Raw genomic sequence first — 143,328 nt, 5'->3', positions numbered from 1 at the left:
GCATATGACCTCATTTCCGTTGCGTGGCAGTGGCGCGAAATGAGGATGGGGGTCAGGAAGTGATTTGCAGGAGTCGGCGCAGAAACATAAACACAAGAACAATGGTTTGCGTTTTTTACGGTTTCCCTAACTGATCAAACAGAGAGAAGTTGACAAGTTTTTTATTGTGTCCCAATGGTAGTGGTTCACAAGGGGGAAAATACAAAAACCTCTAAGAAAAACGATGGAAACAGTGGATAGAATACCTTCATTTATGGTCCGGAGGAGCAGAGTCGGATTATGCCTGTGTGTGTAGTGACCACTTTTTCAAGGGTAAGTTAAAGTAATGTATGTATGCTGTATATGTCTATGTTTAAGTAGCTAACTCCTTCCATACTTTGTAATGTTAAATTTTTCCCATCTTTGTTCTGCTGGAGTTTTTAACAATTACTTAATGACAAACAATAGGTAGTAATTGGTAATGCAAGCAAGATAAGATAAGATAAGCCAGAATTTTTTTCAGTATTGCTCTCTCATTACAGTGTCTAGAGCAGCACAGTACGGGCTTTTCCTCGGTTGCATCCATTCTGAAATTTACTTCCTGACCCCCATTTGAATTCCACATGTCACTGGCATGATGTGATTGCAAATAACCTATTGTGTAGGTCTCTGCTGCTTCGTCTGACAACGTGTTGTTGACATTACACTGTGGCTTCTGCAGCATGCTTTCGATGCCATGTCAGTCCTGCCACCCAAGACTTCCCCCACCCCCATCCCAACCACCACCCACCACCCACCTTTTCCAACCTCTCGAGAATACTTCTGATGCTGAAGTGGAGCTAACCTCTGCCGCATGGTGCAGAGGCGTACGGGCAGATATAGCAGCAGAAAAATTATCCTTACATTATGAACGAGGCATTCAACAATCGCTTAAGCCCCTCTTAATTTAAGCCCCTTTCACACATAAACTGCACCCCTGAAAATGACTCAACAATCTCTGGGAGGGTTTCGTGTGCAAGCGCAAAAGACCATCTATTTAACCCAAGTTTGAGAAGACTTTATCCTGCCAGCACCAAATGAAAAAGTCTGGTTCAAGTTGGAGTTAGCTTAGTCCAAATCATACACCCCAAATGTGTTGTTGCATGTTTTTGTTTTTGTAAGCAAAGTTTACATGCGACAACAGTGGGGTTGCTAGGTATGCATCTTGCATCAAAAGGACGCAGCAAACTCACTACCCATGCGCCCCGAGACACATCCCAAGATATTAGAACATCCCTCACATATTCTGAATAATGCTCACAATGTCTACTTGTGTCACATAGCAAACGCGTGCATCTTTATGTACAGGATAGGCGGATGGAAAAACCTTATCAGTGTGGATCACTTGAGCACACAACTTAGCATGCATAAGCTTAGTGTAGTGCTTGTTTTGTTAGGCCAAAAACAACAGGAAAGTAACTCCCGTCTAAACGAAATACCATATCAACTGCTGACAACAGTTGTCCTCATTATGTTTTTGACTAATGCAACAACATTCCAGAAGCGTCCTCATACATGTTGTAGTGTTATTGATTCAGAGACAGTCATTACTACTGGAAACTCCTCCTGCTGCATACACAAACTCACACCACCACCACAATCACTTACTCCTCTCCTGCCACTGCCTAAAGCAAACTTGGGATTTACAGCTTTCAGAGCACAACGACACAATCCACTGCTGAGGTACATTAGAATGGCAATTCTGGAATTTTTCGGTGACATAATGTTGTTAAATATTAAGTGTCAAAGGCGCTTTAGCTTTAGTAATGTGCAGTTGTCAACAAACTGTTGGACGTGTACAATCTTTAATAAAGACAGTAACCCCCTGCTCTCTCTCCTCCCTCTGTCTTTCTCACGCTTTGCTCTCTCGTTTTGCTCAAACTTCTTCCCTGATTCAATAGCTCTCACTGTAATATCTCTCACTCCCCCCCTCTCATTATCTTTGCTTTATTGCCCTCAGCCAGAACTCACAGGGGACTATTACAGCAGATCATATTGCACAACATGAGGCCTTCACAACAAGCTCCATCTCACAACGTTAAGGGCTGTAAAAGACGTAGCCATAAAAACTGTAGTAAGCTTTTAAAGTGCTCGGCAAACAAGACTTTATGATTGAGTTCACACATATGAGGGCGCTGAAGACTGCGAGTCTTTGACCTTGTAATAAAACAAACATCTCACCCTGATAGGAGACACTGCAGCCTGAACTAGTGCCATGCAGTGCAGGAGCATCCCAAAATTGGTTTGGGACTCACATAACTCTTCACAGAAAATTGAGAAAATTATTATAATAGAGATTTATAAATGAGGAGTGCAGCAAGAACATTAGTTTGTAGCTGATGTACTGTGATGGCGGCAGTTGAGTAACAATAAATTACAGCAAAGAAATACCAAGAAATAATTTCGAAACAGTGTCTCAATGTCAGATTTTTTTCAGCGAGAGGGCAAAGACAAGTTAATGTCACTCTGTGAAACTGTCCTGCTCAGTATTAATTTGTTTACCGTAGAGCTGGGCGATATTAAAATATTATATATAATATATAATATATATAATATAATATATTTTTTTGTATCAGTCGATATCAATAATTATCACGATAAAAATCAATCGTTATTTCATTCAAATGTAGAGGCAGATCTTTGCTCCTGAGTGAAAGTTGAAGAAACCAGACAGTTTGTTAGCTTGTATCTGGATTTAGTTCTCTGATAAAATTCTTGAATCCCTCATTTTTTAATATTTTGAATATTTTTCTCAGGTTGAGATCATTTGCATAATCAGATGTATTTACCCACATCCTGGAAGTGTATTTTATTAACTGTATGAAGTTAATGTCAGACTAACGACTCAGCTTTGAGCTGGTAGGTTTAATGTTTCCTTCAGTGCCGCTGTCACTCGTTTCAGCTGTGTTTACATTTCGCTCCAAACTTTTTAAGCCTGCCTACCTCTTACCCTGCTGTTATATTTAGAATATGAAAAATGATATCACGATAAGTATCATTATGGAATTATCGCCCAGCCCTAGTATACCGTAAGAAGAAATGTTATTGTTCATGGATAAAGTCACTATTCTTGATTCGTTGTTATCCCGTTTTCACTTCCAATCATCAAAATAAGCCTTTAAATCATCAACATCAACATAATCTAAAGAAACTGTAAGAGTTTAACTTAGCTAAATTTCTTATACAACTCACAATACTTTATGTAACCTGATTATAGCGTGCCTGCTCTTTTCCTCACTCTTACCCTAGGATGAAAGATAGCATAGTTGTTGAATTAGGCACAGCTTTTACCCAATAACTTCTGACTTCTAAACTGAAGCCTGCTTTTCTGCAGTTCATCTTGTTTTTTTAAGTTAATGTGTGTGCATATTTGGACCTGAAGATGGACTTTGATAGGAGTGAGAGGTCAGCAAATGAAATTGTCTGTTTTCGAAACGGCCTGCTTCATACTAGTAAAATGTAGTGTGCAGTATGTACCACATAGAAAATATTGCGTTTGAAGGTAGTATGTAGTATGACTGTTCTGTTGGATCTGTTCTGCAGTATGCTGGGTCAGGCATCACTTGATTTATGGTTTTGGAGAACAGAAGACAAAGGCTGTTTCCGAAACCGCCTACTATACTAGCAGTATGTACTGATTTGGCCAAAGTTCAGTATGTAGTAAGTAGTAAGTGAAGAGCAAAATTTGCAGTATGCCAAAACTCCCTGGATGTCTACTGATTCGTGAAAATTTCACAGTATGCATCGGACCAGTCTGCCTCGCATACTGTTTCCCATAATGCACAGCGCTAATGTTCCACTTTTTCTTTTTCCTTCTTTTTTGACGGGAGGAAATACGTTTTGGGGTACTGTGAAGGTTATTGAATTACATATAAACTACTTCCTAACTTTTTAAATTATTAGTGGATGCTAAAGAAGCAGTGTGTAGTAGGCACTACTATTGCCTACTACATTAGTAAGTAGTATGTAGCAGGCAGTTTCGGAAACAGCCCAAGCTGATGGTGAAACTGCTTCTTACATACAGTGAAATTTTCCTGAATCAGTACGCATCCGGGTAGTTTTGGCATCCTGCAGATTTTGCTCTTGTTCACTTACTGCTTACTACATACTGAATTCTGGCCAGATCAGTGCATACTGCTAGTTTAGGAGGCGGTTTCGGAAACAGCCTTTGCCTTGGGCGAATTCACCAGCTGACTAATCAGATAGTTAACGAGCAAGGCTAACGAGCCAGGTGTGTTGTGTAAGGACACATCGCCTGATTGGTGCTTACATATGAATGAGTACTGAAGGGCGAGCTGAATTACATTTCTGATTCATCTAGTACTTTTTTATGGATTCCATTATGTAGGCTATGACTTGTAAAGGCTAGGTTAAAGGCTGTTCTTTTAAACGTTTTGAAAACATTTATGTTGCCTAACTCATTTCAAACTGACTTAGAAATCTTTGCGTATGAAGACGTGCTGTACTTCTGAAAAGTTATGGTGTGAATAAAGAATTACTGCACTCAGACCAAGGTCACTTAAGTCTATTAATTTGTGAACACTGACGTGTACTGGAATAAAACCCTAATTGAATGCCTAGAATGGAAATATCAATTCAACCCCAGAGTGTACTCAGTTTGAACAAGAGGCCTCTTCAATCCAAGTCTTGTCAGCCCTTGGCCTGAACATCACCTGAACACCTCTGTACAAGCTAAGCACTTAAATAGATGGAGTTTTTTCTACATGGAAATAGATCAGCAAGGGAGTCCTTGCGTGAACCAGAACAAAAGTCTGATGGATTTCAAGACCACTTCATCTGTTTTTTCCTCATCTGCGTGCAGGTTTGAGAAAGGGGGGCACCTTAACCATTTAGGGCCAACAACATCCTGACTGAAACTGTGTCACTTCTTTAGAATTCTGACTTTTTTTAACGCATCCAAACACGCACACATCCCCTGCCTACTACATCAGCTGATGTTTTTTGTTACAACCAACAACATATCTGAACCAGGGCCCAAAAACAAAGGCTTTACTCCACCACTACTCTCATGTATGATTACACACAAACATGAAAACAAACTCAACCTATAATTCATTTCTGATGGATACTGGCAACATCCTACAGCTCTTAAGCGCCCACGTCTACCAGCAGTTCATTAACTCAGAATAAGAGGCTTGTGCTCACAGCAAACCTTTTCAAGTCTGAATGAAAGCTTCTTCTGTCTTTTACAAACACACAGCATGGACTCAGGCGTGTGTGAAGAGGTAATTGGATGACACAGTGTACACACATAAACACAAGCTTTCTCTATCTGTTGCTGGTTGGTGCGCCCTTGATTGCTTGGTTGTCCCACTTGCGAAAAAAAGGAACGCGCAGAACTCAATCCGTAATGGAAAGTGGACTTGAACGCCACTTTAAATTAGAAAGAGAAACCAACCTACACTTCCAGCCACTTCCAGCCACTTCCATCAAACATGCATAGTTTATCCTTACAGAAAAATATAGTTGGCTTGGGATAACTTCTTCTTCAAGTTGGCAGCTTATGATAAAAAATATCTTGGTGAACTGCACGGGGAGTACACCGTGAGACGTTCATGAAGTATTGTTGATTCAGTGCATCACTCACCTTGCTTTCTCCAACTTTGCGTCAGAAGGATGTTCTTGAACCGAAGAAATGTAGTCCAAAAAAAATTTAAAAAGAGTTCAGTTAGTTTGAATAAGTTGTTTTCCTCCACAGCGTCCAGGACGTAACAGGGATAGCGCTCAGTGTGCAGGAGTCAAAGCAGCGTCAATACTTGCTCTTCTCTCTCCTCTATGTTTCTGAATGGGCGTGACTGGCTCACAATGATGTCACCTGCGAGGTCTTTACCGTAATGAACGCTGCGGTGCGACCTTGAAAACACGCAGCATACCGTAAACACCATAAAACGTCTCTCATTCAGGAATTATTCAGTAATTTCTCGGTTGATTTGAACCTATTCTGAAGGACAGATGAAGTTTAGACATTTACCTCTATCACTTCATGGTATTCAGTCACTTGGGCACAAACATTTCTTAGTAACTGAAAAAAATTAAATAAAGTGCAATATATATATTTTTTTATTCTGAGATTAAAATCATAAATCTGACTTTAATCTCAGAATTCTGACTTTATTCTCAGAATTTTTACTTTAATCTCAGATTTTTAAATTTTATCCCAGAATCTTTACTTAATCTCGGAATTCTGATTTTATTCTCAGTATTCTTTTTTTTATTATTATTTTGTCTATTGGAAGCAGTTTCAATGGTAGCAAAGGAACAGTACAGTACAATGTGGTACAGAGGACTTCCATTCTTCCCATTTTTTCCCTCTTTTTTCCCTCCCACAAACCCATCCCACTTGTACTCCAAAAAATAATACGTAAACAATACAGAATACATACAACAATTACGCAAATAAGGAAAATAATAATCTCAGAATTCTGACTTTATATATATATATATATATATATATATATATATATATATATATATATATATATATATATATATATATATAGCACTTCATTTTAAAAAAGAAAGTTTTGTGGCCCTAATCCTCTCCCGTAAAATGCAAATGATAACAACAGTGACCCTAATCCTCTTCTGTGGCATCTAGCACATTGAGGCTGAGCAAAACAGTCAAAATTGACAGATATTGATTGGAAGTCTTTGTTGTTAGGTGTGGTCAGACAGAGAATCTATGCGCCATGCAGTAAGCACTCTAACTTTAATGTGTAACCAACTGCTTCGTATGTGCTATTTTTACTCATATGACTTTATTTTTTCAAAAAAAAAAATGTTATTTATTTTTTGTCATAGAATTTATGCCAATCTGAGTCGCATATAGACTAAACTTGGTCACATGTTTTTGTGTGTTTGTATTTGTGTGCGTGTACCAGAGGTAATATCTACTTAAGAATGTTTGAGAATTCTTAAGTTATTCAATTTTGTGAGTCCAAGCTAATGCTAATTCATGATATGCATGATAGATACTGTTGATAGATAGATGGACAGATTTGTAGCAATGTCTTTCACTCAGCAGAGGGAGACAAACATTAACCTTGAGTTGTAAGAAAATCTTTCACTCATTCTTCTGCACGTCCTATATCTTTTGCTGAAATACTGGACTGTGAGATATCAGTCTCTTCTATCAACTCCATTTAATGCTAATCCCTTTATTACAAAGCCTGAGGGGAAAACAAAGGGAGCACATGCAACAGTAGAGCATGAATACTGGTGTCACCTCAAATTTAACAAAGGTTGTGTGGCACAGGACCAATTCCTAATGTTCAAACACACGCCCACTGAATAGACTTTTAAAAACAGGTGTTTCCTCTTCATAGCTACACTGTCACATGGCTGCTTCATGGTTGAACTCCAGAACAGCACCAGTTTTGATGTGTCACAAAGCAGCATAGAAATTCTACCTCAAGTTTTGATAACAAAGAGAAACCAGTAAAGCATTTGACATTTGTGCAGCTATTCTTGGAAATATTGGGTGTGAGAAATGATTACTCTATATTCTATAAGCAATAACTATGCAGGAAAAGCATTGCTCCTGTAGTGCTGATACAAGGTATACAGTTGTGGTTGTGTTTTAATTAAAATGTCTCAAAAAAAAATTTGGTGAACACGGGTCCCCTTTGAGATAAAAATGTCAATATTAGCCCTTAAAACTGGGGTTGGTAGTCTCGGAAAACTAGCATGAATTTGAATGTAGCATTTCCTCATGACTCCTTCTAACCCCTCCCCTCCTCCCTCAGAGCTCCTCCAAAACGACGCCCCCCCCGCTCACATGCACGAGCGCCGCTGACTTGCGACCATATGATCGTGACTGATTCAAAACCGGTCCTCACCAAAACATTATCATAGTGAAAGTTAAAAACACAAACAAATATGGCTGCTGTTAGTACTCACAACTGTCATTCTAGCATTATACAGTTGTACCAGTGACACGATATCAGGAGAAAAGTTATAACACATAATACTGTAACAACTCTACTGTTTGTTAAATGTGTTCAATGTAGATGTAAATTTTGGCACCTAAAAAACGGTGATTGGTTGTTGTTTTCCCAGGTTTACTCTGGCTGTAGATAGCAGCTTTTCTTCGCTCTTTTTAAAGAACACATTATGTATTGATTGCCATCAGGACATAAAGATCATTTTAACTAGTATAACAAAAAAGTGTATCTAAATTTGATTACCAACCCCAGCTTTAACTTAAGGTACTGAAGTTAAGATGCATTGTTTAGGCAGGCTGCTGAGATTGTGCCTCAACTGTGATTCATCAGGTGTTTTAGGTGTCGAGGACACAATGGTAACTTGTTTCAGCTGTTTTACACATCAAATTGTAGAATGTATTCTCTGGCTATAGAGGTAACCTCTCCTTTGGAATAATCTACCAGTCAGGGTACGGGAGGCAGACACCCTCTCTACTTTCGAGAGTAGGCTTTAACATTTCTTTTTTTGGTAAAGCGTATATTAGGGCTGGCTCAGGCTTGGACCAGGTCTTAGTTATGCTGCTATAGGCTTAGACTGCCGGGGGAACTGACACAATGGTATCCCATCTTTCCCTCTCTCCCCTGCCTGCCAGTCACTTACTTGAAGTCGTCCTGTCCCATTGGAGTTACTAACCATAGACCTTTCTGGGAGTCCCTGAGTTCCCTTGTCTCGTAGGTTCCTCTGGAGCCATGCTGTAGACGGCCTGCTGCTGTGGACGTGGCAGACTCCAGCTGCTACAACTACAACTATAGTCTCACCATTCTATCACCACCTCTATCCCTCTTTCCAACCCCAGCACAGTCGAGGCAGATGGCTGTTTAACATGAGTCTCGTTCTGCAAGGGGTTTCTGCCTGTTAAAGGAAGTTAGTCCTTGCCACTGTAACTTGCTAAATGCTGCAAAGTACTCTGCTCATGGTGGATTAAGATGAGATAAGACAAGTCTTGCCTGTAAGATGGGACTGGATCTTATCTTGTCTCGTTGTTGAGTCTTTGTTAATAATATAACAGAGTACAATCTAGACCTGCTCTGTTTGTAAAGAATCTTGGGATAAAATTTGTCGTGATTTGGCGCTATAATAACAAAGATTCAAACTTCTTATGTAAAGTCATGATGTCTTGTCCTCTGCTGCCTTGTTTGAGTTTGAAAAATGTTCTTTTTTAAGTTGCCCAAACAAATAAAAGCGCTAAATTAAAACACTTTCATGACCTTTCAAGCGAAACATTTTGCGATATGGCATAGTCGGAATGAAAATAAGATTCAGGCTCAAGAAAGTACAACAACCCCGTTCAAATGTTCAAACATTGCCTTTACAATCAGTCAAATGAAACAAGTTTATTGCATACATTATGTGTCAAATTTACTTAAAAGTTACCAGTGCAGGGCTGGTAAACAGAGAAATGTTCACCTTTTAACAATGAATCCACATTTTCCCCCACAGTTACCCTTTACCTTTTTCAGTACTATGTCATGTATAAAACCTAAGACAGCTCGCTGATACACTGGATCAGGCTCCTCATGTCTTATGCAGTGCAGCAGAATGAAAGAAAAATTGAGAAACTTCAATGTTAGTCACTAACAAAGTTACCAGCTAACATGTTGGGTGAACTCTACTCATTATACTGGCATATCAGACCAATATTTGGCACTTGCTGGGTGACTAATTTCTTACCCTGTGTGCATATACACACGTACAGACAAACAAACATGCATGCACACAGACACACAAGGTGTGTTTGGGGACATTACTTCCTTATTCTTATCTCTCCATTAGGCCGATATAAAAATCTAATCTGGGCCGTATTTAAAAATCTGGTCAAACAAATATACATTTCTCTACAGTAGCAGCAGTTTTACAGCCACAGAGCAGACAGACTGGGCTGCCTCTATTTTAAAACCTCTGAAATAAGGACCCAAGCAACTTCCATTTAGTCTGGTATTAATTATACATAGGCAACATCTGGAAACAAGTCAAAAGGCCATCTTGCTTGGAGTGACTATGGTATTTCTAGGTTGGACTTTGATACAGTGCTGCATAATATGTAATGTTTCTGAAGCTTTTTGTTGTTGTTAGTACTGAGAAACATACTTTAACATCTCCAAAAGTTACTGAGCCGATGTCACTTATACTGTTTCAAGTATTGCACACAGCAAATCTTAGAATATTGAGTTTTAAAAAGGAAGAATCCCATGATGGAATAGCATTTGCTACTAAATATATCACCCATCTACAATGTGTCTCAAGTTTCCTAGCTTTAAATCAGCTATATTCTACCCTGGCCTATGGCTATAGCTAGATTCACAGTCCAATCACATTAACCTTTGTCTTGAGTCTCTACTGAACAAACTGGAATCGACTCTTGAATTATTCTTAAATCAAAAAAAGGGGACGTGATTGTTTTTTGTTTTTTGAACTATGGACAGCATAAAACAGACATACATATTAAGAGAATTTTATATATTAGCTTAGTATATATAATATACAAACAGTATACATAGTCTCTGTGTCAGTGGTGGACAGGATGGAGGGAGACTGAGAGATAGGCAGGATGAAACCTTTAAGTCTGGGTTACCAGTGAGTCAGTGTGTGTGTATGTGTGTGTGTGTATGTGTGTGTGTGTGTGTGTGTGTGTGTGTGTGTGTGTGTGTGTGTGTGTGTGTGTGTGTGTGTGTGAGTGTGAGTGAGTGAGTGAGTGAGTGAGTGAGTGAGTGAGTGAGTGAGTGAGTGTGCGTGCGCGTGCGTGTGAATCCTACACCCCTTTACACCAAAACGATGACCTGTATTTGCCGTCTGGACTCCTCGATCGACAGAGTTCATCTGAACCAGGACCTCTGTTTTGCTTCACAGTCTTGGTTAAAGCAGGCCTGACACTGTTCAGCTTTGGTAGGACAGGGTAAACACAGGTTACTAAGGTAACTATAGGATGGTGTACCATATATATGATAATGTATGAATATTTGAAATAACTATAGCTGCAAAACTTGGGTTTTGTGTGAACAGTGCCAAATGTGCACCGAGTTGCAGACAGCACTCTAGTGTGTGAACGGTCAAACTGAGGTTGAACCTGAGTCCTGCTGTGGTAAGTCAGACTAGATTGGAGAAGGTGTGTGTCTGTACTTCTTGGTATGTACAGGAAGACTGATGAGACACAGAAGTGCAACCCTAAAAAAAGACAAGAGAGAGAACATCAGACGCCCATAGATATTATATTACATTATATTATATTACATTGCATTGTATTATACAAAATAATACTATATTACTGTATTGTATTGTAATTATTATATTGTATCATTTAAAAAATATATTATATTGTGTCATATTATATTATTTTATATCATTATATTGTATAATTAATATTATCATTATCCTCACCATCATCATCATTATTTATTTTATTTTTATTATATTGTGTTTTATTATGTTGTATTGTATTATTATATTATAATTATTATTATTTTATATTGTGTTATATTATATTATGTTATATTATTATACTGTATTATTAATATTATCATTATATATTGTGTTATATAATGTTATATTATTATACTGTATTATTATTTTATCATTAACATTTTATATTGTGTTATATTATGTTACATTATTATGTTGTATTGTATTATTACAATTATTATTGTATATTGTGATATATTATATTGTGTTATATTATTATTATGGATTATTATTATTATTATTTTATATTGTGTTATATTATATTATGTTATATAATTATACTGGATTTGTATTATTATCATTATTATATTATATTGTGTTATATTATATTATTTTATATTATTATATTGTATCATTATTATTATTATTATTATTATTATTATGTTTATTATCATCATTATCATAATTATATTGTGTTATATTTTTATTATATTATTATATAGTACTTTCTACTATTCTCTATTTCTGTATACAGACAGATCTACATACCCATATATATTTATCTATTTATTTACATTGCATACAATCTGTCAAAATCACACCATAATCACACCATGTCAACCTGTCACTTCTGCATAACATTTCCTTACTGCCTGTAATAACAAATATTTACACCATGTGTAACATTTGTATATACCTTTAAATGTTATTCTTATTTTATCTATGTATTTTCTTATTTTTTTTATAGAGATATTTTTAAATCTCTATTTGTGCTCTACTATTATTGTACTACTCTTGCTACTATGTCTGTGTTGCTGCAACAACCAAATTTATTATCCTATCCTATCTTATACACACTTGCAAATAGGTACAAAAGTGTGCTCCTGTCGGCATAGCTCCCACCTACCGTGCTCTGTCACATTGTTCTGCTGTACTGTATGCCCGTCTTGGAAGCGATGTTGGACCAAGGCAGGAGAGAACGCAGCAGCGACTGGGCCTGTCGGTATAACCTCTGAGGGATGGAGCAGGGGCTCAAGCTGGCCAGGGTGGAACCAATATGCTGGATATAGTCAGTGGAAGAGGGAGTTAAGGACAATGCAAAAAATAGCACGTTTGTTTTGTTTATCCACTCGAGAGATCTGTGCAAGGACCTTGAAACACAAAGGTCTGAGTAGTTTTATTATAATGAAAATGCTATTAACTCGGTTGTCTAAAACAGCTCATATTTTGTTGTTATTTCTCTAACACACTGGGTTTGCACAATGCCAGCCTGCCTCTGCTTTCAATGTCTCCAAAAGTAATGTGGGAGGTAGAGCCTTGAATTACATTTCCTTCCTTTTGTAAAAAAAATCGTGTTCCAAACCTTTCACCTTCCACAGAGCTTTTTGTTTTTTTATCCTGCTTTCACAAAAGGATATAATATTGTCCAGGGTGGGTGACCCCCATTTATGTAGAGCACATATGTGAATCCGTCTTTGAGGACGCCTCGTATGGAGTAGTAGTAGGGCAGGTAGTGGTGCTGCCTGAAGTCTCTGTTCTCATAGAAGTGGATGGCAGTGTTGTTGGTGGTGAGAACGTGCAGGTAGATTGCTTTGCAATGGTCCTGGGCTGTGGTTGAGATGTGCTCTTTCAAACTGTCCAGCAGTAGAGAGCCTAAAGGGTGGAAAAGAGAGAGAGCTCAACTAATGAGAAGGAGTCTATCGACTGAGACACAATGCATCAAGTTCACAGGGAGGCATGCTGAACGCGTTGAGTTTGTTTTGAAGCTGTCTGCAGCTCATAAATAGTCATGCTCTTAAAACACTGGAGTGTGAAATATCAACAATTAGCTAATCTATGCTTTCACATTAAAAAGTTTTACCTTAAACGTTGATTTTTTTCTGCCGCTGGACTGATTAAAACCCAGTTGCGCTCCTGACCGACACCTGACCACATACTCTTTTTTCAAGTGCTTTTCTGTTCAGTTCTCTTTTTGCAGCAAAACTGGCTTTTAGCACACTCTATTTGCAGTGTATCCACTGAAATACAGCTAACCATCAGTGAATCTCTTTACAATCAAGAAAAATGGGTGGGAAAGTTCAGCTGTCACATAAAAGGTCTTTCTTCCATGATATTTGTGATTGGGTAAAGAGATTAAGTTATCCTCTGGAAGTGTTACAGCCAAAATTCCACCAGATCCGTGTCCGATCCATCACCGATCCGTCACGGCACCAGATCTGATAGGTTTCTATTCTAGTCAATGTGTTAACTCCCACTGGATCCGCTCCGTTGTGTTCCAGCTGCGTCTCTGATCCGGGAGGTCAGAGCTCTCCAGATCAGATACACAAGGCTTCCATTTTTTTGCCGAATGCCGGAGCACGACGCATCAATCTTAACAGAGCAGATCAAGAGGACAGGAAGTCAGGCACCAAAACAAAATGAAAACATATGGTTAATTTTCAGAATAAAACACTCGGTGTTATCACCAGACCGTTTTAACTTAACTACGACAACAAACTGTCATGTTGAGCGGAGCCAGGCCTGGAGTCAACAGGTCAGAGGACCAATAAGACAATAGGGATAAAGACAGGAGGAGGACAATCCTTGATTCAGTAATAATAGCTGGAAAACCTCGGTCGCATGACTCCAGCTGTCTGGCGGTCCTGCTCCGTGCTGCATTACAAAAACACAACCGGTGGGTGTTCACAGACAAGAGAGCACGGAGCCAGACCGCAGCGGATCAGAGACAGACCAGACACTAATCTGGTGGAAATCCCTTGTTAAGCACAAAAAAAACGTTAAATAAAACCTGTATCATGGGTGTTTAAAGATTATTTCCCAAGCTCTCATTCAAGATGTATTACTGATTTACTGTTTAATGTAGCAATCAGGTAAAAACAGGTGGGTTCAAAGTGTCAAAATGAGAAGTGAGTCACAGCCACTGACGCTGCAGCAGCTGTTCTGTCTATAAGTCGGCCTTACTAAAACATTTAGTTTGTGCTATTTTTAGAACACTGACATACACTCATCCCTTTCATTCCATATTGTCTCACAGGTGTGTGTGTGTGTGTGTGTGTGGGTGGGGGGGGGGGGGGGGGGGGGGGGGGGGGGGACCAATACCTATGCCATGTTTCCTGAACTCTTTGACCACTCCCAGGCTGAGGATGTAGGCTATCTGTGTGTCCACAGGGAAACTGGAGGCAAGGATGTCTCCATCCTAAAACATGACGACAAGACACACAGAAACACAGAGAGAAAATGACTGACAGAGACCAAGCTTATACACTTGTTTCAGCATTGAATTAAAATAAGATCACTTATTATATGATCTCCAAAGTTAGTTGGCGTTACTCTGACTGAGCATGCTCCTGAAGGAAACAGCACTGTACTTGTTTGCCTAGGCAAATGATCTACCAAGAGGGCAGGTTCCAATATGCAAAAACTTGTCAAAAGGGAAGTTAGGTTTTACAACAGCTTTTAACAACTATGGCTGAATGTGAGATGAATGGATTCATGATCAATGCTCATTCAGTTCCAGCACCTCTTTGTGACACCTTCTGCACAGAATGAAAGCCATTAGCTCTTGACATGATGTGTTATCAATGCATCAACAGTCAAATAACTTGGATTCATGGAGCACATCTAATCAAAGGAATATTTGTTCAATAGCAGAAGGACTAAGACGTTAAATGCAGTTTCTTCCTCATCATCCTGTTATTGATTTTTTGCGCTGTGAAGACAGTCGGACTCAGTCAAGGGGATCTAGTTCACCTAATTAGCGGACTAAAAACAGACTCCACTATCTCAAAGTGTTCCACTTAAACATCTCCTAAAGGCAGCTGAGTGAGAGAGGATAAACTGAACTCAATGACTTCAAAGGATACACTCCATTAAAGTGTTGCGGCTATACAACAAGGATGAACACGGTACCTCTTTGTGTACTTTGGTCCGGCCTTTGATCTCGGCCACAATCATTCCCACGATGCCTCCTCGGAAGGTGGCAGCGAGGGAGAAGAACTTCTTGTTGGATGTTATGTCCTGATACCATGAGTCTGGGTACCTGCAGTCAGAGGTTGGAGAGGTTAGGATTGAAGCGTGGGGGTGTATGGGAATTTGTGACAGAGTCAAATAAGATGTATATCTTTATCAAATAAGATGAATATATGAGGTTGTAAGTAAGTCCCTTTAGTGACTGCAGGGGAAACGCTCAGACCCGTGAGGATATATAAAGATATATATATGCTCAGATTAAGATACTGACATTTAGCTAAGAGACACATCCGTTCAGGATAATCAAAATAGCCCTGGACTGCATTATTACTTTTATGACCATTGTTTTAGCATCATTTTATATTTATTTTACTTTTATTCTATCTTCTTCTATCTTCTTATTTTTTAATTAACTAATTTTATTTTTCTTGTATTATTTTATTTTATTTTTCTGGTATTTATTTGATTTTATTATTTAAATAAAAAAAATTTAGTTGCTGTTATTATTAGCTTGCTTACATCCCGTCAATGCAAAGTGACAGGGATGGAAAAAAGAAGAAGTTCTCTGTGAGGGTGTTGGAAAGCCAGGGGGTCATTATCAACATCGCCTTTGTGGCTTCCAAATATCATTACCACGATCTTTGAATGGAAACAGACCGAACGTTCAACTTTCAACCAGGTTTCGACCAGTTAAAAATTCTGTCACAACATCTATGTGTTGCAAAACATTTTTTGTCCTAGACACAATGTACGTGACGCCACCCATCTGTTTCTGACACACTGTTTTGAAGCCATTCGTCAGCAGGAGCCATATTGGAAACGCTGAACATAATCTACGTTCTGTCCAGCTAGTGTGAGGTAAAGAGGCGGGCGTTGAGCCTCCTATCCAACAGCTACAGTGTGTCAGTCAAGTCAGTCATGTCCTTAAATGGGCAAAAGTCCTAATCTTAATTTCTTTTTGAACTGTCGCTTTATAAAAATAAATCACCCCCCCCCCCCCCGTACAGTGTGTGCAGATAGAGAAATTAGCTATTCAGACTAAACTGTTTTTTCACCCAGGCTGTAAACATGTTTATTATTGCTGAAAAGATCATCTTTTTTGAATAGGTGTGTATGTGGTTTCCGGAGTTTCTGCAGCCAGCCTCAAGCGTCGCACAATGAAATGCAGTTTATAACACATATATATATTTTTTACTATATAAAATTATATTAGTTGTAACTAATCTATTGTTATGTGAATAATTATGTGTGTTTGTTTCGTTGTTGCTGATGTGCCTGTGAGCTCAATGACATTGGGAATGAGGGAAGCCTCAATGTCTTTTCGAGAATAAATAATGGTTTTGAATTTAATTAATTATTCTAAAAATTTGATGATAGGTATTTCAGGGGTTAACTGAGGAATGGGGTAATTATTTTAGCAGAATTTTTTTAAGGTAATTTTCCAGTTACAAACATCACTTTGGCCCTGTATGGGATGTGTGATTTTAAGGTTCAGAGACATTGAAAAGGGAGCAGTTGTTTGACTATGCATGTGCTGGTGCTAAAAGTTGTGCAACTCTGAAGACAACAGTAGAGCAACCACTGAATGCTGATTTGTTTGATACGCAGTGGCAGCAGGTTTGTTTAGAGATTACATTTTGCAAACACAGGTTGATGCCAGACGTGAATGCAGGATCAAACCCTGCGTGTATACTCCAAGTTTTTATTGGTGATTGGGATGCACTGCCCACTTTTTCAATCATTTAGCTGCTATATGCTGTCGTAGTGTTTGTGAATGTGCGATGTGTCTTGGTCTGCTCAGCTTCAAATTGGTAGGTGAAAAAACTTTTCAACAGTAGCCAAAGTTGTGTTTCCAATGTGTCTTCAATGTAAGAGTGCTATTAAGGATATAACACACATATATATATATATATATATATCACAGGTTTGTTGAACAGCTTCAAACAGAAATGCACAAGGTAGGATTCTCACTCGATTGGAAACCAATCCCCACAGAGCAGCTTGACACTTTCTATGTCATCGTGGCAGAGGAAGCGGAGCTGGACTTCACTGAGAGCTGTGGGAGGCACCACGTCACTCATTCACACCTGAGGAGACCAACAGACAGGTTTGGTGAGTCATGGTGTCAGGTACTCTTACCTGCCATTAGAGAGATTACACTGAACAAACCTTCAGTGCTTCAGACAGTGAAAGACAACACAAAGTCTGGAGGCAAGTTCTTTTACACACAGAGGGATACAATGCTGGAACTTCAAACTTCTACTGAATCTTTATGAACAGCATAATCTGATTTAAAAAGTGTAAATATTATAAGAATAAAATAAAAAAGAGTAGCTGCAAATTCCTACATCTGAAGAACATGGGATCATCGACTGCTTTAAGTTGCTGCTGAACTAAACAAACATCATAAATAGGTGACTGGTCTCCTCTTCAAGGTTTTAGCTGCACAGAAAACTAATGCCAAAAATAAACCAGATACATGTCCGTGGAGTAGTCATTGAAACCATCTCATGTGATCGACCCCTGATAGGCTCAAGCTCAGAAATACTGTTGAACACAACAAGTCTGAAATATATCACAGTAGGATTGTTTAGCTAACAACCTTACGATTATACACAAGAAGCTGTATTTAATGATTGTAGACTAAATCACTAATAATACAGTAACAACATGAGACATTATATCACCGTCGTGGTTGTAGACCCACACAGGATTATTTGCTTCTCTTCTCATTAGTTGATATAGTTCTACCCTTTTGTTGCTAATAACAACAACACCTTTTAGTTATTTTGAACGTGTAACTACACTAGTGAAGTTATATATATCATGGACAAACAATAGATAAGACGCGATAGACAGCTGAAACTAGCTCTTGTAAGCAGAACAACTGCCTCTCCTAATTAGCATACATGCTAACCTTAGCTACCGCTGCTAACGCACTGGTGCTAAGCTACGTACCTTGTTTCGACACCTGACCCGGAAGAAAGTCGAGGACAGTTATAGTCCTTTGAGTATCAAACGATATAGTGTACTACTCCGGACATAGCATAGTAAAACACCAGTTTATTTCCGATTCGTAAGACCGTTTCATCACTGTGCCAATGCTAAACAGTCTGCTAGGCTAACCAGGACTCTCCAACAGCTGGATGTTTACTTCCTGTTTGTAACCGCTTCAAGAGTGACGTCACTCTAACAAGTTAGTATCCAGCGTATCAGGGCTTTACCGCCGCCTACTGGGCGGGTGTATGGGCTGGGAAATAAGGAATATATTTATTTAGTTGTTTGTATTTTCATTTATTTATTTTTCTTCTGCAGAGCTGGCACTCTGGTTCCGGCCATTAAAGTGAAATAAAAACATGTCTGAACTTTAAATCTAATGTGACACCCATCTGTTTTTTCTTTCCAGGATACAGTGAATCTGATACTCGATGGCAATGTCTTAATAATCTACAGATGTTGACCCTCCTGTTGTGTTATGTTCGTTTCTCAGGAACAGCAATAATGTTCCTGGGTCAACTTGACCCAGGGAATATTCAATGATCCAAAAGTGTCCGAACCCTACGTACTACGCAAAACAATTCCAATGAACATTTTTTAAATCTCATTATAAGCTCCATTACTAACCATTTAAATCAATATTTAGTGCAATGATGTTCTTTAATTCTCACAGATTATGGTTCAATGGGGATAACACACTCGTTTTTTAATGAAAATTCATGTTAAAACGTTTTTTAATGTACATTCGAAAGACCTAAATGTAAATACAATAGTTTTCTATAAAATAGATTTTTGTTTATTGTATTTTCATTTCTTTTTTATATTTATGAAGTGATGTTGATAAATTAACAAGAGACACCTCTTCTGGCACATGCTGCCCAGATTTTGATGCTGTATTTAGCTGGTTTGGAAGACATATATTGCCTAAAATGGAAGGAACCCCTGAATGCCACTAGCCTTTCATCCACTGTGACATTAGGGCCTTGGTTATAGAATAGTGGAAGTTGCTCTACTCACTTGTCCCTCACTGTCCCAATGGCTGCCAGCTTGTCTCTATTTGATCCCGGCTCCTGCAGATAGGCCAAATATGTGAAATGAACCATTTTCATTTCATATGTTGATTATGCTTATTAAGCCAAGCAGAAGAAGTTTCATACTGAAAAAAATACTTTTAACAATTTTCTTCTTTTTTCTTTTAACTTTGAAATGGGTCAATTTGAGCTGCAACATAACAGAAGGGTTAAATAAATACATACAAAATGAAATACAGCCCCCCAGATATTATTTGTGTTCTATTTTGGTTGTTAGCTGTGCAAATGCCTATTCTGAATGTTTGAAATCACATCTACTTATCCTCTACCATTAAATCTGAGGGTGTGATTGGCAAAAGGGTAAAAAGGCTGGAAAATATACAGAGCACATAACAGGGAGCACCACTTGTCAAAATAACTGCACAAATAACTTAAAATGTATGTATAGGAGTAATGATATATGCATTTTGAGCCCCATCTGTTCATTAAAAGCCAAAAAAGTGCTTTTATACTGAACATATGCTGAACATAATGGGCATAATACCCCCTTTTTAAACATCTATCTTTATCACCTATTCTTGCCACCTGTTGCCTTCTCAATGCTTCTGCAAACACTGCAGGTAAAAATAGCCTCTATTGATCACTTCAGCAATCTAGTTCAACAGATAAATGTGTGGCTTGACCTGTTTGAATGATAAAGATAACAGAGTATATTACATTTTCCTGAAGGTAACATGTTTATTGAAAATATGTTTTTCCTATTCATTTTCAAATGGTTGAAAGTTTGAAGCATTCACAATATGTTTTGAAATCGGATACAGGTTTTATTTATCATGCACTGCAGACACAGCCATAGCATCAGCAGTATGCATGAAGATGTCTCCCAAATCTCCTTCTCATATACAATTAATGCAAATATTGACATGTTTAACTGTGGTGCAAAAAAAAATTCAGATACATTTTGAAATACCTTTACATATATCTGTCACACATACTTATATAAAAGAGTGCAGTATTTTTCAGTTTTCATTCCTCCAAACACATCATAGCAGAGCACAATGTAGTAAAACATAGTTTACAGTTACCATCATTAGACGATCAAAGGTCATTTCTGATCATCAGATATGCATGTTTGCATTGCAAAGCTGCACTTGCTGTTGTTTGTGACTCTTGGTGTATCATATTTCAAATGTCAAAAACTTTTTCTTCAGATTAGTTAACTTTGTAGATCCCAGTGTTGGCTTTCATACTCAAGGCAACATTTTCTCAGAATTTGAACAAAGCTGATACATCAACCACAAAGACATTCTTCAGCAATAGTGTGGTCCCTCATTGAAGACAGTAATCTGTTACCCTTGGGATTTTTTTAAACAAAGGTTACTCAGCAAATACCAAAATAAACCATTTTTCTCACACCACAACAAAAAAAATAACTCTACAGGATTCTACAAGTTAAAGTCATGCAACCATCAGCCCAGTCAATTTTGCTTCAGAGCAAATGACTTCCAAGACTGTATGAGAAATTACACCACCTGCACCTGAGACCATGGACACCATCCATAACACACCTCCTCTCCTCAGCCCTCCCCAGCTGGACAGAGTTACATGCACTTAGGTAAAAATTAACCTTGCAGGAAACACTAGCAGTGGTTCTGCTTGAATGTTATAGAGAAACCTCCAAGGAATCACACAAGAAAACCTCTGTACTCTACTTGCAACAGGCGTCATCGTTTCCTACTCACAGAGGAAGGTAGATATGCACCTCACACTATTCCATAAAATCAGAAACAGTAGATATTTAGAGGGTGGATACTTTTTTCACATTCATGCTTTTTTAACCTTAACAAAGAATTTGGTTATTCACTGGCTGACAACATGTTACCCACAGTGACACTGTTTGTACCGCAGCAGTAACAACAAGCAAAAACACAGCAGCTGCTGCTTTTATTGTCCATGTTTAACAACCTTTATATAACAATCACTTTTACAACAATGTAACCAGGCAACAGGATAGATTATTCTTTTTCTTGAATAATGTTTTACTTTAAGATCAAACTTGAATTATACTTAAAAAAAAGTGCCACATCTACATTCCAGTAGAAAAAGGAACAGGGTCCATGTTGTCATGCGTCCAGGGGTGCAGGTGTTTTGTTTGTCTCTCTCTCCCACAGAGTGGATGAGGAAACAAGAGACGTTCAGGTTCCTGTTTCATGCAGATATGCATATTCAACAGCATTCATTTCCTGCAAAAACTCACTCTATCCATTCGTCATACAGTCAAGATTCTGACCTATAACTTTACGTTGCTTTTGCCCTTTGTTAGACATCTAACCTCTTTGTTCCAGGATGCGTTTGTTGTGTGTGTTGGGTCTCTTCGTGGCCCTGCTGCATCTGTCCACCTCTCTGCTACTCGGAGCCTTCAACATCAAGTCATTTGGAGACAAGAAAGCCTCCAACGCAACTCTAATGAGCCTCATCAGCACGGTCAGGAAATGGATTTAGCATCTACTGTGCTTTTTTTTTTCATCACACATTCTCACATTTGAAGTTTGGGGATAATTGACTTTGCAGAATGATGAGCACCGCACAAATTCAAGCAAAGCGTTTAGTTTGGGTTGAGCTCTGTTTTATCCAGAGGAATTTAGAGACAAAAGGGGAAATCCTGCTTCTTTTTTATTTGAAAGTTTAAGTTTTAGTCCCCATAATTCAAGCCTCAATCTCTCATTCCTACATTTCCCACAAGACACCACTTGTTGCACATATGATTCACCTAGTTGTGTGCAAGCGCCTTGCTCAAAAGCCAAACTTTTGCTCTCTTATATGAGTTATATTACTTGTGGTGGTGCCCACTACTGGAGTGTATTAAAATAATTTACACTGATAAATGATTTTCTTGGGAAATAAAAAACAAGATTTATTTGTGTTTATGTTTTTCAGATCATCCACCGTTATGACATAATTCTGATCCAGGAGGTCAGAGACAATGATCTGTCAGCCACCAAAACACTCATGGAGCATGTCAACAAGTTAGACTACCCACACACATTATATGTTGCATACAAACAACGTGGACAGCTTAAAAGCTTACATTATAAACTGATATTATAAAAGATAATAACTATGCTCTTGATCCACCTTTATCCATCCTTCTCATGCGTATGCGTGTGTGTGTTTTTCCCAGAGGTTCTCCTGAGTTCAGGTACGATTACATCACCAGTGAGCCTCTGGGTCGCAGCTCCTATAAGGAGAGATATCTCTTCCTGTACAGGTACACAGGAAGGCAAAAACAAAGTCATAAAACAGCATAACTTTCATCTTCTTTCAGCTCTGCAGTGTTAGTGTTTCTGTCTTCTGTAGATTTGTTACAGTGGGAACTTCTTATTTAAGTTAAAACAACAGAATGGTACTTCCTTGAAACTATGTTACATTATAAAACTGTTTTTCAATTTAAGAAACATTTTAAGTTGTGGACTGTTTGGAAGTTAAATTAATAGCACAGGTATCATTTACAATAGTATGTTCTGTAAGTACCCCTTTCAAAACAAGTCACTTGTAATGAGAGCTTCCAGGTGATTTGTTATATCAATATTTTGACATTTTATCAAAGTGTAGAAATTTAAACATTTAAAAAAAAAGATTAATTGTTGCACATCTGCATGAAGTGTATGTTTGCATTGTGAACCTACATTTATGCAAATATAATAATAAATACATGTTGGTTCAGCTCTATGCAGATAAAACTTACCAAATTTATCTCTTTGGAATAAAATGCATGCTATATCCAGATCATGATGCATCTTCACACACGGTCATTCACTCATACACAGTCAATTCCTAGGAGAAGTATATCTGCCCTCTGGTGGCCGTAAGGAGATACAGGGCTGACACTATATTCATAAACAACATGTTGTGTCTTTCCTGTCCAGGGAGCAGACAGTGTCCGTGGTGAAGAACTACACCTACGATGACGGCTGTGAACCCTGTGGAACAGACACGTTCATCAGAGAACCTTTTGTTGTCATGTTTTCCTCTCTCAAAAGCGGTAGGTTCTGGAAAAGTGATGGGAACACAAAGAGGGATGATGCTCTTTCACAGTCAGAAACAACTGATGTAGATCTTCTGATTCATTCTGTGCACTGAGGATGAGGAGTTGTGTATGATTAGCCTTTTTTGCCATAATTGAAGATGACCTGTCTCGGCATTTCTGAGATCATCTGAGGGGATTATATGTTCATAAGAATGATGTCACAGTGAAGTTTACCTTTGACCTCAGGAGAAAAATGTCATCATTGTGCTTTTACCTCTAAGTTTTAGCTCAAATGTTTAGAAGTGATAACATTAATCTTGACCTTTGACACTTTACAAACTTTAATCAGTTGACCAATGCAGGGAATCTCTTTAACCTGCCTTAGTTTAAGTCTGCTTGCCACCATTGAGGATTCATGCTTGTCAAATACAATTGCTGTACCCAAAACTCTACACTTCTTTCTTGTCCTTTATGCTTTTTCTTCATTTCTTCATTTCTTCTTCCTCCCATCTTGTAGCTGTGAGGAACTTTGTTCTGATCCCTCAGCACACCTCCCCAGACTTTGCTTTGAAGGAGACGGACGCTCTGTATGATGTGGTGTCTGATGTCCGCACCCGCTGGAACACCAATGTGAATACACTATTCTCCTCTACAATCACACCCAGGAGTAAATGAATACGGAAGAATGTTAAGGTGGTTAATTTAGTCGAGTATATGCTGAGGATGAGTTTGGTTAAACTCCTCTCCTCTCCTTTCAGGACATCGTGCTGCTGGGAGACTTCAACACTGGATGTAATTATGTATCAGGCTCTGACTGGCAGCAGATCCGGCTCTTCACTGACAAGAGTTTCCACTGGCTGATCCCTAATGAGGCTGACACTACAGTGTCACACACAAACTGCCCTTATGACAGGTAAACACAAACACACATTCACACACTTGTATGCTCATGAGCGTTTGATTCCATCCCTCTTTCTGTGATTGCAGGATTGTGGTCACTGCAGACATGATGAGGGGAGTAGTGCAAGACAGCGCTGAGGTCTACGACTTCATGACAGATTTGAATCTCAGCCTCAGTCTGGTAAACACAGCTTTGGCTTTACTGCATCTGTGACATTGATAGACAGATAATGCTAAACAAACAAAAACACCTGTTTAACAGCAGAAACTTGAAACAGTATTCTGTATACAAACTTCTTACAGTGTTTCCTCTCTGTCTTTCAGGCACTGGGTGTCAGTGACCATTACCCAGTGGAGGTGAAGCTGGCTCCTGCAACCTGATTCTTGACTTCGATAACCATTAGTGTTTAGCTTGATGGGAATTATGAGTACTCAGAAAAATAACTCTCATAAACAAGATCCAAATAAAAAAGTATGCCAAAGTAATTTATTGCAAACTTGCTTGTTGGGACAGGCAGTTAAAAACAGAGTGTCATAAAATGGCTCTTGTGTGTATCATTTAATAGATAAATATTAAATTCAGGAGCTGCTTACTGCTTCCAAAACAGGGCAGTTATAGTGTATAAGAACTGAAACTGCTGGTGTAATTTCTTCACTCACTGTTTGAGCTCACACTAACACAGATATATTAAACATAATTTTAATAGGGTTAAAGATCTTGGCAGATAAAACTTGCATACAACTAGAGATATCCGCACATCCTGTTTGATGTGTCTAACAGCAAGGCTTGATTTCTCAGTGACAAAAAATTGCAAACTTCTATTTTTAACTACACTGATAAAGCCTGAGACCACAGATAGAAAATCAATGTAGTTATAAGTATGTTGTTGCAGGTTAAAAAGGCCTAGCCAACTTTAAGCTACAGAGTACCAACCTAGCTGACTTATTAGCTGGCTGTGGTTCTTGAAGACATATTAGGTGGATACTTTATTGTGAAGGTCTATCAGTTAGATATTGACCTTTACAATTGTAACAACTTGGTAGGCCTGTCAAGCTCCGACTTCCTAATATGTATAAGCAGAGGCATAAAAATGTAGAAAGAAGAATCTAGAATTCGGACAGAGTGGAGGACACAATGTCCAAATTCATAAGCTAAAGTTAGCAGTAGTGGTGGGCGTATCAATTCTGTTGTATTGATATATCAATATTTAGGCATAACAGTTAAGAGTGGAGCTTAGTTTACAGACATTTAAAAGAATTATTCACATACAGTTGGAAAGTGTGTAGCAAAACTGTCACTTCTGATTTTACCATTTTTATTTAGTTTACAAAGACAATTGTTCAGCAAACCTTTACTTGTTAAATCACCATCATTAGTATTCCTGAACAATCCTACTCCAGATCTTACTGAATCACAGGATCACACAGCATATTGATTCTTTATTGGTTGAATAATGTTATGAAGATGAGCTTTATCTAAAGAACTTAGCACCAATGAAAACATTAAACAGAAGGCAACCTGTGTCGAAACATCCCTCTAATATGTGTGTATGTATTACTAATTTTCTATGGGTCCCTCTCTCTTCTAGGCCTTTCTCTTTTTAAGCATCTCGATGTACATGCGGAGCGACTTCTGAATGGAGTCCTTAGTGATGAAGCCAACAAAATTCTGAATGTCTGCCTCCCTTTTGGACACTAGCTTTTCAATGGTTTGCTTCCTCATCATGGACTTGGTGATCTGTCTTGCGTGGTCTGTAAAGTGAAAAGATAAGAAGCAATTAGTGAACCGATGGAGGGGATAAATTGATCTGCACCTGTCTTTCCTGGTTAGTTACTCTGTGACCTAATAGCGGCAATATAGATGTTAATGATTGATAGAAATATTGTCAAGTAGAGGGTGACACGGGAGTGGATTTTCACTCCTGTCCCGTCCTGATCCCGGGCCAGAGTAAAAAAAAAATCCTGTCCCTCCCACTCCCGGTAAAATGACTCCCACTCCCATTCAGAATGACTCCCACTCCTGTACCGCTCCCATTTTTTTCCTTCTTTTAGTCTTTAGGCAATAAATACCTCAACAAACAAAAGAGCATAAAGGCATTACCTTCAAAATTCACATACTGTACCTGAGTTTTTGAAAACTAAGACCTGAGAATCCCGTGACCCGTGGGATTCCCGAAAAAAAGTCAGCCTCTACTGTCAAGTGATCATGTAATAGTATTCTACAAAATCAACCCCCTACTTTGAGATGCTAAGGTAGTCAGAATGTACCTGGAATAGCCAACCACTTCTTCATGGTCTGCGCAGCTGTGGCGAGGACCTGGTCTTCAGGGACAAGCAGGTCCACCATTCCAATCTTCAGGGCCTCTGAGGGGTTGTAGAGCAGCCCCAGCTCCAGGGCCAACTCTGTGTTTCGGTGACCCACTGTGTTGGCGAGGGTGTCCTTGAACCTACAGACAAAAGAATTACATTTTTTTCTAAACAGTGTTACAGAGCAGAAGACTTAGATTTTCATATTCTTTGATATTACCAGCATTGCTTCAGCTGTTGTCATACTTGTACGTCCTTACCAGAAAGGTGCAACAATGCCAAGCTGGGTCTCATTGAGGCCGATGTTATAACGAGGGTTGTCTGCCATTATTCTGTAGTCACATGTGAGAGACATCAGACAGCCACCTGCAGGACTGGAACCCTGTGAGACAAGTGACAAACACACTAAGAATGATACATTTTAGGGACATTAGGATACTGCTTCTGCTACTTGAACATAATTAAGTCCAACACAGCGGGGAGGGGAACAGACCCTCTACATTTCATTTGTATTGTGCAAGTGATAACTGGTATTGTGCGACCCTGACTGGTAGAATCATGAACCAGTCAGGGTTCGGGGGTCTGACACCCTCTCTACTTAAGATTAGTCTTAAAATGTTCCTTTTTGATAAAGCTTTTAGTTTGTTTAGTTTACCCCCAACCTCCATCACTTACTTTAACTCTCCCTGTGCCATTAAAGTTAGTAACCATAGACCTTCTGGAGTCCCTGAGCTCCCTTGTCTCGTAGGCTCCTCTGAGCTGCCGTAGACGTCGTCCTGCTGTGGACGTTCCAGACTCCAGCTGATAAGGACGTGCTGGACTCCAGCGACAACAGCTACTACTACTACTATTTGCCTCATCACTATCATCGCTCTCTCTCTCTTATTCTCCTCTATCCCTCTTTCCAACCCCAACTCGGTCGAGGCAGATGGCTGTCTAACATGAGTCTGGTTCTGCTGGAGGTTTCTGCCTGTTCAAAGGAAGTTTTTCCTCCGCTGTTACTAGCTAAGTACTGCAAGGTGCAATGATTATGGTGGATTAAGATGAGATAACTGAGTCTTATCCTGTCTTGGTGTTGGGTCTTTGTTAATAATTTAACATAGAGCACGGTCTAGACCTGCTATGTTTGTAAAAGTGCCTTGAGATAACGTTTGTTGTGATTTGGCGCTATACAAATAAAGATTGATTAATAAAGGTTGATTGATAACCTCTAGTGTTTTAAGATGAAGTCAGTGCAAAAGTTGCGTTTAGGGGCGGGGTCACTTAGGGTGACTGGAGGGTACAGGAGGGTACAGGAGGGCACAGTAGCAGTCAGCTGTGTTGTTGTGTAGCTGTCTGCCACATAACACAGCTGATTTGGTCTCTGGACTCTGTCACATTTTTGCACTTTTGTGCAGATTTTTCCCATCCATTCAGCGCTGGTTTCAAAACATTATACTTTGTCTTTGTGGAGGCGTGGTTTTCTACGTACATTGATTGCAGCTATGGTCACCATGTTGGAGCTGTAGAGTTTCAGCCACATTTCCTGAACTGCTTTCCAGAACACTCCGCAGCGCTCTGGACTCTTCCCGTACATCTCCATGATGTCCAGTCCAGCTGAGAACACCTTGGGCTGACTCTGGGGTAGAAGTAACAGGAGAAAATCATCACATCATCTAGCTGTAACATTTCACACAATGTAAGCACAAAGACACATCTTAACCCTCCTGCAGAAATGGGACCATACCGAGGTGATGATGAGGCCTCGACAGCTCTTATCCATCTCCAGCTTCTCCACACTGATGCAGAACTCGGTGAGGAAATCTAAACTGAGGCTGTTGACGGGTGGACTCTGCATGTGCACCACGGCCACACCTACAGAGAGAGAGACAGACTGATCTGTTACCTGAATAGGTGAGAAAGGGGGATTAAAAACAAAACAAAACGAAGAGAAATAGAGAGGTGGGCATGAGAATGAGGTTCAAATCTTTACCCGTGCTTTGGTCAAAGTCCACTTTAACCTTTGGTGTAGTGGAGTTGTTTCTCCGCTGAGTGACAAAGGCTGGAGACACACGCACTCCGCCATGGCTGCTGCAGGAGGACAGCTGGGATAGAAGACCTAAACACACATACAAACACACACAAATATTAAGTGTTGATATTGATCATAACATCTGTTTTAAAAAAACCCAGTACATAACCACTTTGGTCATACATTTTTTCAATTTAATTTCCTAAATTTAAAAAAGGAACTCACACAACAAAATAAACATTTTGTGGTTATAAATATTTCAACGTTACAATCATTCAACTACAAAGTATTTCTAGCTCTTTAACTCAAACTAATATCAGTTTGGGATGCACTGATGTATCATTTGAACATTTATATTAGCTTATATGTGTCCTATCAACAGACACAGGCCCACACTAAAACAAAGGGAACAATTTGGAGTTGTTATTTATAGGTTATTATGTTATGATTTTACTGGTCCAGCCCACTTCAGATCAACTTGTGCAGTATGTGGCCTCTGAACTGAAATTAGTTTGACGGCCCAGGTGGTCTGAAGTCACCCAAGTTAAGAAGCTGTCAGTGTCCTGCGACCTTTGTCCCAGTTTCTGCAGCTAACACAGAGCTCACACAGCTAGCACCCGGACCTCTGTTAGAAAGACTGCCAGATGTCCATTCATGCATTTTAGTTTTCTCAACAGAATGTGACCCCTCTCACCCACGATGACTTACTGGAAACCCTGCACTTGCTCCTCAATGCAGCCCTCAATGCCATCTTGCTTAAAGTTCCGTAGTAGTGCTCAGAGAGGGGAGAACTTCTTCTTCTTCTTCTTCTTCTACAACTGCAATTCTGTTTGTTGTATTGCTCGAGGCTCGCGAGGAGCGCTTAAGATGCATTACCGCCACCTGCTGACAGGGAGTGTGTACTGCATGTGGAGATAAGATAAGATAAGATAAGATATTACTTTTTTTGAGGGGGGAAATTCAGTTGTTACAGCAACCCAGACATAAGTACAATCAAGAAGAAGAAAAAATAAATAAATAAATAAAATAAAATAAAATAAGTAAAAATAAAATAAGTAAAAATAAAATAAGTAAAAATAAAATAAGTAAAAATAAAATAGATAAATAAAGCTAGAATACAATTTAGATATATACAATGTTACAATGGAATTTAGATTAAAGAGAAGTAATAATGTGGAGATAATAATAATGTAATAATAACTTCATTTATATATCTGTGAAGGTTCTCAGTCATCCAGGTCATGGTAATCCAAAGCTTGATCCGTAAGGCAACTGGACTGGTAGACATTAGCCCAGTTGCCTTACGGATCAAGCTTTAGGTTTATTTATATATATAGCACCTTTAAAAACAAATGTTTACAGTGCTTTGACAAACAAAGCATGGTTCAAATAACATAGCAAACATTTCGAACGACAGGGAGGAGGAACTTTAACAATGCAAAAGAAAATGCAATGCAAGAGGTTAAAAGGAATACACGTTAATTAAACAGAATGAAGTGATGGGACAATAGACCAATAAATAGTTGTTTAAGAGGTTTTTCAAATAAATAGATTAAATGAATAAATAAAAGGGACAAAAAAGAGGTTTTCAGAATAAGAGGACATTACATCGGGAAAATTAGAAAAACTGTTAGGATAAATTAGGAACATTAAAATGATAAATGAAAATAATAATAATAATAATAATAATAATAATAATAATAATAATAATAATAATAAAAATAATAATACAAATCTTTATATATATATAGCACTTTTCAAAACAGGGGTTACAAAGTGCTTAAAAAATAAGAAATTAACTAAAATACCATGAAAGAGAAATGTGAGGAAGACAATGAAAAAATAAAATAATAAAAATAACCTGCAGAGAGGTGACAGCAAAAAGAAATGTCAGAAAGGAAAATAACTTTAAGACAGGAGGTTAAGATAAAAAAAAAGATATTGGAGACTAAAAACAACAAAATATAAAAGATTAAAACAATTAAAAGATCACAAATATGAAATATGAAAATATAAAAGAATAAAAACCTGCCAGTGATACTGCCTGAAAAATAATAAAAGCATCAGGATTGGGCAATACATGAAAATGCCTACCGCTTTATTCTGTATTTGTAATATAGAAAGTAGTGTTTGGTTGTAAAAGAAATACATCTTAGAATAGAATGTAAAACTAGAAATTGTACAGCAAATGTAAATTTGGCAGCATAACTTTTGAAACAATTTTCTGTTTTTAAAAATGCATAAGCCTACTGGATTCAGGGAGCAGTTTAAGAAATACACGTTCATTATTTTGTAATGTAAATTACATTTTGAAAAGGTTATTATAGATTCTAATCCCAGATTTTCATTTTGACACATTTTACGATGAAGCTAAATGAGAACACTGTTGCCTTAAATATTCACAGGCTACCTGATTAAAAATATGCTATTTTAATTTTCTGTTAAAATGCTATTGGACATATCCCCCAGCAAAAGTCAGCGCCTAGTCAGGACACGCCCCTGATGAGAGGGAAGAGTAAGTGAGGAAACAGATTTTTCTTGGTGTGTAAGTCACAGCAAGTCCACAAATGTGTGACCACAGCAGGTGATACACCAGGAACTGAAGCTCCTCTCCATCAGTGAGTGTATACTTTAACCTTATGTGAAGTCGTGTTTTTTTTCAGTGCATTTATGTGAGTAATTATTATATTGTAGTGATCATTAATGTGAAGGTGGATGCAAAAACAAATTAGGGATTTTAAAGTGGTTAATTTTCATTGTTTGGATGGTTTAAGGTTTATCTTTCAGAGATTTCAGGGAATGACTCTCTTTGCATGTGAACTCCATATGTCTATTTGTATATGGAAGTTTAAATTATATACCCTACATTTACATGTGATTTGTTGTGAAGTGTTTATATCTCTTGTTTTTCTTTTGTTCTGACCAGACAGACCACACTTCCCCACCCCTCATGACCCCTTCCATGTAAGCTGTGATTGAGCATAATAGGAAATCCATCTCTGTGCGTCACCCCAGCACCCTGTAACCTGGGGAACATAAAACTCTCCTCCCTGCTTACACTTTCTCAGTCCATCCCCACCCAGCAGCTGTATGGATTTTATAGAACTGGGAGACATGGGCAGTGGCTGTGAAGATGAGAACTGTGGCCTTTCATCGGGCTCTCTCGAGGACTGCCCCAACCAAGAGTGCCAGTGGGAGGAACCGGATTTTGGCTTGGTGGAGTTAGGTGGGTAAAAAGTAATAGTTAAATCTCCAGTGGGGAGGTTTTAGCTGGTTATGAAACAGACTGAAATTAGTAGTGATGCCAATTAATGACATACAGAACCCGAAAAAGACCATCAGGGACAAGACTTATAATTCTTATATTGTAACAATTATTATCTGTAAAAGCATTTATACATTATATTTTGCAAAGATTCACAGTAAGAGACACATTTGACTACTAAAAAACAGCAGGAAGAAATGTGTGATCACAAAACACTAAACTTTGTTTATACTTCTGCACTGACTCTTCGTTGTAGTGGCATACGCCGTCGTGAGCACTACATACTTGTGTGTTGGAGTTTCCGCATCGCTCTGCATTACTGCACTTAAACAGTAGTTGGCAGTGTGATTTCTATGCTCACAAGTTCCCGTTTCTGCTACATTCTCTGCTTGTTGTGCACAGGAGACCATGGCAATTTAATCAAAGTGGACATCAGAGGAGATGGAATTAACTGCTGCTAAAACAGTTTAGGACGATGCTGGAAATGTGTGCAGACAATTAAGATGCAACCCCGTGGACCAATCACAGGGCTTGCAGTCTGCATTGTTTTGACACGTGTTTTTTTGAGGAAGTGCATGTCAGGCTGAAAGCTTTGGTTTCTGCATAGTTAGACTCGAACCGTATTGCTTCTCCGACGCAGAAGTATAAATAAAGGTAACGCCAGGGGTTACCAAAATCAAATAAAAGCAAACCTTAAATTCCTTACAGGAGCTTTAAAAATTGCAATTGAGCAATGTGTTTTGCAGACAGAAGTTAAGTCTGCAGCCATGTTTACTGTTTATAATACATGCATGGTAGAAATGTATTGACCTTTGTCTTATGGATTTTCTCGGAAGCTTTCATAACTGTTCATGTACAATGCAATACGGTAAAAAAAACAATCATTCTTTATCTGTCAGTCATGAAAAATAATGTGTATGATTCTAAAGTAAATATAAAGTGATTCTGATGAAGCATCAATATTTGATGTTTCAGTTTGTGTGACTGTCATATATATCCCACTGATGCTCCTCGGTCTTCTGGGAAACATACTAACAATTCTGGTGGTTTGGCTCCGCCCCCACATGAGAAGCTCCACCTACCTCTACCTGAGCAGCATGGCTGTCAGTGATCTCTTGATACTCCTGCTGCTGCCTCTGGATCTGTATAAGGTATACACACAGAGACACACAAACACAGAAGGTGTGCGTTCCATTTCTCATGAATGCATGTCATTACCTTAAACTGATATGAATGATACTCTGATGATTCGGCTGAAGGTAGAGCAGGTATGTAGAAGCAGCATATGACGCATTTGTGTTCCTCTAAGAACTGTGCTCCAATAGTTCTTTATTTAATCCTATGTGCTTTCCCCTTGGGGGGGTACCTGCTGTCAAATGACATTTTCTCCCATTATATCCGAGGCTTGTGTCATACCCAGAGTATCATCTCCTCTGCACAATCGCATTTGAAGATCACACAATGTGTGAGAGAAAACAAACAATATTGTGGGGGTTTGAGAGTTGTCGTTAAGATTGTTTATTCCTTGTTTCCCAATTGTTCAGAAATCTTACAGTCTGTAACTAATGTATACATCGAGATCATGTCAATATATATATATATATATATATATATATATATATATATATATATATATATATATATATATATATATGTACATATGTATATATGTATACATATATACATATACAGTGGATAGCAAATTTATTTTTTATTTTAGTTTTTTAATTTTTATTCTTCCCCCTAAAAGATTTAATTTTTTTTGTTCAATTGAATTGTTCATGTTATAGATCACATTAAAGGTGGAAATAGTTCTGACATGATTTATCATGGTCTCAATTTTTTACATCACAAAACCTGGCATTTTAACAGGGGTGTGTAGACATTTGCTATCCACTGTATATTCAGTATATAGTCCAGTTCATGTCAAGGCTCTGGTACTGGTTGAGCTTCTAGAGCTGTAATTTCTGTGAAATTCCTTCAAACATTGTGTTAAGCCAAGCCTACTCTTTTCCCTTTGAAATTAGAGAAAAAGAGGCAAAATGAAATACAACGTGGTGCAATGGGGCACAAACTAATTTGGAAAGATCCCTCATACTTTGTAAAAAAGACTTACAATTTGCAACATAAATGCAGCAAGAAGGTATTTCTCTAGATAATTAGTTGACAGAGGAGTACACTCATTTTCTGATAGACCTCTTAACCCTTGATTTTAACTAGCCGGCCCGAATCTAAAAGTGTGTTCTCAGAGAGCTGCGGATGTGTGCCTGAATCAAAGTTGAGGCAAAATGTTTTGCTGCCCTTAGAAGGACATGTGTTAGCTATGACAGCGCACTTGCAGAAGGATAGTTAATTTACACAACAACACAGTCAATGCATATCAACGCTGGTTGCTACACAACTGCCATTAAACAACACATTACAAAATTTTGGGTTTTTCATTTAAAACGTGGAGGTGGATCCTGAGGCCAGACCAGTTGGGAACCACGCTCTAAACAATCTGAACATTTTTTAAACTGCACCCCTGCTGGCTGTTTGAAAGACTGCAGGCATAAGACAATTCACAGTGGATTCTCTTTTCAAATCAAGGTGTTACGTCCCACTTTAATTTTGTTCTTTAGCCTTAAGAAGCATAAAGTTGGGATGTGAACTTAGAATGTGCCTTTTAAAAAGATATGTGTGCACCTCAGCTGACAGGTGTGTTATTATGTAATTTAATACAGATTAATATAAAGGGGTCATAAGGGTAAAATCATTTCTTCGTCTCTCACAGCTCTGGAGGCCCAGGCCATGGCCATTTGGAGACCTTGCCTGCAAGCTGACCATGTTCATGTCAGAGTGCTGCACCTTCTGCACAATCCTCCACATCACCTTCCTCTCCATTGAGAGGTATCTGGCCGTCTGCTGGCCAATCACAGCCAAGACACTGGTGACACGCCGCAGAACCAGAGCTCTCATTGGCTGCCTGTGGCTGGGTGCGGCCATCAGTGCTGCGCCTGTATTGGTCATGGTTGGAGTGGAGGAAGTCAGGGCAGAGGAGCCAGTGCTTGGTGGATGGCGGGAGGACAGAGGGTGGACAGGAAGAGAAGGAGAGCAGGGACGCTTTGTGACAAATGGAAGGGAAAGAGGAAGTGGAGAATTGTTATCGATGGAGGGAGGAGTAGAAGGAAGAAAGTGGGGAGAAAGTATTGGTGAGTTGAAATGGGTTGGAGAGACAGGAGAAAGAAATGTGAGAACAGGATTGAAGGAGGAGAGGAAACAAGGAGATGAAGGAAAAACTAGGGATGAGGGAGGTGGTAAAGAGGAGGAAGTCGAAGGGAAGCAGCAAAACAATTTAGGAAAGGAGGATAAAGGAGGAGGGGAAGAAAGTGTAGATGGAGGCTGGGGTTTCCCTGACACCAGAGAGTGCCGCTGTACCGACTATGCTGTTTCATCCGGCCTGTTGTCGGCCATGATGATTCTCTCCAACTTGTACTTCCTGGTGCCCTTCTGCATCCTGGGATTGGTCTACAGCCTGATCGGACGAACACTATGGCTCCGCCCAGAAAGTAGCCGAAGAGACCAGAGTCACCGGCACACTGTCAAAATGCTGGGTGAGAAACACACCTGCTGCCTCACTATGACAAGAACACATAGAAACAAATGCTTGTAGTGTATAGTGACTGAGGATGTTTTCCCCTTGTGGGGCTGACAGGTGTTCATATAAACAGGTTAAAAGTTTTAAAAAGGAACAACACTGAATCAAACATTAGGTTTGCACCTTTTAAACTTTGCAGTTGTATAGCTACTTTCGCTGTTTTGATATTTGGCATTGTCTGGCTAGGTGTCCAACAGTTTAAAATTACAGATATATGCCACTCACTATAGTAGTGGTCACATTACATGTTTTTTTTCTTTGCATGTTGAATAAATCATTTTTAATCTTTTTATAAAATAAGAAAAAAAATACCATGGTTAAATCAATCAGAAATGTTTTCATGGGTGTGTATGTGGCTTCGGGGGCTTTTGGAGCCAGCCTCTAGTGGACACTTGAGGAACTGCATATTTTGCTCTGGCTTCATTCCTCAAGGCCGGAGGTTGTGGCTTGGTCCCAAATAACTTTAGACCTGCATAACATTTTTCAATCAATCAATCAATCAATCAATCAATCAATCAATCAATCAATCAATCAATCAATCAATCAATCAATCAAAACATAGCAGGTCTAGACCATACTCTATGTTAGATTATTAACAAAGACCCAACACCAAGACAGGATAAGATTCAGTTTTATCTCATCTTAATCCACCATGAGCATTCAACCTCGCAGTATTTAGCTAGTTACAGCGGCGAGGAAAAATGTCCTTTTAACTGGCAGAAACTTCAAGCAGAACCAGACTCATGTTAGACAGACATCTGCCCCGACCTAGTTGGGGTTGGCTAGAGGGACATTTTTTAACTGCAGTTAATACATTTTACTCATTGACTGTATAATACATTTATTTGCACTTTTGAGATTGTCTATACTGTAGATATATTTATTTTTATTGCAATTTTCCTATACACCACAAATTCACAATTTATATATAAATTATGCAAAACCAATAATGACAAGACAAACAAACAAGAAAATACTAATAATATAATAATACATAATAACAATAAATAAAAACAAATGGAATTAAATAAACAAACAAAATACAACTAACCAAAAAAATAGCAATTATAGCTTTAAATATATTTCTGATTACCTTTTAAAATCTGTATTCTGTGGTCTGTTGTTCTCCCTGTGAGTAGTGGTACTTCATTGAACAGCTGCTACTGGTATGTATGATGCCAATCTAACTCTCTCCACTCTTTTCCACCCTGCCCCTCTGCCCTCTGTCTTTTTCTCCAGGAGTGATTGTCTTGGCCTTTGTCCTCTGCTGGCTACCATTCCACGTAGGTCGGACCATTTTCTCTCTTTCTCAGGCCACCAGTACTGAAGGAGAGGAAGCGTACAATTTCTCAAAAGCACACTCAGAAATAAGCAATCCTTCAGAAAGCACAGACACACACTGGGCAGATGCAGTAAATGAGATGCACACAAACACTGTAGTACAACATGAAGACGTGAGCAGAGACCTCCACTTGAACGCTCATGTAATAACACACGCAGGGCAGAAACACAGAAACACTAGCATGGGAATACACCATTTGGATCCCAGCATTAAAACAGGCACACATACAACAGCACAAAACAAAACACACTCTAACACAACACTTGTTGATAGACAGCTTGGCACATTTGCAGACAATTCAGATATAAACGAGAACATATACAACAGCACCTCTACAGATAATGACACACAGAGAATTATACCTTCACATGCTAGTTTTCCCACCAGCACACAGCACCACAGGTCAAGCTCTTTAGATGAACACACGCTCACTAATAGTTCATACAGGATGCAAATTTGCATGGGCTCACATACACCTCCTACCTCAGGCACCTCAAGCCCATACCCTGTGACACCGACCCACCCTTACAGTAACACACCCTTCAACATAACATACACACATCCTGACACATATTATTTTTTATACTATCTGTCTCAGTATTTCAACCTGGTGTCCTCTGTCCTCTTCTACCTTAGTGCTGCTGTCAACCCTTTACTGTACAATCTGATGTCTGCCCGTTACAGACACGCTGTCCACAGCCTCATACACGCACACTCTCACACGCAGTCTCACAGACGGCGCACGCTCACAGGACAGCACTCCACCACCACTTTGTGAGGGGAAATACTGAACGCACAAATAGAAAAACGTACACAGAAGTCAGAACACTTTGCATTTTGTTGTTATTTTCGTTTGGACATTAACACATATATCAAATATGAGTATCCTACAGGCTCTGTGGTTTTCTCTACATTTCCTGTATTCAAAGGCGGGGTCCTCACCACGCATCTTTTCATTTCGAAGGGTGTGTTAATAGCTCAGAGCAGCCCAAAGCCGCTGTTAGCATTGATGTGCAGGCACAGATTGAACACTTCTGCTGAATACAGAGAATATGAAGCCCTCTTTTATTACAGCTAGCCTGCATTTCTCAGGAAAATCAGACAGGAGCATTGATCTGTTTGTACTCATATTTACACATTAATCAAGATATTATTCCTTTCACTGCATCTTCAATGTCTCTATGTAAACCACAGACACAATAGAAAACAATTCCACACAGACACACTTAGGTACACAGCATAGGGCTATCATTCAGATGAATGAGCTTCACTTTTTGACGCGTTTGGAGGTAGAATATATTACATTACGTGCTCTGATGCGTCAGATTGCCTTTATTTGATTCACAATTTGGCTTTTATCACCTCTGTGAGGGCGGTTATGTTTCCTCTATTGGTTTCTTCGTATGTCAGCAGAAACACTTCGACGGGTCTCCTTTGGTGGACAGATTCAGAATTGATGCGATTGTGTTCAATATGCTGCCGATTTCTGTCATATGAGATCTTTTTTGGAAGTGTGTAAAAAGGATGCCACTTTACAAACAAGTATGGTACATTTTCAAAATTAAAAACAGATCTTTATAGGCTTTTAAAGTCAGATTGTATAACATCATGACACAAACTACCACTTTAGATTTGTTTGTTTGTTTTTGTAAATTGAAATTGTTGCTCATACTGAAATTGAATGTACGACTGTTATCAATGTACACCTTGCAAAATGCAATAATCTTCCCTTGTTATTTGATGTGTTGCTTTACACATGGTGCTTCCCCTTGGTTTATATTCATACAGGTATCTATCGCATCATTTAAGATGACCGTCTAGTTCAATTTCTGGCTGTCTTTGTTTACGCTTTATTTGCTATGCCTTTAAATAAAGTCTCCCTAACTTTTAAAATGCTTTCTCTGCCTCATGTCTTGTGTTGTAAAATATCTAGGCAAAACTAAACACCATAATTGAAGTCCAATGACAAAAAGCTTAAATCAAAACATAATTTACGAGTTATGAAGCCATCCACAATAGAAACATTCTTGATAAATCTGCTATTAGGAAACAGGGACAGAAAAGTAATGTCATTTTTAATAATACATTACATATGAAAGAGAGGTGGGAAACCAAGATGAATACAGATATTTCACAGGGATTATGCTCCGGGGTAGATCTGGTCACCAACTCAAATGTATGGAGGGAAATTAGGTGGAAGATAATAACAAGATTCTTTGAGGACACCAGAAATAGTTGCCAAAATGGGCCCAACTCACTCAAATCGGTGCTGGAGAAATTGTTTCAAAAGGATCCGAAGGTGGTGCTGTTCGGTGTCACACCGCAGGGGATTGAAGGAAGAGGCAAAGAGGACCTTCTACAAATACTGTTGACATCAGCGGTCAAATGTATCACTATTAAGTGGTTACAACCTGAGCCCCCTTCACTCAGTTTGTGGTCTGAGAAAGTTTTTGAAATCTATTTGATGGAAAAGATAACATACTCTGTGAGACTGCAGAGGGATGTGTTTGTTGGAAGGTAGAGCCCTTCCTTGACTGTGTTTGTGAAGTAAAGTGCTTTTTTTAATTTCATTTATCTGTTTACTTATTTCTATTTTTCTCTTCCTTCCCTTTTCTATTATTTCTATATGTATGTATGTCTTACTCTTATTTGTTAATTTATTTAAAGGTATTTATTTTAAGTTTTGTTTATTGTTATATAATATTTTATGAAACTATATATCAACAGAGTAAAGATGTATAAATGACTGTTTAAGTTGCCTAAACCAAAATAAACTAAGTTAAAAATAATAATAAAAACATCATTTAAAAACATCATTGCATCATGGCCGCACCGTGACTGACCACACCGGAGACTCAGGTCTGTGAATGATTTCACCATAGCTAAACAAACTTTTGATTGATACTAAACTTCATTCGAGAAGGAGCAAAACTTCAGAAACACAATAACATATATAAGCTAACCTGAAAAGGACAGATCACTCGAGATTGAAAGCTGAGTGCACGCTGAGCCAAGAGACAATGGATAAAGAGATCTCGTTGCAAACTTTGTGGAAGGCTATCCAAACAATCAAGTCAGATATGCTGACCCATCTTGACACAAAGATGGATCCAATCCAAAATAGCCTGTGCAACATTCAGTTATCTCTCAACACCTTATCAGAGCAAGTTTCTGAGCTTGAGCAACGAGTCAGCTCAAATGAAGATAATGTTCAGGATGTACAAACCAGGCTTCAACAACTCGAGAAGGAAAATGCCAGTTGGGTAAAGTTAGAAAGATATTCACAGATTCGAGCTTCTCGGATCAATAGCTTGTTAACGAAAGGAGGTAAAAGCACAAAATATACGTCTTTCCCATCAGTGCAAGACAGACAACGAGCTACAACACAATTTTCATCAATATAGGCCGTCTCTCGTGTTGTGCAAATAACATTGGTCTCTATGCGCTGCCGGTGGTGAGGCGAGTGGGCAGGGACCGTGTACAAAGTGTACTGCCGAAAAATTAAGCTATGAAAAAATCAAAAACTTCACTGTTATACAGACTAGTGTCCTGAAAGTCGCTGCAAACCTTCATCATGTCCTCCTGATTGTACTACAACAGTTAAGTTGAGAATATGTCTTTTTTCATAATTTTGGGGAATTTTTATTGCAGATAATATTCGATAACTTCACTGTTATACAGACTAGTGTCCTGAAAGTCACTGCATACCTTCATCATGTCCTCTTGATTGTACTACAACATTAGGGTTTGAGAATATGTCTTTTTTCATAATTTTGGGGAATTTTAATTGCAGATAATATTCGATAACTTCACTGTTATACAGTGTAGACGCATGAAAGTCACTGCAAACCTTCATCATGTCCTCCTGATTGTACTACAACATTAGGTTTGAGAATAAACAGTTTGTCATAATTTTGGGGAATTTTTATTGCAGATAATATTCAATAACTTCACTGTTATACAGTGTAGACGCATGAAAGTCACTGCAAACCTTCATCATGTCCTCCTGATTGTACTACAACATTAGGTTTGAGAATATGTCTTTTTTCATAATTTTGGGGAATTTTTATTTCAGATAATATTCAATAACTTCACTGTTATACAGTGTAGACTCATGAAAGTCACTGCAAACCTTCATCATGTCCTCCTGATTGTACTACAACATTAGGTTTGAGAATAAACAGTTTGTCATAATTATAGGGAATGTTTATTGCAGATAATATTCAATAACTTCACTGTTATACAGTGTAGACTCATGAAAGTCACTGCATACCTTCATCATGTCCTCCTGATTGTACTACAACATTAGGTTTGAGAATATGTCTTTTTTCATAATTTTGGGGAATTTTAATTTCAGGTAATATTCAATAACTTCACTGTTATACAGTGTAGACTTCCGAAAGTCACTGCAAACCTTCATCATGTCCTCCTGATTGTTCTAAAGTCTTAAGTTGAGAATATGTTTTTTTTTCAGAATTTGTTGCAAATGATATTCAATAACTTCACTGTTATACAGGCTAGTGTCCTAAAAAGGCTCTTTCATAACTATAAGACACATTTTTATGGAATAACCACAATATTTGACTTTTATACAGGTTAAACAATGGAATTCATGTCAACCACAAGGGTGTTCTCGCTAGTTTCATAATAACCTTTAGTTCCAAGGGGAACACTAGGAACTCTTTCAAAGTATACTCTCTGAGTATTGATACATTAACCAGAATTTATTTTGACATTAAAACACTGTGTGTGACCTTTGAAGTTTTACATAGCACAAAATTAAAGAAAATAAGCAAGGGAAGAGACATCAGCACTAGAGTGCACTTCTTAGAGTGCATTTATTTTTCAAGTATTCAATGTATCAAAAAAAAAAATTCACAAGGGGAAACAAAAGTCTGACATTGACATTCAGTCATTCAATGGCCCCATGACATGAATCCAGACTCAGAGAAATAATCTATTATGAGTTTTGATACAGTATAACTATTAGAATTTAGAAAGAAATATGCAAAAAGAAACACTCATTGAATCACTGTCCACACAAATTTTAACATTAGCATAAAAGGGTCACATTTTCTATGACTTTTGATACAGTATAACTATTAGCATTTAGAAAGAAATATGCAAAAAGAAACACTCATCGGATCACTATACCATACATATCTCTGTGCAAGTCAAAAATCCAAATTTTAACATAAGAAAACAGAAATACGTTCACAACTTCTATCTGCAAGGATGAATGGATCTGAAATTTGTATTAAGAATCTAATATAAAAAACAGATATTTATTGTAGTTTCCCAAAGTTTGAAGCACATATTTCTCCTTATTTTTTCATAATGTAATGCTTTTTTAAAAAAACCAAAAAAAAACCAAACCTGAGCTTATAACTTGTGGCTGGACCACACTTCCACATAAATACAGTCTGTAAATATAGTCCTACTGTTAAAGATTATTGAATTCTATTCCAAAAATCTCCTGAGCTTAACTTTTCCATCTCAGGTCAGAGTTAGTCAAACTTACCCTCAGCTACTCAACTCAGGGCTCTTGCACAACTCACAATACCAGGGGGTATCTGTGCTTGGTATTTGTGATGCTGTAATTCCAAGGCAATGTGTGTGAAACCACCTTGTGCAAGTCTCACATTGAATCTACATGGGGATAAGAAATTTTAACATTCTGAGAAAATATTATTTCAAGATATCGGTAATGCATAAAAGTATATTTGATTACTTTAATGCTATGTTTCATCCCAAATTATCAACTAACTGTTTAGCCACTACTCAGATTATCTATTGATGCTTAAGAAACATTAAACACTACAACTCACCCAAACAGCATTAGCAACATTTTTGGGTAGGTCCTCACTTCCACACAGGGAACAGAAGTCATCCTTTGAAACTGGAAACAAGTCAAGTATATTAGTATTGAGTTTGTAGGATGTCTTCAACATATTAATTTAAGGTTTCACTCTATACCTGATCCTTTCAGAATTTCTTCTGCCATTTCTCTTCTTAGAACCTGAAGACGTTTCTTTGCAGAGTCAATGTGAAATGTTTGTGGTATGTTTGGGAATCCCATCACTGTCATCTTGGCCATCTGTACGGATGGAAAATAATATATGTGCTGTTCATGATCTTTCGCAGTAAAACTACATGCCGTTTTGTCATCATAAAGACAACATGTTCCACAGAATCACCTGCATGACAAAGACCCCACAACTGGTGACATCTTTCTGGAAGGTATGGGTTATCTGGCCAGGCTGCCACTTGATGTTAACCCAGTCCTCCTTTCCAAATCTGTTCCTGCGCATCTTGAAATATTGTCTACCAGAGAACAATGAAATTAGTGTTGATTTACATTTGCAGTTAATCTTTGGTTTTACTTAGTGTATGTATAATAATAATGACAATTATAACATTATCCAAGTATGTATGTTATGTTACCCAAATCTGTGACCAGCCTTTTTGGACTCCTCAACTTCATTTGACCCTTGCTGAGGGTCAACCACAAAAATGTGGCTTGAGAGGGCATGAAGATACTATAAAAAGAGAAAGTAAGACCATTAAACCATGCCATCTATAAATATGTCAGAATATTTGACATGTGCCAAATCGATTGATTTCTGTAAAACTTAAGAATTACAAATGACAAATTGATTAACAGCAATGAGATCACAACAGAGACAAGTGTAAATAAACAAAGAAAAAAGCCATCTTAAATGTGAACATTTTATCAGTGTAGTGAGTACTGGCTACTGTCAGATCAGAGAAAAGTGAGAAACAGTTTTGGTCATCATGAATGAAAGAAAACTCAAATCACAAATGACATTGGGTGCTTCTCAATTTGCAATTTTGTGCTTTGTTGCTTCCTCTCTCCTCTGGTGCATTGGAAATCACTCTTCCTCCACCATGATGGAGGATATTGCTATTCCTTAAATGCACCTGGAGATAAGGAGAGAGAAGGCTTCGGGCCAGGACACACCATGCAGCAATACCCCTTTGACTGCATATCTTTACAAATTGTTCAGCTGATCTGACTTTTTCAAACATGTTTCCAAATTGTCTGTGACAAGGACAACATTCGAGGGCTATATAGAGGTTCACCAGCCACCTGGTACATGAAGTGGACAGAGCCCTAACTCAAATCCTCGCTGAGAGGAGTTAAGAGGTGAGGAAGATATGTAAGTGAGGGAAACTAGAAAATCATTAAGGTATTGAGAAGCATCATTACTGTAGGACAGTCCGAATGCTTTGTTTGTTCAATAATTTTTTGGTAATTATTTCATTTAGATAGGAATAAAGACCATTTAAAACTACAATAATCTTAAAAGTAATCCTGACACAACGATAACATGCTTATGTATGTAGTAAATGTAAAATCCTGTTCTCAGAACAGTGTGTGTGTGGGTTGATAAATGACATATGTACTTACCACAAACTTCCAGTGCACATTTCTTATGTTAACAAATCCAATGGCTCCATCATAGTCATCAAATGTGACCTAACAAAATGTGTGAAAAAGGAAAAAGAAGTGTATTTTTCTGTACTATACAGAAGCAAAACAAAGAGTTAAATTAATTAAACAAACACACAAAAACAAACTATGCATTATGTATTTTCCCTCACAGGACCAAGCAAAAAAGGAATGTTGCAATTCACATGCATCACATCAAAGATACATCAACATCAGTAGATGTGTCCACATAATACGCATGATTCAGTCTCCTATCTGAAGCCTACTAACAAACCTACAGGATACAACAGTAAAGTGAATAAAGTAACATGATTACAGTTGTACTCACCTTTTTTAACCCTTGCCTGGCCATCTGTTCCCTTGTGCCATGTAATATTACGCCAATGGTGTAGTGATTCATCAAGTACAGTCGCTGGGCAGTACCCTTGGAGTTGAGGATGGCTCTGATGTAACATTCTATCACCTTTTGGGGGAATTAGATGTAATATTAATAAAGGTGCTTGATAGAAATAAGACTCTAGGCCTTCTGACCTGATAGTCAGAGGGCCTGGAAGTCATTTCATGCAGCACATAAACATTTTTAGGGATTTGTGCATGTACAGATAGAGTAATTTCACCTATTTGATACAAAAACAGTTTTAATGAGAAACTTGCCTCGCCCATGATGAGTTCATCAGGCTTCAAAGTTTGGAATTCCCTGTGCCGGAGGGTGTAAGTGGTTTTCTGTTCAGCATCTTGCACAACAGCTACAACAACTTCCGATGGTTTGCATTTCCAAAGGGCATTAACCTACAAAGATGTGAACAATAAATATATAATCAGTTTATACAGCCATTGCAAACTCATTCCATTTTCAAACATTCAATACTCTGGATGCACTTGAAACAGAAAACTATGTAATTGAAATAGTCTACCTCTTTCTTTAATTAGACATTTTTCGGCCATTTACTGTTTAAGGGGATATGGACTCAAGCACAACAATGTCCTGGGCTGAACATTTCACTGATGCTTAATGTTTTCTTGATACGCAATGTTTTTCTAGTTCTGCTAATTGGTTTAAGGTTCTACAAATGGTAAAGACTAGATTTAAATCTGTTAAGAGTATACATTAGTTATACATTAGTGATTAGTAAGAAATGTACTACCTCTGTGACAGGTGTTGACCCTTTAATTGTGAGGTCATCTGTGGTCTTCTGAAGATCTCTGCCAGTGTTCTGTGTTGATTTTGCTTTCTTTGGAACTGGAAGAGTGGATGGAGCATTGAAATATTTGGACCTGGTGGTGAGAGGCTTTGTTCCATTTCTCTTTGCCCAACCTTCCTGAGACTGAGTGATGTCTTTTGGTGGCATGGGTTTGAGGAGCAACTGCTCTGAGAAGTTGTGACACATAATGTGTTCTCTGTATCTTCCCTGTAAAGAGCCATACATTTTTCGAACAAAAGTCCCTGCCCTTAGTCTTCTCTGATTTCTCAGAATTGACTGTTTAACGATCCCAAACCATCTCTCCACGTGACAGTTTGTGTCCCTTGTTTTACTTGGCCCAAAGGTGTCATCTTCCTTGTCAGATGCATACCTTTTCAAATTCCCAAGCAGCAGACCACTCCAAAGGGGGAAAATGCCAAGGTAGTTCTCGAAAAGGACATCAACAATGCCTGGGCAGAAGTATGGGTTTTCCTCATCATGTGGACTCCCAGCGTCCGCTTTTTCTAACTCTCCTTGTACCTCCTCCAACACCCTCTTGAATTCATATGTGAAGGGAGATCTGCCAACAATTGTGTGGGCATTTCTTCTTTCCTCATCGTCATCCTCCTGAACTAAGGGGCTGTCTTCTAATTTCTCCACCTCTTCACTGTCTGTCAGCCTATCCTTGGATTTTTTTACTAAGTCCTGCAAGGCCTTGAGATCTGTCTGGACATCATCGGTGTTGTGCCTGGAAGTGAATACACTGTACATTGAGCGGAAAATTTTGAGTGCTGCTGTCATGGAGGTTGTGTTTTGCAATCTGGCGAATGCAAATGTTGCAAAATCCTTCAGACCTTTGTCTGTTGTCTTTCTCCCGATTGCCTGAGTGACAGCTTTGAGCACGTGTGCAGAGCATAGGTGTAGCACTGTAAATGTCTTGATGTCCTTCCATGTCTTGACTTTTGAGCAAATGGCAAAAGCCCGGTCCAAATAGCTGACAATGCTCTCCCTGTTGAATGAGAGAAGAACACTTTGGAGTAGTGCCCAGCTGTAATCTGTTTCAACTTGATGTATTCTTATTTTTGTGTACTGTGCCAGTTTGCGGAGGAACTGCATTAGCCAGAATGTGATGGGTGGTACAGAGTGTTCATTTGTAAGCAATTCACAGACTGGGAGAGGAGGTGTACTCTTACCTCCTCCAGGAAGAGTGAGAGCATAGTACAGCAGCCTTTTAGTTTGACCAGGAACTTTTGAGGCAACATTACCAGTAGCATCCAGGTACAAGGTCACTGGGGTCTTCTTTCTCAGGTGTTGCACAATTATGCTAACTCCTGTTTCAGTGTACATATGTACACCAAAGGGGTCAACTTGCAAGTGCTGTATGTACCCAGGCATCTTATGAAAATTGAAATCACTTTCCTTCATGATATTTTGTGTGAGGAACATCTCCATGAAGACATCATCATGAAGTCTTTTGCTTTTTTTAATTTCTGAACTAATGACTTTAAGAACATGTTTGTTTAGACTTCGAGTTATGTTTCCTGAAATCAGTTCAGCAACTGGTGTTTTCTTTAGTTTTTTGTAATAGAATTGGCTCACTCCTTTTCTCAGAGCTTTTCCAATTCTCCCTCTCCTTGTGTTTGCTGCTTGTCTGAATTTTTTTTCACTGGTTTTGTGTGCAATTTTTCCTCTTTGCAGTACAGAGATCTTCACGGGGGTCTCTCCAGCTGGCTCCCTTTTCCGTTGAAAAGAAAATTTTGCACCACAGGATGGAAATGTACAAATTGCAATGATATTTAGATATGGACTGTTTACTTTACGGCTGTGAGGAGTTTTAACATGTTGGCTCTTGAAAGCAAGGGTGCAACAGGGATTTCTTTTTCGGAAACTGTTGTACAAAATGTTGGTCCATGGTTGCCTCAGTTTTGTTAAACCATGCAGTGGAACAATTGTTTTCCATTTTTTGCTCTTCACTGTAATTGTGAACTTCTTTGAAACTGCAGGCATCTTTCTCCATTGTTTTTTATTACATGCTTTCTTAGGTAGGGCTCCTCTCTGCATGGACACCTGTTCTTGTTCATTTTCTGCCTTCTTCTTTTTTATGTCCTCATCTGATGCTTGTTTGTCAGAAACTTCTGTCTGCAAAGACACATTTTCTTCTTCATCGTCTGATTTTTTCTTTTCTATGTCTTTGTCAGATACTTCTGTCTGCAAAGACACATTTTCTTCTTCATCGTCTGATTTTTTCTTTTCTATGTCTTTGTCAGATACTTCTGTCTGCAAAGACACATTTTCTTCTTCGTCGTCTGATTTTTTCTTTTCTATGTCTTTGTCAGATACTTCTGTCTGCAAAGACACATTTTCTTCTTCATCGTCTGATTTTTTCTTTTCTATGTCTTTGTCAGATACTTCTGTCTGCAAAGACACATTTTCTTCTTCATCGTCTGATTTTTTCTTTTCTATGTCTTTGTCAGATACTTCTGTCTGCAAAGACACATTTTCTTCTTCGTCGTCTGATTTTTTCTTTTCTATGTCTTTGTCAGATACTTCTGTCTGCAAAGACACATTTTCTTCTTCATCGTCTGATTTTTTCTTTTCTATGTCTTTGTCAGATACTTCTGTCTGCAAAGACACATTTTCTTCTTCATCGTCTGATTTTTTCTTTTCTATGTCTTTGTCAGATACTTCTGTCTGCAAAGACACATTTTCTTCTTCGTCGTCTGATTTTTCTTTTCTATGTCTTTGTCAGATACTTCTGTCTGCAAAGACACATTTTCTTCTTCGTCGTCTGATTTTTTCTTTTCTATGTCTTTGTCAGATACTTTTGTCTGCAAAGACACATTTTCTTCTTCATCAACTGTCTTCTTCTTCTGTTTGTCCTCACCTGATGGCGCTTCTTGTTGTTTGGTAATCAAATCCCTCACTCCATGTCGATTTTTTGTCCAAATAACCCACAACCAGTGACGTTTTTTCTGATTATCGTCATCAAATAGACTTCCAGAAAGTTCAGACCAAAGTTCTGATGAATAACTTGTATCTCTGTTTGGAATGTTAGCATTCTTCATTGATTTCACTAAAGCTTCCAGTCCACCTGCCATTGCCCATAGGTCTTTCCTTTGAGCTCTGCCTCCTTTTTTAACTCTTCCCATTGTCTTTAATTTGTCACTAATCTATCAAAAAAGAGAAGAGCAAAAACTATATCATATTGTCAATCTGAAGTGAATTTGTGTGTAAAATTATTGATACACAAAATGACAGCCGGCACTTTAAACAAACATTGGGACAAACAAACATATGAACATATCTATACATAACTAAGCTCTGAAACATTCTGCAACACTTTAATAACAGTACACATATTAAACATTAACTAGTTGTACATTAGCATGTATATTAGTATAATATTGGCCATTATTAATTAGTCTCAGTGATTGCAATGCACGTACTAATAACTTATTCTGTATTAATACTCTATACAATATAGAACATCGTACAATAGCAAGCGCTTTCCCTGGATAATTCTGTTTCATGTTGTACATGATTTGCAGGGTAAAACTGGTTTGCTCAGTGTAATACACAGATTAGAATAGAATAATCAATCTCCTTTAATGACAGTTTGTAATTATGGTCTAGGCTTATGTAACTGAACACAAAAATACCAGCGTTATTAGTGTCCATATAAATCTAAATTTAGTCTCTTTAGCTCTGAACATATTCCTTATTGTAAAGTGAGGTCTTACTCATAAGTATTTAGCCAGTACTGTGAAACTTATTAACCCTGAGATCGTTTCCTAGTGAATTATTCATGACCAAGACCTCACACAGGACATACTCAACATATTCAGAGTAAAACTGGGGGGGGGTCACACAATAATCGAGACCTTATTTATCATTATTGAGGGGAGAATGACTGTTCCACTGACCCACGAGGTGCAAAGCATATTGATATCAAAAACTAACATACTTAGTATCAATAAACAGTAATCATCAGATTATTGTGGGGAAACTCTTCACCAATACTGTGGAATATGATCATGCTTAATAAGGCATTTGTGCTTTGTAATATCTAATTAAGGCCAAATATGCTACTAACATACACACTATTAAGCATTTAAATTTGGAAAAATGTTAATAATTTCAATGAAAACACATTTAAAGAAAAGGTTACTTACATATAACGATGGAGTTGGACAGCAGACAAAACTTTAAGGTTATCCAAATGACTCTTGAGGATTGCTTAATCATCATAGTTGCTATGCAAAATGAAAAAGGATGGCTCAAGGAGTCTGTTGAGCTTAATTGAAAGGTGCTCCTGATTGGCCAGTCACCCAAGGTTTCGCTCATATGATTGGGTAAAGTTTTTGGAATCCAGATAAGTCTTAAGGATTGCTTTTTCATCATTGTTGCTATGCAAAATGAAAAAGGATGGCTCCGGGAGTCTGTTGAGCTAAACTGAAAGGTGCTCCTGATTGGCCCTAGTGGCTGACATGAATTCCATTGTTGAAACTAGACTGTAATAGTCAAATACTGTGGTTATTCCATGAAATATGTCTTATAGTAATAAAAGAGCCTTTGTAGGAAACTTGACTGTAAAACAGTGAAGTTATTGAATATTATCTGCAATAAAAAAATCCCCATAATCATGACAAACTGTTTATTCTCAACTTAACTGTTGTAGTACAATCAGGAGGACATGATGAAGGTATGCTGTGACTTTCATGAGTCTACACTGTATAACAGTGAAGTTATTGAATATTATCTGCAATAAAAATTCCCCCAAATCATGAAAAAATACATATTCTCAACTTAACTGTTGTAGTACAATCAGGAGGACATGATGAAGGTATGCAGTGACTTTCAGGACACTAGTCTGTATAACAGTGAAGTTATTGAATATTATCTGCAATTTAAATTCCCCAAAATTATGACAAACTGTTTATTCTCAAACCTAATGTTGTAGTACAATCAGGAGGACATGATGAAGGTTTGCAGTGACTTTCAGGACACTAACCTGTATAACAGTGAAGTTATTGAATATTATCTGCAATTAAAATTCCCTAAAATTATGGACAAAGACATATTCTCAAACCTAATGTTGTAGTACAATCAGGAGGACATGATGAAGGTTTGCAGTGACTTTCATGCGTCTACACTGTATAACAGTGAAGTTATTGAATATTATCTGCAATAAAAAATCCCGCAAAATTATGACAAACTGTTTATTCTCAAACCTAATGTTGTAGTACAATCAGGAGGACATGATGAAGGTTTGCAGTGACTTTCAGGACACTAACCTGTATAACAGTGAAGTTATTGAATATTATCTGCAATACAAAATTCCCAAAAATTATGAAAAAAGACATATTCTCAAACCTAATGTTGTAGTACAAACAGGAGGACATGATGAAGGTTTGCAGTGACTTTCAGGACACTAACCTGTATAACAGTGAAGTTATTGAATATTATCTGCAATAAAAAATCCCCAAAATTATGAAAAAAGACATATTCTCAAACCTAATGTTGTAGTACAATCAAGAGGACATGATGAAGGTTTGCAGTGACTTTCATGCGTCTACACTGTATAACAGTGAAGTTATTGAATATTATCTGCAATTAAAATTCCCCAAAATTATGAAAAAAGACATATTCTCAAACCTAATGTTGTAGTACAATCAGGAGGACATGATGAAGGTTTGGAGTGACTTTCAGGACACTAGCCTGTATAACAGTGAAGTTATTGAATATTATCTGCAATAAAATTCCCCAAATTATGGACAAAGACATATTCTCAAACCTAATGTTGTAGTACAATCAGGAGGACATGATGAAGGTTTGCAGTGACTTTCAGGACACTAACCTGTATAACAGTGAAGTTATTGAATATTATCTGCAATTAAAATTCCCTAAAATTATGGACAAAGACATATTCTCAAACCTAATGTTGTAGTACAATCAGGAGGACATGATGAAGGTTTGCAGTGACTTTCATGCGTCTACACTTTATAACAGTGAAGTTATTGAATATTATCTGCAATAAAAAATCCCCAAAATTATGACAAACTGTTTATTCTCAAACCTAATGTTGTAGTACAATCAGGAGGACATGATGAAGGTATGCAGTGATTTTCAGGACACTAACCTGTATAACAGTGAAGTTATTGAATATTATCTGCAATAAAAATTCCCCCAAATTATGGACAAAGACATATTCTCAAACCTAATGTTGTAGTACAATCAGGAGGACATGATGAAGGTTTGCAGTGACTTTCAGGACACTAACCTGTATAACAGTGAAGTTATTGAATATTATCTGCAATTAAAATTCCCCAAAATTATGGACAAAGACATATTCTCAAACCTACTGTTGTAGTACAATCAGGAGGACATGATGAAGGTTTGCAGTGACTTTCATGCGTCTACACTGTATAACAGTGAAGTTATTGAATATTATCTGCAATAAAAAATCCCCAAAATTATGACAAACTGTTTATTCTCAAACCTAATGTTGTAGTACAATCAGGAGGACATGATGAAGGTATGCAGTGATTTTCAGGACACTAACCTGTATAACAGTGAAGTTATTGAATATTATCTGCAATTAAAATTCCCTAAAATTATGAAAAAAGACATATTCTCAAACCTAATGTTGTAGTACAATCAGGAGGACATGATGAAGGTTTGGAGTGACTTTCAGGACACTAGCCTGTATAACAGTGAAGTTATTGAATATTATCTGCAATAAAAATTCCGCAAAATTATGACAAACTGTTTATTCTCAAACCTAATGTTGTAGTACAATCAGGAGGACATGATGAAGGTATGCAGTGATTTTCAGGACACTAACCTGTATAACAGTGAAGTTATTGAATATTATCTGCAATAAAAATTCCCCCAAATTATGGACAAAGACATATTCTCAAACCTAATGTTGTAGTACAATCAGGAGGACATGATGAAGGTTTGCAGTGACTTTCAGGACACTAACCTGTATAACAGTGAAGTTATTGAATATTATCTGCAATTAAAATTCCCTAAAATTATGGACAAAGACATATTCTCAAACCTAATGTTGTAGTACAATCAGGAGGACATGATGAAGGTTTGCAGTGACTTTCATGCGTCTACACTTTATAACAGTGAAGTTATTGAATATTATCTGCAATAAAAAATCCCCAAAATTATGACAAACTGTTTATTCTCAAACCTAATGTTGTAGTACAATCAGGAGGACATGATGAAGGTTTGCAGTGACTTTCAGGACACTAACCTGTATAACAGTGAAGTTATTGAATATTATCTGCAATACAAAATTCCCAAAAATTATGAAAAAAGACATATTCTCAAACCTAATGTTGTAGTACAAACAGGAGGACATGATGAAGGTTTGCAGTGACTTTCAGGACACTAACCTGTATAACAGTGAAGTTATTGAATATTATCTGCAATAAAAAATCCCCAAAATTATGAAAAAAGACATATTCTCAAACCTAATGTTGTAGTACAATCAAGAGGACATGATGAAGGTTTGCAGTGACTTTCATGCGTCTACACTGTATAGCAAAGTTATTGAATATTATCTGCAATTAAAATTCCCCAAAATTATGGACAAAGACATATTCTCAACTTAACTGTTGTAGTACAATCAGGAGGACATGATGAAGGTATGCAGTCACTTTCAGGACACTAGTCTGTATAACAGTGAAGTTATTGAATATTATCTGCAATTTAAATTCCCCAAAATTATGACAAACTGTTTATTCTCAAACCTAATGTTGTAGTACAATCAGGAGGACATGATGAAGGTTTGCAGTGACTTTCAGGACACTAACCTGCATAACAGTGAAGTTATTGAATATTATCTGCAATAAAAATTCCCCAAAATTATGAAAAATACATATTCTCAACTTAACTGTTGTAGTACAATCAGGAGGACATGATGAAGGTATGCAGTGACTTTCAGGACACTAGTCTGTATAACAGTGAAGTTATTGAATATTATCTGCAATTTAAATTCCCCAAAATTATGACAAACTGTTATTCTCAAACCTAATGTTGTAGTACAATCAGGAGGACATGATGAAGGTTTGCAGTGACTTTCAGGACACTAACCTGTATAACAGTGAAGTTATTGAATATTATCTGCAATACAAAATTCCCAAAAATTATGAAAAAAGACATATTCTCAAACCTAATGTTGTAGTACAAACAGGAGGACATAATGAAGGTTTGCAGTGACTTTCAGGACACTAACCTGTATAACAGTGAAGTTATTGAATATTATCTGCAATAAAAAATCCCCAAAATTATGAAAAAAGACATATTCTCAAACCTAATGTTGTAGTACAATCAAGAGGACATGATGAAGGTTTGCAGTGACTTTCATGCGTCTACACTGTATAACAGTGAAGTTATTGAATATTATCTGCAATTAAAATTCCCCAAAATTATGGACAAAGACATATTCTCAACTTAACTGTTGTAGTACAATCAGGAGGACATGATGAAGGTATGCAGTCACTTTCAGGACACTAGTCTGTATAACAGTGAAGTTATTGAATATTATCTGCAATTTAAATTCCCCAAAATTATGACAAACTGTTTATTCTCAAACCTAATGTTGTAGTACAATCAGGAGGACATGATGAAGGTTTGCAGTGACTTTCAGGACACTAACCTGCATAACAGTGAAGTTATTGAATATTATCTGCAATAAAAATTCCCCAAAATTATGAAAAAATACATATTCTCAACTTAACTGTTGTAGTACAATCAGGAGGACATGATGAAGGTATGCAGTGACTTTCAGGACACTAGTCTGTATAACAGTGAAGTTATTGAATATTATCTGCAATTTAAATTCCCCAAAATTATGACAAACTGTTTATTCTCAAACCTAATGTTGTAGTACAATCAGGAGGACATGATGAAGGTTTGCAGTGACTTTCAGGACACTAACCTGCATAACAGTGAAGTTATTGAATATTATCTGCAATAAAAATTCCCCAAAATCATGAAAAAATACATATTCTCAACTTAACTGTTGTAGTACAATCAGGAGGACATGATGAAGGTATGCAGTGACTTTCAGGACACTAGTCTGTATAACAGTGAAGTTATTGAATATTATCTGCAATTTAAATTCCCCAAAATTATGACAAACTGTTTATTCTCAAACCTAATGTTGTAGTACAATCAGGAGGACATGATGAAGGTTTGCAGTGACTTTCAGGACACTAACCTGTATAACAGTGAAGTTATTGAATATTATCTGCAATTAAAATTCCCTAAAATTATGGACAAAGACATATTCTCAAACCTAATGTTGTAGTACAATCAGGAGGACATGATGAAGGTTTGCAGTGACTTTCATGCGTCTACACTGTATAACAGTGAAGTTATTGAATATTATCTGCAATAAAAAATCCCCAAAATTATGACAAACTGTTTATTCTCAAACCTAATGTTGTAGTACAATCAGGAGGACATGATGAAGGTTTGCAGTGACTTTCAGGACACTAACCTGTATAACAGTGAAGTTATTGAATATTATCTGCAATACAAAATTCCCAAAAATTATGAAAAAAGACATATTCTCAAACCTAATGTTGTAGTACAAACAGGAGGACATGATGAAGGTTTGCAGTGACTTTCAGGACACTAACCTGTATAACAGTGAAGTTATTGAATATCATCTGCAATTTAAATTCCCCAAAATTATGGAAAAAGACATATTTTCAAACCTAATGTTGTAGTACAATCAGGAGGACATGATGAAGGTTTACAGTGACTTTCAGGACACTAACCTGTATAACAGTGAAGTTATTGAATATTATCTGCAATAAAAATTCCCCAAAATTATGAAAAAATACATATTCTCAACTTAACTGTTGTAGTACAATCAGGAGGACATGATGAAGGTTTGCAGTGACTTTCAGGACACTAACCTGCATAACAGTGAAGTTATTGAATATTATCTGCAATTTAAATTCCCCAAAATTATGACAAACTGTTTCTTCTCAAACCTAATGTTGTAGTACAATCAGGAGGACATGATGAAGGTTTGCAGTGACTTTCATGCGTCTACACTGTATAACAGTGAAGTTATTGAATATTATCTGCAATTAAAATTCCCCAAAATTATGGACAAAGACATATTCTCAAACCTAATGTTGTAGTACAATCAGGAGGACATGATGAAGGTATGCAGTGATTTTCAGGACACTAACCTGTATAACAGTGAAGTTATTGAATATTATCTGCAATAAAAATTCCCCAAAATTATGACAAACTGTTTCTTCTCAAACCTAATGTTGTAGTACAATCAGGAGGACATGATGAAGGTTTGCAGTGACTTTCAGGACACTAACCTGCATAACAGTGAAGTTATTGAATATTATCTGCAATAAAAATTCCCCAAAATTATGAAAAAATACATATTCTCAACTTAACTGTTGTAGTACAATCAGGAGGACATGATGAAGGTATGCAGTGACTTTCAGGACACTAGTCTGTATAACAGTGAAGTTATTGAATATTATCTGCAATTTAAATTCCCCAAAATTATGACAAACTGTTTATTCTCAAACCTAATGTTGTAGTACAATCAGGAGGACATGATGAAGGTTTGCAGTGACTTTCATGCGTCTACACTGTATAACAGTGAAGTTATTGAATATTATCTGCAATTAAAATTCCCCAAAATTATGGACAAAGACATATTCTCAAACCTAATGTTGTAGTACAATCAGGAGGACATGATGAAAGTATGCAGTGATTTTCAGGACACTAACCTGTATAACAGTGAAGTTATTGAATATTATCTGCAATAAAAATTCCCCAAAATTATGACAAACTGTTTCTTCTCAAACCTAATGTTGTAGTACAATCAGGAGGACATGATGAAGGTTTGCAGTGACTTTCAGGACACTAACCTGCATAACAGTGAAGTTATTGAATATTATCTGCAATAAAAATTCCCCAAAATTATGAAAAAATACATATTCTCAACTTAACTGTTGTAGTACAATCAGGAGGACATGATGAAGGTATGCAGTGACTTTCAGGACACTAGTCTGTATAACAGTGAAGTTATTGAATATTATCTGCAATTTAAATTCCCCAAAATTATGACAAACTGTTTATTCTCAAACCTAATGTTGTAGTACAATCAGGAGGACATGATGAAGGTTTGCAGTGACTTTCATGCGTCTACACTGTATAACAGTGAAGTTATTGAATATTATCTGCAATAAAAAATCCCCAAAATTATGACAAACTGTTTATTCTCAAACCTAATGTTGTAGTACAATCAGGAGGACATGATGAAGGTTTACAGTGACTTTCAGGACACTAACCTGTATAACAGTGAAGTTATTGAATATTATCTGCAATAAAAATTCCCCAAAATTATGAAAAAATACATATTCTCAACTTAACTGTTGTAGTACAATCAGGAGGACATGATGAAGGTATGCAGTGACTTTCAGGACACTAGCCTGTATAACAGTGAAGTTATTGAATATTATCTGCAATTTAAATTCCCCAAAATTATGACAAACTGTTTATTCTCAAACCTAATGTTGTAGTACAATCAGGAGGACATGATGAAGGTTTGCAGTGACTTTCATGCGTCTACACTGTATAACAGTGAAGTTATCGAATATTATCTGCAATTAAAATTCCCCAAAATTATGGACAAAGACATATTCTCAAACCTACTGTTGTAGTACAATCAGGAGGACATGATGAAGGTATGCAGTGATTTTCAGGACACTAACCTGTATAACAGTGAAGTTATTGAATATTATCTGCAATAAAAATTCCCCAAAATTATGACAAACTGTTTCTTCTCAAACCTAATGTTGTAGTACAATCAGGAGGACATGATGAAGGTTTGCAGTGACTTTCAGGACACTAACCTGCATAACAGTGAAGTTATTGAATATTATCTGCAATAAAAATTCCCCAAAATTATGAAAAAATACATATTCTCAACTTAACTGTTGTAGTACAATCAGGAGGACATGATGAAGGTATGCAGTGACTTTCAGGACACTAGCCTGTATAACAGTGAAGTTATTGAATATTATCTGCAATTTAAATTCCCCAAAATTATGACAAACTGTTTATTCTCAAACCTAATGTTGTAGTACAATCAGGAGGACATGATGAAGGTTTGCAGTGACTTTCATGCGTCTACACTGTATAACAGTGAAGTTATTGAATATTATCTGCAATAAAAAATCCCCAAAATTATGAAAAAATACATATTCTCAACTTAACTGTTGTAGTACAATCAGGAGGACATGATGAAGGTATGCAGTGACTTTCAGGACACTAGTCTGTATAACAGTGAAGTTATTGAATATTATCTGCAATTTAAATTCCTCAAAATTATGACAAACTGTTTATTCTCAAACCTAATGTTGTAGTACAATCAGGAGGACATGATGAAGGTTTGCAGTGACTTTCATGCGTCTACACTGTATAACAGTGAAGTTATTGAATATTATCTGCAATTAAAATTCCCCAAAATTATGGACAAAGACATATTCTCAAACCTACTGTTGTAGTACAATCAGGAGGACATGATGAAGGTATGCAGTGATTTTCAGGACACTAACCTGTATAACAGTGAAGTTATTGAATATTATCTGCAATAAAAATTCCCCAAAATTATGACAAACTGTTTATTCTCAAACCTAATGTTGTAGTACAATCAGGAGGACATGATGAAGGTTTGCAGTGACTTTCAGGACACTAACCTGCATAACAGTGAAGTTATTGAATATTATCTGCAATAAAAAATCCCCAAAATTATGAAAAAAGACATATTCTCAAACCTAATGTTGTAGTACAATCAGGAGGACATGATGAAGGTTTGCAGTGACTTTAATGCGTCTACACTGTATAACAGTGAAGTTATCGAATATTATCTGCAATTAAAATTCCCCAAAATTATGAAAAAAGACATATTCTCAAACCTAATGTTGTAGTACAATCAAGAGGACATGATGAAGGTTTGCAGTGACTTTCATGCGTCTACACTGTATAACAGTGAAGTTATCGAATATTATCTGCAATTAAAATTCCCCCAAATTATGAAAAAAGACATATTCTCAACTTAACTGTTGTAGTACAATCAGGAGGACATGATGAAGGTTTGCAGCGACTTTCAGGACACTAGTCTGTATAACAGTGAAGTTTTTGATTTTTTTTCATAGCTTAATTTTTCGGCAGTACACTTTGTAGACGGTCCCTGCCCACTCGCCTCACCACCGGCAGCGCATAGAGACCAATGTTATTTGCACAACACGAGAGACGGCCTATATTGATGAAAATTGTGTTGTAGCTCGTTGTCTGTCTTGCACTGATGGGAAAGACGTATATTTTGTGCTTTTACCTCCTTTCGTTAACAAGCTATTGATCCGAGAAGCTCGAATCTGTGAATATCTTTCTAACTTTACCCAACTGAAAAAGTTTACCTGGTTGATAAAGTCGATGACTTGGAGAACCGGAGTAGATCCTCAAATCTCCGCTTTTTACGGATTCCGGAGTCGGCGGAGGGCCGCAATATCCTCAGTTTCATGTCCCAGCTTATCCCGGAGCTCCTGGGGCAAGAGCATTTCCCCGTGACACCGGTCATCGAAAGGGCTCACCGGAGCCCAACTACCCGGAGAGATGACAGAGCCACTCCTCGACCCATTCTGATAAAGCTCATCAACTTCCAGGATAAAGTCAAAATCCTACGTCTGGCCAGAGAAAAGAAAGAGTTGCTCTATAAGGGGTCTCCCATTCATATCTACCCAGACTTCAGTGCCGAGTTGGTGAAGAAACGCCGCTGCTTTGACACGGTCAAGAAAAAGCTCCGTGAACTTAACTTTAAGTTCTCGATCCGATATCCATGCACACTTAGTGTGATTGTCGATGGTAAACCGAAGCTTTTCCGCTGTCACAAAGAGGCCGAAGCTGCTTTCATGTCATCCGTGAGCTCTCCATCTCGCATGAACATGACACCATAAAGTGCACCTGCACAGGTGTTGTCTCTTTTCCCCAGTTTTTCTTTGGTCCAGTTGCCTCGCTGTTTGTGTCCTCTGATATAACACTAGGAGTTGTGAATAATACTTAAGCTGTTATTTGAAGGACAGTTGCTCGCTTCACGATCGTTTTGGAGTTGTACAAACTTCCCGGGTTGTTTACATTCTGAGCCGTGGCGTGAACACTGACGTAACAGTCGTGAAATCTGACTGTCGTAAAGAGGCTGCTTCTCTCCTCCCTCCTCCCTTCCGCTCCTTTTCATGATACTTTCCTCCTTTTCCTCTCTCTCCCTTTCTTTCTATCTCTTTCATGTTCATTTTACGTTTTTGAATACTGCTGAAAATATATATGCAAGTATTAAGTATGTAAATGTATAGGCCAACATGTGTGTGTATAGCCTGTTTAAGTATTTACCAATTATTATTCAATTAGTTAATTTACATAGCTTTTTTTTTTTTTTTTTTTTTTTTTTTTTTTTTTCAAGTGGGCTATTTCATTGGAGGAATATACTTAATTTAGTTTGTTTAGAAGCATTCTCCTCCCTCTAATCACTATTTTGTCATTTCACAGTCTGAGCATAACGGTGCTAGACAATGATCTCTTACAGAGACTTATTCTTGTTTAACTTTTTGTGATGTCCTGTCCTACTGATTGTTGGCCCGGTAGATGGCCACAATTTAAGTTTGACATGTATTTGTTATGTTCTATGTTTATTTGTGTATGTGTAATGTATGTGTCCCTTTGGTACAAACCTTTACGATGGAGCAATTTAATATTTAGTTCACACAGGAACAGAGAAAGAGCTACCTATTGTTTGAACAGAAACTGGATAATTTAAAAGGATTAAAAATTATACATATGAATATCAGGAGCCTTGTACCAAAAATTGATTTACTGAGCACACTGGTTGCCCTCCACAAACCTGGTATCATTGCACTCACAGAAACATGGCTAAGTAATAGAACTGCAGACAATGAAATCACAATACCAAACTATGTGTTATACAGAGCAGACAGATGTACCAGAGGTGGTGGAGTTGCTGTATACATTTCATCAATCTGGTGTTCTGAACTGATAATTCCCAATGTTGAGCCAAATCATTTTGAGTGCATATTTGTAAAAGTAATACTACATGAAAATAAATATATTACAATTGGAAGTATATACAGACCCCCAGCTGCACCTGCCAAGTCATCTAGTTGTTTGAACTCAACTATTAATTCAATTGACTGTAGCAATGAAATGATTATCTTGGGTGATTTTAACAAAAATTGGTTAGATAAGTCCTCTTACAGAGATAAAAATGTTTTTGCTAATTTAAATCTAACACAATTAATTAAGGAACCCACAAGAATCTGTCCCTTCTCCCAGTCCTTACTCGACTGGATACTTGTTTCCCATCCAAACAGAATCTTAAAAGCAGGTGTCTTGGCAGATTGTTTTAGTGACCATTCTACAGTATTTTGTGTATGGAAAATTAAAGTTCCGAAATTCCCTCCAAAATTAGTTAAAATTAGACAGTTTAAGAAAATGAACTCAGATATGTTTATTAATGACCTGATTTCTATAAACTGGGGGAGATTTCAGTTAATCCCTGATGTCCAACATGCTTGGGATTTCTTTTTCTCTGAATTTACAAAGGTAGTTGATAAACATGCTCCTTGGAAACTTTCAAAAGTTAAAGGCAATCATTTACCCTGGATCAACTCAGAACTCATATCCCTTTTCAGACAGAGGGATAAAGCATGGGCAAAATTTCACTCTACTAAGGAACATGCTGATTGGGAAATGTACAGAAGACTAAGAAATATCAGCAAAACTCAAGTCCGAAACGCTAAATCTGATTATTACAAAGAATGTTTGAGCGATAAATTCAAAAATCCTAAACAGTTTTGGAAAAATATAAAAAATGTACTTAATTTGACAAACAATTGTTCAATTAGACAATTAAGAGTTGCTAATGAAATACTGAATGATCCTTCTGCTATTGCCAGTGCATTCAATCAGCATTTTTCCTCTGTCTGTTCCAATTTAATTTCTAACAATGTATGTACGACCTCTAATACCATTGCAACTTCCCAAAGCTCTTTTAATTTTCATACAATATCTCCCAATGATGTCAGCAATGCCATTAAGGATTTGAAGGTGAGCAGCGGTCCCGGACTTGATGGGATTGAGACAAAATTTATTAAATTAGCAGCTCATATTCTTATTTATCCATTGGCTGATTTATTTAACCTCTCATTATCCACATGTGAAATCCCTGTCATCTGGAAATCTGCCCGCATCACACCTCTCCACAAAAGTGGTGACACTCTTGATCCCAACAACTACAGACCTATTTCTATTATTTGTTCAATTTCTAAAGTATTCGAAAAAATTATTTACAATCAATTATCACTGTATCTTCATAACAACAATATACTCTCTCAATATCAATTTGGTTTCAGATCCAACTACTCCACAACCTCTGCTCTCTTAAAATTCACAAATGATGTTTTCTCTGCATCTGAATGTGGTAACCTTACAGGAGCGATATTTATAGACTTAACTAAAGCTTTCGATTTGGTCGACCACTATCTGCTTTTGGATAAGCTCTACTCCATAGGTCTTTCCCGGCATGCGTTGCTTTGGTTTAATGCTTATCTGCACAGAAGACATTTTGCGACCCTCCAGGGGGTCCTGACCCACACTTTGGGAACCCCAGGTCCAGACCTGCTCTGTTTGTAAAAGCATCTTGACAATTGATTGATTGATTGATTGATTGATTGATTGATTGATTGATTGATTGATTGATTGATTGATTGATTGATTGATTGATTGGTTGATTGCAATGCAGTTAAGCAACTACTTGCAATACAGGATGTCATGGGGCGATGTGTTGTTTTAAGAGGGTGCAGATCTGATATTCAGACTCAACAGAGAGGGGTCCCTCAGGGTTCTACATTAGGTCCACTTCTCTTCTCTATTTTTATTAATGATCTCCCACTCATTTTTTCTAATACCAATATTCAATTATATGCTGATGATACAATAATATATACATCCAAGCCATCTATATCTCAAATACAACAGACCCTACAGTCTAATTTTGATATTTTGCAAACTTGGTTGCTGGCTAATAAATTAATACTTAATAAGAATAAAACGTATTCCATGCTCTTTGGAGTGCGTCAAAACCTCAAATCAAAAACAAAATCTCAATCATTGGTGCTTAAATGTAACGATGGCAGATATCTTGTAAATGTTAATACATTTAAATACCTAGGTGTGTGGTTAGACTCTGAACTGAATTACAAAACACATATTGAGAATATTATTAAAAAAGTAAATTATAGTATTGGTGTCCTGTATCGCTCTAGGCATTGCTTTACATTCAATGTTCGAAAAAGACTTGTTTCACAACTCATTTTACCCATTATCGACTATGCTGACATCATTTACAGAAATACAACAAAAAATAATCTTCATCCTCTCGATATTATTTTTAATAGACTCTGCAGATTTATTTTAGGTTGTTCTTTTTTCACACACCACTGCATATTGTTTGATAGTCTCGGGTGGCTCCCTCCAGAAAGACGACGACTTTTTCACTGGTATCAGTTTATTTTTAAATGTTTTCATTTGAACTATCCCGATTGTTTGAAATATTATTTAATACCTCTCACCTCAAGTTATTCATTAAGAAGTTCTGATCACTTTCTTTTGACAGTACCATTTGCAGCCAAGGAAGTTGGTAAAAAAGCTTTAATGTTTCAGGCTCCTTTCGACTGGAATAACTTACCTTTAAATATTCGTTCTATATCTTCTTTTCCCTTATTTAAAAATTATTTGTTTTCCCATTTCAAAACAAACTGTCTATGTTTTCAGTAAAGCTCTCACTGTTCCTCTATTTCCTTTACTTATTTTTTATTCTCCTATATATTTTTTCTTCATTTTTTATTTATTTATTTATGACGATTATTGTTACAATTTTTTCTTTGTTTGTTTCGTCAATGCTCCTTTAGTTTAGTTTATTGAATTGTATTCTATTCTGTCCTTGTCGATTGTACCTTGTTTAAGGTTGTACCAACCCGTTTTTTTGTTTTTTTTTGTTGTTGTTGTTGTTGTTGTTGTTGTTGTTGTTGTTATTGTTGTTTCTGTCGTCAAGTTGGTCTATTGTCTGACTGTTCGTGTTTTTTTTTGTGTGTTTTTTGTTTGTTTGTTTCTTCTCTTCTGAAGGATTCATGTTTTGTTGTATATTTTGTATTGTACTGTTTTCTATTTGTTATTGTCTGTCTGGGACCCCCTCTAAAACGAGATGGTACATCTCAAGGGGTTTATCCCAATAAATAAAATTTCAATCATTTACCATGGCAGATTACAGGCTGTCGCTGTGAATGACCAAGCCAAGATGACACTTCCACTGGACAGCCATGAGAGAAAACTGATGTTGCGACAACATACACGGTTGATGGGGAAGCAAATGCATTCTCTGTGCCTGACCATTTCTAATTCTTTTTTTAACTGTTTTTTCTTCTGCTTCAATGTGCAGCCATGGCTCAGTCAGAGAATGTACCACATGTTGACAACCTCAGGGTGGCGCTGTGATCGAGCTGTTTGAGAGATGCAGTTCAACTTGTTCAGCTCCCTCTGTTGTAATGTACTAAAAAACGTTTTATTTGGTTCTCAAACGTTTAGTTTGATGTTTCAATGCTTGAAAGTGCAGTGTAAAACTTGTTAAGGTATTTCTGCAGTGTAGTATTACTTTATATTGACTGCTTCAACCTCTTGTTTATTGTTGTGTGTGCTGTGGCTCAGTGGTAGAGCCAGTAGTTTTTCTAACAGAAGGTTGGCAGTTTGATCCCAGCTCCCTCGGTCCACATATTGAAGTGTCCTTGGGCAAGACTGGACCTCAAATTGCTACCAGTGACAGTCAGTTGTGTTCAAATATGTATGAATGTGATTAGTTAATACTGATGGTTCCCTAATCAAGCATCCTCTAAGATCAGTGTACAATGGGTGAATGTGAGGAGTGGTTGAAGCACTTTGATTGGTTTAAATACGCCATATATTTCCCAACATATTAGTATTATTTTTATTGTTTTATGACATACCACTTCTTAAAAAACATTATTTCAAAGCTCTGTACATATAAAGCCACTGGGTTTTGCATGCAACACTCTCCCTGGGAGCAGTGTCTGCTGGTTTCTGGACCAGTGCTCCCAGTGGTTTATAAATATGTGTAACAAACATGATATAAAGTGTTCATTAGTGAGCTGGCTGGTGAACTTAATAGTAGACTGTTTTCTACTCTTTTTATGCTGTGCTTGAGGTTATAAATCACCTCATCTAACTCTTCTTCAGAGAGCAAGTTAATTTATTTCCCATAATGTTGAACTACTCCTTCAATATTTAACAGTGAATTAGCGAATCATCTGACAAATCAAACAAGTTACAAGGCAGTTAGGAAGAAAAATGAATGTCATTACTAGCTCATGTACTCTCAACCTTTGTATCATGTCCTTTTGTATCACTGTGAGCAGCACTGAACGTAATTACAACCAAGCAACATTTGTTTACACAGAAGTGATCTAAGATGATGAAGATGGAAATTAACACCATGGATCTCGTCTTCTGACAAAAATTCACTGCACATATCAATTTGTTTTATTTAACCTGATTTGCATTCAACAGGTCAGTATTACAATCATATTAACATACACATACTTCATACCTGCTATGAGACACATGTCAACATTATATTGGCCTCACACACGCCCACACTGATTTTTTTCTCATTGTGCCCCCAGCAAAGCACAGATCTCTGCAGCCAGTGATTGAATGATCCAATTATTAAGTGGTTGGAAGCATCATCCCGTATTTACTACCAGTATTCGTGTCCTGTAGTGTTCCTCCTCAACAGGAGTGCTTTCAGTAGACACCTGTGACATATGGGGCAAATTAATTCAATATGGATCCAGGACTCAGAGGGGAAAAAAGCTGGGATGATAAGTTTAAGAAAGATACACATGCACATTGCCTCATGCATGCATGCATAGACAAACATTAACACAATATGTCTTAAGGCTGATTTTTAGCTTCTGTTCATAGTCTGGGGATCAGCTTTGCAATATACAGTTTTTATTAATCTGTTCGTATGAAATACTGCTCTGACCAGGGAGGTAATCAATATAAATGAATGCCTTGATTCAAGTTCTTGCATAAAGAACAGGATTATGGTATTTAAGTTAAATTAAAGCTCTCCAAACCCTAAATTCTAAGACGGATTACGAGAAATTTGTGATAATAAGAGGGCTGTCTAACATGATCTGGTTCTGCTCGAGGTTTCTACCTGTTAAAAATAAGTTTTTCCTCACCGCTGTAACCAGTAAATACTGCAAGGTGCAATACTCATGGTGGATTAATATGAGATAAGGCTGAGTCTTACCCTGTCTTGGTGTTGGGTCTTTGTTAATAATTTATCATAGAGTATGGTCTAGACCTGCTATGTTTTTAAAAGTGTCTTGAGATAACATTTTTTGTGATTTGGCGCTATACAAATAAAGATTGATTGATTGATTGATCAAAGTTAGAGTGTAAGATACACTTTAACCACCTTTTGCTGTTCATCTAAAAAGTAGGATCCATTCTATACACCAGTGTAAATATACCAATATGCCATGAGGGGTGTGTTATTGTTTTATAGTACCCAGAAAGTGGTGCTGTACTAGCTTCAGCACAGACATGCACGGTCATGACCTTCAGTTTAGCTGTCACCTGCACAACCCACTGCTCCTTTATCAGGATTGAAGATTCGCCCCATGACATCCTGTATTGCAAGTAGTTGCTTAACTGCATTGCAATCAACCAATCAATCAATCAATCAATCAATCAATCAATTGTCAAGATGCTTTTACAAACAGAGCAGGTCTGGACCTGGGGTTCCCAAAGTTTGGGTCGGGACCCCCTGGAGGGTCGCAAAATGTCTTCCAGATTTTTAACCTTTTTCTTAGTAATCTAAATGTGCTTATTTTAGCAATTATTGTAAAAATATAGACAAAAATAGTCGTTACATTTGAAATAAAACCCTGCAAATAAGTGCATTTCATTAGGTTTCTGTCTTTCTTTGTTGCTAGAAGACTCCTTAAGTTAGGGTTAGGGTTAGCTAACAATTAACAAAAGGATCTGTAGCAGCAGCACAGGAAACACAGCCACATGTGCATGTAGGTAAACTCATTTTGAAGTATGAAGCAACATTTCACAACTTCGAGGGACAGTGGGGGTTACAAGTCTTTGGCACCTTTATTTTGGGGGTCGTGGGCTGAAAAGTTTAGGAACCCCTGGACTAGACCATACTCTGACCCAACATCAAGACAGGGTAAAACACAGTCTCATCTAATGTTAATCCACCATGAGCCGATCACTTTGTAGCATTTAGCAAGTTAAAGTGGCAAGGAAAATCTTCCTTTCAACAGGCAGAAACCTTGAGCAGAACCAGACTCATGTTAGACAGCCATCTGCCTCGACCATGTTGGGGTTGAAAATAGGGATAGAGGAGATGAAAAGAGAGAGAGGGAGAGAGAGAGAGAGAGAGAGAGAGAGAGAGAGAGAGAGAGAGAGAGAGAGAGAGAGAGAGAGAGAGAGAGAGGATAGTGGTGAGACGGATAGTAGTAGTTGTAGCAGCGGGAGTCTGGAACATCCACAGTGGTAAGGTGCTGCACACTTTTTCTTTGTGCTAGTTTAAACTTAGCCTTTGGTGCTAGCAAAGTTGAAAATGATGAAACAAGGAGGGATAATGGTGTACAATGATGAAAGAATTACATCCTCCAGTTTGAACAGAAAACTATAACTTTGTGGATGATCTCCTGGAACATGCTTTACAATGTCATTTAGCAGACTTGCTTGACACTGAAAATGTATGAGGAGCCTTTACTTTCAGTTAGCAGACTTAAAAATCACAAATTGAGTTCTGCTAACTGCTCCATCACCTTGGATCATCTGCCTCACAGTATGCAGCCTTAACTGGTCTATTTTTTTAGAGAATAAAGATGACCCATAAACTGATGAACAAAAAAGGAGACAGAGACCCACTGGAACAGAGCAAACACAGATGACAACATAAGCAAGTTGTGTCCCTATTTTTTGAAATTTTTTCCTGAAAATTAACCTCAGGCTTTAAAGAAAATATATTTGTTTGTGTCCATCTATACCTCACTCATTTGCTTTTCAGACATACACACTGTCAGAGGGAGAGAGCCACAGCTCATTTACAGGACGGTCACACAGAGAATTTTCTTGTCTGTTTTCTGTTGCGTCAGTCTATGTATTCTGGTATATCTTGAGGTGGTCGTGGTCAATAGTCTGTCTCAAGTTGAGACAGACTATTGACCATGTATATAAAATAGACAACAGGACTTTATTTCCATCCAATGTGAGATGTGAAGCTAAAACAGTTCCTCGATGGGCGCTAACATATTTTGTTTGGGGACATCACACTCTTTTGGCTAACCAAGACACTTATTTTACAAACTGATCAAATGTCAAAGATCCCTCGGGTACAAATGGGTACGTTCCACAGCAGAACTGATTCTTGTGTCACTCACAGTTACGGATGGTTCAGTGACTCTTGTGTGAGTGTTTGCTACATTTTCTCTCACTGTTCCTCCTTTAGGTGGCTGCATGAGACAGAGAAACACAAAACTGAGAAGCTCGCTATTATTTCAGATTCTCAATGTAAAGAAGTAAATCATCTGTTTTCATTTTAAACTCTATAAAGACTTTGATTGAACTGTTCATTAGCGAACAATAAAAAGAAAACAGATGTCTAGTATAACTCATCAAGAAAAGAGCGTGTAATTGTTTATTTGATTGCAAATTTTTCCCCGTCTTCCTCTTCTGGGTATCATCACTGTGATTTAATTTTCTCATAAGGATGAAAAGAATTCTGGATTTAATTGGCTAACCTGCTTTTTCAGAGAAACAGGTCGACATTGGAAAAGAAACCATGAAAACAGTCCTATATTCAAGTCTTGCTTCGTTCTAGCTGCGCTAACCTGCTGCGCTGCATTTGCTTATGGCAGCAGCCATAATGATGTCTCCTATGTATTTGGCTAAAACTGCTTTCTTGATGGTTTACTGGAAAATAGCTTGGCCTCTCCAATTTCCATAAGTAGTTACATTTCTTTATTGTAATAATAAAAAAGCAACAAAGGATAAAGAAAAGACTAAGGGCATACAAAAGGAAATGAATGCTGAACTTTCTGGTGTTTAGAAAAGAAGTACCTCAAATTCTTTGTTATGGTGGTAAATAATTATCACCTGCCCTTAATATAGAAATTTTCACTGTAAATCGTACATGTCGTAACTTTCCTTCCTTTATTTTATGTCTCCCACCTCAGGCTATGACAACAACTGTAGAAAGCACCACATTAAAGCTGATGCAGCAGCATTTGAATTAGCACACATATAAAGCCCAGGAGTGTAAGTGGTTTCATCTGTCCTCTAACTTTTCCTCTGAGACTGTAATTGGCAAGCAGTCGCTGAAAGTGACTGAAGGACCAGTGAGCAGTTTCCACACAAGATATCGACAACCACAAAGCAGCATCGGTGTGGCGTCTGATGGAGAGAGCTTTTAGAGAGAGCCAGAGGGCTGGTACTGATCTCTTATTAGTGCTGCCATTTAACATGCCACTGACTCTCATTTACAGAGACAAAGTCAGACCTGTAGTGCAGCATGATAAGGAGGTGAGGAGATTGTTTTTTACTTAGATAATAGCCCAATGGTTCTTAGTTTATATATGCAAACGTAACTGGCTCACACCAAAAACTCATTCTATTAATGTTTGTAAAGACATTTGTAATTTATGACGTATTAATTCTAGCAGATTTTTTAACCTAAATTCATACTTCTAAGATAAAAAAAAAATCTAATTTAATTTAGTAAATACCTTTTTGTTATGTATAAAGAAACCATAAGGTGTCAGGATGGGTAACAAACAAAAGAGAAGGAAGACCCGCGTGTACACAACATCTATGTTCCACGCGTTGACCCAAATGATACTGCAATAACCCAAAATCCAGCATGCAGGAATTACACAGTGAAATGTGGTGACTCACTGACAGTAGAAAAAGTCTCTGGCTGTTTTCCAAACCGCCTACTAAACTAGCAGTACGTACTGATTTGGCCAAATTCTGTGTATAGTATGTAGTATGTAAAAAAGAAAAAAATCTGCAGTCTGCCAAAACTACCCGGATGTCATACTAATTCTGGAAAATGTCACAATATGCATCAGACCAGTCTCCCTCGTATATAGTTTCCCTTAATGCACAGCGCAAACTTTCCGCTTTTTCTTTTCTCTTATTTTTTGACGGGGGGGAACTCTGCTTTTAGGTGCTGTGAAAATTATTAAATTACATATAAACCACTTCTTAACTTTTTAAATCATAAGTGATGCTAAAGAAGCAGTTTCGCTATCAGCTTGGCCGTTGTTTACTTACGCTTTCTGAAACCAGATATCCAGTGACGTCTAGCCCAGCATATGGCATAACAGATCCAACAGAACAGTCATACTACATACTAAATTCAAACACTGTATACATTTAGTATGTAGCATGCCATTTTGAAAACACCCACTCAGACTAAAAACGAGCAACAGGTGTGGGCAAAGGATACAGGTGAAACTAAGTAGGTTAATCAAAGTGGAGGGAAAGGGGCAGGAAGTAAAACCCACACCAGACACACAGGGGACGAGAACTACAAAATAAAACAGGAAATAGACTTGACTAAGGAACACACACACACACACACACACACACACACACACACACACACACACACACACACACAAGAAACATATCACAAGGCATAGATCACTACAGGAAAACAAAATGATAACTTATAATTAATACAGACAGGAAGGAAACAAGAAAGAAAACACATGGTAAATCTACAAAATAAAACACAAATTAAACAAAAGCAACTTATGATATAAGGTCCACGCTGTGTTCCTGCATGAATGTCCTGACTGTTGAATCAATTGGATTTGACTGAATCCAGTTCACTGATTAATACCATACAAAATCAATCAATCAATCAATCAATCAATCAATCAATCAATCAATCAATCAATCAATCAATCAATCAATCAATCAATCAATCAATCAACCAATCAATCAATCAATCAATCAATCAATCAATCAATCAATCAATCAATCAATCAATCAATCAATCAAGCCTTATTTATATATAGCACCTTTCATACAAATCAAATGCAACCCAAAGTGCTTTAAAACAAAAATGGATTTGAAAATAGAAACCAGTGCACACCTACAACAATAAAATATGTGGGATCAATTATGTTAAAGCATCAAATCAACATTAAGAATATAAATTGTTAAAATAAATAAATTGAGTAGATAAATAATAAAAAACTGATAGTTAAAATCACTAAAATAATAAAACAACATTGAAATCAATATAAAACATTAAAGTAATAAAATTGTTCAAAGACAAAATTCTACCTCTACTTTACATGGATGCTTTGACCCAATCATCTAGCCATCATAATTTGGTCCTTGTAAAAGTTACTCACATCCTTTTTTGCCCATTTTTTGCTGCTTCACACATCAACTCTGGGGACAAAATGTTCCCAAACTGCCTAACATATCCCACCGTTAGACAGGTGTCATTGTAACGATATATTACATTCTGTGACTCATTCAGTCATCATGGTGCAGTGGTCAAACCTAACTGAAGTGATGAGCATGCAGCAGTACAGGCAGGTGGACCTGGTATTCAGGTCAGTGCACGTGTTTGACTGAAAGAGGGATGATACAACAGCAAGACATAAAAGAACATTTTAAAGTAAATCCACTTTGGTACAGACTAAAATATCTCAACAACTTCTGGGTAGATTATCATTACATTTTGTACAGAAGTTAACTAACACACTCATGTCTGTCCACACAACACAAGCCCAATTGCCCTAAAAAAAAAAAAAAAATCAGCTGCTCATCAGAACTGACCGTCAGCCTGTCTCTTTGTCCCTGAGCTGGTCTGTTACTTGGGTTATCAAAGCAGATAGTCCTGTTTTCTAGTTTTCTAGATTTATTGCTGTATAGAAAAAAATGTCTGCCAGTTTCTGCCTCTCACAAGGATTCTTAGGATTCTCCTCCGGATATGAAAACTGCAGCAAGGATGAGAACTCCAAAGTATGCATAGAAATAGGTTTAGCTCATCTCCTTTCACCTCCATCCAAAGACTCATGAACACAGTTAAAGTTGTTTCTGATTATGTAATAATAACAAAAATGTTGGCATGTAGGGAACGTTAAACTGTCACTGGCTTTTAGCTCAAAGCACCACTCTGCCTAAATTAAGGCCTCACAGAGCAGCTAGAGTGGCTGCGGATGCTAAAGGCAATTCTCAATCACTTACTTGTGTCCTTGTAGAATGTCATCTTTTGCTGCCAAAATGCTGTCCCAGCACACCAGTTGGCATTGAATCTGAACACTTAAATCAGAGTTCCAGACATGTCTTTCTTTCTTGTGTGTGTCAACTTGTATGAACCTGAGGCACTAAGATGTATATATGTTATTTTTTTGGCGTTAGAGCAACATGACCTGAAAGCAATGGAGGAGGAGGCCAACAACAGCAAAGTTGTATTTTAGTACGGTATGCTATTATGTCACTAATTCTACTTTTGAGAATATTTTAGATTTTGAATATCTTAAAGTTTTAAGAAAATAAATGTTAACTTTTCTTTCCTGAGTGGTTGTGTGTGTAGCTACCTTACAAGATAACCTTTTACATCTTCTCTTGCCCCCAAGCAACAGTGCTGCAAACGTAGCGGATAATAACAGAGGAAATCCAGGCCACACCTTTCTTTGAAAGTATGAAAGCGCTTCCTAGTTGTTGTTTTTTTAATTCTCAATCATGAACAAAGTGCTACAGAGTAATGTGCCACCTCTGATTAACAATTGTTCCTTATATCAAAGGAGATTGATTGCAGCTAGTAGACCTAGTATCAGAACAGTGCCACGGGAACTCTAACAAGTGTCCGTAGATAAAAGCAGTGGATATATCAATATAATCCATGGTCAACCCTAATGTTATGGTTAAAGGTAACTGATTGAGGGTCAGCACCTTGCGCCTGCATTGAAATGAGATGACTGAAACATTGATGAGCCTCTCTTTCCTGATTATAGACACCTCAAATGACATTATCCTGAAGAATAATGATGGGACTCTTGCCTCTTTTCTTTTTTTTCTCTTAAGCTTCATCCCAGTCATCAAAATTTTATACACTCCACCAAGGTTAGAAATATATCTTATAGTTGTCCCTTGATGTTAGCTTGTTGAACTGGAACTTCTCCAAAGGTGTTCAATTTACAATATTATAGTGTCCCCCTGCAACCAATTAGAGTTGAGTATCCAACCTGACCGTGGTGTAATTAGAGCTAAAGTACTCTGACATAGGAAACATGTCACAGGTTATTTGGCGAACATTGGCACTCTTAACACATAAACACAGAGACATTGATAAACACAACACCCAAGCTAATTGCATAGAGCAAAAAAAAAAGTAAGACTGTTAGAGAACAACTGATTGAAGTTAGTTTGACATATTGCAGAACAGATGGTCGTTAGATCACTACAAATGGACACTTAAAGCCTTTCATGATCAGTGTGACAAATACATACACACAGAGCCTTTTAGGTTGTGTACTGAGGTGTTTGTGAGGACGTGCTCAGTGCATTTGTGTGTTTGATGCACTGCTGTGAGTTATCCTCGATTCGCCCTGTATTCCTGCGTCCGTACAGAGTCCCAGTCTAATTTTCTCCATCTGTCTTCAGCCTTGACTCCCAGCACACCAGGAGGAATTGAGTCAGGTGTATTAGCTTAAAAATCATCCTCATAAAGGTTTGGAGTTTGTCTGATACGTGACTGAGAAGACACTTTGTTTGGAAGTAAGTTTGTGGCATCAGCAGAATTGATCTTTTTGCATAGCATCCTTTTTCTGTGCATGCTCATGGTGGGACGCTCAAATTATGTTGATGTTTCATTCTGATGTATTCCAGGACGTAGGCTGTTATTTCACATTTGTATTATTTATCAGCAGCTCTTAATATTCAATGAACAGTTATAAAAAATGTCCAGCCATATCTCAAGTTAAAGGTAAAGCGTGTAGAATTCAGCGGCATTTAGCAGAACAGACCTGGCAAAAATATAATAAAATATCAATAAGTATGTTTAAGTGTAGTAGTGTATAATCACCTGATGATAAAAATCTCTTTGAGTCTTTCATATCTCCAAAAGAGTAGGTCGCCTTCCACGGATGCTGCCATCTTGCACTGCCATGTTTCTATGGTCGCACATAACAGACAAACTAGTTACACATTTTTGTATTTAGTGAGTGGCCGCACCTGTTAAAAAAAGAAGAAGAGTGTTTTTTTTCAGAAAAAAATCTTGAAATCAAAAAATTGTGGGCGTGGCAGATGTTCAGGCAATGCATCAAACGCTAATGTCTCGTAAAAAGGAAATGGATCTTTGGGGGCTTTAAAATGCACGAAATCCCACAAAATCAGCCACACGCATGGGCCACATATCCCATTTATATATCTTGATGCTCTTGTTCCAAAAATAAAAAAATCTGCTCCATAGCACCCCCTAAAGGGTTAAGAGAAAGGGTAAAATAACCCTCCCTATAGGTTGTTTTTTTTTAGCTACGTGCAAGATTTTTCGGACATTCATATTCCGCATCAGGACTCACAAAAAAGCCTCTTGCGGTATACCTCCCTTGCCCACAAAATCTTGTGGGCAGCACAGCAACACCTGCTGCATATCAGGTGGTGGTTGTGCGAGGGCCCGTTCATAGCTGCTTGGGGTTTTAATTTAGCTTGCAATGTGACCCTATGTCCCTTTGGAAATTCCCTATTAATTATCAGTGACATACAGGATGTTAGCAAGGCAATCTATACCAGGTTCAACATCTTACCTTAATAACTGGCATGCTCAAGATTCGTAGCATTTCTTTTAGCAACCTGGCAGTTACTGTTAAACAAGATGCGAATGCAGGTGAACACACGTAGGAACCAAATTATGAAGTCCTACTGTGAGTCCTAATGCAGTCAGTGTTCGAGTCCAAGTCCAGTCATGAGACCTAGAAACCAGGACAATATATAGTGAAAACCCTGAGGGTTAAACATTTATAGGCCAGTGCTAGAAAACTGCATTTAACCACATTATCTGGTCACATTGTCATTTGCAAGGAGTTTACACATTTGACATTGTGTTGTATACAACTATAAAAACAACAATAAAGACAGGCTGGACGCTAACATTTGCTGGTGTCTATTGGTAGCATATTAGCTATCAAATATGTTGTTTTACCCTGAATGTCGTTGCCATAGCTATCCACCCTCCATCTCACCACTATCTTCTCTCTCTTTTCATCTCCTCTATCCCTCTTTCCAAACCCAACTTGATCAAGGCAGATGGCTGTCTAACATGATTCTGGTTCTGCTCAAGGTTTAAAGGAAGTTTTTCCTTGCTGCTGTAACTAGCTAAATACTGCAAAGTCCTCTACTCACGGTGCATTCAGACTGAGTCTTATCCTGTCTTGATGTTTGGTCTTTGTTAATAATTTAACATAGTGTAAGGTCTAAACCTGCTTTGTTTGTAAAAGCGTCATGGGATAATGTTTGTTGTGATTTGGCGCAATATAAATAAAGATTGATTGATTGATTGATTGATTGATTGATTGATTGATTGATTGATTGATTGATTGATTGATTGATTGATTGATTGATTGGTTGATTGATGTTATTTTGAGTTGCTGATCTACATTAATACAGACTGCAGTCTGGAATACATTATCCTTTTTGGGATTCTCACTCTCTCCCCATTGTCATCACGTCAAAGCAGAATGGACTCAGTATGAGTATGGTGAATTTTGAGTGCATTGTACATTCATCATAAAGGGTCACCTTGAGCTGCAGCTATGTGTCATGCTTTCTTTTCTTTTGGGACTGAAATTGGCATGCCGGATCTGTAGCCTGGTCCCGAACCTTGGCCTGCACTGACTCCATAAACGGAGTCAATGCCAATACCTTAGACCAATGGGGCGGTAAGGACCAACTGTGACAAATGCCGCAACCTGCCTGATAAAGAACTGACCAATAGGAAATTAAGCCTCTATTCTACAGTCATTCCACTTGGTGCCTATCAATTTTAGTATTGATTTTGAGATGCTCTAGCTAGCTTTGCTGTCATCGTTTGCGGTGGGACCAGACAATGTTTCAGACATACTTCTAAGATAAGTCCAAAGCAGGTCCCTCAGATCCTCCACAGCTGGCCACTTAGGGGTTGTATTTGATGTCTTCAAAAATGTTTGGAGTCTGCCCAAGGACCTGAACACACCACCTGTGACATTTTCATATTGAGAAATATCTTTCTTAAGATTCACGTTTGTTTTTAATCATTGGTTTAAGCTATTTTCTTTCCTTGTGTTATTTTTATTACAGACTTTAATTTAATATTTAGGTTTTATAGTTGTATTGATGTATTATTTAGCCAAACTGTTTTTGCTTTTCTACTTTGAGCTTACTTTGTGAAGCCCTTTTGGATCAATCTAGGATTCAGTTCCTCTTGTGGGACTTAATGCACAAACAGAAGATTGTTCAAGTGACGACAACCAAGAAAAGGTTCTGTTTGTCTCACCGTCCATTAGGCTGCACTATCACGAAAATACCCAAAATGCTAAATCTAACTTAGTTTTTTTCTCCATTGTTTTGACAGAGTCTTGAATTTTGGTCAGAGACTGTCTCTGCTGTGATTATTTAAAGCATAAATTCATCACGCTGCTGGGCAAACCACCTGCAGAGCCATACAAACAAAGCATGAATACATCACAGCTGAAAATCAGATTGCACCTGGAGAAGGTGACACAAGCCATTAAGATGATACAAGGCATGATTGGGATCTGGTTTAGCTTTGAAGGCAAGCCCCAAATCGAAAATATTGCTGTGCCGGTGATATTCATCTGGTTTGGGGCATTTTGCTCTTCAGCCTTTAAAATAAAGTATGTCCTGTCTCTGCCTGTGGCCATTTTCTGTCTTCATTTTAGTTCATTGACCCGATAACTCAAGCACACATACATTTAACTGTTTATTTAGCCTTTCAGTCAATCCTATGAGTGACATCAACGGCACAGGTGAGTAACAGAAAATATCACATCTATGTTTCACAGTTTGAGGAGTGGTCACCGGGCTTTCCATAAAGTGCACGCACATCACGTCTGAGTCAGACAAAGGGGAACAAACGACCTGCGGGATGAATCCACTTTAACGTGAGGCAGAAGTGGGGAGGGGCGAGTAGAGGGGCTTTATAAAAGCAAACTGAGACCTTCACCCAGGACAGACGAAGTACTGAGAAGTACACTGCTACTTGATTTCAAGTTTTGGGCTGCTGCATGCCTCCACATCGGAGACGTTTTACTTGATCGCTTGAATTCACAGTCATTTTGGCCGTCCTTTGGTGACGATGGAGGTTCTTAAGTTTGCAGTTGTCTTGTTGTTGGTCGTGTTCGTGCAGGTGTTTGGCGCTCTGGGGACCTCGCTCTCTAGTGAGGAAGAAGACGAGGTGTGGACAGTGGACAACTGGGAGGTAAAAAAAAAAAAAACACACACACCCACACACACGACAAAAACATGCAAACAAACAAGGGAAAAAACAGAGATGGGTTTATGAATTTTAATTGATGGGTGCAATAGAAGTACATGTCGCGACGTATGTGTTCGCTCTCTGGATGTTTTAAAAAGCAAATTTAAGACTCACCTTTGTATCTGGCTTTTAATTTGGAGTAATTTCCTTTTAGCCCTGAACTGCATCATTATAATTATGACCATTGTTTTAACATAATTTCTATGTATTTATTGTATTGTATTGTATTGTATTGTATTGTATTGTATTGTATTGTATTGTATTCTATCTCATTATTTTACATTTTCTTTTTACATTGTTTTTCTGGTATTTATCAGATCTTATTTTATTGATTTTATCAAACTTATTTTATTCTATTGATTTTATTATAATTATTTTATTTTATTATTTGTATTGTAATAATTTTAGTTCATTTTTCTGTTTCTATGATTTGATTTGATTTGATTTGATTTGATTTGATTTGATTTGATTGTTTCGATCGTCATGTTTTTATTTCCAAGTATTTAATATCCCGCTACTTTTCCACTTTTACCCATTACTGTTGTTTTCTGTCTCTGTTCTTTTGTGAAGCACTTTGGGCTGCATGCTTGAATGTATGAAAGGTGCTTTATAAATAAAAATGAGTTGAGTTATTTTAAGATAAATATTTGAAGACGAGATTTCATGTCTTGCAATGGAAAACTGTACGGTCTAATCAGTTCATGGCATGCCTTGGGAAGTCAAAAGCTGTTCTATAACGATATCATATTTCTGTTTCGATTCTCTCTCATACTATCCTTTAAAAATGCACAAACGTAGGGACTTTTTTTATCGAGGATAAATCAACCTCTACTTTACGTCCCCCATAGAAAAAGGCCAACCACCACATTTCAGCACCACGGACAGCGGCAAAGCGAGAATCAACAGTTTGTAGCATCAGGTCCTAGCTGTCACTGTAAGCATAGGGCAACGTAGTTAACCTGTATAAATGTATTTATAATACATGTCATACTGTTGAAAAGTAGAAAGAACAGTTAACATTGAGTTCTTTCTTAAATATTTCAGTAAGTTTGAGAAGTGTGTTGGGAACAGAAAACCTCAATTCAGGCAGCATTTCCTTCATCTATCATACTACTTATCAACTGCAAAAGAGTCACGTAAAAATAGTTATCGTGCTGTTCTGTTATTATTAATAGCAATCCAATTTTTCAATTTCGCAGTTTAATAAAATCGTAAGTCCTGATCAGTATTGTTGCCATAGACCATAGGAAATGAAATGAGCACCTGCCACCTGTTTAATGCTGGGTAAAACTGGCTGTAGCAAGTGGAGCTCAAAGGTCATCTGAAGCCTTGTTTGGTTGTAATTTGTGTCTATGATAATTTCTCAGCATGATAATTTTTGATACACAATTTGATTTGTTTGCAATTATTTGCATCTATTTGGGAGAATATGAACTGTAAATAATCAAGAGTTTATATCCATGAACAGTGCCTGCAGTCTGTCAGGTAAATCCTCCACTTATCAGTGAAAACCATGAAGTATTCAGACAACCAGCTGCTGCTTCTTACTGTGGTGACTCAGATTCCTTTTGCTGCTTCTCTTACGTGTTTGTTGAAAGCTGAAGGGAGAGTTTGTACATAAAAGGGGGACAGTTACTGGTTTTCAAAAGTCAAATGAGAGGTGGGGCTGGATGCTGGTTGGTAGTATCCTCTCTAAGTATCAAAGAAAATGATGTCCACATATAAAGAAGTGTGCTCCTCAATTTCATTACATCTAAATGAGCGTATAAAACTGTAGTGGGAGCTGTTCAGTTTCAGCACCATGGACAGCTCCATCCTTAATCAGTCAGAGTGTGGATGATTTACAGGTGAAATAACTACTTTGCTAATCCAAATCAGCAATAAGTTTTGTCTTTGTGTGTGTTTGTGTGTTTGTAGGGCTACCCACTACAAAGAGATCTAACTATGCATCTGGCAGACCTCATCAAGCGGTCCAAAGCCCAGCAGTTCCACGGCCTGATGGGTAGAAGCCCAGGTAAATAAACAAAAACATATTTGTGTATTTATGATTTTCATATTTTTTTAGTAGCCATGTTGAAATTGATGGTGAGGGTTATTCCCCCCTAATCAATTAATAATATTACAGCAGACACCCATACTTTCCCTCTTGTCCTTTTTATGGCCACCACATTGAACATTTTTATTTCTCCTTTATTTCAGGCAGAACTCAACCTGTCAGACTGGGCAGGAAAAGTGAGTATAATGACACCACAGGAGAGTTCTCAATGTTTTGGCTACAATCAGATGATAATTTCATTACTTTTCTCCCTTTTGAATATATTTTTTATTTGTTTGTCTCTGTTAAGCAGGAAATAAAGGGGACATGTTTGTTGGACTCATGGGCAAAAGGACTTTAGGTGAAGGTAATGATATTCCTTCAATCTTTTTTGGACTTAGTTTTAAACTTGTGTCATCTCCAGTGTCTTATGTCTTTTTTGTCTTTTCAGAAACACATGAGGAATGGCAATCTTACCCCAACTAAAAGAGAAAAAATGAAGCGTGAGACTTCTTTGAGAGTCTCAGATTCAACTGTAATATATTCTGTCCTTTGTCGTGGATTAACAGGACACAGAGTCACATAGAGGACAATGGTTGCACAAATTCAGCTGCTTTAAATCCCTGAAGTCATTGCCTTTCCATCACTGTAAAACTATAACCCTTCCTGTTATTGATGTCTGTTAAGTCTCATTAACAACTTTGTACATGTTAGCCATATGTCTTTCAGGAGAGTTTGCCTACTTCAGTTAAATCCATTAAGTCTACTTTCTGTGTTACTGCTGCAAATGATTGAAATGGAATATTTGGATGTATTAGCATGATAAATGATTAACTTCACGGCTTGTTAAGGTATATTTTTGCAAGTTTTTGGGGGAATCATGCTCTGATAACTCCATGGTAATATTGTAATGCTATGACATTGCAGCTTGTGTAATAAAACATATTTTGTTCACACATTTTGTTGCATCTGCTTTTGCTGTGTATATGCACATCTGAATATATATGACATGACTTCTCCTTACTGTATTAAAGGGCGCATATCAGGTGATTTAGGATTACACTACCAAAACACTTGCGGCTGAAAACACAGATTCAAATGAGAAAAGGAGCAGTACAGGGCAGATAACCTATCTTTGTTCTTTGATCGGTAAAACTCCCAAAACCACAAGTACATTTCCCATAATACAACTTAACAGCTTTTTCTTGTCACACTTTTCCAGCATTAAAGCCCATGACAAACTCAACGTCCAAAGTTTTTAACGCAGGCTTTCTGGTAAAAATGAGTCACCTTGGCTCGGACTTAAGCCTAATGGTTAAGTTGCGTGCCCATATGGCAGGCGGCCCATTTTCAATTCCAGCCCTTTCCCGCATGTCATTCCCACACTCTCTCCCAGTTTCCTACATTATCCAGTTTCCTCTTCTCTGTCAATAAAGGTGTAAAAGCCCAAAAATAACACAAAAAAAAGAAGAATAACGAGTCACCAAGTAAGTGACATCACTAGGGTTAAGGCTTGATCGATTTCTCTAGGACAGAATACATTATAGAGCTGTCTACACCAGCAATGTATCATATGTATCTTTATTATATTCTTCAAATGACGTCACAGCCGTGTCTCGTTAAAAAAAAAGAGGGGAGGCAGAACTACACGCCAATTGTCCAACCATTTCTGACCCACGACTCCAGACTGTCCCACCGTTGCCAGGAGAAACATCAACCACACAAACAAGATGTCAGAAAAGGCTGACCATGTTTCACCATTTGCATTTATTGAGTAGGAAGGAAGAGACAGAAGCAAGTACAAAAGCACAACTGAGCTACATATTGATGCCACGCTACTTTTGTGTGTTGCTGCTTTGAGTGCGTAGTTGAAATAGGAAGCAGGGCGAGGTGAGGTGAAGTGCTGCAGCACTACAAGGGCTCACTGGTGGTTTACAGAGGGTGGTAGTACGTGTCTGGTTCCTCTTATCACTGGATGATATTAGGATTAATAACAAGCAAGGAGCTCTGAAGCTGCACATCTATAGCTGCCACTGGCACTTGCTACTGCAAGACGACGGGATGAAGAATAAAGAACACAAATGAGACTGGACTTGAAGACTGACCCAAACAGAGGGGCAAAAATCATGCTTCAACATTTAATATGATGAATATGGGTTGTTTAAACACTCCAGAGGTGTTTTTGATGAAGTTTAATTTATTAATAATCCTGTTTGTTGTAATAGAAAGTGTTTATATAAGGTCCCTTTTCTTCTCCTACAAGGATAGAAAATATTTCTCAGTACAAAACGTCATCTTTTATTCCTCATTTCTAGAAAAATCCGCCTTTACGTCATCAAACCAAGTAGGTAATATCTTAACAGAACTTAAACAAAAGTGGCCCAGCCATGTTTGGAAACTTTTTTTCCTTTGAACGTAGCTTGAAAAATAAGTGCACCTTCCTGTAAATGCACTTAAGAATTGGCAGAGAAAAAGCAAAAGACTGTCTACACTCACAAGAGTCTTGAGTGTTTTCTGTCAGTCACACATTTCAGAGTCGTTTTTTTGTGAGCAGGTGCTAAAAGGGTAAGCAGAGTCCTTTGAAATGCACGGCCTGTTTGTATTGATTATGAGACTGCAAGTGGGTGTGGTGACTCGTGAACCCGCTATCGTATCACCCCAAGACATAAAAACAACCACAGGATTAGAAAACAATACACAAAATGTAGAACACATACAAATGAATTCATTGTAGAAAAAAAGCATCACTTTAGAAATAAAGAGCGCAAGACACAAAGAGAAACATCCGCAACATTACAGTATTTAAAGGCAACATTTCTTATACTGTCAAATGAAAACAAATATAACTCCAGGCAGTGTGGGAAACCTTTCCGCCTCATATGAAATTGTAATACAATAAAAGCTTTGTGAGGCTAATTCAGTTTGACATTGTTGTATGAACACCTCCGATTTCACAGCCAGCTGCTGTCCAAGCTTGTGCAGAGTGTTAGGAAGAGTTTGACAGTTAAGGGAAATTTTGCTTCTTATTAAAATAGAGCTAAGCATTAACACAGGAAGAATGGTCGCCCAGTACTGTGCAAAGGTAACCAAATGCACTTCCCACCTTAAGATAAGTAGAAAACAAGGACTAGCTGTATAATTTGTGGTTGACTGCTGGAGCTAGGCTTGCTGGTTTCAGGTCTTGGTGCTATGCTAAGGTAACCAAATTCTGGCAGCTAGATTTGAAGCTAGCATGGAGATGAGTGGTATCTTTATTTAGGTATTTCAAAAAATGTGGGTTTTTTTTGTAAATGATCTTAATAGCGTGTTTTAAGATGAATGTGTTGATTAAAATCAATAAATATGGAGATTGTCAATAAAATAAAATACAATAAAATCAGTTGACAAACAAAGAAGGCTGTAAGATACAAAACACTCCCACCAAAGCGTGTGCATCATTTTCCATAATTGCCGCCATAGTAGGTGAGTAAGCAGTGACAATGTTCAACAGTGACATATTCTAATTGGTTCACGTCACTTTAGATTACAAGACCCAAACCTCTGAAATGTAAATGACTTTTGTCTTAGTTGGTGAGTGTCTGGTTTTCATTCTCCCTCCTGTACCTTCCAAAACACATTAAAATCCACAAAAAAATTCATATTTATATTAACAAGGGACTCAGCCTAGAGAATAGACATTCTTCTATCAAACTTTGTCATATACGTTCTACGCAGTTAGCATATTTCTTTAAATATAAACAGCATATTTTAAAAAAAGAACCTATTTAAAAACACCCACTGGCTGAACACGGCAACAAACATTCACGTGTTAATACAGAGAACACAAAGAGAAACAAACAAAGCTTCAAATGGGCCTTTCTAGCTTTTAAACAGTGGTAAACCTCAGAGGTAGAAAAAGTTGAAAACATTGAGAACTTTTACAAAACCACTAAAAAAAAAGACACCAACGTGTTTACAAGCTCAAACGTTCTTTGTAGCTTCGACGCCCCATAAACCTTCACTGTTCAGAGCGTAACTGTGGGTCATAAACAGCACAGCTCCCACAAAGTTAAGCAAAGGGGGAGTGAGGAGGTAACAAAACACATCCAGGTGGATCATACCCTGGTGATGTAAAACAGTCCAAGCATGGCCAATGGCAGCTATAGCTTCATGAATAACAGCCTGACAGGAAACATTTGTATGTTTGTGCGTGTTGTCTGAAGATTTTTCCTCTGGGTTCAAACAGTCACCGTCAGATTGAGCAATGATTGGACGCTCTAGATTTGTGTACCCTTTCCTTCTTCCTAACACAAGAGGTGAATCTGTTTTATGTAGTTCTTTGGATGAATGATATAAGGCGATGGTTCTCTGCAGGTGGTGCCAATTCTTCAAATTTTCAAATTTGATGTGTGTCCTGTGTCCATCGAACACCACACGCAAGTGCTGTTATTCTGCATTGAGTTGGCTGTCTCGAGAACTGAATGGAATGCAGCTCATGTTGAACACTAGAAAACTAGCCGGTACTTTGAGGAGGAGTTGAATTACTTTTACATCTCACAAGCCAAATGACATCACTGGCTGCTGGCCTCCACCTTGAGGAACTTTTGAATTGAATCTCGACGCCTGGTGTGGACAGAGTGGTACCTCTTATCTTTGCCAGTTTTGTCCTGTAGTTTTGTAGGTAAATTTCTCTGACAAAAAGATCTTGTCACTGGAGCTTCAACTGGAAATATAAAAATGCATAAATGTACACAAAGACATAATATAAACAATGTTGAATTTATTTTATAAAGAAGAGCATTTTGAAATGAAAATAGCTGTCAATAAATATTTTAAAGAGATTATTATTGTAATTAAAATATTTAGAAAATACAATTTTAATTATATTTTAGAGGTTAGAAAATATTGTTTCTTGTATGTGTATCATACAATTAGTTAATTATATTTTCCCCAAAATTATGAATTTCATATTCAACAGTTATGGACTCTACACTAAATGGCTTCAGCTGGCTTGAGAGGGGTTCAAATTTAAATTTAATTAGCATTAAAAAGCAGTTCATGTTTTATATTTTTAAGATAAAATTATTATTTCCTTTACATTAGATTTCTTGACAACAACTCTGACTATTGCTGGATCTCACAGGTTGACTTTAGAGAGCCAGAGTTAAACAGAGAAGACATTTGGCCTATTTCTCTTCTTATTTGTGCTGTGATTGAAGGAAGTTTGATGCTTTGGAGAACATCCCGTCATCAGTTTATTGTTCGGATTGTTGGATTTGCGTTCATTTACAAAACCCATCATCTGAGCGACTGCTGAACCCAGAGTAATATCTGTCTGTGACTAACGGCTGACGCTGCTGAAAGCATTTGTACAGGAGTAGATGTGAAGATTTAGTCTAAGTAACTGTGAGCATACCAGTGTTCAGAGGAGGATCTGTGTGTGTGGGGGTGGGTGTGTGTGGGGGGGGTGGGTGTGTGTTCTCAGTTTTGGGATTGTGAAAAGAAGTTTCTTTTATGACCCTTTGGGCGGTGTCCATTTTAAGGCTGTGGGATCAATGGTCTTTCCATTACCACGTTTGGTCTCCTTGGCCTTCCAGTCGTCAATAAGGTCCTACAGAGATAAAAAGCACATTTAATGGCTTTCCTACAATAAAGATAATGTATATACTTAAGTTTGTCTGTGCTTGGCATCATAAATTTGAATTAAACTAAAAACTAAACACTCTACCCAAGGAGCAGCTCAGACTTTTAAAAGGCTTTGTTTTGTTTCCCACCTGTCTCTTTAACACCAGGTGCTTTCCCTTCCAGTATTTGAGCATCTGAAGGGATTGCAGTGTGCTGACAATATCCACCGGGTTCACTGCCGTCTCTTGACTGATCTCTGTGGAAACAACAGCAGGACAAGAGGAGTTCAGAGGGGGGACAGGAGGCTGTGAGTAAGAAGCCTAGAAGAAGCTAGTGGCACTATAAGCTGTACACAAAACACAGCAGAAACAAAGTTAGCATTGTGATGATAATTAATTCAGCCTTGTTCATCATCTTATTTTTCCAATCATTGTATAACCTCTAAACATACAATACCAGTCAAAAGTTTGGACACACCTTCTCATTCAACGTTTTTTATTTATTTTAATTATTTTAAACACTGTAGATTAATACTGAAGGCATCAAAACTATGAAAGAACATATATGGACTTATTTAATTAACAAAAAAGTGTTAAACAAACCAGAATATGCTTTATATTTAAGATTCTGTAAAGACTCTTTTTCCTTCATGACAGCTTTGCACACTCTTGGTATTCTCTCATTCAGCTTCATGAAGTGGTCTCATGGAATGGGTGAATTAACAGGTGTGCCTTGTCAACATTTAATTTGTAGAATGACTTGCCTTCTTAATGTGTTTGAGAGAATCAGAGGTAGGGTTAGTACACAATGGATAGCCCTATTTGACCTCTATTGTAATCCATATTATAGCAAAACCATATTATTTCATAGTTTTGATGTCTTCAGTATTAATCTACAATGTTGAAAATAATTAAAACAAATAAAAACCATTGCACGAGAAGGTGTGATAGACCAACATTTTAGAAAATATACTGTGTCACTTTCATATCTATTAAGTAGACACAGTCTACAGCTAACAGCTAAGTAGCTAACTATAGTCAAAGATTTGAAACCAAGTGAATTAGCTAACTTGTCACAATGTAACTGCCTTTATAGCTAACTCTTTACGAGATATAGAAAAATCACATTTTCAAGTTCCAACCTATTTCTTAAACATACTGACATTTTGCAGGTATCATGTCCACTTTGTCCTAGTTTTCTGTATTAGCATGCTAACTTTGCTAATTTATGAAAAAGTAAATGACACCATGAGTCAGCATTGGCTTTTGTAGGTATGTTGTCATACATGTATCCAGTCGATGTTGTGTTATTTAACAACAAATATTTTAACAAACTGTGGATCATGTGACCCAACAAATGGGCGCTTTAAAATCCAGCCTGTAGCATGGCTACAAACTAGCACTAGCAAAAAAAAGCACTGGGCTTTTAGATGTCCATTAAAGCAAAACAATCACAGAGAATTTACAAATTCAAGGTAACATCAAAATATTAAGAAAATAAAGGAAATTGTTCTTTAATTTTTTTGTTATTTGTAATAGATGTAGTATTATTGTGGTCTTCTTTTGTTTCAATAACAACAGGATGTAGAGGCTTCAATGTAAGCCCCTTCATACAGTGTTTGTATATCTCTGCAGACATGGCAGAGAACAGCAGTAAAAGCTGATCTCTTGGTCGGGGCAAGTTGTTCCTAGATGAACACCAACACAAGCGCCATTTTTTGTGTTAGCGTCAAATGTTAAATTTGGCATTAGTTGTGATCATATTTTCATATTAAAAGATCAAGTGTATGTTCTGCTTTAGCTTTTATCAGAAGCAACTGCTAACTATCAACACGTGATTATGATTTTTGCTGCATTTTTATATTTTTCCCAGCTTTTTTATTGACTCAAAAACATGCATGAAAACAATAGTTATATTATAATTATTTACTGTATTAATTTGATCATCAATGAATCACAAAGCAATGTGTTGTATGTCTGGGATATCATGATATCTTTTTCCAGAAGCTGTTGGACACCTTTTTGAAAGCTGTCTTTGTCCCTGTACACACACAAAAACAGCAGATCCATTCAGTACAGTGAGAACACGTTTTGAATGAAATCTGGGGTTACTGGAAGGGTTCATTTGTAATTAGATCTTCTTAACATCAAAATGTTATGCCGTCTCTGAAAAGTGAAACACAATGTCAAAAGAAAGACTAAACAAAAGGAGTCTTTGGCATGAGGGAACAAAATGTTTCGTCTGATCTGTTAGCTCTACGTCACACTGTCATGGTTGTTCATGCTATTTATTTAATTTTCTCTAACTCTTCATTGAGTGTGACAAAAATAGTTTTTTCACACCTAAATTAACAATTCTGTGTCTCAATAAACTGTAACTATCTTCAACCTCTACACTTAAACCATGGTATGATAGTGGGTATAATTAGTGCTGATTTAAGACATACATAATTTCAGAGTTCAGGGTTATATCTTTGATTGAGTTTTTTACTAAATCAGAGCTAGAATAGAATCCTCACAGTTATTTTATTTTTCTAAATGTGCTTGATCTAAAAAAAAAAACAGTTGTTTGCCACATTGACAATTAAGCCTCAGCCAAGAAGAATTCTAACGTATTCTTACCCTTAAAGGTACAACAGTTGTAACCATGCATTTTCAAACCTTCATACTTTTTATGAACCCTGCAGTGACCTCAACCTTTAATACAAAACTCTAATCAGTTTGTCTTTGAATCCGATTTGGGTGTGCTAAAGAGAAGAAATTCCTTAAAGGCCTTTATGTTAAATTGATTTCATGTCAATGGGTCCCACAATTGTGCATATTTAAGTACTAACAGAAACACAGCTGTACTGAAAACACATGTAGGAGTTTTGAGAATTGCAGGCTTCTTGCTGGTTTTCAGACTCCTTCCTCACTGTGTATCTATAAAGCTTTTTTTCCTGATGATTTGCAGTGCTAACGTTAATCCTGAAGAATAACTATTAGTGAGAGCCAGTTCTGCGCTGGGTCGCACCAGCTATAAACAAGTTCAAACGTAGCCTAATCTAGGATGGCGTTTACACTCTACTAACGTTTCAGGTGTTGCACCAGCTAAGATAGTTCCAATTTAGGTATAAGTCATATCTTCAATTTTATACCTAGCTCTGAGTTGGTGTAAAGTTGTGTAAAAGACCACTTGTCATGGTGCATCATCTGTCAAAAACGTACGATAACTCTGACTTAACTCGTACTTTCGTTTTCCACGAGCGGGGATAATTAACGTATAAATCTGCACAATAACAAAGTCCTGTAATATTAATGTGTAGTATGTTGTAGTTCATTATACATTTAATCATTGCGTTGCTGTTTGTTGATTAATGGTAGTCGTGGCGGTTATGGTCGGCGCTTGTTTAGAGGCAATGAGTCATGGGAGTCATTACTCAAACAAACACCCTGTTCAGAAAGAAGCTCTTCACTGATTGGCCAAATGGAATGAAAATATCATTACTGTGTCTTAAGTTACAAACCAACTAGTTTCAACGTATGGTTTAGTGTGGACTTTACACCCTAAGTAAGACACAACATATGCACAGCTGGTGCGATACGCCACTGACCTTTGATGGAGATCTCTTTGCCCTGAAAGTTGTTCAGGTAGCGCAGCAGCACCTCCTTCCAGTAACTTCTGTAGCTGATCAGGCCAAGGTCAGACAGCGGGCGCTCAGGTGAACCCACCTTTTCCTCCACCTTTGACAACAGGTAACCTTAAAGAGACACATCACACAAGGATTTTTTGTTTGAAATACAATGACAGCCCTTTAGAAAAACAGAAGTGAGGATTCAGAAATATGAAAGGGTCAAAAAATGAAAGACGGCAATAACCGAATAACATGACAGCGCAGGATTTTACTGGAAAGAAACAATGTTGTAAACAGCCTCCTAAATCTGGTGCTGTTGAGCTCTGCATCATCTCTCAGTGACTTCAGAGAGAACAGCATGCACAAATAGGGATAGATAGACGGATGTCTGTACTCACTGAAGTCAATGAGCATCTTGCCGTAGCCCTGCCTCATGTACTGCGGCATGGTGAGGATGCAGGACACGTTGTAGTTCAGGAAAGAGTTCTTCTCCTGCAGAGAGAGAACAAATCCATCAGTCTTTTTTTACTTTTCCAAAGTCTCTTGTTCTGAAATCTTTTGTTGACATTGACAACTAGCTCTAAAATGTCATGTCATGTTTTGCAAAAGAGACTAAACAATGCTCTTCTTGAGACCACATTGAATACATTGAGAGCTGAATATGTTAGGTAAGCACAAATGTTATGACGCTTTCTAACATTTATTAATAATGGCGTAACATTCTTTTATTTTGAAAAGCTGTTTGTTAAATATTCACTTGACACTGGACTTTCATATTCAGCTCCGATTGGTTCCCGGGTTACCTTGGAGAAGTATCCGACCAGATGGCACCCTGTGTTGTCGGCCTCTGTCATGACGTAGAAGAGGAAAGGCTCCACGTCGTAATACAGAGTCTTGTGGTCTAGGAAGAGTTTCGCCAGCAGACACAAGTTCTGACAGTAGATCTGTGGAGTAGAGCATCACGGACATTCAAATCAATCTAATTTACTGGGTGCACATTTCCCTGTTTTGACACTTCAGTCGGCTGTTTAGGAATAAAGTAAGGATGTCCTGATCACAACTATTGGATCTATCTGGGCTATTTTCTATTTGATCAGGGATCATCGATTTGAGCCGATCGTCTCAAGTTAACCTTCCATCAGCTATCTGAGCACAATTTGCATCAGAATACAACAACAACCATTTTATGGCAGCCTGCAGTAACTCTTCAGGATCACACGGTTCAAAAGGAAAAAAATGTACCAAACATAAGTAAGTCTGTTACATTAGCAATCCTGTAAAATTGCAAGCAGTGTGAAACATGTCAAAGTAAAAAGAGAAAACAGTCCAACAGCCATAACAAGATTGCTTCCTCAAGTGGCAGCAGTAGAGCTGCATTCAACACAACCAATTTGATATGATGATCCAAAAACTTCCCATGCAATAGAATGCTTATATAATACTTTATCTCCCTTTGAAGAGCTAACGCAGGTTGGGAGTGCAGAGGCTGCGACTACAGCTGATGTGATCCCTGCAGACCACTGACCAGGGAATCATGACCATGGAGAGAACCTTTCTAGAGGCCAGGTTAAGACCAATCCACTGTGCTAAATTGCTGCATTGGTGGATCCCAGATACAAAGACAGGCAAGTCCTGTAAATAACATACCTTTTGAATGCTATGATGTGTCTGTATTGCCTCATTATTTTTCAAATGTAATATTGTATAATTTTCAAAAATAAAAATAATAAATGTAACTACCAATTGTCATGAAGGGAAAAAGGATTTGATTCAATGTAATATTTAAAAAACATTATTTAAATACGTTTTGAGAAATGATTCTTGTTGCATAGACCACCTGGACAGCGCTCTGTTTACCTTGTTCTTCTTTCCGTCAACCTCAAAGACAGAGATGTTCCCTTTTCTGTAGATCTCATCGCCTGGAGGGTGCTTCCACACACACTTAGCCTTTATGAAAAACATATAAGAAGAAGAGGCAGAGGTTAGTTTGTATACAAGTTAGTTGATTGTTTCACAACGAGAGTCTCATAAGCTACGTTTCCACCAAGCAAGAATTTTTGTTTCCATTGTTAAAACTAGGAAAGGTACCAAAACAGCTCCATCTGTTGATTGAGAGAGAGAGAGGAGGGTGGAGGAAAGATCATACTGGATTATATGTCCTAACCTAATGTTAATTAACCAGTAAAATAATTTATCTTATTTATGACTTGTTTTCTTGTCATATCATGGAATGCTTTCAGGTGTTTAACAGGTGGACTTGTCAAGAAATAATCAAAAAAGTTACATTAAAACACTAAGCAAGTAACTTTGTCATGGACAAAACTTCAAAATAAAAGCATTATGTAAAAACAAGAGGAGTCTCTCCAAGAATAAAAATGTATCAGGCTTTTGCTTTGAAAAGCTTCTAGGAGTGTTTTTATATTACATTTTTCATGCTTGTGACAGAAATAGAGGCGATCAAAAGCCATCAATGTAGCATTTTTACCACGTGAGACTCGCTGGTCAAGAGTGAACAATCTGATCTGTTAGCATGCATGCCGAAATGAAAATCAAGCCATTCTAGAGCTGGCACGCAGCCAACATGCTTCCTGTGTAAAGCCCCCACGGGTACGGTAGGGTGTGGAAACAGAAGCACGATTAGGATTTGCCGTCACAAACAAAACCAGACAGCTTGGTGGAAACGTACCTATAGTCGTCCTTCTGGTCCAAGGAAATTCCTTTTTAGATTTCAGCTGACATCTTAAATTGTGCAGCGTGTCTTTAAAATCGCTTCAGCTCACATGGACTGTTTTTGGGGCATGTCATTTTCTTCAATATTACAACTCTAAACCATTAAGACCTTGAGGTTCTCCTTTACCTCTTTCACTTTGGTATAGTAAGTGCATAGTGTGAAGTGCATTAGAAGGGCAAAGTCAAACAGTCTATCTAAATAGGGTCTGCATGGTCTGGAATAAAACTATGAATGGCCTCAGGCACTGAGATAGTAAGCTCATAGTTTGAACCCAGGCAATAGCCCGACTCATTTTGTGCTGCTGTTCATTTTCCCTTTGATGTTTCATGACAGTGGCTGAAAACTTCTGTAGTTATCAGTCAGAGACATTTTAGTCACGATAAAGCACAGCGCCAAAATTATGCCAAATACAATTTGAAGTATTCACCGCTTATTTTTGTTACCATTCTTATTTAAATGAATCAACTGGCTGAATCTGTAAAGATAAAACCTAATATAAAATCTACACAGGGTATTGAATGTAACTGGAATAAATCAATGTAAGTCCAATCATACTACAAGAATGCAAACTTTGTTTTTCTTTTTATAAGACTTTTAAAACATTTTTATTTCAGCTGGGGATGGATGAAGGTTAGAGGGTCAAAATGCTCCCAAACAACAGTACTATGCATGCACTGAAGAAGAAAACAGACACAAAGGGTCTGCTATTTTAATCCCCTCAATCTGTTTGAATCTGATTTTGAACAAGCAAATAGGTTAAGTATAAGAATGACCAGGAAATATCTTAAGCAGTGACTGTCTTTCACATTCAAGGCAACATGAAAAACTACAGTCAATCGGTCTGATCTTGATGATGCAACTTTTTAAAAAACAACACCTGAACTTGACTGACAAAACATTAGTCTAGCTAACTAAGCTAAGCTAAAGTAAGCCAAGTTAAACTAAACCAAACTAAACTAAACTAAACTAAGCTGAGCTAAGCTAAGCTAAGCTAAATTAAACTAAGCCAAGCCAAGCCAAGCTAATCTAATCTAATCTCATCCCATCTAAACTCAACTAAGCTAAACTAAACTTAACTAGGGTAAACTGAACTAAGCTAAGCTAAGCTAAACTTTAATAAACTAAACTAAACATAAATAAGCTAAACTAAGCTAAGCTGGGGCTCTGGTGGCCTAGTGGTCTAAGCGCAATTTGCTGCATAACTTCCCTCACTTTCTGCTCCCCACGTTTCCTGTCTCTCAGCTGTCCTATCTTTAAGGCAAAATGCCACAATACGTAACTTAAAAAAAAAAAAAATAATAATAATAATAATAATAATAATAATAATATTAATAATAATATTAATAATAATAATACAAGCTATGCTAAGCTAAGCTAATCTAAGCTAAACTAAGCTCAGCTTAACTAAGCTAAACTGAATTAAACTAAGCTAAAATAAAATAAACTTTAGCTAAGATAAACTAAACTAAGCTAAGCTAAGCTAAGCTAAACTAAACTAAACTAACTAAACTAAACTAAACTCAACTAAACTCACCTAAACTCAGGTAAACTGCTAAATGTCTGCAGCATAGGTGATTAAGCCTGGTTCTTGCACTGTAACAGATAGAACAGGAACAGATGGTTGGTCATCAGTATAGCATTAAATATGTACATCAAATAAAGTTTTTTCAAACATGGTTTCTGTCTATGTTATTAATTCCTATGCTGGTTTGTGTCATTTCTTGGACGAGTTTGAGTACAATCACTGGAGAATTTGTGAAAACTCATCAGGGCTGTCTCTTAAAAACTTCCAGGTTGTTTCACACAGTTAGAAACCTTCCAAACCAAACAGGACTATTGGACCACAGCCAGGGACTCTAACACACATCCTACAGACTCAGATCCAGACCATGCTGCACTCAAGTGCAATTGCAGACGCAGGATGGACATACTTCGGGTTGAGTGCACGCTGGCGCGTCTTGCTGCCGCTACTCACCCGCAACTTTTAGCGTGTTCTGTACGGTTTCCAAGCCACTTTATAACCATATATTTACCTCAATCTGCGAATTTAACCCTCCGTTTTCGCCTGATGTTCGTCTTTTGCGCTGTCATCGCTCCATGTTCCGGTGATTGCTGGCCAACTTCAGCCTACCTGCTCGGCTCACCGCCCAGCCCCACTTCATCGTCTCTCTGCCGGGCTTCACGATGTGGCTGAGCAGGATCTATGTGTGGTCTATGCTGGCCTGGTCTGTCCTGTCGCTCCTCCACCCAACCGTGGAGGGGCTCCTCCACCCAACCGTGGAGGGGCTCCTCCACCCAACCGTGGAGGGGCTCCTCCAGTACTCCGGCAGCTCCGAGGGGATTGCCTCCTTTTGGTCCTCCACTCGCCGTCCTCCCAGGAACACCGGCTGGTCTGTGAACCCTGGAGTGTTAGCCAGCCTAGCTCGGTCGGCTAACGCTCCCAGCTGTGACAGCACCGGCGCCAACTTTGGTCTCCTGAACATCCGCTCCCTCACAGGCAAAGGACATCTCATCCAAGATATCTTCACTGACCGTAAACTTGATTTCCTCTGTTTAAATGAAACCTGGCAAGTCCCTGGAGACTTCTCCCAACTCAATGACTCCACTCCTCCGGGGTTTGTTTACATCTCAAAATAATAATTCAACCTCCGGACTCCCCCCCCTCAAATCCTTCACTTCTCAACCCTCCCCCATCACTTCAGGTGTGCCCCAGGGCTCTGTCCTGGGGCCCCTCCTCTTGATCACCTACCTTCTCCCACTTGGCAATATCTTCTGCAAATTCGGTATTCACTTCCACTGCTTCGCAGATGACACCCAGCTCTACCTTTCCAGTAAGCCCGACTCAACTCTCCCACCCTCCTCCCTCACCCTCTGCCTCTCTGAGATCAAATCCTGGTTCACCTCCAACTTCCTTCAACTCAACAGCAATAAAACAGAACTCCTCCTTGTAGGCACCAAATCCACCTTATCCAAAGCCGACAGTTTCTCCTTCTCCATCGACAGTTCAACAGTGTCCCCCTCCCCTCAGGTAAAGAGTCTGGGTGTCATCCTCGACAGCTCACTTTCTTTCAACTCTCGCATCAATAGCATAACCCGGTCTGCATATTTCCATCTCCGCAACATCAACCGACTCCGCCCCTCTCTCACCCCTCACACCACTGCCATCCTGGTCCACAGTCTCGTCATTTCCCGTATCGATTATTGTAACTCACTCCTCTTCGGTGTCCCTCACAAATCCCTCCATAAACTTCAACTGGTCCAAAACTCTGCAGCCCGCATCATCACCAGAACCCCCTCCTTTCACCACATCACCCCTGTCCTCCAGCAGCTCCACTGGCTACCGGTCAAACTCAGAATCAATTTCAAAATCCTCCTTTACACATTCAAGGCCATCCACAACCTCTCCCCCCCGTACCTATCTGATCTCCTCCACATTGTCACCCCCTCTCGCTCCCTCAGGTCCTCCTCCTCCCTCAACCTCTCTGTGCCCCCTGCCCGTCTCAGCACCATGGGGAGCAGAGCTTTCAGTCGCTCTGCTCCCCAACTCTGGAACTCACTCCCACCAGACATCCGAAACTCTGACTCACTACCCCTCTCCAAATCAAAACTCAAAACCCATCTGTTTCAAACTGCATTCCCTGCTTAATTTCCACTGCTTCATTTTAACTTGGTGTTACTTTGCTTGTTGTTTTTATTTATTTTATCGTGTTGTTTTATTTATTGTGTTTTAATCTGTCTGTAAAGCAACCTTGAGTGTTTTGAGAGGCGCTTCTAAATAAAATGTATGATTATTATTATTATTATTATTATTTTAATTCAAAATTGTATCCATCCTGTGATTATGCCTATCTGCAGACTCTGCTGTGGAGGAGCAAGATAGTGGGAGTTACATTATCTGGTGAATGGCTGTTGTTGATATTTATTGCCTTGTTGTAAAGTTGTTTGTATTCTCAATCAATCCTCTAAATATGATCTAAATAACCTCATAAATGTTCAGAATTTTGCTATCTGTTGAATGTTTTACAATGCTATTTTTCTTTTAATCATTTTTAGACGAGGTGTGAAATTGTGGGATTGATCTCAGATGCTTGTATTTCTGCAGATATTCCTCCAGGTTGTCTTACCATGTGCCTGCGCAGAATGGTCTGGCTCTTCATGTACTTTAGGCAGAACTCGCACATGTACAATCTTCCCAGTCGGGCATACTCCTCTGGGTACGGAGAGTGATACCAGGTGTCCATCTCGTAGCGCCCAAATACGATGGTCTTTATCATGTTGCTGCCCTCCGACACCTGGCCATCCAGACGAAGCTTCTCCTGTTGAGGCCGAAAGGGGAGGGGGGTGGTGGAGGCGGGGATGGAGAAAGGAAGGAAAAATGGAAAAGGTACAAAGAGGATAGGAAGAAAGGGCAGGCAAGCAAGCAGAGGGGAGAGAGGAGAGGAAGGAAAGATTGCCATTATTCAGGGAAGAGGATCAGGTGAACCAAAGAGCACAGTTAGGAAATCCTCAGTGGAGGCAACCAGTCACAACAAATGTAAATGTAAAAAGATAAAAGGATGTTGAAGAAAAAAAGGGTGAGGAACGATCAGAAAATGAAAGTGAAAATATTTATTATGATACATTTTTGAGGTAAACAGATCAGATATGTATGGAGGTTAGCGCTTTTACCACGATAATCTCCTTTACTGAATTTAAGACATAAATAGTGTAAATATGATGTACATAAGCTACCTTAATCTTGGCGGAGAGTGCAAATAAATATTCTAGATTAGGTACCGTCACTTTTGGTTTACACACCATGTATGTACTTAATGAAAGTAGACCTGAAATAATGTAACACTGGCTGCAATGGGTCGTAATGTAACAGAGTAGGACTATAGGAAACACCAAACAAAAGGAAGGGATACTCCAAACTACCAAAAATATCTCAGACTCCTCCTGTGGCTGCAGAGGAGGGTTTGCTGACTGAAACAGAGAAGAAGAGGAATATTGCAGGAAAGGGGGGGAGATAAAAAAAGACACAGGGTTGGAGACACAATAAAGGGAGGGAGGTGATGATGAGTTTTCTCTCTTACAAGGTCGTCCGATGCACGTGCCTGCGCTTTCCTGAACAGCTCCAGGTCGTAGTCGCTGGTGATGTTCTCTAGCAGTGGCTCCCTGGTAGCTCCATGGCTCTGATTGTGCTCCTAAAGAAGATCGTGAGGAGACATTTGGAATATTGTATGGGAAGGATGTGGAGGAGAATACAGGGTTTGCACAAATGTTTGTTCTCGTCCTCTCACCATGTACTTTTCCTTCTGCTCCTTATTGAGGCTAGAGTTCCTCTTCCTCCTCAGCTCTGTGACCTTCTCCTTGTAGCGCAGCTGACGGTCTGTCGGGGCCTGAGACCACACAGGGAACATCTTCCACTTTCAATTTGAAGGCTATGTTTGTTTATGTTTGATGGAGTGATTGTTGGGCTAAGAATGCAACTGTTACTCTAATAATAATAATATTATATTGTAAATAATAATATAAATGATAGTATATTTTAATAATAATAATAATAATAATAATAATGTATTGTAAATATTAATGGTAATAATAATAACAATAATAGCAATGATACAAATAATAATAATATAAATAATAGTATATTGTTAATATTAAAATAATAATGATATAAATAACAGTATATTTCTAATGATAATCATAATAAAAATATATTGATTATAATCATAATAATATATTGTTAATAATAATAATAATAATAATAATAATAATAACAACAATGATAAATTTCATATAGATGGCCCTTTTCAAAATAGTGTTATAAAGTGCTTTACAAACCAGAAAGATAAGATAAGAGAAATGAAACAATATAAAAATAAATAAAACAAATAAAAAAAGCTAAAAACTACAAACAGATACAAAGAAATAAAAACAAACATCATACAGCAAAAGATTAAATGCTAATACAGTCAATGGGGACGGGGACCCATATAGCGGTTGACCCAGGCTTGATTCCAGCCTGTCATTCCACCGCCAGGTGTTCCTGATCTTTCCATTGTCCTCTCCTCTCTAAAATAAAAATGTAAAAGCCCCAAAAATATAACTTTGATACTGTCTGAAAGGGAATAAAAGCAGTGTCCGGAGGATTAAAACATGCTCCTGTAGAAGCACATCTATAAAAATGTGCTTCTTAAAATGTCTCATATCAGCTACAGGTTTGGTTAAAAGTCAGCTTTCTACACAGGGATCACACTCAGATTGCTTTGATGTGGTCTGTTTATAAAAGGTTTCCCCACAATGTTGTGTCTGGCTGTTAATGAAGACATCAATTCCAACTCCAGTTCTATCTATACAACCAGCTTTTACCAAAATAGATAAGGTTGAAGTTGGTTTGCCTTTCATCCGCAGAGGCGGGAGATAGTAACAGAAGCGTTATAGGGGGCAGACAGCAGCGATGTGTAGCATCAGAGCTTGCAGTGTGTACATGTCTGAGTGTGCATGTATGTGAAGCTCCTGCTGTGCGTGCCTCTCGTGCTGTATGTAGTAGTCTGCAGTCGTCGATGAGCAATTTCTAAATATTCAGGTTAATAATGTCAGGGCAAGAGAAGTTATTTCACTGTCACTGTGACTCAACAGCCACTCACACACACACCCTCAGTTCAGGATGAAGTGAAGTGAACTGGTGATATAGAGGACGGGTCACCACCTTTATGTTACTCACTCCCTTCAGTTGCTGTACAGAACATGATTTCCTGTTGCTCTGCACACTGACACAGTTTGTGTAAACGTGTGTAGATGTATCTGTCTGTTTCTATGTCTTAGAATGTGTCATTGTGGGTCCTGCCTGTCAGGTGCACCTGCCTGTGTGTGTCTACGTGTGATTTCATATTACCTGGTTTCTTGTGGAGTGCCTGTTCTCGTCCTGGCGGTGTGACAGCGTCCTTTCCTCAGTCTGCTTCTCGCGCGTCGATGCCTTGCCCTAACAAAACATCAACACTGTCTACCACCAAATGACTCACAACCAACCCCCGCAGCAGAAACATTTCAGCAACCACCTCCATGTTCCTGGAAGCTTCGCAGCTTGACAACTCCAATTCGAATGTGTGAGTTCCCTCCAGTTTCAGTCGTGGAACACCAAATGGAATTTTGGTTTGAAAATTAGGGATACTTTAATACTTAACTCATCTACAATGTGTAAACCAAAGCATGATGCCAGAGAAGTGTGATGAAAAAAGAAGAGTTGTAGTTTGGGTTTCTGCATACATTATTGCATCTTGTATAAGAATGTTGGTTTACTACAGAAACACCTATCTAATTCAGGGGTTCCCATAGTGTAGGTCGGGGCCCCCTGTGGGATCCTGAAACACTAATTGGGGGTTACGAGATGTCTTCCAGAAGTTGTTTTAAGTAACCTAAAATGGCCTATTCTACCCATTATTGTAAACATATCAACAAAAATAGTTGTTCAATTTGAGCTGAAACTTTACAATTGTTTTTTTCCATTAGTTTTCTGCCTTTCTTTGTTGTCAGATACTTCTCAGGTTAGAGTTAGTTAACAGTTAATTAACAAAAGCATCAGTAGCAGCGGGTTGAGCATTCCCATTAAAGTTGCTAACCATAGACCTTTCTGGAGTCTCTGAGCTCCCTTGTCTCGTAGGTACATCTGAGTTGCTGTCGTAGATGGCCTGCTGCTCCGGATGTGCCAGACTCCAGCGGCTACAACTACTACTATCCGTCTCACCACCATCATCTCTCTCTTCATCTCCCTCTATCCTAACTCAGTCTCAGCAGAAGTCTGACTAACATGAGCCTGGTTCTGCTTGAGGTTTCTGCCTGTTAAAGGAAGTTTTTCCTTGCTGCTGTAAATTACTAAATGTTGCAAAGTGCTCTGCTCTACATGGATTAAGATCAGATCAGATCAGTCCTGCCTGTAAGATTGGACTGTATCTTATCTTGTCTTGATATTGGGTCTTTGTTAATAATATAACAAAGCTCACAGGAAACACAGCCACATGTGCTTGCAGATAGGCTAATTATCTGCAGTTAAATGAAGTATGAAGCAACATTTAAACACTTTGAGGGACAGTGGGGGTCGCAAGTCTTTGGCGCCTACATTTTGGGAGTCGCAGGCTAAAAAGTTTGGGAACCCCAGGTCTAATTAGTACTGTTGACTGGTTCCTAAAACTCTGTTACATGTCTGTTAGTCCTTGCACTTGCTCAGTTTTTTGTTGGAGTGCTTCACTATGTTTGGTTCCCCCTCCTTGCTCCGAGCAGCACCATAGACTTCCTTAGATTCTTTTATTAGCTTTGGCTATTGCAAAAAAGAGGATTATGGATTATTTGACCACTAAACAGACATGTCTTGTTTAATACTGCTGATTCATTGTTTGCTGTAAATCCAGCTTCTTATAGTCTATTGGTTTCTCCTGTATAGGATTTTTTTAATGCTGCTTTCCTGGCTAGGACTCCCTCACAAAAAGAGGTTTCAGTGGGGATAAAACTGATAACATAAATGTTGAATAAAAACACAATATAACCTGAACTTTTTATCAGATATTTCTCTGGAACCCCTGCTCTTATAACTGTATTTATCTGTTCGTGAGTGTGCATTTGTACCTTGCATTCATCAGCAGAGAGGTTGTGGTAGAGAGGACATCCTGATATAGAGAAATGTCTCTCGTGCCTCCCTGTTAGATGACCTGAGAAGAAAAATAATCAAAAACATGAACAAAGGCAGCTCAGGTGCAAAAGGAGCAGGATATCTGATGACATCACAAATGACATGACTCACCCAATGAGTTACAACCAGGCGTTGGACACTTCATGTTAAAATTGTAGCTCTCGTGGAAACGCCGTCGTTTGGGGCGGTGCGAAAGATCATGGGCGGCTGCTTCTTTGAGTGACAGCTCTTTGGCCAATCTCTCGTCCTCCTCTTGTGAAACTAAATGATCGTTGCTAGAAGACACATGGTCATTGCTGGGACTCGAGACCTCGATGTCTGATTCTGAAGATTGTGCATTACCGGTTGGGGTGCGAGGAGGGGTCTCATCACGGTCGGCTCTCTGCTTCAGGTCTACCGATCAGGATGAAAGGAAGCAGAGGAAGTAAATGCAAGAGTGCTGGGTATGAACCTACAATCACTGCATAAAGCAAAGGTCAGAGGAGCAGAATGTGGTTGATGGAAGAGGTTTAAAAAAAACTGTGAGTTCAATAAAAGAAGTACAGCTACAGCAGTCCCACTGGCATTCAAATATATCAAATGTTTTTGTTTTTTTATATATTTAAATTATTTTCTTCTCTTATTATTTGTTTATTGATTTTTGTTTTATTTTATTGTATTCTTTGTTATATTTATTATTCTCTTTTTGTTATTTATTTTATGTGTTTGCTTTTTCTTTTCTCTTCTCCTTTATTGTATGTACTTATTTTTGTTGTATTTAATTTAATTTTATATTTTAATCTCTTTTTATTTGTTTATTTATTCTATTTATTTGTGTTCTATTTTATTGTATTCTTTGTTGGATTTTTTTGTCTTTTTGTCATTTATTTTAATTGTTTATTTTTTCCTTTTCTCTTCTCCTATATTTTATGTACTTATTTTTGTTGTTTTATTTAATTTGTCTTTACTTTCTTCACTTTAATATTTGATTTTACTTATTTATTTATTTAATTTTAAATGTTGTCCTGTCTTTTTATATATTGTAGTGCATACACTATTCTAACTAAATGTTCGAATGTTACAAAACCATGAAAATAATAATAAAACTGTTAATACAAAAAAAAAGATAATATTCTTATTTAGAAAAAAAACCTGTCCCTTAGTTCAAAGTGAAAACTTAATACATTTGTCTCTTACAAAAGTATTATTAGTATTTTAACATCTCTCTCTAAAACCATATGTTTGAAAGCTGCAACAGATGTGGCTAAAACCCTCAAGCAACAGCTGTCAGCAGAGAAATCTAATTGTGAAGAGGGATTTTACTGCAGTACATGATCTGTGTTTGAGCGGCTGGTAAGGACATTTCTATCTTACATATACAGTGACACTGGGCAATGTAAAATGCAAGGTAACTGACACCAATGCCATAAGAAAAAAATCACTCCTAGTCTGCCACTGAAATTACACATGTAAATAAAGGAAGAGGGAAACAAGCTATGCTACTGAGTTCCTGACTGGCCCTAAAACTGTTCAGTTTTTCTTCAAGCATTTTTAAAATATTACATTTTTACTTGTAGACTATCCTAAATAATGAGCACATACACATGACAGTTACAAGCTATGTGTAGCATAGACATATTTTATTTTGGAAGAACCATATAGGGAGAGCGATAATTAGGAAAAAAAGCTAAATTATTTTTAACCCTTCAAATGCATTTCAAAGGGCTGACCACAATGCACTGTTGCAGAAGCATTAACGCTTACAGTATGTCGCCTTCAGGTGTCCCACAGGGGTCCATTTTAGGACCTTTGAAACCGTTTACTTCCTGAAATCTTAATTTTTGAACGGTAGTATATTTCATTCTTTCAAAACCTGGTCACTGAACTAAATCAAACATCTAAAAGACTAAAGCAAAACAAGCTTTTACTGATATTAAAGAAATTTATTTATATTTGGACTTTACTCAAATCTTAATTTCTGCTTCTGGAGTGAGAAACATTAACAAGTCTTCTTCAGGTAACAGCGTAGAAACAAGATCAACTTGAAGCTACATTTCAGAATGACTGATTTTTGAATATATGTTTTCAATTTACATCTAAAATAACATTGTTGGCTGTATTTACACCTTTTTAAAACAAAATTCAGATTGTTTGATTACTGATTGTAGCCACTTTGTTAGTAAGTGGTGTGTCCATGTGTTAAAATTTGCTTTCCTTTGAGCTATTTATAATTAATCTTTCTATTTCCTTGTTGTGCAATCAATCAAAATAGGTGTGTAACCCTAACATGATACAAAAACAATCACTAGTGCGCTGTTGTATTGCGTAGTAGTGAGTATTGCATTTAAAATGGATCGGGGAGTTGTATTATGAAAGTGCCGTGTTAGCATTACCTTGCATCTGCAGTTGCTGTTGTTGGAGGTGTTTGATAACAAAGACATACTCTTGAAATTGTTTCATGAAATAAGGGATAATCATTGTTAATATTGTATAACCAATTGGTCCAACTGTCCAGAAGATGCACTGAGGGAGGTGTTTGTGGTGTTTATAATCAGGAACACACTGTGATCACAGGCAGGACTCTTGACATCAGCTGAGCAGCATATCAATGAATGAATGACACACACAGATAGCGCCCTTTTATCCCTCCCCCTTCTCTGTATCTCATCTTCATGTCAGCCCTTTTTCTCTCTCTTCTTATCCCTTTTTGGAGCTTTATTTTCTCTTCACTTTTCCCTGACTCCCTCCACCCCTTTTCATCATGCTTCCGCTTTTAGATGTCTCCTTATACAATCAAGTGGATGTGCATAAAAACACAAAGAGCATCCACTTTTAATAGAAGATTTTGAAAACAATCTCAATGTACTATATACAGTCATGGCCAAAAGTTTTGATAATGACACAACTATTAATTTTCACAAAGTCTGCTGTTTCAGTTTTTATAATGGCAATTTGCATATACTCCAGAATGTTATGAGGCGTGATCAGCTCAACTGCAATTAATGGCAAAGTCCCTCTTTGCCTTGAAAATGAACTTCATCACCAAAAACACATTTCCACTGCATTTCAGCCCTGCCACAAAAGGACCAGCTAACATAATTTCAATGACACACGGGTGTCACACACATTAACACAGGTGTGGGTGTTGATGAGGACAAGGCTGGCGATCAATCTGTCATGATTGAGTGACTGGACACTTTAAAAGGAAGATGGTGCATGACACCATTGTTCCTCATCTGTTAGCCATGGTTACCTGCAAGGAAACACGTGCAGCCATCATTGCATTGCACAAAAAGGGCCTAACAGGGAAGTTTATAGCAGCGAGTAAGATTGCACCTCAGTCAACCGTCTATCGAATTATCAAGAACTTCAAGGAGAGAGGTTCAATTGTTGCCAAACAGGCTCCAGGGCGCCCAAGAAAGTCCAGCAAGCGCCAGGACCGTCTCCTGAAGGTGTTACAGTTAGGGGATCGGGCCACCACCAGTGCAGAGCTTGCTCAGGAATGGCAGCAGGCAGGTGTGAGTGCATCTGCACGCACAGTGAGGCGAAGACTTTTGGAGGAAGGCCTGGTGTCAAGGAGGGCAGCAAAGAAGCCACTTCTCTCCAGTAAAAACATCAGGGACAGACTGATATTCTGCAGAAGGTACAGGGACTGGACTGCTGAGGACTGGGGTAAAGTCATTTTCTCTGATGAATCCCCTTTCCGATTGTTTGGAGCATCTGGAGGAAGGCTTGTTTGGAGAAGACGAGGTGAGCGCTACCATCAGTCCTGTCTCTTGCCAACAGTGAAGCATCCTGAGACCATTCATGTGTGGGGTTGCTTTTCGGTCAAGGGAGTGGGCTCTCTCACAATCTTGCCTAAAAACACAGCCATGAATAAAGAATGGTACCAGAACGTCCTCCGAGAGCAACTTCTCCCAACCATCCAAGGGCAGTTTGGTGATGAAGAATGCCTTTTCCAGCATGATGGAGCCCCTTGCCATAAAGCAAAAGTCTTAAAAAAATGGCTCGGGGAACAAAACAATAAGATTTTGGGCCCTTGGCCAGGAAACTCCCCAGATCTTGTTCTCCCATTGAGAACTTGTGGTCAATCCTCAAGAGGTGGGTGGACAATCAAAAACCCACAAATTCTGACAAACTCCAAGCATTGATTATGCAAGAATGGACTGCCATCAGTCAGGATTTGGTCCAGAAGTTGATTGACAGCATACCAGGGAGAATTGCAGAGGTCTTGAAAAAGAAGAGTCAACACTGCAAATATTGACTTATTGCATGAATTCTGTGTAATTCTCAATAAAAGCTTTTGATACTTATGAAATGCTTCTAATTGTATTCCATTATACCATAGAAACATCTTACAAAAACACCTAAAAACCCTGAAGCAGCAGACTTTGTGAAAATGTAATATTTGTGTCATTCTCAAAACTTTTGGCCATGACTGTACATCGAATTCATAACACATAAAGAAATACTTTGGGTCTTACCATTTGCTTCAATATCCGAGCCAGATGACCTGCTCTGACGCAGTGGGTATTTTTTGGCTGTGGTGTTTATCCCCCCCTGCTGGCTGCGTGTGATTCTGCGCCCAGAGGAGAAGACAGACGCTGCAACTGCTGCTGCTGCTGCTGCTGCCGAGTCCAAACTTTCTTCAGGACACACTGCTGCGGGAGAACTGCTCCGTATTGAGCTGCAGTTATCTGGAAAAAAAACAGAAGATATTACTTCCTGGTATTCACTCTGGTTGAACATACCATAAACCAATGATTTAAATATGCAGCTAATGTTTCAAGAAATTGCCTGTAAAAAGACTGATATATTGTGTTGGACAGATGTGCAAAAACTGGAATGGTTATTTAATTCTGACATGTTTAAACTTGCTAATTTTGTCTTAAAAGCCTGGAAAAGACGGCAAGATAGTCTTTTAAAGTAGTGTGCACTTTTATTTATATTTTCATTTTATTCTGTTATAAATTTCTTCCTCAGTTTCCTTACGATGAATAAATGTGCTGTGCGCTCTGACCCTGGACTGGATGAATTCATTCTTGTAAGCCCATGCGGGCTGGGCATATGATTATATGCATGACACAATAATAAAATAGAAACTGTAAATATCATTTAGACCGAAAACACTGCCAGTCTTACTTTTTGGACACATGACATTCACTTTACATTTGAATGGTGACTGCATTTATATGTTTTAATGCTTTAAATTATTAGATCTAAAATAAGTTAAGAGTATTTTTCCCAAGTTAATGCTAACAATGTGACCTCAATACTGCCTGTGTTGAGCTGAAAAGACAGATTAATACGCTGATTTGTCAATCAACGCATAGATTTTTTGCTAATAATTAATTTGTATAAGTGATTTTTGATGCAATGTCAAACATCTTCAAGTTCCAGCATCCACAATGTGACACAATTTCTGCTGATCCTTACTATTTCAAAGTAAACTGAATACTTTTTATTTATTAGCATTTTATCATAAAATAATCACAAACTAAAGCAACTGTCTTACTGTTGACATGGTATCTTTTGAGACTATTGATGGCATAAAAATATGATTTACAACATTCTGAACAGACTTTTGTTTGTGCCTCACGAACAAGTTTCCTAAGCAGTTCTGTGTTACTTTTAGCAAAAATGGTTAAAGAAGAGAGTAAAAAAAGTTTTCTCGCTGTGACCAGCCTCAATGGTTTTGAAGGAAAAAAAAACTTGTCTGCCACGGAAAAATAAGACTGAACCTCTGATTTTGCTCCCTTTGCTTCCCTAAAACTAGCTTCTGTGCTATTTCTAAACTTGTTTAAGGACTAAAATGAAAACTTCTCTTGCAAACAAGAAGATGAGAAAACAGTGCTGACCCTTCCTTTTACTGCTGTAAATCCCCCCTGGCAGCCACAACAGAAAGAGGTCACACAGAGGGTGGATAGAGTTTATGCGTCTGTTGTGGGGGGAGGTCAGGCTGCCTGAACCCATTCATGCTTTAAGGCTGCCAATACACAACAGCCACTGATGAAGTGTGGGGGGCTGGAAGCCTCTCTTGTTCTTGAATGAAAGCATCATTCCTCATTTAATTGACACATAAATGAAATCATACTGTATGTCAAAAGGTTAGGAATGATGATATTTTAAAATGTCAATGGCTTAAATAAAGTTCAACATAGGTAAAAAGAAAAAAAAAGAAAAGACAATGAATCATTTTAATAATAAAAAGGTTGAATCATTCCATTAATGAAAACAAATAAAGAGGATGCTACTGTCTGAACTCCACAGCAAATTTGGACCAAAGAGTCTCCTCTAATTTTGGAATAAATGATTGTAATGACCTTAAAGCCTTTCCTCTAAACAGTAATATATTTAAAATGTGGATAAAAAAACATTTGTTTCACTTTGCAAATTGTAGCTGTGATAAATCACAAACTTTATTCAAAATCGAATTATTACAATATATTAAAAAATATACAGCATAGTTGTTTTCCATCAATTCAATTATCTTTTATTGTGCCTTTACCTTTGTGAGACTTTTCGATACTTCAGTAAATAATAATAATAATAATTAGCATGCCGGCTTATGATGCTAAGCCATCTAATGTAGTCGTTCGTTTATTCTAACCAAAACTACAAGAGTCGCTCGTTTTGTTTGTTATCACACAATTCCTCTTAAATTCATGACGTCTTTGTCTAAGTAAGATATTATTAATTTATGTTACAGTTTGTGAATGTTATGAATGTTTTATTTTAAAATATTAAACCCTTACCTTGTGAGCTTCGGCTGAGGCGCAGTGACGCACGAGTGAGACGCGTGCTGCTACGCCTGTGCACGCTCTCGGAAGCTTCTGCATGCTCGAGGTCGGCGGAAAAATCCGAGTCCTCCGTCCCATCCGAGCTGCTGCCAGCGGTTCTCTGAGAAACAAAACATCAACACTGAGCGTTACCACACTCTGAATGATACAACTCTGGACAGCCACCAAAGCAGACCGAAGCCATAAAATAAATAACATGACAGTAGAGATTTGTGTGATTGTCTGTTTGTTAGTTTTACCAGCGGATAATTCAACAAAGATCCCATATTGGGGGGGGGAGGAGCGTCACCCTCTCCACATTTCCTTCGATACAGTACCCCCTCTTGTCACCGTAGACCTGTCATTAAATACTGAAATAACTCTTAACAGTATCACCACGAGTACAAAACAGATCAATCCGAAGTCATTAATTAAACGAGCCAAAAATAGACTCAAATCCTGAGTGCATCTTCCGCGTGGATATCCAGTTTTTCGCCAGTTGAGGACAAAATGTTAAGAAAAACAAAAGTCAAGTGCGCCAATCAGCTCACTACAGAAATGAAATAATGAAATGCTCTAAAGTCTGATTTTGCTCTCAATTTTCCCGAAATTGGAGACTGCGAGGCTCCCTGCCGTTTGGATGAATGGGGTGATGCTGAGGCGTATAAGGGCTCATCCTACACCACCAGAAACCAAAACCCGGCAGGGTGGGGGTGGGGTAAGGGGGTTCCAAGCATTTGCATTCAACATATATTGGGGCCAATGCCATACCCTCAGATAGCCTAATTAAATGAGATATTACATGGCCTCTCTGATTATACTTCCAGCAGGCAGGAGAAAATGAATAAATGCAACTGTTGCTATACCCTTTAATTGCATTTTATTCACTACTTACAATGCTGGTCACAATCAGAGTTAAGACAAATACATATTTCACCTTTTCTGGCTTTAGTTTATATGTTGCATTGCACGGAACGGATGTTATTTATACGATTATGACGCTCAGTGTTAGATAAACTGTTACAGCAGGAAAGAGAAATACATTTTAATCTACAAAAAAAAAAAGTAGAGGTGTATCATAAATACAATACATGGAAGTTACAAAAAGATTCAAAATCATCCAAGTAATTACAATAAGGGCAGTCAGTCAAACTTCAATATTTTTCCGCTGCAAACGACTGGAATCACCGGCAACAATCCCTAAAGCGGACCTCTCTCATTCCACTCGCCACTTTCAAAAACGTATTACATCCCATAACTCCATAACTCAACATCACTGTACTTGCTCTTAAGTTGCTTTTAAGTTGTTCACTCCTGTCATATTTTTGTATTGTATTGTTCTGTTTCTAGGTTTCTCTGTATATCCTCTCTGTTTGTTTGTATTATTATCATGTCTATTACATAACTGTTGAGCTACTGGAAATGTAAAAAGATACAAATGGATATCATAAACATTTAGAGAGCAACAAACAAGTGGAACACAATCCTACATTTCAGCATGAACCTCAAGCGCACATTTCCTATAAAAAAACTTCACAACAAGGGGCTGAGCCACACATGCACGTACGACCAATCACAACAGGGAGTAGGCGGGGTTGGCAATGGTCTGACCAATGAACGCAACCCTCGCCTCGATGCTGTCCAATCACAGCGTTGTTTTGGTGCAACGCTGTTCCGTCCTCTCACTCAAAGAACAGCCTGTTCTCTTTCATCAGTTAGAGCTGCCGTTAACGATATCGACTGGGGGCAGCACTTCGCGCACTGCGCAAACTGGTTAAAACCATCCCCAAAAAAAATCAATAGCTCCATCATTTAATCTCTTTTCACTTTCGCAATCCAAAGTGCGAAAGTTAACGGAAGAAAACGCTGTATTGCAACTCAGCAATAATAACAGCTAGCATAGCTTTTAGCAAAACACAGAACACATATCAGTTGTATGAGTCTACAGTAACCTTTATCAACAATTATATACATCACACATCTATCACCTACAAATGCAATCTTAGAATGATGCAGTAAAAGTCAATTGTTAATCTAAATTATTTGATTTGCACCACTTCGCTGGCCAACATTAGCTATGACGTTATGTTGTGTGTCCGATATGCAGTATGCTCAAACGGCTGAGTCTGCGGCAAACACCCGCCTTACCTTTCTACGAGGCATTTTCAAAGGTTCTACGCGTCGCAGCTGGGGTACCTCTGCTTCGTACTCCGGGATGAATTATTCTTAAATTTTGTTAACTAGAAGAACAAGAACCATCAGCTCTTGAGCCAAGTCAGCTGAAAAAAGGCGCATCGATATCTTTACACTTCCCTGTTACTACGGCGCAAACTCGTCAGTCTTCTGTTGGTCCGTCGACAAAATAATTCCGTGTGGAATATAAAGCTGTCAAATTTAGATAGATAGATAGATAGATAGATAGATAGATAGATAGATAGATAGATAGATAGATAGATAGATAGATAGATAGATAGATAGATAGATAGATAGATAGATAGATACTTTATTTCAGACCCGTAGGTCCATATCAGCACAAGAGTAATATGAAAGACCAAAAATAAGTTAAATAAATATCCAGCAAGTAATAAAAAGATCACATGACAACAGTTTACACATTCATTTTGATTAAAGCATAAAAAAGCATTTGTTCCCATGATTCCAAAAGCAAGAAAAATACCTTGTGTCACTAATGTGGGCTGAGTGAGCTCCCATAAAATTTCATTTTCTGAATCAGCTAAGCGACACGTACATTTATACATCAAATTTCTCAGTACAGCAAGACATTTTAAGGTCATTGTTTGATACAGACATAAAACTTGCACTGGTCCATCTTGGTTTAAGGAAAATTCTACATGCATCATTATGCTACCTGAAGCTTTTTCATTTTAGCTCTACTGTAAATGCACCACAAATGGGCAGTATAAAGAGGAGTGCAGTAAGCTCTAAAAAGCTCTGTTTTAACATTATCTGTGCACATTGGAAATTTAAGTGCCAGCATATTAGCCCGTGCATAAAGTTTACAGCGCTGTCGCTGCAGATCATCATCATCACATAAGTCATTTCTGATAATGTGCCCCAGATATTTGACTTTGTCCACTACACTAAGCACTAAATGTTTAAAGTCGCGCTTCATAGACTGCATAAAAAGGTTTCATTGCTCTCGAAACTGACATGTCAAGGAAGGGGAATTAAAAGCACAGTTTATTTTGCAGAATGCAGACTTTATATGGGTCAGTTGCTGTAGAATTAACAGTAATAATACGTTCGTTACATTTCACCAGGCGTAAGCGGACCAAATTGCCAAACACACCATAGTGTTACAATTAGTGGTAAATATTTGAAATTCCTGACAGCTTCTTTCAAATACCTTTAAAAATGTATGTTTTATTTTATAAAATAAAACAAGATAAGGAAGCTTTCAGAAACAACACCGGAAGTAAATGTGAACGATATATCTCACGTAGAAACTCTGCAGATTCATTAGTAGCACGTTGCGTTTGACGTGCAAAAGGACCTCACTCGCCTTCCTGTTTGAGCTTTGTCTTTTCTCTCTTGCAGGTACAAGCGTCTTGTAAAGTTTTTTTTTTACACCGAAAGCTACACAGAGAGGGCACACAGAACTGTGGAAACTGTTCCTCTCTGACTTGTTACTATTATGGCTGGTAGCACCAATAAGACTGTGCACGATATTTTTCAAAGCATGGAGTATGGACCAGCAGCAGCTTCCAGCACTGCCACTGCACAGGTGAAGTAATCGTAAGAATTCTTAGCGATGGCACAGATACAACTGCAATGGGTGACATTAACGTGGGCTGCTCGATGGCAAATTGTAGTTTTGTCTTTGTTTCCACTCACTAGGCTGAGCGTCTTCCTGTTGAATAATCTGACCCATGTGAAGTTCATTTACTGATAGTTAACTGTAGTCCACAAGGCAGGCATGTGACTTACACTGTAACGTTACAGTTAACTGAGTTATGAAATATCAAGACTGGAATCAGATGCTTTGACATATGCTTCCACTGTAGTGAAATCTTACCTGTTTGTGATCATTGATTGATTTCAAGTGTTGCCAATTCAGAGCGTTACTGTTTTAATCCCTGATGGAAACATGTATCAAATTTGGGATTTGGTTTTGATTATAATATCTATAAGATTGCTCTATATTTAACTTCAGCATTGTGTTATTGCTGTGGCTCAGGACTCAATTAAGGAAACTGCAGTAGTATACTACAAAGCAAAATAAGGGCAGATTTAGTTTGCTTTGTAGATTAAGTGTCTGATTTGGAAAGAAGACCAGCTTTGTACTTTGGTCTTCTTTCTGTGAATAGTTAACAGTTCACCAGGCACATTACCCTTTTTATCAGTCTTTGCCTGCAGAGGTGGTGTCTCCCTGGCCAACTAAAAGTGAGTATATATTTGGGTTTCTGTCAGGTACAGTGTCGGTGTCTGTGAAACCTTTTGGTAAGGAGTATAATATTTTAATGTTAGTGATAACAAGCTTGTTACAAAGCATAATGAAACTGGAAGCATGATGTGCATCTGTATTGTAAATTGTGAAGAATCATTCCTGTTGTGTAGTGGACAAAAATTCATGTAGGATAAGTTATTTGGCAATAACCCAGCAAATCAAAATATATAGATAAAAAATATATATTTATAGTGAATAATAATACTAATAATAATAATTAAAAAAAAAATAATAATAATAATAAAAACAACAACAGTTATAATAATAATACCATTTATTATTATTATTGTTATTGTTATTATTATTGTTTTTATTATTTAAAAGTTTTTTTTTTTCATTATTAAACCAAGGCAACTTGTGACAGTATCCCAAACAGCCTATGAAAAAAATAAGGGTGGATTATGAAATATAAAATATACACAATTAATGAAAACAAATCTTATTATTATTTTCTGATGTATTAAGTAATTAAAATAAGCTAACATTTTTCAACCGTCAATATGTTTGTGTTCCTCAAAAGGTCACTGGCCAAAAGTTGTATAACTTTCTACCTTGCAACTTTAAACTGTGACGTTGATAGTTGTGTTGTTGATGCATATTTGAAATTGTTATAAAATTATGATTGAACTATTTTTTTTAACCTAATTTATTATTTTGCTAGGATGTTTGGAACTGTCACGTAAAATATAATTATAATATGTACAATATGTATTAAATATTATAAATAAAGTCATTGTGGTTCTAGATTTAATGTCATGGAAAAAATGGAAATCTGGTCTTGTCAGCTGGTCTTTAAGACCCTCCAATAGGGAAGTCTAAACAAACATGCTTACCTGAGCTTCTTTAAATTACATTTGAGCAAATTTTAGATGTACATAGAGCTGTTTTTAATATCTGCTAACTGTCAGACTTCCTCTGTATTGACTGTTACTTCTGTCTTCCGTAGGCTTGGCTGGGTCACCATTCCCGTTCTCTGGGTCTGTTCATCGATGGCAAGTTCATCCGTCCAGCAGGCAGACAAAGTCGTGCTCTGACTGATTCTAAAGGTAAGAGCAGCTTGAATTTAAAGTGTGTGGATAACAAAACACAGATTATACTTCATTTTTTTCAGCTTCATCATCTTACAATAAAAGTGATGCATGCTTGTTATTCCTCTCCTCCTCTACAGGTGAGAATGTGTGCAGCACAGTGTGCACTGTGGACGATGATGTCTCCCAGTGTGCCTCCTCCTCTGTCAGCGGCTATGAGGCTTGGAGTGGACTGACCTGTTACGAGAGAGCCAAAGTGTTGCTCAAGTACGACTGATTCACTTTTACACATTTCAGGGTTTGCAGGTCCCTAGCAGCAGTCCTAATGTAAGCTACATATCTGTCTTTCCTGTGCTCTGTTCACAGGATGGTGAGCGTTCTAGGGCAGCACGGTCAGTGTGTGTCAGAGCTGTGTGAGGCGTGCGGCACCTCCTGCTCGACTGCCACCCTTGTCAGACTGCTGCAGTACTACAGCAGCTGGGCTCAGCTCAGAGACACCCTCATTCCCAGATGGACTCCACTCGGTGAGATAATGATTCGATAATCAAAGAAAAAGCAGTGTTTTAAAATTATTATTCAATAAACATGTTGTTTGAATTGATGTATTGTTCTTATTTCTCAGGTGTGGTGGCAGTAGTTGTCTCTGATGACTGCTCTCTTTATTCCCTGATGTTCAAAGTCATTCCAGCACTGGCCATGGGTAACTTGCACTCACACACAAATGCTTACAAACACTGTATCAATTAGATACATGTTTAAAGCCTCTGGGAACGTGACATGAAATATAGAGAAATTCATATAGAATAATACAATTCAATGTGTCATTAAGCTTCAACAAAGTGGTGCTGGTGGCCTAGCGGTCTAAGCCCCCCACATACAGAGGCTATAGTCCTTGTCGCAGAGGTCGCAGGTTCGATTCGAGCCTCGACCATTTGCTGCATGTCCTCCCCCACTCTCTACTCCCCACATGTCCTGTCTCTCTTCAGCTGTCCTATCCATAAGGGCAAAAATGCCCAAAAATATAACTTTGAAAAAAAAAAAAAAAGCTTCAACAAAAATCTTAACACATACAAATGTTAAAAGAAAATGTTGTGGCAGGAAATTTTAAGTTATGATCTGCATCCCTATATCAGATATCCTAATATATGATCAAAATCTGACATAGGGATGATTGCAGATTCTCGCCATATATGACTTGTGTCCAATCATTTCTTAACTCCACTTTGGGACCACTTTGATACCATCAGAATTTGGATACTCAGAGATACTAACAAATTGTCTCACCTCATACATATTTATTTCAAGAAAAGTTCTCAGGACTGTGTTGGCACGGCGGCTGACGGTTTGATTGACATATGACGGTCAAACAAAACCTTGATAACAGTCATGGAGCAACACAAAAAAGTTCTCTGTTAATTAGAATGCAAATTAAGGCTCATGAATCTTAACTTATCAGCATGGATGCAGCTGGTTACTCACTTTTAAATTAGTTATTAGAATGTTTAAACATCCCAAAAGTGCAAATAGTGATCTTAGCTTTCCAGTGCCCATGGTTGTGTCATCAGTTCCAGTGTTCTGTGCAACTAATGCATAAAAGGGCAAAGATATTCCTCTGAAATGGAAACAAGGGGCAACAGCAAAAGCTCAATTACAGTGGCTGAAATTTTTTCTTTTTTAAAGCTCCTATGAGGAGTTTTTAACTAGTTTGGAAAAAGACTGAAATTAATTCTGATACCTCTTCTACTGGAGGTTTAGATGAAGTGTACGACAGCATAGTTTGACAACAGAGATTTTTTTGTAACATTTTCTACAAGAAAAAAGAAATTTAGTGATACATTTGACTATTAAGTGAATAAGTATTTACACAGCTTTGTCTGCAGGATGCACCTAAATTTACACAAACACAAAGTTCCTTGAAGAGCTTTGATTTTGTTTGACAAATTATGGAAGAACTAGAGACTAACAGGGCAAGATATAACATAAATGTAACGGTGACAGACTGGCTCTGTGAAGCAGGCACTGAAGATCTGACTGGTTGCACATCAGGTCAGATTCCCTGCTACCCTTAAACAGAACAAGGGAGTTAGGATGTCAATTATTAAATTTAATTAATGACAAAGGAAAAGAATACAAAAAAACAAACAAAAATAAAATATATATGCAAACATATAGATGGTCTCAAAATAAGCATATCTAAAGGTGTAAATTAAAAAAAGGGATTGAAATTTGATTTAATTTAATAATTTGGGGTATCTAACTGTGATCAAATGAATTATTTTGTCCATTAATTGTATTCAAAAGTGTTGTCTGAGGTATTTTGGGTTGTAATTAAACCCTGTCTTCCTCCAGGAAACTCTGTCATCGTCGTCCCTGGTCAGAACACTGCTCCTCCAGTGCTGCTGCTCGCTCAGCTGTTAATGGGAGCAGGACTCCCAGCTGGAGCTCTGAATGTTTTAACAGGATGTGACGTATCCCTTGGCGCCAAAGTGGCCCAAAGCCCCAGCATCAGTCGCATCACCTACAGCGGCAACAAGCAGGTGTGTAAGAGAACTCTTACCCTCCACTCATACATTTTTCACAAAGATTTTTTATGTTGCTGTAATAGCTTGTGTTCTCTTTCAGGATGGGGTGATGCTGTGCAAGGGAACAGCTGGAATGGGTGTTCCTGTTTCCTTCTCCCCCTTTATCGGTGCTACATGTCCCTTCATCGTGTTTGAGTCGGCCGACATTGACAGTGCTGTGGATGGAGTGATTGAAACAGCCTTCAAGAAGAAAAGAGAGGTGATTTACACAGATTAATATCCTCCATAGAGGGATTGAGTGAGTGTCATGCAGTCCTGTCAGACCATCACATGTCTTTAAAAATCCTCTCTCCTCTCTCTCTCTCTCTTTCTGTCTCTGTCTCTCTCAGGTCAACTGGGTGTTGTGTGTGCAGGAGAGTGTGCTGGACAGTGTTATGGCCCGTCTCAAGCTGCGCATGGCAGGGATGAAGTGCGTGGGTTTGAACGGTGATGAAGAGAGGGAACAAGTGGAGGCTGTAGTACTGGAAGCTCAGCAGCAGGGGGCAACGGTTAGTCAGAAACCAAAAGAAAGCTATGTTGAGATGTGACTTAAAAAAAATTGTGCCACTCTGCTGTTATTTAATGCGTGTTTAGCTGCAACCTATTCACTATTTTTTGCTTAAAAAGTAAAAATTGTGCAAAGATTAGAAAGAGTTGCAAAATGTTGACCCATAACCTGCAGGTTCATCAAAGTAAAAGGGTTATTTTTCTTTGTTTCATCCCCCAGTTGATTCAGCCCTGCGCTGCTCCTCCATCAGGTGCTCAGTACCCTCCCACAGTGCTCTGTGGGGCAGCCCCCGCCTCTCCGTTTGTGGTCAATCCCTCCAACGGACCACTGCTGCCTCTCATGGCTTTTAGAAGTAATACAGAAGCAGTGACTCTGGGTAAGGAGGCCTCTGTGGATGTAGCTGTACAACATAATTAACTTATGTAATGACTTTTGTTGAGTTAGTTGGTGAACATAAACACACACTTCATATTTTGATGTGGCATTTTCACACAAGCAGTTGAACACTAACTGTTTTTTCTCACGCAGGAAATCACAGTCGTCATGGGAAGGCAGCTTCTATCTGGACCGAAGACCTCACACTGGCTCTGGAGACAGCTAAGAGGTACACACATTCACACACCTTAAACGCTCATTCATTTTTAATACTCTTAACTGAGGTTGTCTTTATAGGCACTACATAAAGCCTTTATATTTACAGTCATTCAAAGGATGCTGCAATTTATGAATGTCCATCGAGTATCTCACTGTTGTACTTTCATAAACCCTGGGACTTGTCGATAAAAGAAAAGCAGAGTCATAAATGTGAAAATGTCATCTGTGATCATTTGTTTTTACTCCTGACTTACGTTTTCTCCTCCCTCTCTCCTCAGTCTGTCAGTTGGCTCAGTTTGGGTGAATTCCCACTCTGTGTGCGACCCCTGTCTGCCTGTATCTGGTCACAAAGACAGCGGGACCTGCACTGATGGAGGACAGGAGGTATGTTCAGTTGTTTGTCAAACTAACAACACTTTGGCAGGAGACCTGAAACAGACAAAATCGTTTTATAAAATATTCTGTAACCCAAATATGCACTTAAAGATAAAGATAGATGCATGATGTCTGTCTGTCAACTCCCTAGTAGTGTAAGCTAGCAAACATGATTTATGTGTTAGCTGGTTGGCTAAAATACCTTGCTCTTGTTACTGGAGTCTTTCTAATTGTCAGTAGAAAGGGAATAACAGGATGATGTGTCAGTATTTGAACATGGCAGCAGTGACATATTATTCAAAGAGTTGCCCCTGCTTTCATTTTATTATGAAAGCTTAAGTTAGCAACTATTTTTGTGCTTGGCTTCCATATACACATGCCGCTATACTGCTAAACACAGCAGCCTTATAGTACATCCAACAACTACGCAGATGAGTCTTGTGCTATGTTTTAACCAACTCTCTGCGTTTGCCAGGGTCTGTACCAGTTTCTACACCCATCCTCTTCTTCCTCTCATCCTCTACCTCACTCATCTCCTGTCTCTATGGACTACTCAAAATTTGGAACAGCAGCATCCCCAGCTGTCCTTCCTGATGACACAGATCCTGCAACGTGGGTTTAAAGAATCTCCTTACTTTGTTACTTTTTTAACGCACAAGGCAATATAAGCACATATTTGATTTATTTTATGCATCTGAATAACAGCATCATACAAAGCAGGTTTAACAATGATAGTTTTGTCTCATGCATCAATATCTCTCCCCTCAGTGCTCCAAAGTGTTACCTGCAATTTGTCGGAGGTAAGGCATGTAAATCAGTGAATGGCAGTAGTGTGGCCGTTCAGTCACCAGGGAGCGGAAGCGTGTTGGCCTATTGTCCAGATGGAGGCCGAAAAGACGTCCGCAATGCTGTGGAGGCCGCTGTCAAAGTCCAGCCTGGGTGAGTGTTTTGCCACATAAACATACACAAAAACAAACACTTGCACTGTTTTCAGCTGTCTTAGCCCAGGGAAATAAAATACAGAGGTACTTTTTGTGTGCTAATAGCTAAAAACACTCAGTGGGCATATTGCAAGTCTGTAATTAAAAAAACTAACAAATATAGAGTATACAGTAAATGAATAAATTGCAGATGTAAGGACAGTAGCCTTGCTGCATAAAGTGGGATAATTGAATAAGTTGTGATGCAATGAAAAGATATATAGGTACATCTGAATAAAGAAAATATGTTGTGATATGTTGTGCAGCTTTATATTGTTTCAATTCTGGGAGAATCCTACATGGCATCACATGCATACAGATTGTAAAGCAGTTACTTGTTCAAAAAGAAAATGTATGGAGCACCTGCACTTTCACTGCTCTTGAGTTCTGGTACAGATTGTACAAAACAATTGCATTAAGCTGCTGTGGTCAGCAGTCTCTTGAAGCCAATGCTTTACTCAGCAGCTTTCCTCAATGAATATAATTACATGCTTCTACATCTCATTACTACATCTCTACACCTGTGCAAGACTTTGGTTGTTCTACCTCACAAATACTGCATTGTGTCTTGGTAATGGTATGAAACCTAAATAGTAGTTTTCTGAGAAACTGTAGTGATTTGAGCTTTGGTTCACATCCATCTATCCGTCCATTATCTATTCCGCTTATCCAGTTAGGGGTTGCAGGGGGCAAGAGCGAGAGGCAGGGTACACCCTGAACATATCACGAGGCAATCACAGGGCTTTTTGTAACCATGTGACCATAAATTGTCCTTGCAAAGGTTTATTGAACCCTACAGTTCCAATGGCCGTTCCCTACCAATCACAATCTTGAACCAACGGGCAGATTGCATCAAAAAAGAAGAATTAAAAGAAAGATGTAGATTTGAATTAAAGATAAAACTTCTACAGTTGAAATTTGGCCCTTATAAAAGACACCAATTAACTTTTACAATCTCAGTCCAGAACACAGCAAGTTATTTCACAACCTGATGTGGGTGTGTGTGTTTATTATCAGTCAAAGTTCAACTTAACCGTCAGAGCTTATAAAAGAAAAACACAGGGTATCTGAGTCATAAACATTAAATAAACATTGTGTTCATAAAGAGCACAAAGCTTATCCTGCTGATACAAACTCTTAAGGGTACAGTGCGCCATCATTGCAGTCACATTTTTACATATGAAGTATCCTTTAACATCCATTCCCTTTTCTAGATGGATGAAAAAGAGTCCATCTGCACGTGCTCAGTCGCTCTACTCTCTGGCTAAAGGCCTGGAAGCAAAGAGGCAGGACTTATATGCATCAATCAATGCCTCCACAACTCTCTCAATCAATGAGGTTGAGATAGAGGTGGAGCTAAGCATCAGCAGACTCAATGATTGGGCAGCGTACTGTGACAAAGTCCAAGGAGGTGCTTTGGTAAGGCTTGTTTTTATATATTGCAAATTAAATCAAATAAAAAACTTCTCCTGTTACCATAAATGGTAAATGATATTTGTCAGACAATCATTTGAATTTGCTGAAACTTACCCTGCATCTTCTTTTTTCCTCAGCCGATGCCTCAGTCTGGCTCTGCTCTCTCCTACGCTGACGCCCTAGGAGTCGTTGGGGTTGTTCTCCCTGACAAGAATCCCCTCCTGTCCTTGGTAACAGTTCTTGGGGCAACTGTCGCAACTGGCAATGCCATTATTTTGGTCCCCAGTCAGAGGTTCACGCTACCTGCTTTGGCATTCATTCAGGTCAGTTTTCAGATGTAAAGGGAAATGTAGAGCAAGTTAGCTAAGATGGCTTTGATTAGACAGGAAAGCTGGCGAAAATAGAAAGTGATCAAGTGCGAATGAAGCTTTATTTTACATGGAAATTAAGCATTTGACTTCTTTGCATCATTGGGATAATGTATGATTATGGTAATATATTACTGTCCTGACTTGTCTGAAACAATTAACATGCCAGCAACAAACAAATATGGACACTTTCATTGAAAACTGCAGTACTCGGAACAGATTTCTCTGCCAATTTCACCTACAGCATCATTACTTCACGACTTCTCGCGCATATGATATGATGGATGCTAATGTGAACAGATGTTAATTGGCTGAAAAAGAAGTTGACATCAGGATTAATAAAGCAGAAGAATACAGCAGGATAATGTTGGACATCGATTAAAAAGAAGTTATTGGTTCATTAACCACCTTCAACAGCTAAAACAATAATTCTAGCTAATTATACTGAGACGAGAAGAAAGATGGTTGATGGAGGCAGATGGCTGTCTAACATGGGTCTGGTTCAGCTCGAGGTTTCTGCCTGTTAGAAGCAATTTCTTTTTGATTGATTAAAGCGAAAGTTGAAAGTTACATTGTTGAAATATAAATTAGAAATACAACGGGGCCAAGAATAGAACCTTGGGCTGCGCCAGAGTCAAAGCGCTCCACCGAACATGTCACCAACCGGATTTTCATGTCCATAACCCCTCTCCCCTTCTCTTCCTCTGTCTCTTCCTCAGGTGCTCCAAGCTTCAGATCTGCCAGCAGGTTTGGTGAATGTCATCACTGGAAGTAGAGACCAACTGACGGCAGCTCTGGCCAATCACAGTGTCATCAAAGCCATCTGGTACTGGGGCAGCGCTGAGGTGAGGACTTAAAACAAATGACCCTTGTAACCTGAGAGCAAGATTCTTGAGAGCTTTGAATTTAAGAACGAAGCACCTGTTGTATAAAAACAAGCAGGGCTCTTATTACCCAGACCAACCACTCATTATCTTCCATCCTGCTCTTTTGTTTTCGACTGCAGGGCTGTCAGTACCTTCAGCACACCTGCACCAGCCCCCTGAAAACCTTGCACCTGTTCTGCCAAAACAACAATGGGGAAGAAGGAGGAAAGGACTGGAGTCACTCTGCAGTCCTGGAAGAGATGTGGAGAAATGCTGTCCAGTGGAAAAGTGTCTGGATTCCTACAGCATAAGAACACAAAGGGAGACGAAATTAGGAATGAATATCAACAAAGACAGCTGTATCATCAGCCTTTATAGTTACACTGTGACCTGTACGATACAGATTTAACAGGAAGGATCAACTAAAAACAAGATGTTGGTAGAATTACCTCAAAACTAACACAACCCCACCCTCCCTAATTACTGCTACACCTTTCAAGCTTACTGTTGCATAGGCAGATTACAAAGCAATGCTTCTACTCTGATAACACCCTGTACCTGCTTTCATTCAGCAAAGAAATTGTACAGTGTAGAGGTGCTAGTTGTTCACTTTGCATTTGTAAGGCATGGTTACTTCTTTTTAAAAATGCATGATTTTGTTAACTCCACATGCTAACTATTGGCAAAACTCACCAAGTGGTCATGGTTGTTAGGTTAAGAGTGGAAAATTATATTTTTGCACCAGAAATCAACCATCTATGCAACCTTATGTATTAGGTACTTTGACAAAGGCTAGCAGAAAAAAACACTACTTGACTTCTACAAAAGCAAAGAAAAACAAGTTAGCATAAAAGCTACAGCTGAGGAAGTGTAATTATTGAAATACCCAGTACAGTCATACATTTTTGATAGTGTCCAAAGGGCCTCATCAGCCTAAAGTTCTACTCAGAGCATAGCATCCAATCTTAAAATCAAGTAGGAATATAAAGGAGTCCTTCTTCCTTTGTATTTGAACTTAAGCTCAACATAATAAAACATAACAAAGGATTAAAATGCTCCTAGAAACCTGATGGGAATCCTGCCAAACAAAAGTAAATACCACCGTCGTTTTTTATTATGATAACATCGACCAGTTTTGGTTAGGAGTCCACTTGTAAGACACCAGGGAGGGGATTAGCATGTTGTGGGCTAGTGAGCAAATTGGTACAGTATGAGATTTGACAGATTAAAAATTGTGGTGATGGTTCAATTTTGGTTGAGTTGTGTAAAAAAATAAAAAAAAGTAAAAAGCACTTAATATAGAAAGATATGAGATTTGACAGGTTTTTCATGAAACATAATACTTCTTTTGTTAAGGGTTTTCTGCTTGCAGCATTGCTGATGTATGAATGTTGTATGAATAATGGGACTAGTACTGAAATGGTTGACATCCACAAGGAGGAAGTCTTAAAAGAAGATTTCTTCATTCCAATGAAGACGGTCAGTGGAGGATATTCCTCTCAGTGCCACATCCACCTGATATTTGCTATCACTCTGCTGTTTATGCAATCACAAACACATGACCGGATGACTTTCTACCTCTATCTTTAGCAGTCAACTACATTTTATACAGTTGTTACACCTCTGTTGTTTTGCAGTTAGCAGAGCCCTGGATCAAAAAGCACTTAGAGTCCTCTTGATACTTGGAAGTATGGGACACGGTATTATATTTAAATGTCTCAGTTAAAACAGATGTGGTATTATTTCCCCCACAAATGTATCTCTTTTATCAGTCAACTTGAAAATGCACCTGCCTTAGAGTTCTGTCAATAACTCAGCAAAAGTCTATCCATCATGTTAACTTAATCTGAACACACAAAAATATTATTCTGTACTGTGTGTCATTATAACTGTATAGTAATACTATAGTTTTTAGCCATTGAAGTGCTCTTGCAGCAAACATTCCCTATAAAAATGTAGTCTGTTTCCATATCCAGGTTTATGTTGAAAAAGATGTGTAACAGATCTGTCCTTGTGTTTGAAGAAAAAGACACCATGGGTCTTCACTGTCAAAAATGCCATCAATAAAATAACACAGCTTAATGAGTTTATTACTAGTTGTTATTTTTTGACAGAATTGCATCATTATGGTTCACTAGCTCATCTGTTTGATTTTTGTTAGCACAAACACTCTGTTTCAAGCTGAAATACGCTCAAAATTAGAAATATATTAAAAGTAAATTTAAAATGAGCATTTAAAGCAACCTAAAATAAGCTTAGATAGGAAGGCAGTGGCAAATAAAAAAAAGTCTTAGTCTTTGATTTAAAAGAGGTGAGAGTTGGAGCGGACCTACAGCTTTCAGGGAGTGTGTTCCAGATATGTGGTGCATAATGACTAAACGCTGCTTCACAATGTTTCGTTCTGACTCTAGGGACTGAAAGCAGACCAGTACCTGAGGACCTCAGAGGTCGAGGTGGTTCATAAAGTAGCAGCAGATCAGCAATGTATTTTGGGCCTAAACCATTCAGTGATTTATAAACCATCAGCAGGATTTTAAAGTATATTCTCTGACAGACAGGAAGCCAGTGTAGAGATCTAAGAACTGGAGTGATGTGGTCTGCTTTTTTGGTCCTTGTTAGGACTCAAGCAGCAGCATTCTGTATGAGCTGCAGTTGTCTGGTGGACTTTTTAGGGAGTCCTGCGAAGACACCGTTACAGTAGTCTAGTCTGCTAAAGATAAATGCATGGACAAGTTTTTCTGCATCCTGCTGAGACATAAGTCCTTTAATCCTTGATATATTCTTAAGGTGATGGTAGGCTGACTTTGTAATTGTCTTAATGTGGCAGCTGAAATTAAGTTCTGAGTCAATGACTACATCAAGGTTTCTGGTTTGAGCATTTCATCTTTGCAGATTGGAGCTGAGCAGTAACCTTCAACCTTTCTTCCTTGGCTCCAAAAGGCTAGCTAGAATCAAAGAATCAAATCAAAGAAAAATCATGCTAAGGTTGTACATTTAGATTCTAAAACCTAGCAACTTAGGTTAGGAAGGAATTTTTTGTCCAATAAAGCGCTATAAGCACAAACATACAGTTTATGGGCTTTCTTCAGTGCATTTCAGCTGGGTTATCTTGTAACTGTTACCCAGCTGGAACATGGAAGTGGACATAATTGAGGGAGTGACACATTGTGGTTAAGACATTCACGTCAGTTCACTGGTTCCATGTTTTACTCCTTGTTCCCTTTTTATTTTCCAAACTGGTTCTAGCCGGTGGAGCATGAACTCACACATCCAGTGAGACATATCTCTCAACACCAGACTCCTCCCTTTCACTGCCACAGTGACCAAAACAATCCTAAGTTAACCAGGAAGTATAGCTTTGAGACTGAGGTATGCTGAGTCACAACAATGACTCGGCACAATCCTCAGTTGAACTTGATGCTACTTTTGTACAAGATTGAGCAATTGTGTTACATGACACAGCACAAAAAAGGGAGCCTTACATCTTAATTGCTAAGTCACGTTGTAGCAGGCATGACATTGTGGCACTTAGTGCTTGTCTTCAGTCAGTTTTATTGGGTTGTTTTCTGGAACAGTCAAAGAACGACATGATATGTTGCTGTTCATTATATGCAAGAACAAAGTCTGCAAACTACTGACGCTGGATCAGTTAACCCCAAAGTGTCTTTCTATCTAAGGCTTATCCTTTCTTACATTTGACTGTTGTCTTACCATTTCACAAAGTACCTACAACAAGTTTTTAGAGCAAAGCCTTCTTGAAATACTTAGTACTTACCTTTACAAAGTCTTGGTGTGTTGGAAAAAGGCCAACATTTAGCAGATTAGCTAATTCTAGCTTGTTTAGATTGCCATAAGTAGTGATCAAGACAGACTAAACTGAATTGATGAAAACAATGAACAACACAGGATCACAGATTTGATAGGAAGTCTCTTCACTAAACTTGTATTTGTTTTATTATTAAGCAGTTTAATATCCAAACATTAGCCATGTTTGACAAACACAATGATGATTTTTCCATATGGCTACCATGACTAATAATTTAACTCTAACATATGGTACTAAAGGAGAAAAATACCCACATGAAAAATGGTCTTAAAAGACAGAAAATAACTGGAATCACAGCTACATTACTGCTAAAACTTAATTCAATAGTTGGAATATACAGAAATAGGATACACAGATTATTTTCATGCAAACAAAGGTTGTGACCTTCTGTCAAGAGCAGGTGTCTTCTTTAAAAGGCCCAAAATTGCACTGAGACCGGGCACAAAGCAAATCTGTAGCCTACTGCAGAAAAACTACAACACAGTACTATGCCAGTTTTATAATAAGGTTGATGTTTAACAGTACCTAATTTTAAAAACATGACAGGAGAAATCTAAGGTTTAATATTCAATTTCACATGAGCACAACTCTTTCCCTCCATGTAGGCTTAATACCATAAAGTGAACTGTTATCTATTACGAACCTTAGTAATCAACAGGACTGCACTGTCACAATGGGGGGAACTACACCTCGATAATACTCTTGAACTCAGCAATGTCTTGGTTTGGGCAGTCAGATGACTTTTTAGGCTTACCAGACTTAGTTTTGTTTCCCGACAGCACTGTGGTATTGAGTAATGCAATAAGTGGAAAGCGTGCAATCAGCAGTTTTAAGTTCTATGGATTGCATAAAGTTGGATGAAGGATTCAAAATATAACCCCAAAGGCAATCTGAAACATCACATAAAGTAAAATAAATCAAAGTCATTTTGCCACTGATTGTGTTTATATGTAGCTGTAAGTTGCCTATGTACAGTGTGTGTGATTTTGAGCAGTCTTTACACTTTTTGTTATACTGTCTGCATGTTTAACTCAAATTACTGCACAACAAAGCTTTTTTGTATTACAAAGTATTTGATTTTCTACTTTTATTAACTGCTTTTATTTTTATCTTAAGTAAAATAACGATTTCATAAACCAATTTAACAGAAAAAAAACTATGAAAACATTCTGTATTTTTTTGTTTAACTTGACCTACAATGTTTGTATTTTGAAATTGTAAAATTGCTGTATCATTGTAGGTGATTATGTGTCATAAATAATTAGAACATAGGATGAAAACTATGAATGAAAAAATGCAACTTCATCTCTCCGCACTGTTTCGTCAGCGTCATATGCTCTGTGAGCTTTGTGATTGGCGGAAATGTACAGTGACGTTACGTCTGTCACGAGCTCTGCCAGTTGGGTATAAATACAAGGAGCGACATCCCCACCATTTCACATCAGGGAAGAATCTTCAGGAGTTCTTGCTTCAACAGTGTTTGAACGGAACTTCTTCTTTCGTCCTTGTTTTTCAGATACTCTGCATTCCGGGCAAGACAATCCTTCAATACTTGAACACTACTGAAAAGGTCGCCGTAAAGCTCTATTTTTGTACCGTTTTGTTAAGAAAAAGCACAAGAAACGCCAGCCAAAATGGAGTCCCAAGTGCGCCAGAACTACCACCGCGACTGCGAGGCCGCTATCAACCGGATGGTCAACATGGAGATGTTTGCCTCCTATACCTACACCTCCATGGTAAGAAAAAACACTATTTTTCCATAATAATTTTTCAAATGCGCAAATCAATTAATTAATGTAAATTATATACTTCTATGGCGAGATGTCTTGTATCGTTTTCTTCCACCTACATGACGAAAATGTTACATTTTGCAAGAATATTGGATGTAATTGCTACACAACGAAATTAATTCATATATTACCTATCGTTGAAGCAGTGTTTCAGTAGCTGTTTTGCGTTTCTCAGTTGTTTATCACTGACTAGCAGGTTGCGAGATAAGGAGTGTTATTAGCCCCAGCTCACTACAGAGGATGTAAAAGTGCTGTGTCATGCTTGTTACTCACCCTGACACAGCGTTTTCTGTGCCCAATCACTACATTCCAGTGTAATGACACACATGCTCGTTTGACCACTGGCTGGCTGGATAATGAATGTTTTTCACACCCCTCTTCTGCCAAATAATGATGGTGTGACCTGTCTTAATCACTATTTTTCTCCTCCATGTCTCTTCTAGGCCTATTACTTCTCCAGGGATGATGTGGCCCTCCCAGGCTTTACCCATTTCTTCAAGGAGAACAGTGATGAGGAGAGGGAGCATGCTCAGAAGCTGCTGTCCTTCCAGAATAATAGAGGAGGACGCATCTTTCTGCAGGACATCAAGGTGGGTGCAGATATGTGGCTGGTACAGGGTGATGTACATTTCAGCTTCACATAAGGCTCTTAGAAATAATCATTGCTACATAAATGAGGGCACACAAGGTTTACAGATTTTTTTTTAAATTTCCACAGAAACCTGAGCGTGATGAGTGGGGCAGTGGGCTTGAGGCTATGCAGTGTGCCCTGCAGCTGGAGAAGAATGTCAACCAGGCTCTGCTGGACCTGCACAAGCTGGCCTCCGACCATGTTGACCCACATGTAAGTCAAATTTGGTGCTTGTAAAATAATACTGTGTAGACTTCAAATAATGCGAATGAACTATGAATTGTTTCCATCTTTACTAAACCATCACATTCTCTCCTGTCTTCAGATGTGCGACTTCTTGGAGACTCACTACTTGAACGAGCAGGTGGAGGCCATCAAGAAGCTGGGGGACTACATCACCAACCTCACCCGCATGGATGCCCACAACAACAAGATGGCAGAGTACCTGTTTGACAAGCACACTCTGGGCAGCAAGAGCTAAATGCATTGTCCGGATCAAGAATTGAGTCTTCCACTCACTGACTCACAGGCTACAGAAATCAACACATGTTTCTGCTTCATCTGTTCATTCACTGAGCACTCACTCAAATCTAACCTGCTTTTAACGCTGATAAGTTCTCACATGATCTGGTGGTGTTGCTGTTTCTTAATGTCATGTCAGGATGGATGTTAATCAGGTTATGACTTTGACCTCATTTCTGATACGCCTCTTGATGTGACATTTTTTTAACAACTTGTGACTCGAGTTTCTGATCTGTTCTGAATCTGAATAAACATTTTGAGCTGGATTATGGTGCCTGTGTCTTTTAAATATCCAGTTAATGTATACTTTAAAGCTGCAATTAGTATTTTAACAGTGCCATAATTGCCAGTCACATGGCAAGGTTTAAGTTTTTTAACAGACATTTTAACTCTGAAGTAGTTTGGTGTAAAATTGGTCACTGGTCAAATTAGCAGGTGGTTATTTTTCAAATGGAGCCTATGTGAAAATGATCATAAGCCAAAATGTTTAATTATATATAAATAAAGTGAAAAATTCCCCTAAAACCTCTGAAATGTATTCCCCATTAATGAGCAGCAATACCTTTTTTTAGCAACTACACATGACCATTCTTCATCAGACACTATTACCTTATAACGCAATGCAAGAAAAGGCCAACTACCCTTTAAAGTGCTATACTGTTGAATCCTTAAAATATAGTATTAAATATGGGTAACAAGAAGCCTATCTGGTCAGAGTCTGTTCTCTTTGTACAGATTATGGTACTAAATGCTGATCACCACTCAGTCAGTGTTTTTCAGATAAAATTACACACAAGCTGTTTTGGATGACAGCGGTGAAAGCTAGAGGTTGAGCATTAAAAACATCACCTGATGTGTGACTTTTGCTGATCCTCTGATCTTGTAATGTACATGCCATGGCGGTCTTCTCTGACAAAACGTCTTATCCTAGTCTTTAAAAGTCAAATGAGTAACTCATTGTGAACATTTTAAATGTAGAGAGAGTTTCTCTGGCGTGCTGTCAGTCATCTAGTCTTTTGGGGTGGCTGTGGCTCAGTGGGTAGAGTCAGTCGTCTATCTATCGGAAGGTTGGCGGTTCGATCCCAGCTCCAGCAGTCACCTAAGTGTCCTTGAGCAAGACACTGAACCGCTGTTGTTCAGCAGTGTGAATGTGTATGAATTAGCTAATACTGATGGTACCTCACTATATAACAGCCTCTATATATCTATATATACACCACAACGTGAATGTGGTGTGAATGTGACAAGGAATGTAAATCGCTTTCAGTGGTCAGAAAGACTAGAAAAGCGCTTTATAAGTACAAGTCCATTACCATTACCAAGTCCATTACACCCTCTCACCCTTCAGTGTTTTCAGGCTTTCAAAATAAGAATATTGATATTGTAAATTGTTTTGCTGATGGTCTTGTTTGCCTTGTAAGTGAGTCAGTAACCTTGATTTACATAGCATGTTTCAAGAGCAGAGGTCACAAAGTGCTTTACAATTACACATTAAAGGGCAAAAAAGAGATTACATTAAATAAAAATGAACTACATAAAAGTAGACATGGTCAGGCAAGTTCTAGTAGTTCGGTATTCATTTTCAGTCTGTTTCCCAACCGGTTAAAAACGGTGGCTTTAAGTAAAATCCGTGACAGAAGTAAAAGTACAAATTACATTCAATGTATAATATACAATGGGACAATAATTGTTATTGCAATAATACATTCATCACTCAAATATTGGTTCTGTTAATGGTTCTGCAATAGATCACTCTTAAATTGTAAAACATATACTGTAACTTAGATTATTTTATGAAAAAAATAGAATAAAGTGTAAAAAAAAGAGGAAAAAGAAATGTAAATATAGATTTAAGGCGTTAATACCTTAAAATTCTTGTTTACAACTGACTAGATGGACTTTGTTACTCATCAACTCTTGTTGTTAGGCACTGAGACCATCTGCTGGAGAAGGTTGGTACTGCATGGTGCACTTCACTTCAACCTTGCATCACTCTTAGCTGTACACCAGTTGCTCGTGTACTTCGGCAATAACCGACAGTTTGAAATGATAGTAATAAGAAAAAATGCAAACGGACTTTAAAGCAGCAGTTGTGAACTTTTATAAACTGAGTGCATATTGATTCACTTCAGTGTAATGTTAGTGATGCCATGTTCTGTTCTCAAAGGGTCATGACCTTAACCAAAATATTTTGTAACCGGCAGGTTCTTTGGCTGGCTGCTGTCCAGGGTGCTGAAGTCTGCAGAGCACCTCTGCATAAAACACTGAATGAACCTTTAAACAACTATCCAAATGTGCAAACTCTACTAGCACAAGATATAGTTCTTCTTCCTGCACAAGATTCTTTACAAATTCTTTCTTTAATCCAGCTTTGTTTGCAATAATGCTAACAGTAATAATAATGATTGTTACTATTATTGCACTGACAGACTGAGCTGCTACAAGAAAAACATCACCTTAGCATAAAGTTTAGACTGTATGCTAGCTAATGAAGTCAGAAACATGATAAATTGTTCAATGAGGTTCAAGTTGGATCAAATAACTCTTTAACAGGGTGACACGTGTATCTTACAAAGTTCTGATGTGATCTCAGTGATAAAGAATGATAAAGTAAATATTGCACATTTAAGTCACTGAGTAAGGGCAGTTGGCTTTTCAAGATGGACTTTTTGCTGTGGAGGTGGACAGTACGTAGGTTGGCGGAGAGGGATATAGTAGAGGATTAACAGGAGGGGGAGGGGGAGAGAGGGAAGAGAGAATTGTGTGTGACGACTTCTCAGCAGTCAGTGGTGAGGGATTTGTCAGGAGTGCGTTTGTTTGGATGCAAAATAAAAAATAGAAATAAAGCTACAGAACCAAGAGGAACCGACGTCAAACAGGGTGAGTTGCACGCTGTTTTTGTTCCCTATTTTATTTTTATTTTTTTTATTCTATAGTTTATTTTTAATATTGTTATTTGTGCAATGACAACAATTGTTGTGTTGTGAATTAGCTCAATCCAAGTGTTCAATATGCAATGAATAAAAACTGAGAAAAGGGACAAATCCAGGTCTCACAGGTCAGACATCAGCACATTTTTGAGGTTCTTACTTAAAAAGAAAAAAATCTCAGCCATAAAACGTATCTAGTTCAATTGAATATAGATGTATCCATAGTTTATTACATTTTCTTTCCTCTCTGTATGTATTTAGTAGCAAATCTGTTAAGAGGCAGCTTTGTTCAGAGTGAGGCAGGGTTAATGTTAATTTACTGGATTCTAGAGTTTAGTGTTTATCTCTACGACTTTCTTTACATCTGATGAAAGCATTTACCAAAGAAGGTTCCTGTATGATAAAACCAATTCAATTTACTCATACTGGAGGATGTTTTCCCAAATCAGAATAAATTAGTTTAAGTGGATTATTGGAGGCTAATTCATGGCTATTTGTAGAGTCTGTGTTCACGTGCAATCACGCGCAGAACACCTTCACAGGACTGGTGTTTACACCGCCAGTGCATATGAAGCCTCTCGCATTTATTACTGTAATTGCACCTTAAATTCCTGTGTCTTAAAATCAGGGAGACAAGTAGGACACAGGCTACCGTGAAGCAGATGGTGTTTTGTCTTGACGTTTGTAGCTTTACAAACCTGCAGATATAAAGCAAGCAGCAAGAGGCCTCTTTTTTAACTACAGTTTTCTGGTCTTAAACTTATGAACAATATTATAAAAGCAGCATGATGCAGCTATACAGGTCACAACAGGCCATATATTGACAAACATGGAAATTATACAAGTAAAAGTCAAGCAAAATAAGATATATTTAAAGCACCTTTAAAATGAGTTTCTACCCAAATAAGCAGAGGAAATGTTTTAAGACTTTAAGATCTACTTTCTCCTTCTCTACTTTCTCCTTCACTCTGCTAAAATATGAGGAATCATTAGTTTATATTTCAATCAATGACAAGACACCAAAGTTAATTACCAGTGTGTAAATACCTCCAGTATTCAGGCAGAGGTTCAGAAGCCTAACAGGGCCTCAGTTCAGTCCAAAGCTGTGAGCTTTTAGACGGATAAAAATTCCCCTACCGGCTGTTGACCTCCAATCTGACTGGATACAGATCAGAGCAATGAGCCTTTACAAACCTGACCAAACTGCAGTATCTCAGTCTGAGATACTGGGGGTAATATCATTCTGTGTAGGGATTCATAACTACACATGCTTCAGTAAAACACACAGTTTGCACCTGTATTTGTTATCAGCATTTTTAACTTTGTTTTTTTTTATGAAGATACAGAGGGTGTTAAATAAATGACAGTTTGTCAGTATCTAAATGAGTTTAATTCTAAATCATGGATCAGAAAATCGTATTATCTTGTAATTCTTTAATAATTATTTACGCTACATTATGAGCATGGCCTAATGACTTTCATGGGCCTCCATCTTCTGTAATATGTCGCATTGGTTTAGTTTTCCAAAGTTGATCTTTGATTACAAATAATGACACAAAGATGAAGCTGAATGTAAGTGTTGAGTGTTTGAAAGTCGACCTTTGACCCCAGGTTTGCATCACTATATCTTAAGCTGCTTGTACATGGTGTAATGCAAAAACACACATGCACATACTTTTATTTATCTTAATTATTTTGATTTTTTTAAATACTTTGTTATAACTATCTTTCATACTAGCCTTATCTCCCTTTGTTGTGTGTGTGTGTGGGGGTGGGTGTGTGTGTGTGTGTGTGTGTGTGTGTGTGTTTTAGTGTGTGTGTTTTAGTGTGTGTGTGTGGTGTGTTGTGTGTGTGTGTGTGTGTGCGTGTGTGTGTGAAATAGTACGTAATAGTAGTAGTAAGTACTGCTGTTTTATTATGAAAACCCATCTCTCCTCTGACAACTTCCATGAAACTTTTCTATCAGTGGCATCAGTTGTAACAACTTTATAATTATAATGTAAATTTTTGATCCATATTAACCATTCATTTCCTCCCAAACCTGCATTAGTTTGTGGAAGTTAGCAGCCTGGACTCGTACTCCTTCAACAGTATCTCAGTTTTATAGTGTTAGGTTTTTTAAAACGATGACCCAGCAGACTGAAACATAAACCTGACAAGGTTTCTGACTCACTGATGTAAGATTCTGGCGGCAGTCCAGCCTAAATCTGCTCTGACCCAGATAACAGCTGTGGACATTATCCTGATATTGGGGTGTTCTGAATTTGAACTAAAATGTCATAATGGAGAGTCCTGGCAAGAACAGCAGAATGACACAGCATTAAGAGACCGCTTCTGGTTATTGTACTTACAGCAGCAACATAAGCCGCCTGACTGATATTGAACATTTATTTAATATCAAATACCCACACACTTACATTACCCTTTATATCTCTTTGCTATTTTAAAACATTTCATTTCAATTTATTTTCTAAATTGAATGTTCCTTCAAAGACCTAATCTATCCAATGGCTGTTTGAGTGTTTCATATGAGAGAGTCTCAGTGTCTTACAATAAAAGTATCTCAGGGGCCTATTGTACCAAGACAAACAGCTGAACATTTAATATCCTATATGGATATATTTCAGGCATTTGAACACATGTGGGATCAGCTAAAAAGTATAAATGCTGTTTTCTACAACATTGCCAAATAGAGTTCACAGGTCAAAACTATGAGGTCTGTGGTGGAGAGGAAAACCTTAGACTCAGTTTTCATTGTCATATATTTTCATGACAGTCTATTTAGGATCAAGCTAATGTCAATAGAACTGGTACTGGATATACAGTGATGAAAGACCAAAACGCTCAAGACAACACCAACCTTCACAACAAGGAAAAAAGGAATACATCATTTAAAAGACAAAGTCCAAATTTTGTCTAAGCGCCAAATTTCCAGTGGGAATCAGATAACTCCTAATAGTTCAATGACACATTTTTGGATCACAATTTCCTCTTTTATTTATGCTTAATACACAGTTTAAAATGTGTTCAATACAATGTATCTTTGTAAAGCTCATATTTTAGTTAATGAAAGTATTCTCTTCCCTGCCAAGAATTACATAAGGTAATGTACATCACTGTTGTGTCTGTCTTACTGCAGGAGACAGCAATGATTGCTTTAGCTAGCAGCAGTAAGTGTGGCTTAGTCTGAATACTTGGAACAGGGAAACCCCTGACTAGTTATATCCAAAAGAAACACAGTATGCCTACCAGCACTTCTAGTCCTTTAATATTAACATTCTATGTCATTTATCTAGGTTGCCATTTGTGGGTTATTTGCGGGCGTATTTCTTAGCACCTAGCGGTTGCAGGCAAGTAGCGGCAATTCCACAAAGTTACCCTGCCAACCAAATAAAAGTTGTGTCCATAATAGATTTTGTATCCTTTTTACAGAGTTAGGGTGGTTGTTATACTCATTTTCCAGTCTTTGCTCTATGTTAATAAAAGCTACCTGGCTGCTAGCTAAATCTTCATACATATTTACCATGAAAACATGAGTGGTATCAATCCTTTTATCCAATCTAGGGAGCGAATAAGCATATTTCACACACACAAACACTCGAATACACGCATACACACACACACACACACACACACACACACACACACACACACACACACACACACACACACACACACACACACACAGTAAAGTCTCCCTCTCTAATCCCCTGCTTATGCAATCTAGGGAGCTAAAAGGGTTAATGTAAGACAGCTCCACCCAAATCACATCTCATTATGTGAATATGATGCATTTACAGTGCGTTTACTCTTCCTCCGCTGTCATGAAGAGGGATAATTGACAGACAGAAGGAATAAAATAGAGGGGTGGGGTGGAGGATACTTGATAGCGGGATGGGCAGAGAGAGGGGAGGAGACGAGAGAGCCAAATCATCCTTAATTTGTTTAAGCCGAGGGATTTTCGGATTACCTTTGGCAATTAATCTTGTTACATTGCAGTGCAGTGACAGAGGGTTGTCTACCATGGGTGAGGCTTGTCTGTGTGTATTAAAATGTCAGAGAAGGGCAATATTAACAGAAATACATATTTTTGTAGATATGTAGCTTTCATTAGCACTTTAAGTCCCTTTAAACCACATATTCTAATTACTTGAATGCACAGTAGGCCTGAATAAAAGGCAACACTGATGTGAGCTCAGATTAATACTTACTTGACCCCCTGCAATCATTGACAGAGGAATGGGGGAGAAATGATGGAAGGAGAGTGGGGCAATAAAGCAGAAATAGAATTAGTGATTAAAAAAGTGACATTGAATAGCTTGAAGGGCACTCTGACAGGGACCTATGCCAAGGAAGTTTACCCAGTCATGTATGATATAGAAATCTGTGGGTGCAAAATTACCACAATATATGGATATATTTCTTAAACAGCAAGATTTAAGCGACAGTTTAATTGTGCAAAGTGGCATCATCTAGGGCTAAGGGGTAAAGCCAACAAAACAGTGCCATAAATTGCAGCTCTCTGAGTGGGCACTGAAGGCTGGCTCCGGAAGTGAGTCATTCCCCAATAGGCCCCATATTAAATCCCCAAACTTTACAGCAGAATTAATTTGGTTTATAGAGGTTCTGGTCTATTTTAGCTGAGCTGGATTTAAGACATTCTCATAGCTTCTTTAGTAGAACAAGAGTAGAATGAGAATTACAGAATTATTCATTCAACTTCTTCAATTGCTAGCAAAGGAGGCAGCCATAAACACAGTTTAGCTTTTGCAACTATAAGCTTTCCAACTCCTATTCTTCTCTATAGCCCCACCCTCTCTTCCAAATATGGTGAGGTGTGCCTGACCTCACTGTCACTCTGTCCATTAATGAAATAGGCAATGGATTGTAATACACATAGACACAAAAACTGATCAATAGCCTGATATAACACTGGATCCAATATTCCATCTAGTTTTAAGTGTTAACAGAATTTGTGCTATGTGTTTTAATAGCAGGATAAAATTTGAGTTCTAGGGTAGTTGATTCTTCCCTTAAAAAGTCCCTGCTCAGGGAGTAGTACTTTCAAAGGTCCAGGTCCAGGAACTTTGGTGGGCAGGGCCTGAAGATAATTTTATTTACATGAGAAAAAAGGTCCTTAATTTACATATAAAGTGCTAGTAGCTATGTGCCCAGACAAGCACACACATGCACACAAGCACAGAGGAAGAAGGAGGAGAAAAATTTACCAGAATATTATCCTGTGTAGCCTGATTTATTTTGATCAGTCAAACTAAGTACCTACAAGAATTATGACCCTGTTTTATGTACATTTTTTTCCATATCAGGGATGCTTTTAAGGTGTTTTAATGGGTTCAGGGTATGGTCTTTACAGGAAAAAATATTGTTTACATTTAAAAACAAGTGCCTAACTTACACACAGACACAAGCTGAGCAGAGAGAGGGGCAGATAGGTAGAGGTACGAAAGGGAGTTTGCACAAGAGAAAATATTTCCTGTAACCTGTTGTAAATTTAATAATTAATACAGCTTACCTGCCAACATGATTTGTGACTTTTTTATACTAAAGTTAAGTAGAGACTTCACTAGTGACCTCATTTACCAAATAACTATCCTGGACTAGTTATTCTATGTGCCATTGGCCTGATTTACATATTTGTCATGAGACTTCAGGCTGCTATGGAAAGGCATTTTCTGGTACCTTTGGTCGATATCTTTGGGTCTTTATAGGCATTACCCATGGTTGTTGAAGACAAACAATTATATGTCACCCTGAAAAAGACCATAACTCTTCAATTATTGGTGTTTGTGACATTAAAACTGAAATGTGAATTAATGCTGAAATGCAGGAGAGGGCACCAGGGGTGGAGAGTGAGAGAGTATTAAAGAGATCAAAGCCAGGTGAAAGGTCAAAAAACACAAAGGACACACCTGAAGACAGGCCAAAAGTGATTGAGGGTCAGTGTTGGTCCTCTGCAGACATGGTTGAAATGTCTCTGAAAATAATTTGAAGATAAGAAATTCACTGACAGTTTGTCGTCTGCCCTATTTTTGTTTCAGTGCCACGATGCGACTGGTCAGTGTGGCAGGTGCTCGGCTTCGCAGGGCTGCCGAGGAGGAGGAGAAGGAGAAGGAGCCTCCACCTCCCCCACCTCCCTCACACCACTCCAACCACCAGTTTGCCAGCATGAAGAACAAGTTCTTCAATGAGCTTACACACCTGCCAAGTGAGAATTACACGCTCAGTTCTGTAAAATATAAAAAAAAATGCACATGTAGTATTAGTGATACTTTGATACTCTAGTGTTGTACAAAATTTAAAAAACTTAAGTCAATTGAGAAGATAAGATGTTTATAGACAGACAAACTCACACTGAGAGGCACAAACTACATATTAACCATCACTCACCACCCTCATCTCATTATTAACCTGCATAATGTATCAATTCATCGTTTTGCTCTCTCTCATCCTACTCATCACTCTTCATGTGACCATTCTGCTCCGCTCCCCAAGATCATAAACTCAAAAGTAAGTCCATCTTTTGACTTCTGCCATCTCGGTTTTTCACTTAAAAGAAAAATGTGTGTTACACTTTACTGGTGACAAAAACAGCTCTGTATTATCCTCTGGAATTAAAATTCCTTCTAGGACAGAATAGAAGTTATCTGAGGGAGGTCGGTGGGGGTTGAAAGCCTGCCTCTACCAGGAAAAGTAAGAATAATAAAAACAGAAAAATCACACTAAATCATGAGACAAGACAAGAAATTAATCTTTTAAGTCAATAAGCTTCTGGCTTGTGGCGCAATTGACTTCGACTCCAAGGCTGTATCAGTATTATTAAAGGCATACTCGGACAGTAATGTCTTAAATCATGGTGGATTAGTACTGTCTTAAATCATGGTGAATTATTCATTAAAAAAAATTAAAGACAAAAGACAAAATCAAAAAGTATAGCATGACTCAAAACTTTGTTGATAGGTCAGAGAATTGGTCCACCAACACTGGAGCACCTCTTGTTAGGCGGTATCATTCTCTGGGGACTTTTAATGCTTGTTCACAAAAACATGCTGATCCCTTTAAAACCCAATCTGCACACGAAGCATCCCAAGTCTATTTTGGACGAAATAGTTGTTGAGAATTCAATGGACCAAAGTGAAAGCCTACGAACAAGACGGGGCAATATTCTGATCCACATAGCATGGCTTGAATCTACTTTACTATTGCAGCCACCACATGACACCAATCATTCACTGATTTCAAAGAGCTTTCCTGAAATATTCAAAGCTTGATCCGAAAAGGAAACTGGACTTGGTAGAAAAAGGCTTTTTCAGTTCGGAGGAGAAGTGAAACGTCTTCAAGAATTTCTACCCACTCTAGTTGCCTGTTCGGATCAAGCATTGGCTTTTGGCTTACCATGACCTGGATGACTGAGACTTCCCAGAATATTCTGAATAACCTCAAAAGTTCAGATATTCTCAGTTTAACCCCTCACCTAATGTCACTGCTGTTTCTGCTCAAACTAGCCTACACAGTCCACCTCACCAATCTTTCTTCCCCCCCCTCTCTCCAGTGCCCATGTGGGCTGTGGGAGCCATTGTAGTTGTAGTCCTCGCCCTCATCCTCTGTATGGGATTCTGCATCTACAAGAAGTGCTTCAACAAGGGCAAAAAGCCCAAGAAGGTCCGTGAGAGGAAGGGTGGACGAGGGCGCAGAAAGAAGGATAAGGACGGAGAGGACGGGGATGAGAAGAAGGTAAGACACTTTGATGGGAGGGGATCTGTGAATTCCTGAGATGCCAAACTAAAATTGTTACCAGCTTGATCCCACATGAATTCTTTCAGGTATTCCCAATACATAGATTTTCCAAGCTGGAAAATGTACATACAGTTTCAGTGGTTAAAACTTTTACAGTTGAATCAGTTAGCTACAAGTCTGACTTAATAGAGGTATGACAAAATGGTGGCTAGAAGAAAATGTGTTTCTGGTATGGTTCTGTAATTTTGGATTTAAGGTTGAACTTGTTATTTACTAAAGCATATTTCATTCACATGAGAAAAAAATCTGCTCTGTTTTTCTGAATTAACTAGTTAATTATCTCAGAATTTCTGAATTAACGAGTTAATCATGTCGGAATTACGAGAAAAGTGTTCTATTTTTCTGAATAAAAAAATAATAATCCACTCCGAATTAACGAGTTATTGGGAGGGCCTACCTGAACATCAACAGAAGCTCAAACTGTATTTTGAGGTAGACTTTGTCAGGTAGATTTTGTTTCCTTCGTGCGCAGCTACAATTAGATCCAGATTTTGTGCTAAGCTAGCAAGCTGCTAGTAGTGACATCATAGCTGTGTCCTAATTGCCTTCTCCAAAGGCCACAATTTAAGACAAGTTGAGTCACCGCAGCACACCCTGTTCACAAATGCTCATTCGAATGCAGCTGGCAAATGCATCCTATTTTCCTGGGTCGCAGAGGATGCACCAGGTTCATCAGGTGCATCCTTCGCAGCCAACCATACCCCATGATTCTTTGCACCCCACCTCATTCATGATGGCAGACTCTCAAGCGGCTGAAAGACACACTGCTACAATAATCGTGATGGTGGTTAAGTTGAGGCTAGCTTTCTCTCGGCAGCCAGCTGGCTACCAATCCGCAAGGGGCTGCGCTATGCGACTCAATGTAAGGTCAGGAACAGCAAGTGGCGCTAACAGGAAATCCTCCATAGACCAGACTGTCATTTCAGATCAGCCTGAGTGGTCCACAGAGGTTACGAAAGATGTTTCCTTTGAAGGATCCTACCCTTGAATCAGGGCACAGCTCATGTTTAATGTGCAGGTATGGGTGTAGCATTAGCTACACTCTCCACAGGTCAACAGATGAAGTTAGCAGAAGCAGTGCTGCAATAGTTATGTACCACACTAAATCCACTTTCTCATGCCTGTCCACAGCCGTAAGGTCAGGCTACAAATGGAGGAACTGACCATTTAAACTGAGTGGGAACATCAGTAAAAAGGGTTCTCTCTGTCTCTTAACGATAATGGTAATAAGCATGAACTGTCTTCTAGGATGGAGATGAAGATAAAGAAGAGGAGAAGGAGTTCTACGGGAAACTGGAATACTCACTGGACTATAGCTTCACTGATAACCAGGTATACATGTACACAGTTGTCTGAAATGAATCAAACTTGGATTTAGGAGCCTAGAATTACTGCAGTTTAACTTCTCTCCTCTTCCTCCTCCAGCTGATAGTAGGCATCCTTCAAGCTCAGGACCTTCCAGCCATGGACATGGGCGGGACTTCTGACCCTTATGTCAAAGTCTACATGCTGCCCGACAAGAAGAAGAAGTTTGAGACCAAAGTCCAGCGCAAGAACCTCTGTCCCGTCTTCAATGAGACTTTCACTTTTAAGGTCTATACATTGATACTGGCCGTGCACTGTTATTTCAAATCTGTTAATTGATCTTTTAACCAATAGCATATCCCTCACAGATTTGTTTTTTAAATTGCTGTCTGTCTCCAGATACCATACAGTGAATTGGGTGGCCAGACTCTGGTGCTGCAGGTGTTTGACTTTGACCGTTTTGGTAAACATGACAACATCGGTGAAATCAAGATTGCCATGAACTCCATAGATCTGGGACAGCCGATACAGGAATGGAAGGATCTTGTTGGAGGAGAGAAAGAGGAGGTATATGATTCTTTTTTCCAAGGAAATATTTATTAAATGAACATTCTAAATCACTAAACATGATGAAATAAGACAACTCAAGGTGTGTATTTTTTCTCTGTGCAGCAAGAGAAGCTGGGTGACATCTGTATTTCACTTCGATATGTCCCCACGGCTGGTAAGCTAACGGTTAACATCATGGAGGCCAAGAACCTGAAGAAGATGGATGTCGGAGGACTGTCAGGTAAACAAGCTTTCTGTCAAGCAACCTATTACGAAAGGCAGTAAATTGATCTGTTGGCTCTTCTGATTCAACATTAATATCACGCCTCTTTCTCAGATCCCTTTGTTAAGGTGGTGCTGCAGCACAACGGAAAGAGACTGAAGAAGAAGAAGACGTCAGTCAAACAAAACACCCTAAATCCTTACTTCAATGAAAGCTTTAGCTTTGAGATACCGTTCTCCCAGATCCAGGTTGGTACACTTACTGGTTTGCATTTAATTACACATCCACCAAGCTTAACTTGGGTTAGCAGCAGGGCTTTAGGAATGACAATGTTGGTTGGATGGATAGATATATCTGAGCTGAAACTTCCTGAGTGAGTTAGCTTGAAACCCCATCAAAGCCCATTTTCAAATGCCAATCTTTACAGCAGGATTTAACATGTATTCAACCAAACATGGTTTTGGTCTGAAGATCTAATTTCTTTATTTCTGAAAATAAGGGGATGTATTTTTCATAAGTCGTCTGTTTTGATTTTCAACCATGAGTTATGCAAAATTAAGCACGACGATTTGACTGACAGGTGTATAGTAGCTGCTTGCCAGATGGTAAGGCTATGGCCTTAAATTTTAAATTAGCTGGATGTTTGAGTCACTATTTTGAACATCGGGAGGGCTGCCATGTTTGGGCTTCATAAATCATCTTCCGAAACCAACTGAGGATGTCGCTGAGACCATGTTTTTTTTTACAGTCTATGGAAATATCTCAACAGCTTACATATGAGTAGACAAGGATATGAATATGGTATAATATAGATATGGGCCTATTTATTTTTTCCATGTCATAAGAACAAACAAAATAGTAACTCAGGAATAATGCAGTTAAGTGATAAAATACTTAAGAAGAAACACTTAAAATGAGATAGCTGAAATATCAAAACCTTAAAACACTGGTTTGGGTCAAGTCCCAAAGAAATGAAAGCCAAATATTCCCTTATAATAACTCAATGGTGATTTTCATTGGTTCTTTACTGCATCCCAAATACAAATTTCTTTCAAATCTCAATCAGTAATACACATTTCGTTATAAGGCATTGAGCCCAAGATCTACTTTACTTTGGGTTGAGTGCATGGCTTAGCGGTTCATTGAATGTTTGATTTGTGAGAAACACTTTCCTCAAGCCAAGAACAATAATCCACCTTCTATTTACTAAACGTTATACACAGAACATTTTGATCTAACTAAAGGTTCTCCTCCTCTGCTATTTCCATGTACAGAAAATCCAGGTGCTGATCACAGTGTATGACTACGACAAACTGGGTAGCAACGACGCAATAGGGAAGGCCTGGATCGGCTATGGTGCCTCGGGCGTCGGACTGCGCCACTGGTCAGACATGTTGGCCAATCCCAGGCGTCCAGTGGCTCAGTGGCATACGCTGCTCACAGAGGAGGAGGTGGATGCTGCCCTGAAGGCCCCCATTCGCTAAATACACTCTCACACATATATCGAACGCCATCATCTGCATAGAGGCGTAGTCTTTCAGTACAAAAACAAATGAACGACACATCAGTGTCACGTCTTCATTCATTTTGTAATATTTCATTGTGGGATCTCTTTATACAAATGTGTGCTTTATATTGTTTTGCATACATATCATAGAAATTCATTTTTAAGGCTTATTTTTGCAGCGTTTTCAAATTGAAATCGTTCACACTGTGTACGATGTGTACACTGACAATAAAGGTAAGACCCAAAAGCTGTATGTTGCACTTACTCAAAAATGGGAAGATAAAAAGAGAACAATGATTTTTTTTTTTTTTAAAAGGTCATAATTGAAGTAGATCATTACGGGTTTATTTCCCAAGACACTCTTGACACTACACCCCCAATAATGCGACTCCATAATCTGTCTTTTGCTCTTTTCTGTCTGTTGACTGTATTCACCTTTTAAAAAATGAATACCACTAGCCCAGGCATAAAAACATTTCAAGCTGAAGTTTTCATCTACAACTAGTTCTTATTTTTTATTTCCCTCTCTGTTATCTTGATCACTCTCATCTTCCTAACAACCTAAACTTGATTTGTCCTGTGAATTGTATTGTACTTGATTACTGATCTGTCTCTTTGTGACTCCTTGTCTGTGCTTGCTCTTGAGTGAGTGAAGATTTTTCTGTAAGTGTCTTGTGAGCGAGTATATTGATGTGAGTGTATTATTAAGCTGTCTGTGGTTTCACTTTCAGTTCTTATTGTGTGATTGTAAATAAATAGCTGAATAAATAAAGCCAAACCGCGACAGATGGTTCAGCAGATGAATGGATAAACGTGAATGCACACGCTTTAATTCCATCATGATAGCTTTTCAAACAAGCAGGAGGTCTCTTTCTTGCACGCACTCACGTGCCATGAAGGGTTAAAGATGACACAATCTCTAAAGCAAATCCTTTTAAAGCGTAAAATGTTTATAATGTATCATGCTACAGAATGAGATTATCAATCACACTGTGCTAATGCAATCAGTGCCAGTGTTAAACTAGCATCCATGGTTCTTGAACTGTTTACTATCATTTTCCGAAACTAAGTAAGCCTTTGAACTGTGATTATTGCTTCTGTATTCCCCAATAATCCAGTTACACGATGAACGCTCAAGCTTTCCGACACAAACTGGTGTCCACATTTCACACCTCACTGATTTTAGTGACTGAGGCTGGTGTTTGTGCTGATTTGATGCAGTAAGTGAAAGACTGGATTAACAGTGTGCCCTCTTTAGTCCTTGTCTCACGCAGTGATCCAAACATGTGAGGTAGGAATTAGTGAGGGAGGGAGGGAGGTAGGAATTAGTGAGGGAGGGGAGGGAGGGAGGGAGGGAGGGAGGGAGGGAGGGGGTGGGACTTGTACAGGAAACATAATTACAGCAGGAGGGAGTGATTGAAGAAGTAACAGGAAAGATGTCTGTGCTGATGTCTGGGAGGATAAAAAGTCATCAGTTAAGACCAAATTTATATTTACTAATGAAGTTCAATTCAGTCAATTTTACACAGTTGGTCTCTTTTTCTGCCGGTTGTAAACTTAATTTTATGATTATAAGCAACTTAGATCTCAAAAGGAGCATTAATCTCATCAGAAATCCTTAGGAAATACTGTGTTAAACATGGTCTATGAAATTCTGTAACCATGAAGAAATGCATTTAGACGACCAACTACATTGATGTTTCTTAAAAAAAACATTTAAGATTTAAAAACCTATTGAAGTTTCCCCAGTGAGAGGGGTGAGCAAAGGGAAGTTTCAATGTGAATGTAGCTTTTTACTCAGTCAAAAAACAGAATAACTAGTATATTATAAGCTGAACATAACACATGTCAATATCTAGAACACCTACTATGGGTAAAAATTACCCTCTGTCTGTCTGGACAAGTTATACACTACTTAGTGTGTTTACTGCACAAAATATTTTTACCCTGCTGAAGTGCTTCAGTGTCATCATCAGGATGTAATAGCCGTGATTACCCCCCCAGAGGGAGCTCTTATGTTGTTAGAAACACTACAAGCATTACTTCAAATGCAACATAGTACTTATGAATGGAGTTCTGTGTCAACTAAAGGATCCAGAGCAATGGCTGCAATCATCCAGATGGTATAGTTACATTTGCACAAATAAAACCAAAACAGAGGAGTCAGCAATTTGCTCTGACTCTGTTCCATGTTCAACTAAATACATATAATCTTATATGGGCTGGGTTTGTCACAGTGACTGAATTCACGAGTGTAATTCATTTGGGAAACAGGCAGCAAATGCCAAATCTATGCAAATTCAAAAACGTGCAAAAGTTAAAAACACATGCAGTAACAGGGACGCATTGCAAAT

General features: G+C 38.1%; 11 protein-coding genes across 16 annotated transcripts in view; 6 read left to right on the top strand and 5 right to left on the bottom strand.

The window, feature by feature from the left end:
* The window catches only part of carhsp1 (calcium regulated heat stable protein 1), a 31,804-nt gene extending 25,964 nt beyond the window's left edge, over positions 1-5,840 (bottom strand). The window contains exon 1 of the mRNA XM_034712291.1: positions 5,627-5,840. The gene's annotated coding sequence lies outside the window, so the exon portion shown is untranslated. The remainder of the gene's footprint in view (positions 1-5,626) is intronic.
* Positions 5,841-9,312: 3,472 nt separating this feature from the next.
* On the bottom strand, positions 9,313-18,564 carry nat15 (N-acetyltransferase 15 (GCN5-related, putative)). Of its 2 annotated transcripts, none has more exons than XM_034712289.1 (7): positions 18,346-18,564; positions 17,359-17,474; positions 15,328-15,457; positions 14,518-14,614; positions 12,837-13,071; positions 12,326-12,491; positions 9,313-11,184 (listed from the first exon to the last, which is right to left on the bottom strand). In XM_034712289.1, the coding sequence occupies exons 2-6, from the start codon at positions 17,466-17,468 to the stop codon at positions 12,335-12,337; spliced, it is 729 nt and encodes a 242-aa protein (XP_034568180.1). In that variant the 5' UTR covers positions 17,469-17,474; positions 18,346-18,564; the 3' UTR covers positions 9,313-11,184; positions 12,326-12,334. The 2 variants fall into 2 exon arrangements, with proteins under 2 accessions (XP_034568180.1, XP_034568181.1); XM_034712290.1 differs by lacking the exon at positions 18,346-18,564 and adding an exon at positions 18,075-18,241.
* Positions 18,565-21,065: 2,501 nt separating this feature from the next.
* dnase1 (deoxyribonuclease I) lies at positions 21,066-24,828 on the top strand. The gene is made up of 9 exons (XM_034712288.1): positions 21,066-21,165; positions 21,761-21,899; positions 22,353-22,441; positions 22,597-22,683; positions 23,342-23,457; positions 23,960-24,072; positions 24,201-24,355; positions 24,430-24,523; positions 24,667-24,828. Exons 2-9 carry the CDS (start codon positions 21,762-21,764, stop codon positions 24,721-24,723), a joined length of 849 nt encoding a protein of 282 aa, XP_034568179.1. The 5' UTR covers positions 21,066-21,165; position 21,761; the 3' UTR covers positions 24,724-24,828.
* Positions 24,829-25,641: 813 nt separating this feature from the next.
* Positions 25,642-29,499, bottom strand: eci1 (enoyl-CoA delta isomerase 1). Its single transcript, XM_034712287.1, has 7 exons — positions 29,369-29,499; positions 28,622-28,747; positions 28,376-28,503; positions 28,121-28,267; positions 26,910-27,031; positions 26,611-26,789; positions 25,642-26,094 (listed from the first exon to the last, which is right to left on the bottom strand). The coding sequence occupies exons 1-7, from the start codon at positions 29,409-29,411 to the stop codon at positions 25,928-25,930; spliced, it is 912 nt and encodes a 303-aa protein (XP_034568178.1). The 5' UTR covers positions 29,412-29,499; the 3' UTR covers positions 25,642-25,927.
* Positions 29,500-31,185: 1,686 nt separating this feature from the next.
* Positions 31,186-38,779, top strand: LOC117832955. The gene is made up of 6 exons (XM_034712285.1): positions 31,186-31,278; positions 31,587-31,624; positions 31,729-31,886; positions 32,901-33,076; positions 34,699-35,518; positions 36,802-38,779. Exons 2-6 carry the CDS (start codon positions 31,611-31,613, stop codon positions 37,680-37,682), a joined length of 2,049 nt encoding a protein of 682 aa, XP_034568176.1. The 5' UTR covers positions 31,186-31,278; positions 31,587-31,610; the 3' UTR covers positions 37,683-38,779.
* A 2,938-nt stretch (positions 38,780-41,717) lies between these two features.
* LOC117832956 lies at positions 41,718-46,366 on the bottom strand. Its single transcript, XM_034712286.1, has 9 exons — positions 45,524-46,366; positions 45,033-45,167; positions 44,707-44,841; positions 44,337-44,405; positions 43,349-43,443; positions 43,102-43,228; positions 42,881-43,001; positions 42,733-42,803; positions 41,718-42,553 (listed from the first exon to the last, which is right to left on the bottom strand). The coding sequence occupies exons 1-9, from the start codon at positions 46,358-46,360 to the stop codon at positions 42,428-42,430; spliced, it is 1,716 nt and encodes a 571-aa protein (XP_034568177.1). The 5' UTR covers positions 46,361-46,366; the 3' UTR covers positions 41,718-42,427.
* Positions 46,367-76,902: 30,536 nt separating this feature from the next.
* On the top strand, positions 76,903-80,278 carry LOC117832640 (protachykinin-1-like). 2 transcript variants are annotated; one of them, XM_034711858.1, is made up of 5 exons: positions 76,903-77,243; positions 79,218-79,314; positions 79,500-79,532; positions 79,646-79,702; positions 79,787-80,278. In XM_034711858.1, exons 1-5 carry the CDS (start codon positions 77,121-77,123, stop codon positions 79,819-79,821), a joined length of 345 nt encoding a protein of 114 aa, XP_034567749.1. In that variant the 5' UTR covers positions 76,903-77,120; the 3' UTR covers positions 79,822-80,278. The 2 variants fall into 2 exon arrangements, with proteins under 2 accessions (XP_034567749.1, XP_034567750.1); XM_034711859.1 differs by having other exon boundaries at positions 76,904-77,243; positions 79,649-79,702.
* A 790-nt stretch (positions 80,279-81,068) lies between these two features.
* On the bottom strand, positions 81,069-109,070 carry LOC117832641 (histone acetyltransferase KAT7-like). Of its 3 annotated transcripts, none has more exons than XM_034711860.1 (15): positions 108,861-109,070; positions 106,689-106,833; positions 104,418-104,630; positions 100,066-100,347; positions 99,891-99,973; positions 98,167-98,253; positions 96,566-96,664; positions 96,359-96,469; positions 95,408-95,599; positions 90,410-90,499; positions 89,356-89,496; positions 88,951-89,044; positions 88,532-88,678; positions 85,089-85,195; positions 81,069-84,925 (listed from the first exon to the last, which is right to left on the bottom strand). In XM_034711860.1, exons 1-15 carry the CDS (start codon positions 108,873-108,875, stop codon positions 84,827-84,829), a joined length of 1,905 nt encoding a protein of 634 aa, XP_034567751.1. In that variant the 5' UTR covers positions 108,876-109,070; the 3' UTR covers positions 81,069-84,826. The 3 variants fall into 3 exon arrangements, with proteins under 3 accessions (XP_034567751.1, XP_034567752.1, XP_034567754.1); XM_034711861.1 differs by having other exon boundaries at positions 96,380-96,469; positions 108,861-109,067; XM_034711863.1 differs by lacking the exons at positions 81,069-84,925; positions 85,089-85,195 and adding an exon at positions 86,879-86,979 and having other exon boundaries at positions 108,861-109,056.
* A 1,024-nt stretch (positions 109,071-110,094) lies between these two features.
* aldh16a1 (aldehyde dehydrogenase 16 family, member A1) lies at positions 110,095-121,966 on the top strand. The gene is made up of 17 exons (XM_034711641.1): positions 110,095-110,457; positions 112,127-112,226; positions 112,349-112,475; positions 112,575-112,732; positions 112,831-112,908; positions 114,558-114,745; positions 114,831-114,989; positions 115,120-115,278; positions 115,497-115,653; positions 115,806-115,881; positions 116,150-116,255; positions 116,722-116,858; positions 117,015-117,185; positions 118,441-118,645; positions 118,780-118,965; positions 119,730-119,855; positions 120,017-121,966. Exons 1-17 carry the CDS (start codon positions 110,368-110,370, stop codon positions 120,185-120,187), a joined length of 2,394 nt encoding a protein of 797 aa, XP_034567532.1. The 5' UTR covers positions 110,095-110,367; the 3' UTR covers positions 120,188-121,966.
* Positions 121,967-125,125: 3,159 nt separating this feature from the next.
* On the top strand, positions 125,126-126,911 carry LOC117832268 (ferritin, middle subunit). The gene is made up of 4 exons (XM_034711324.1): positions 125,126-125,438; positions 125,936-126,082; positions 126,211-126,336; positions 126,449-126,911. The coding sequence occupies exons 1-4, from the start codon at positions 125,337-125,339 to the stop codon at positions 126,602-126,604; spliced, it is 531 nt and encodes a 176-aa protein (XP_034567215.1). The 5' UTR covers positions 125,126-125,336; the 3' UTR covers positions 126,605-126,911.
* A 2,520-nt stretch (positions 126,912-129,431) lies between these two features.
* On the top strand, positions 129,432-141,758 carry syt5a (synaptotagmin Va). 2 transcript variants are annotated; one of them, XM_034711711.1, is made up of 10 exons: positions 129,432-129,525; positions 135,635-135,801; positions 136,089-136,103; positions 137,146-137,327; positions 138,639-138,722; positions 138,816-138,983; positions 139,095-139,262; positions 139,368-139,485; positions 139,582-139,715; positions 140,742-141,758. In XM_034711711.1, exons 2-10 carry the CDS (start codon positions 135,642-135,644, stop codon positions 140,949-140,951), a joined length of 1,239 nt encoding a protein of 412 aa, XP_034567602.1. In that variant the 5' UTR covers positions 129,432-129,525; positions 135,635-135,641; the 3' UTR covers positions 140,952-141,758. The 2 variants fall into 2 exon arrangements, with proteins under 2 accessions (XP_034567602.1, XP_034567603.1); XM_034711712.1 differs by lacking the exon at positions 129,432-129,525 and having other exon boundaries at positions 135,612-135,801.
* The last annotated feature ends 1,570 nt before the right edge of the window (positions 141,759-143,328 follow it).

Source organism: Notolabrus celidotus, chromosome 20, assembly GCF_009762535.1.
Source record: "Notolabrus celidotus isolate fNotCel1 chromosome 20, fNotCel1.pri, whole genome shotgun sequence".
Taxonomy (NCBI): domain Eukaryota; kingdom Metazoa; phylum Chordata; class Actinopteri; order Labriformes; family Labridae; genus Notolabrus; species Notolabrus celidotus.
Note: the sequence above shows the minus strand (reverse complement) of the source record. Positions and strands in the feature narration are given on the sequence as shown.

Coding starts and splice junctions, on each gene's coding strand:
- eci1 (XM_034712287.1), bottom strand. CDS start 29,411: ATGGCATTGAGGGCTGCATTGAGGAGCAAGTGCAGGGTTTCCA. Junction 28,748..29,368: donor GAGCAAGTGCAGGGTTTCCA/GTAAGTCATCGT, acceptor ATGTGTGTTTAG/GTCTTCTATCCCAGCTGTCC. Junction 26,790..26,909: donor GGCATTGTTGCACCTTTCTG/GTAAGGACGTAC, acceptor TTTTGTCTGTAG/GTTCAAGGACACCCTCGCCA.
- aldh16a1 (XM_034711641.1), top strand. CDS start 110,368: ATGGCTGGTAGCACCAATAAGACTGTGCACGATATTTTTCAAAGCATG. Junction 112,227..112,348: donor TGCTCTGACTGATTCTAAAG/GTAAGAGCAGCT, acceptor CCTCCTCTACAG/GTGAGAATGTGTGCAGCACA. Junction 114,746..114,830: donor CCTACAGCGGCAACAAGCAG/GTGTGTAAGAGA, acceptor GTTCTCTTTCAG/GATGGGGTGATGCTGTGCAA.
- syt5a (XM_034711711.1), top strand. CDS start 135,642: ATGCGACTGGTCAGTGTGGCAGGTGCTCGGCTTCGCAGGGCTGCCGAG. Junction 138,984..139,094: donor ATGAGACTTTCACTTTTAAG/GTCTATACATTG, acceptor GTCTGTCTCCAG/ATACCATACAGTGAATTGGG. Junction 139,716..140,741: donor TACCGTTCTCCCAGATCCAG/GTTGGTACACTT, acceptor TTCCATGTACAG/AAAATCCAGGTGCTGATCAC.
- nat15 (XM_034712289.1), bottom strand. CDS start 17,468: ATGAGTGACGTGGTGCCTCCCACAGCTCTCAGTGAAGTCCAGCTCCGC. Junction 15,458..17,358: donor GGGGATTGGTTTCCAATCGA/GTGAGAATCCTA, acceptor CTCTGACTGCAG/GTACCCAGACTCATGGTATC. Junction 14,615..15,327: donor GGACCAAAGTACACAAAGAG/GTACCGTGTTCA, acceptor GTCATGTTTTAG/GATGGAGACATCCTTGCCTC.
- dnase1 (XM_034712288.1), top strand. CDS start 21,762: ATGCGTTTGTTGTGTGTGTTGGGTCTCTTCGTGGCCCTGCTGCATCTG. Junction 23,458..23,959: donor GTTTTCCTCTCTCAAAAGCG/GTAGGTTCTGGA, acceptor CCCATCTTGTAG/CTGTGAGGAACTTTGTTCTG. Junction 24,524..24,666: donor TGAATCTCAGCCTCAGTCTG/GTAAACACAGCT, acceptor TCTGTCTTTCAG/GCACTGGGTGTCAGTGACCA.
- LOC117832956 (XM_034712286.1), bottom strand. CDS start 46,360: ATGACAGCAGCACTCAAAATTTTCCGCTCAATGTACAGTGTATTCACT. Junction 43,444..44,336: donor ATGTGCACTGGAAGTTTGTG/GTAAGTACATAT, acceptor CTCTTTTTATAG/TATCTTCATGCCCTCTCAAG. Junction 42,554..42,732: donor ATGTTGCTAATGCTGTTTGG/GTGAGTTGTAGT, acceptor ATCCCCATGTAG/ATTCAATGTGAGACTTGCAC.
- LOC117832641 (XM_034711860.1), bottom strand. Junction 100,348..104,417: donor CTCGGATATTGAAGCAAATG/GTAAGACCCAAA, acceptor CCTGATCGGTAG/ACCTGAAGCAGAGAGCCGAC. Junction 85,196..88,531: donor CAAAGAGATCTCCATCAAAG/GTCAGTGGCGTA, acceptor TTGTTTCCACAG/AGATCAGTCAAGAGACGGCA.
- LOC117832640 (XM_034711858.1), top strand. CDS start 77,121: ATGGAGGTTCTTAAGTTTGCAGTTGTCTTGTTGTTGGTCGTGTTCGTG. Junction 79,315..79,499: donor CCTGATGGGTAGAAGCCCAG/GTAAATAAACAA, acceptor CCTTTATTTCAG/GCAGAACTCAACCTGTCAGA. Junction 79,703..79,786: donor CAAAAGGACTTTAGGTGAAG/GTAATGATATTC, acceptor TTGTCTTTTCAG/AAACACATGAGGAATGGCAA.
- LOC117832955 (XM_034712285.1), top strand. Junction 33,077..34,698: donor TGCCTCTGGATCTGTATAAG/GTATACACACAG, acceptor CGTCTCTCACAG/CTCTGGAGGCCCAGGCCATG. Junction 35,519..36,801: donor GCACACTGTCAAAATGCTGG/GTGAGAAACACA, acceptor CTTTTTCTCCAG/GAGTGATTGTCTTGGCCTTT.
- LOC117832268 (XM_034711324.1), top strand. CDS start 125,337: ATGGAGTCCCAAGTGCGCCAGAACTACCACCGCGACTGCGAGGCCGCT. Junction 125,439..125,935: donor CCTATACCTACACCTCCATG/GTAAGAAAAAAC, acceptor TGTCTCTTCTAG/GCCTATTACTTCTCCAGGGA. Junction 126,083..126,210: donor TCTTTCTGCAGGACATCAAG/GTGGGTGCAGAT, acceptor AAATTTCCACAG/AAACCTGAGCGTGATGAGTG.